Source organism: Manis javanica, chromosome 11, assembly GCF_040802235.1.
Source record: "Manis javanica isolate MJ-LG chromosome 11, MJ_LKY, whole genome shotgun sequence".
Classification (NCBI taxonomy): domain Eukaryota; kingdom Metazoa; phylum Chordata; class Mammalia; order Pholidota; family Manidae; genus Manis; species Manis javanica.
This window is the reverse complement of record NC_133166.1, coordinates 79,786,844-79,916,625: the sequence shown is the minus strand read 5'-3', so window position 1 is coordinate 79,916,625 and position 129,782 is coordinate 79,786,844. Positions and strand designations below refer to the sequence as shown.

At 40.6% G+C, this 129,782-nt stretch overlaps 4 protein-coding genes across 6 annotated transcripts; 1 reads left to right on the top strand and 3 right to left on the bottom strand.

The window, feature by feature from the left end:
• Positions 1–10,833: 10,833 nt before the first annotated feature.
• Positions 10,834–31,566, bottom strand: FH (fumarate hydratase). The gene is made up of 10 exons (XM_017645126.3): positions 31,412–31,566; positions 27,004–27,138; positions 24,503–24,613; positions 22,862–23,038; positions 20,379–20,561; positions 18,056–18,221; positions 16,539–16,742; positions 15,271–15,398; positions 13,302–13,455; positions 10,834–11,302 (listed from the first exon to the last, which is right to left on the bottom strand). Exons 1-10 carry the CDS (start codon positions 31,535–31,537, stop codon positions 11,160–11,162), a joined length of 1,527 nt encoding a protein of 508 aa, XP_017500615.1. The 5' UTR covers positions 31,538–31,566; the 3' UTR covers positions 10,834–11,159.
• Positions 31,567–58,637: 27,071 nt separating this feature from the next.
• Positions 58,638–98,258, top strand: KMO (kynurenine 3-monooxygenase). Its single transcript, XM_017674929.3, is given in 16 exon segments — positions 58,638–58,774; positions 76,416–76,485; positions 76,770–76,867; positions 77,871–77,960; positions 81,211–81,259; positions 84,006–84,093; positions 85,421–85,586; positions 88,621–88,692; positions 89,419–89,540; positions 91,035–91,182; positions 92,868–92,925; positions 94,812–94,894; positions 96,088–96,189; positions 96,277–96,336; positions 97,805–97,942; positions 97,945–98,258. Coding segments are annotated over 16 exon segments (1,461 nt in total). The 5' UTR covers positions 58,638–58,720; the 3' UTR covers positions 98,008–98,258.
• Positions 98,259–98,605: 347 nt separating this feature from the next.
• Positions 98,606–127,546, bottom strand: OPN3 (opsin 3). 3 transcript variants are annotated; one of them, XM_017674926.3, is made up of 4 exons: positions 127,069–127,546; positions 108,400–108,719; positions 102,748–102,999; positions 98,606–100,204 (listed from the first exon to the last, which is right to left on the bottom strand). In XM_017674926.3, the coding sequence occupies exons 1-4, from the start codon at positions 127,439–127,441 to the stop codon at positions 99,944–99,946; spliced, it is 1,206 nt and encodes a 401-aa protein (XP_017530415.3). In that variant the 5' UTR covers positions 127,442–127,546; the 3' UTR covers positions 98,606–99,943. The 3 variants fall into 3 exon arrangements, with proteins under 3 accessions (XP_017530415.3, XP_036869510.2, XP_017530419.2); XM_037013615.2 differs by lacking the exon at positions 98,606–100,204 and having other exon boundaries at positions 102,833–102,999; positions 108,560–108,719; XM_017674930.3 differs by lacking the exons at positions 98,606–100,204; positions 102,748–102,999; positions 108,400–108,719 and adding an exon at positions 122,917–123,152.
• LOC118966813 (rab proteins geranylgeranyltransferase component A 2-like) lies at positions 117,003–122,809 on the bottom strand. The gene has a single exon (XM_037013616.2). The coding sequence runs from the start codon at positions 122,807–122,809 to the stop codon at positions 122,213–122,215; it is 597 nt and encodes a 198-aa protein (XP_036869511.1). The 3' UTR covers positions 117,003–122,212.
• Positions 127,547–129,782: the final 2,236 nt, after the last annotated feature.

Genomic DNA, 129,782 nt, shown 5'->3' with positions numbered 1-129,782 from the left:
ATATATTCATAAATGACAGAGCTAATAAAGGGTTGACATCCAAAATATATAAAGAGCTCACGCACCTCAACAAACAAAAAGCAAATAATCCAATAAAAAAATGGTCAGAGGAGCTGAACAGACAGTTCTCCAAAGAAGAAATTCAGATGTCCAACAGGCACATGAAAAGATGCTCCACATCACTAGTCATCAGAGAAATGCAAATTAAACCCACAATGAGATATCACCTAACACCAGAAAGGATCGCCATGATCCAAAAGACAAACAACAACAAATGTTGGTGAGGTTGTGGAGAAAGGGGAACCCTCCTACACTGCTGGTGGGAATGTAAACTGGTTCAACCATTGTGGAAAGCAATGTGGAGGTTCCTCAAAGAGCTCAAAATAGAAATATCATTTGACCCAGCAATTCCACTTCTAGGAATTTACCCTAAGAATGCAGCAGCCCCGTTTGAAAAAGACAGATGCACCCCTCTGTTTATCACAGCACTATTTACAATAGCCAAGAAATGGAAGCAACCTAAGTGTCCATCAGTAGATGAATGGATAAAGAAGACGTGGTACATATACATAATGGAATATTATTCAGCCATAAGAAGAAAACAAACCCTACCATTTGCAACAACATGGATGGAGCTAGAGGGTATTATGCTCAGTGAAATAAGCCAGGCGGAGAAGGACAAGTACCAAACAATTTCACTCATATGTGGAGTAAGAACAAAGAAAAAACTGAAGGAATAGAACAGCAGCAGACTCACAGAACCCAAGAATGGACTAACAGTTACCAAAGGGAAAGGGACTGGGATGGATGTGTGGGAAGGGAGGGAGAAGGAGAGGTGGGGGAAATAAAGGGGGCCTTACGATTAGCATGTATAATGTGTGTGTGTGGCACGGGGAGGGCTGTGCACCACAGAGAAGACAAGTAGTGATTATATAGCATCTTACTACACTGATGAACAGTGACTGTAGTGGGGTTTGTGAGGGGGGACTCGTTGATGTCTAGTAAACATAATGTTCCCCCCCCCAAAAAAAACATAATCATTTGTGTTCTTCACAAAGTACTCAGGTCTTTGACAAAAAAGTCACAAGGAAAAAAATCCTAGCTCAAAGCAATTAAAAGTATAAATACAAGCCATTATGACCCTATCATAAACCAAAAAGATGATGCACCCTAAAACAAAGTGTTTAAAGGGACATCAGAGTGAGGAGTGATAAGGAAAATGTTCAACCCAGCCATCAAGGTGAGCAAACCGCTTTTTCCCTCCGGTTGGCAAAGCCCTCCCAGCTCCCTGCTCCCCTCCTCCAGGCTCCTCTTTTGCCCTGCGCTTGCCGAAATGCCACATATCAAAATAATATGAATTGCTCCCCTTGCTTGTGCTCAGGGCTCAGACCTTGGGAGATTACTCCCCTCTGAGCCCACCGGTGTGAAATAAAGCCTCAGCACTCCAAGACCTCCGAGTGCCGCTTGGTTCTTCCATCAGTGATCCAGTCCAGGCTTTCCAGTATTTTCTGTAACAATGTGATACATCGATCTGACTTGATCCACCAAATCCTGGGTGGTGACTTTCTCAGCAATTCAGTCTACAGTACAGAACCAAAGTCCTGTAAGCCAGTCTCTGACTGGAAAGGCAGTTAACTTTCTGCCATTGAGCAGGTACAACCTAATCAGAAGACGTTTCCTTTCACTCATGGCTTCTAAAGAAAAATATAGGGGATAACAATTGCGACCAAGACTTTTCATTTCAATGAGCTAACAATGTACCTATGTATTGTGCTGTTTCAATCACTAAAATACTCTTTCACATACTCACTGGGTATGGCATGGCACTCAGACACAGAAAGCTCTTTGTACTACTGGAAAAAAAAATGTTATACCTCAATACAACTGAAAAAAATTTTTTTAATTGTGGTCTAACAAGAGAGTCCTTGATCATATGCTATGCCTTCAACCTTCAACTGCTGAGGAATTGATTGAGCACCCACCAGCAGGCCCCAGGCCCTCTAAAGAACAGAAACTCCAGAAAAGAAAGATCTCTCACCTCAGGCCACTTGATTGATCTGAGCTTCACCACCTGCTGTTTAAAAGAAACACTGTGTCCTATTTCTTGCCACATCTAAATTGTCCACCACATTCGTTCTTTATTCTGGAACATTACTTCACCCAACACACTTTCCCTTGTAGCTTTGATCTCTTCAGATCAATTTCTCTGTTAATAGAAAGTTCAAGTTTTAGCATATCTCTGTTCTCAAACTATAGCCTGTCTTTTATCTGTTTCCAAACATCTTAAAGGATTCTAAGGGAAAACTTGATGGATTTGAGAGCTTCTTTAAAATGCAAACTTCCTGCATGCCAAAACATTTTGCAAATTCAGCTGGAAGACAAATGAAAACTGGGAAAAGATATTTACATGAAATGTGTCAAAGAATCAGTATACTTGATATATACAAAGCTTGCTCAATTTGTTATGGAAACACTAAAATCTAAATACAAAAATGGACCACATTCAGGAACAAAAAATTTATAGGAAAACAAATTACCAGTAAATGTGTAAAAAAAAATTCAACTACAGTTAGAAGAAATTCCAACTAAAACAGAGGCACCTTAAGAAAAAAAAAATCATTCAGCAATGTTTTTGAAGTGACAATGCACACTGTTAGCTGAAAGAGTACCCCATACAATTGCTACTGGCAGCATAAATTTGTACAACTTTTTTGGAAGACTTCGGTAGGACAGCCAGTTCTCATTATTTGTGGATTCCATGTTTGCTAATTCTCTCACTCGCTGAAATTTGTCAGGAATCTCTGAAAAATCAGAACTGCCAACATTCGGGCACAGGCGTAGAGTGATGAAAATTTTGGTTGCTTGACGTACATGTTCCTAGAGAGAGTCAAACAGGGTGAGCTCTGCCTTCAAATATCAGCTCTTGTTCTGTAAACGATGTCCTTTTCATGGCCTATTTAGTGCTATGTTTTTCTCATTTTTGTGCTTTTTTGGGTGACTTTGCTGTTTAAAATGTCCTGCAAGCCTACTGCTGTCTGGTGACCCTGAGCACGATAGGGCTACCACATGCCTTAGAGAGAAATTGCACGTTAGATGAGTATCATTCAGGCCAAGCTATAGTGCTGTTGGCTGTGAGGTCAATGTTCATGAATCAACAATATACATAAATAAGAGGTTTTTAATCATAAACCCTTAAAACAAGGTTATGTATTGATTGGTTGACAAAAACGTGTTGACCAGAATCTTTCAGGATCCTTTATATTTCTCATAGGAGCAATGGTTCAGTATTCACTAACTCCATCTTTGTTGTGACTCTATAGGACATAACTGCCATGAATAATGAGCAGCAACTCTATATAAAATAGACATATGTAAAGTTAATGCTTTGACCCCAAATCCTCTTCTTACTGCTGTATCTAATAAAATAATTAGAAAAATACCCCAAATGTAATGTATGCAATAGTTCATGGAAGTGTTATAATAATCAAAATTGAAACACTTACTGGTGGTGGGAAGATACATTGATGCAGCCATCCTTGCCAGGATGAGTAGTTAGGAAATGTGAGACAGAAGCCAAAGGTTGGAGCATTTTGAGGAAGGGCCAAGGAGCCAAGGGGCACAGGCTGCTTCTAGCAGCTGGAAAAGACTAGACAACAAACAGGTGTTCCCTGGAAGCTCCAGAAACTTCCACTTGTCTTGCCAACAAGTGAGACTGATTTGGGACTGCTGACCTCCATAACTATAGGAGAATAACTTCGTGTGGTTGTAAGCCACTAAATGTGTGGCAATTTGCTACTGCAGCAATAGGAAGATAATACAGGCCAATCTCATGCACATGAGAGACTGAGCAGTCTTGCCACAGTGGACGGACTGAATAATGTGAGTGGCTTTGATGATTATTACATAGTATAAATCTACAACTACTCTTTTATTTGGTAAATTGTTTAAAATTTTTTCATGACTCTATTTCATAAACTCAAAGTACATTTTTAATAAAAAAAATTCTAAGTACTGACTTCATTTGTCAAGGATGTTAAGGATGAACATGGCAACCCCATTTAACATGCACCCTGGAGAAATCACTGACCAGGTGAAAACCAGAACACCAGTCCTGCTTAAAAAGGTTCCGCATCTATTTTAAGAACTAATATTTACTTTAAGAGACAGTGTTTAAGGATGACAGTTAAAGTATGCAGTCGCAAAAAGTGCATTTACACGTTCTGTGAAGCATGGCTTCTTCGAGGTCTGCTGACTATCCTACTGAATGAATTTCATTTGTTTCTGCATGCAAGTTTTCTTGTGCACGTACAAAAAGTGAAGCCACGATACATGTCATTATACATGTGTGCAAACCCAACGGATGCACAACCCAGAGTGAACCCTGATGTAGACTATGGACTCTGGGGGATAATAATGTGTCAGGGTAGGTTCAACTGCAAAGGTACCACTCTGGTGGGGAATATTGATAATGGGGAGGCCACACATGTGTGGGGACAGGGTGTATGTGAGACATTTCTGTACCTTCTCAAGTTTGCTGTGAACCTAAAAGTACTAAAAATACTAAGACTTTGAGTTAAATGATGCTATCTTTATCTCAGTCATCAAATGTTTCAAATAGAAGATCAGTTTCTCCAACAGGATCATGAATATTATTGTGAATTCTATTAAAAGTTCAACATTGAAGGTAAGATTATTTGACCTTGGGGTAATATGGGTACTTCTTTGGTGGAGCAAAGTGTGGTATCAAAGGAAGTGTTTTCATGAAATTAAGAAGCCTGTGGAGTAAAAATGTACTTGGAACTGGTTGTGGTCCACACAATTCAAACAAGTTGTGTTATTTTCCCAGCTAAATAGAAGATGTCCTTGTCAAAATGGTTAAATATTTCACATATTTACTGAGTCAGACATTTTTGTGAGAAGGCTGACATTGAGAAAAAATTATGTAAGCTGCCGGTGCACACATTTCCTTGAGCTTTGAATTTCTTAATGAATCATCCTAAGTGTCCTCTTATAATGGAATTGAAATTTCGTGAATGTATCTTCTAAATTGGAATTGCGTTTTGTTCTATATGATTTGGTACAGTAGAGTAAACAATGATCAAAGATATCTAGGTCTTAATTCTTAAGAGCCTGGAAATGTCACTTTATATGGCAAAAAAAGGACTTTGCAGATGTGATTGAGGATCTGGAGATGTCAGCTTTTCCTGGCTTATTCAGGTGGACCCCCAATGCAGCCACATATATCTTTATTATTATAAGAGAGGCAGTGGGAAATTTGACACGGTTAAAAGAGGAGGCAGTTTCACCGTACAGCCGTTGGCCAAGGATTGCTGGCAATCACTGGAAGCTGAAAGAGCAAGGATTCTCCTGTCTTGGTGGAGCGCAGCCCTGCAGACGATTTGGGCCCCATAAAACACATTTCAGACACTTGGCCTTCAGAGCCATGAGAGAATAGATTTCTGTTTTTTAAGCCACCAAATGTGCAGCCATTTGTTACAGTAGCCACAGGAAACTAATAAAGTTGGAGATCTTTGGTCAAGGTACTTGATGAATGGAGCACCAACCACTTCAGGTGGTTTTGCTTTAAAGTTTGAATTGCAATGAGTGAAAACAAAACTTGAGAACAGGAAGGCATTGAAATTTGTCCCAACAAAACCAAGAGAAGACTATGCACATTAACTGATGAGAGTTCAAAGCATGAATGATTTCACTTGGACTGTCTCAACTTTTCAGAAAGATCTTTAGATGATATTCCTACTTGTAACTGTGCAAATTTATATTCTGCAGTGGACTTGAATGAATTGAGAAATCCAACAGTTTCACAGCATCTAAATCAATAAAACAAATCATACATAAAACAACTTATTGGACAAGTTTTGCTTTTAAAAAATGTTTGTCAAATAAAGTTAGTCTGAATGGAGGCCAAAAGACAGAGAACATTGGGTTAAGATATATATACATGACAATCCAAAAAAAAAAAAAAAGAGTTAAAAGTATTCTCCATTTAGGAGAATTTGCTCTGAGCTAATCAGGTACATTGGCAGATGTTGAGACTAATTGCTCAGTTACAAACATTATAGTCTACAAAGAGTCAGTTAAAAATGTCAGAATTTCACATTATTAACCATCAATGCAATTTCTAAAAGAAGATTACAGGCAATTTTATTGAAAATCTGAAAATAATAAGACCCTACTAGAAAAAAACACATTCTTTAGAAAAATACAAATGACTTTATTAGAGACATAAGAGATTATGCAAATATGTACCAAGAGTAATTGTTATGCTTATTATTTTTAAAGTTCAGGTTTTTAAAATTTTGCTTTTTAATGTACAAATGCACATGCTCATACATATGTTTTTATTATTTTGGAGAAAATTCCATTTTTGAAGTTAGCTTTTGAACAGCACAACTTATTGGCCCACCAATATGATAAAAGCCATTTTTTGGTCAATAAACATTTCAAAAATCACAGTTTTAATGATTTTAGTACCCCCTTTCATTCTACAAAGCATTCCAGTTTCGACGATAAATTATATACCTGAATGCTCTTAAATGAAAAAATGGCCTAATCCAATTTTGCCTTAGTCTCATCCTTTTAAAACCCATTAAGTATTTGGTGTTTTTGCCAATTCTCTTCAGGGAACGAAACTCAGATGCTAATTGAGGCAGGCATTGTGCCAGGTGCTGTATATAGACATGAACTTAGGAACCCCAGTATGAAATAAGTACCATTTAGAAAGTGAAGGTTCCTGTGGCCAGGATTCTTACCTGGTCCTGGTTGACTAGCTCACTACACACGTGTGGAAAATACATTGCTATTGACTCTATATAAAACAGCTCCGCCCAATGCTCTGGGTGACATGGTGGCATGGCCGCACAGCTGCAAGAGAGCAGAAACTGGAGTGGTGGCAGCACTGAGGACAGAAACTGAGACGCATGTGGGGGCAGAGGGGCCCAGAGGCATAGCAGCGGACTTGCTCTAGGGTGGGATTCTAGTGACTGACCTGGCACTATGGGAATAAAGTTGGGTATAAACCCTTTCACCCCAAAAACATTCCATTGTCATTCTTTGGTCTCATTAAATCCATAGTGAACTTCGGGGCTGACACCCATTGACAAGTCATACCAATAGCTCCATTTTAAGGGAATGGAATGGCTTTAGAGCCATAAATTAGTGGCCAGAGACCATGTCTTGCCAATGAGTTCCAGCCCCGGGCAAGTTCACTATGAATCAATGTGACCAAAGGAATGACAGTGGAATGTTCTTGGGGCAAAAGGGTTTTTATCTAGCTTATTCTCCCAGCAGTAGGTTGAGCACTAGCATCTCTGCCTCCATGCCTCTGCCCACACAGCCGTCCTCTGGGCCTCTGTCCTCGGCACTGCCACCACTCCAGGCTCTGCTCTGCTTTCCTGCAGACTTGCAGCCCTGCCAGTGTCGCCAAGGGCTCTTTATATAGAGTCAATAATGACGCATTGCCCACATGTGTGTAGTGAGCTAGCCAACCAGGGCCAGGTAAGAATCCTGGCCACAGGAACCTTCATTTTATCCACAGACCATAAAGTAGCTGACAGCAGAGGTGGAAGTGACCTGCACGGACCACCAGATTTCTCTCCTCCTCCCTCATGTGTCCAGAGCACGAGCCACTCCACACTGACCCCCACAACCACATCTGTCTCCCTCAGTGGCTCCTTTCATTTTCCTTCCTCGTCGGCTTCTGCCATTCTCTTTTATAGCTTCAAATTTCACCTGTTCAAATGTCTTCATATAATGAATAGCCCTGAATTACTGATGAAAACGTAGCTCTCATCAAAAACTTGAAATTCCTTTCTTATCCAGTTGAGGCAAAATTAAGCACACTTGACCACGGGTCATAAAGGGCAGGCTCATCTATTAGCGTGAATGTGTACATAGGAAACCTTTTTCATTCTCCCCTACCCCTTAACTGGGACAGATGCCGCTTATTCGCAGGTTCCATGGGCTCATGAGTGGATGTGTGATAGGAATATAGCAGATGGGGTGGAATGAGGTCTTTTGGTTCTCCTCGTGGCATGCCAGCCTGTAGCTGGGTTCCCACAAGTAGTCTTTTGAGAAAAGCCCTGGAGTGCAGGGTGAAGTCAGCAGTGGCAGGGTGATCAGAAGACACCAACACAATGGCCTCATCTGGATGGCTTGACTCAAGTGTTTGCTGCCCAACATTTGTGATGTTCAGAAATCTGCAGCTTCTCTCCTCACCCAGACTGCATATAGGAACACCTGTGGGTCAGCTGCTCAAAGGCTGCTTACTGAACAGCCAATGTAATGAATTTGCTTTAAAAAGTTTTTTTTTAATGATGCAGTTGCAATTAGCATTTCTTCCAAGCTTTTACAAAATTACTGAAGCTTAACATTTAATATCTGATTAGCTCCAGGTGTACATCACGGTGATTCTACATTTATATGCATTATGAAATGCTCACCACACTAAGTAGTTACCATATGTTACCAAAGTTATTATATTATTACTGATTATATTTCTTATGCTGTACTTTTCATCCCCATGACTTAGTTTTTAGCTGGAAGTTTACCTCTTGACCTTCTTCACATAGCCGGCTGGTCTCCCAATTCCTCCCACTCTGGTAACCAGCTAATTCACTTTAGTTTATGTTTTAATCTTATAACACCTTATAAATATATTAAAATTTTCTCTCCCAGATTTCTTGCTGTTCTAGTTATAAATCAAAAGGACAGCTGAAGAGGAAATGGAAGAGGTACAACATAGCCATGATCACAGAGCGTGATCTTTAAAGTATGTGGGAGTATGAAGTAGTCTCATAAGTTTTTTGAGTATCTATCTTTTTCTGTCAACCAAACTCAAGTTACATGAGTAAATCTGGCTTTCCATGAATTTCTCTGCTGCTTCTGGGTCGAGAACATTTCCAGATTGGTCAGTTCTTAAATCCTATGACTTTCTTCCTCTGAAATTTGTTTGCTCAAGAAAAGTCCCTTGTCATTCTACATGTTTGCTCACGGAGATCAATGGATTGTTTCTGTCTCCATTTTAAACATATTTACCCGACACTTTCACAGGTCCTTGACCCTCATCATCATGTTTATCCAGCACAAATCTTTGGACACACTGGGTTGGGTCACTTGAAGGCAAGAGCACCAGGATCACTTGTTGATTCATTAACACTTTCCTGTCCATGTGCAAATCTAAGACACCTCATGGTTTCAATTACTAGTCACTGCAATCCCAGAACATGCACATACATAAACAAGTAGAGAAGCACAGGTAGAGAAGCCTAATTAAATGGTGACCACCTCCAGAGATGCTTTTTGGGTTTAAGGTTCTTAGTTTGAGCACTATTGATGATTTAGGCTGGAAAATCCTTTGATGGGGACAGGGAGTAAGGGGAGCTGTTCTGTGATGGCAGGATGTTAGCAGCATCTCAGCGTACCACCCGGCAGACACCAGGGGCGCCCTTCCCCAGCTGTCATGACCAACAATGTCTCTGACGCTGCCCAATGTCCTGAGAGACAAAATTGTCCCCGTGTAAAAACAATGAAGTTGACTTTCATACAAGCCTTCCACAGGGATTCAAAACCCCAGCACATCATAAAACATAATTTTACTTAACTAACATCACACAAAGACGACTGTGAGCCCAAAGGATTCAGTGATGCTGGGATATAGGAGACAGCTGTGCAGAACTCTTTGTGGCAGGGACCTGACTTGGGCCTATCTTCATTACCTAAGTGGTTCTGTCTCCAGCTGGACACTCACGTAACAGCCTGTTTTAGATTGCAGACATCTGCTATGGCAAAACATCCAACATACAAAGTTCCACAACTACACAATAGTTGCCAGTTTGGTTGCTGAGTTCCCGGTACTGTTAAGCAATCAACTGATTGTGTTTTATGTTACTTTTCAATAAAAAAAAGCCTGACGTTTTAAAGCAAATTACACAAGCATCACGTAGCACACGACAAGAAAAACATCGGCACAAAGCACATGGTGTGGGCTGCAGCGTAGATCACGCAGGCCTAGCAGCTCCAGAAAAAGGTTTGCAACCTTTTGTTCACTGTGAGGAGGCTTTAAAGATTAGTTACAAGAATGTAATTTCATCTTTCATCACAATGTTGCTAGAACTTTTAACTGCTTTATATGCTATCTCCTAAATACCATAGGGGAGTTAGTGTTAATGTAACTAATTTTCTAAGACTTTTTAAAACATACTTGATAGAGCACCACTTACAGAGGAGATGCTTTAGCTGGTGGGAATCTCTCTTCACCATCCTGTTATATATGTAGGAGGGGAAAAAAGCACAAACCAAATTGTTCCAACACACCACATAACTGAGGTGGCGCCTATGCTAATAAAGCCTTTAGCTTCAGGTTTAGATCAACCAGGCTGGCATCTCCCCTGAACAGCTAATCCAAATTCCCGAGGGGTATCAGATGAACTTCTGTGGCACAATCCTGGCACTGGCCGACATGCAGCACTCCTTTCTGAGCCTCATGCCTGCTCCCTGCCCTCTGACTCCTGACCCCAGTCTTCGCATGGTAATTTAAGAGGACAGGGGTGATCAGCATATAGGATATACATGTCCCAATTTTTTAGCCGATAATACATGTATATATGTATGCACATGTGTACACACATGCACACACTCTCATACATACATACACACACACGCACATTCCCACGCAGAAGGCCAAGGGCTCAGTCAGCTTATGTTCCCAAATCACAGGAAAACTAAAGATGTCTGAGGTTTAGGAATGAGGTAACAAGTAGTTTTTCATTACAAGAGACTTTTTTTAAGTACCACCAACCCAAAAAACAAAAACTCTTTAAAAATTGGTATGGCTCTTTTATAAAACATGAAGTGAGGAACGTGTACAAAAAAATCAGAAATTCAACTATAGTACAAGCCAATTAACATAAAGGAAAAAGGAGTCTGTTTCCTTTTTGGCTTTACACAATTTAATTTCCTTATTTTACACTTTTTAAATTCACTTTGGATGTAGCCCATCCTTGGGTTTCACACACTGACCAAACTGCTCTGCTAGAGATAGTCAAGTATAATTTACCCATCTTTGTTTAAGAAATATAAGGAGGTGTTTTTATTTTTTCATTTTATACAACATAATTATCTCTGTCATAAGTTTATTTAGATCACTTTGGACCCAGCATGTCCTTAGGTTTTACCCACTCCTCAAACTGCTCTGCAGTGAGATAGCCAAGCTCCACAGCAGTGGCCTTTAGGGTTGACCCATTTTTGTGTGCTGTTTTAGCAATCTTTGCTGCCTTGTCGTACCCTGAGGAGAAGAAGACAAAGAGTTAGCAGGGAAATGTGGTTTTAGTCATTAGTATTTACTTGGTACTGCTGCTAGGGATCCCTTAAGTAACACTTTTTAACCTTAAAAACATTTAACAGTGATTATGTTGATAGTTGCCATTTCTTACCTAAAATAAAACCTTTACTTTTCTTTAGTACAGTCTTAAACATACCTCACTTTCTACAACAGATTTGTTCCTAAATTGAAACTGTACCAAACTCAGGTATTTTCACAGGGAAGAGAAAAACCATATAGCACCCAGACATGAAAATGGAATCTGAGTGGTACAGATAGATGTCCTCTCAAACTACGCGTTTGACCAGAATTCCCTTCTCACGAAGCCCTAACAAATTAAATGCTGCAGGGCTGCAGGAAGCAGCACCATGTGCCCGGGTGCTGGGCAGCTGGCTGGAGGTGCCAGGAGGGTCCGCTCACAGCTGGGGAGGACAGACACACCCTAGAGCTGCTCCCAACAGCTCGCTCTCGCTGGCACTCCAGGCCCTGACTTCTTTGCAAACACTGCAAAGACACAGGTGGGGAAGCGCTGACATGAATAGGTACCAGTGACCACAGAGGTACTGTTTACTTCAGTATTTGTCTTCAGAATCCATAAAGGCAGGGCAGGGCACTTCCGCAAGTTCTCTTCACTTAATGTAATTTTAAAAAGTCAGAAGCCAAGAGCAACAAAGATAGAAAAAACAAAAACCAACCCTATGAAGGAGAGAAAAAACCCGAAGACCAGAGAGCTAGGGTCACAGGGAAAAAGCCTGCTGAGGAAGTATGCTCGGCAACCAGGCAAGATGTCACGTGTCAGTATGCAATTAGGCATCTATAAATCAATTATGGGCACAGCTCATTTTACTACTTCACTGAATTTGGGAATGCTAGACATGCTGAAAAGGGCATTTACTGACCCAGGTAACTTTGAGGAAGCATTTATACTTTAGGGGTAAATATTAGATACCCTGTACTTTCATGTTAATAATGACATTAAAGTCAAATAAGCATTATGCAAACCACTTTCAGTTCTTTTTAAGTTCCACAGAACGATTACTCTCAGCCTGTAACACAGCAACACACAGAGAAGTCACGATGTGGAGACGTGTGGCTCACACTGGCACAGGGAGGGCCAGTTTGCCCACGTGTCCCTGTGCGGCCCTTCCCTCACATCGGGCTGACTCTAAGAAAGACTGAGCATCATTCTGCTGTCAGAGCACCTCTAACTGACATGTTTTGGCAAGAAGTTCTGAAGCACAGATGTAGTGAAACATTTCTCACGTGAGCCTTTGGGTTTCCCTGTGTATCTCTCTATCTGAGTGCTGATGGGCACTAATTTTAAAGGATCAAAACAGCATTACCAATCTCAGTATCACACCAAATATTTACAATTCTGGAAAAGGCTTGTAATACAAGAGCCATGGTTTTAGATAAAATATTTACATTTCCCCCCTTTCCTTACAAGCAATGAATACCTAACCCTTTTGCTTTTGTTGCAACTGGTAACATTCCATCTCTGAACTGAATAAAACAGCAAAGTGTAACAGAGCATCTAGAGCATATAAAAATGAATTCACTCCACATTGCTAGTCAGCCAGTGCCACCTAGTGACATTACCAACTGAGGTCTTACATCTGAAAGGAAGCGTCTGCACAGAATATTAAGCATCTGAATTCCATTATAATTAAAATAAGTTTAAAATACTACTTCTGAATTTATTACATTTCAAATAAAATGAAGCATAATCAATGAATTTTTTGAAAGAACAATGACACTAGAAGTTATACATATTTTTTTGTGTATATGTATATATGTACACACATATATAGTACCTCTCAACACAATTTCAAATATTTTAAGAGTAAGAGATTTTACTGAAAGAAACTGCTCAAAAGGAATCTGCTGGTCACACAGTAGTCTCTTAAAAATGTTTTAGCTCTATTATTTTGTATCCAAATGACATTATTCCTGAAGTCCTTACCTATATGCGGATTAAGAGCTGTCACCAACATGAGAGATTCACTCATTAGCTTGTTGATCCTTTCTGTGTTGGCCTGGATTCCCACAACACAGTTTTCTGTAAAGGAAACTGATGCATCTCCCAGCAGCCTGGCTGAGTGTAACACATTTTTAATCTGAGAGAGAGAGAGAGAGAGAGAGAGAGAGAGGGAGAGATATATGATGCCTACCGTTTTCTGTCCAGTATCATATATTGAATAAACCTAGAGGACTCCTACAACCGGTAAAGCATGGTACCCATGAAAACAAATATGAAGGCAAATCTGAACATGTGAACACAGAAATCTAAGAGGTGAAAAGCCATAAACACAAGTAAGTAAAATACAAGGGTGCCTGTGGTGTTATAGAAAAGGTGTGAAATGCTGGCACAGAGAAAAGAGAAATTAATTCCAGTTGCGGGAACTGGAGCCCAGTTGACGGGGAGGCCTCCAACAGCCAGCGGCGGAGAGGCTCCCACGCAGAAGGAAGAAAGGCAAAGAGGCAAAGGTCAGGAGGTTCAGCACATGCTCGAGGCAGTCTGTGAGGTCAGGGCCTCCCAGTTCTAACGGCCTCACCGGAATTGCTCCTCCCCTTTTCTGTAACATTTCTAATGTATGTAAAGATATGTCAATATTCTAATCTCTTTCAGTCTAAAACCCCAGGTTCTAGAAACTATATTCTCAAGGATGTACCCTAGCAAAAGGCAAGGAACTTCAAGGTTTAACTTTACATTAATAGCTTTAATATATAGAAAATGACGACTGCCTTGATGTAGTTATTATTAGAAAAATTAGATTTTGTTTTTTAAAGTAAAAAGATTAGCAAGACATTTGTTATACACCCATATTTGCCAGGCAGTTGGAGTTACTTGGAATCTGACCCAGAAGCAAAAGCTTATAGGTCTGAGTTCTGCTTTGGCTCATCTGCTCTTCCACCAGAATGCAGTCCAGGAGGGCAAAAAAAATGTCATTTACTGTCCTATCACTAGTACAGTGCCTGACACAGACTACTTATATAAATACTTGACGAATACACTGAATGAATAGACTTAATATTTGTCATCTGCATGTTTTTATCAAATTAGGATCAGACTTTACACCAGATGCAAACTGGAAATAAGCCTCTAATCATCTTAGCTACAACATTCTACTCCATAAAGAACTCCAGATGAGGACAGCTCTGTTCGCTGAGGCTGAGGAAACTGGGTGAAATGATACCGTCTTGTGCCACCTTCACAGATGAAGGAAAAGAACAATTTTAGTGGACACAGTAATGTTTTCAAGGTATATAAACAAGGTTAAAACTGGTGAGAGAAAGCCTGGGAGAAAGGGCAGTGAGCTGAGGACAGTGCTGAGGAAACCAAAGATGAAGAGCTTCAGGGAGGGAGGGGTCGAGGTCAGACGTTAGGAGGAGTGGCTGTCCGTGAACCGAGGCCACAGGTGATGTGACCGTGGCTCGCCTGTGGATTGAGGTCACAGGTCACCCTGAGCGCAGCTCACAAACACGTGGAGGGTGTGGCAACTGCCACGTGGATGAAAGTGAAGATGGGTTACTCTTCTACGATGTTCTGACCTTTCTTTATTTAGCAAGAAGAAAGATGTATTGTGAGAAGGACACAGGGCTGATGAAGGATTTTTTTTGAACTGAGGAGACTTGAACTTATTTCTAGTCACTGGAATCCCCAGTGGTGAGGGACAAGGAAGAAACATGTACCCTACTTCCAGAATTTTCCTTCCCATTAAAAAATTCAGAACCATCAATCACATTACTTGAGCTTAAAGTCACCTAATTAAGTATCTAAATTTAATTCTCTTATATTAACATTTGCCTGACTTCCAACTGCTACTTTTATCATCCAAGTACCTAATGTGGACTCTCTAGAAATCTTTATGAAAGGCAAAAACCAAGACAACTTTCAATGAAAAACATTAAAAATCAATCTTAAAGCTTACCATCATTGGCTTGAAAACATTCAGTTCAAAATGTCCATTGCTGCCTCCAACAGTGACCGCGACGTGATTCCCCATGACCTGAGCGGCAACCATGGTCATCGCTTCACACTGGGTAGGGTTCACCTTCCCTTCAAGAAAGCCACCAGGCACATTCCACATTAAACCTTCATTTGGCTTCAGGCACCAGTTATGATCAGGTATTTTAAAAGATAAGCAAGAATGAAACCTAACTTCATTAAATAAAGCCAAATGTAACAAAGCAAGGCCCCAACCATGAGTGCTGGCTTAATGAAACCAACCAACAGACCAGAGGGGGCTACTTAGCTCTCCCCCTCTAAGGGCTGATAGGAGGACCCTCAGCTACACCTCAAGTATAATTCTCTCCACCTCCACCTCAAGTATAATTCTCTCCACCTCCACAGCTTCCATTTGTTGGAAGGACTTATGGAGCCAGACACTGACTACACATCAGTGAACCAAGAAAGATGCAGCCCTTGTCCCCACAGACCTGAAGCTAGGAGAGGGAAGTGGTGACTGCAGTCTGCATAGTAAAGATAGGAATGCGGGCCGCCATAGGGACCACCTCACGAGGCTTCCGGGGAAGCTGCCAAGAAGCTGGAGTTCTCGCCACCGCAAGAATTTCCAGACCCACCACCCTGGTCACTGTCCTCTGACAAGCTCCTGTTTGATCCAAACATCCCAGATCCCTCTGACCCCTGGGCAGATGACTTATCTGTGACTCTACACCTCTTTTTTAGGAAAATCACCCTGAATTTGCAATCAATTAAACTCACATGACGTTTCCACCTGAGGCACTCTAAACTTTCTCATTCCATACACATGCACAGATTTATAAGAATCTACAGTCACTGTTTTTTTCACTGTTGAAAGTCACCTTGTCAGTTTTAGACCAACCTGCAGAGGCCTTGATGAATCTTGATTCTGTCACGTGGCATATTGCTCTCAACTGTTACTAATATGATCTGCACGTACCCACCAGAAGATAGTGAAAGACAGAACTATCACACATTTTCAAATACGGAATCAAAAGATATGCCACGACCTAAAGTTCCTTTTTCCTGTGTTATTGGGTGATGTTCCCAGAAGTCTTGATCAAAGGTGGCCCACAAAGACATTCTGAAGGAAGTCTGCCACACGAGTCCCCACCCATCTTTGGGACTCTGTGAAACAGGAGCCGTGCTCTGCAGGTGAGAATGCCTGGGTGCTGGTCGAGTCCCAGCTCCCGCACGCACCAGCACTGTGATTACCTGGCATGATACTGCTTCCTGGCTCGTTTTCAGGCAGGATCAGTTCTCCTAGACCTGAGCGAGGCCCGGAACCCAGGAAACGGATGTCGTTTGCTATCTTCATCAGACTGCAGGCAGCAGTGTTCATGGCTCCACTGAGTTCAACCAAAGCATCATGAGCAGCCAGTGCCTCAAATTTATTTGGAGCTGTGACAAAAGGCAAGCCTGAAGAAAAAGCAGTAACTTATATATGAGTTAAAAGTAAAATTAAACATTTTTCGAATATCAGCCACGCTAAACAGAAAGTTGCAGCATACGAAAAGCAAAAACAGAACATGATAAAAATTTTACTTCAGAAAAAATGCTTCATTCAAGCTTCGTCTACATGCTTTTAAGAAGTCATGAAGGAGAAGGAAGAGCCTGGTGCTACTAACACATTTAAAGAATGATAAACAAATACAATAAATATATTCAAAAGGAAAAACACTTCTCTTAAGTAAAAATGAAAAGTAGAGGAAGAAACAGATGAAGGGGGTAAAGAAGTGTAACCTTCCAATTACAAAATAAATACATCATGGGGATGAAAGTACAGCATAGGGAACATTGTCAATAATACTGTAATATCTTTTTATGGCAACAGATGACAACTACATTTTTCGTGGTGAACATTTCATCATGTATATAATTGTTGAATCCTTATGTTGTACACCTGAAACCAACATAATATTAAATGTCAACTATACTTCCATAACAAAGGGAAGATTAAAATTCGGCAAAATTCACTTTATTCCAATTCGTTTTCCAGTACTATTTCCCCCATCTTGTTCTCTTCTTTCTTCCAGCTGGGGGCTCCACGATGCCCCGAGAGAACAGGAAGCCAAAATCTGTTTTATGCTCTCAGTCAACTCTCCCTATTCAAAATTTTAAAGATATACATATTCTAATCTCTGTAATATAATTCTTCTCAATTAAAATTCGATTTAAAAACAAATTTCTTCTGGAAAGCCATGAGCATTATATTTCTACCCTAGCCCTCTGGTAACACATGCATCTTAGAGTTTTCTGGAGATGACAGCTTGGTTCTAACCATAGTTACCATTATCATGAGCATAGCACTCTCTCTTCTAAAGGAAAGATGGGATTCAAAAGGGTGAGCCATTCAAAGCAGCATCACAGCAGGGCACAGGAGAAACAGCCATCAATATCTACACCACCATCATTCACATGAATTTTTCTACCATCAGCTGGTTATGCCTACTTTGAAAATAGGTATTTTAAAGAGCTTAAAAAGAAAATAATTGAATACTACCAGATGGTAACCAAAGTTAGCACTGATAATTATTTGCATGATGTAGGACCTCATATATGGAAAACTTTAAAAAGCAAAAGGATAACATCACAACTTCTAAAGTAAGTATAAAACACACCTGACGGGAAAATACTTCTAATTTTAAATTTAAAAATTTCAAAGCAGAAAACACCTAGAAAATATGTAGAGAGCATAACAAAAATGAGTAACAACTCATATCACGGCTGACCTGTGAGGGCAGCCACTTTTGCAGCAACCTTTTCCGCAAAGCCGACTCTAGTGTTGAGGCCAGTACCCACTGCGGTGCCCCCGGCGGCAAGCTCATAGATTCTCGGCAGGGCGGCTTTTACACGCGTCATTGCATATTTCACTTGTTGCACGTAGCCACTGAATTCCTTAAAAGAGAAGGAAAATGAAGGTGAGAACATACAACTTCCTAATGGTTTACAAGTTCCTGTCCTTAAACACATATTGCTTCAAATACATTTCAGGTACTAAATTATAAGTTACTCAAGCACTATTTATACTATTTTAACTCAAATGATGATCAAAGGACAGGGAACAATGAGGATTTATAAACCTGTACCATAATACCACTCATAATAACATGCAACCTATTTATAAACTAGACTTTTAACAGAAAACCAAAAAAAAAAAAAAAAAAAAAACAAAACTTCACTACATTAAATTATTGGTTTATTTGCAAGTGGTTTCTTTTTTGTTGGTGTATCCCAGACGACCCTAAAAAACAAGTGAAGTGAAGCCTCTCCCAAGAAAAACACAAATATAGAAATAGTCTCCCTGCAATTTCACTTTAAAAACCTGATTGGGACATGAGAACATTTCCAGGTACTCATGAAACTAAGTGACTCACTGACCAGCCCAAGACGGTAACAGGACGGAGTAAGACAACAGCTTCAAGCTGCATTTTCTTCTCTTATTAATGTCACATTTGTTCCAACAGTATGACACACTCTGAATAAGGTAACCACAAAGTTTGTTTTGAACATAGTGAGGCCTTATTAAGAATTATGCAGGGACAAAGACACAAACTGGGACTCAATGGGGCAAGCTGCCGTGTAGGGTGACACTAAATCTTTTCTTCCTCCCTAAAAACACTGGAATTCTATGAAGACTTTTGCTTAGTATTTGGATTTCATACTATTCTAAATAAAACATTTTAGAAGCTACAACTCCTTCCAAGTAGCCCTGATCCACCTGCTCTTTCACTCATACACATAACAGCTGAGTTCACTTAAGAAGTATATTTTTACTGGGGGGGGTGGGGGGGAACTGCACACATTCAATAGATAATTCCAATAAAGGAAGTATAAATGCTTCCAATAAGACAAAGTCCAACAGAAAAATACAAGTTTCTGTCATAATAGGTGGACTGATTACAAAGGAGGCTGAGTCATGGCTCAAGTGGACTTGAGAACAGTGGTTTTCCAACATGTAACACACACAAAAAAGGAAAAATTAGAAACCAGAGGGACACCCAAAAGTTTCAGTGATGTACACTGTTCCTCCTGAGAAACTCTGCACGGTAGTGAGAAGCAGTGACGCAGAGAGCAAGACACAGCCTGAAGAGGCACCTTATTCAGTAGGTCCATCGGTCACATCATTTGTATTTCAATTAATCATTTGGCATTTTCCTCATTATTTCTGTAAGGAAGTTAAGCTAGGCAATCACACCTTTTCCAACGTTTGCTACCATCTGAACAAAACTACAAATGAGGATCTTCCCAAGCCTGCAGCGGCCAAATCACCTTCACCTCAACTTCTACAAAACTGGCCCCTGACAACCATCACTTGATACTTGCACAGAACCACCTCTGATGTATGATTTGTTTACGTCCTGCCTCCCAAACTGGAGTGAGCTTACAACAAAACTGCTCCCTGTATTTCCCCCAACTCCCTTCACAATGCCCAGTGTTAGACAGTCCTTAAAGTCAGACACAGAAACACAAACACACTTTCTGGTAGTCTGGAGAAGGGAGTCATACCTCCTTCACATATGGTCAACACAATCTTACAGAGTAAGGTATGCTTGTTTTAATCACTTTGAAATTAGTTTTTAAATAACCTATAACGTACAGTAAGAGGCAAAGGAAGAAACTATGATAATGATGTTGGTGAGGGTGAGGATGATGACAGCTGAACAGGAAGTGCTGACAGGGCATCAGCTCAGTTCTAAGCACTTTACTTGAACCAGCACCTCCCCAACCACACAGTGAAGGAGCTATTCTCCTCATCTTGTAGCTCAGAAAACTAAGGCACAGAAAGGCTATATCAGTTTTCCAAGGTCCCACAGCTTGTACGTGGCAAAGCTAAGACTTGAACCCATGCCGGCCCTGAAGTCTGGCCCACAGCTAGCCTGCTCTGCTCCTGCTAAAGAAAACTTACTGGCTGGTTAGTGAAGAACAATCTGTCACTGAACTGAACTGCTGCAAACTCAGCCTTTTTAACCAGTGTGATTTAGAGGTAAGAATGTTGGCCATTTGTACCAATCCCTAAACTGAATTGAATTAAATCTAGTCATGCTCCTATACCTGCCCAAGAGTGAGTGGAACAGCATCCTGCGTGTGAGTCCGCCCAATTTTGATGATCTGGGAAAATTCTTGAGATTTAGCATCGAGAGCATCATGCAGCCTCTGCAGTCCGGGCAGCAGCACTCTGTGGACTTCGACAGCTGCAGCAATGTGCATCGCAGTGGGAAAAGTGTCATTTGAGCTCTGTGGCAGAATGCACAGAAATAGAAAATGTTATATCAGGGGCAACAAAAAACAGACTTGAATGTTTCCAACTAAAAATCTCATTAAGTGACTATTCAAAACAGCCTATTTAGTTACCTTTACGTTTAAGGTAAGTCAAAGGTTGCTTAGGGTCAAGTAAGAAGGAACTTGATTTCCTATATGGAACATACTGAATTATATATACCACCTACATGGAATGTACTATACGTTATTATTGTATCTGCCTGCTAATCACATAGAGAAGTATAGTTAACAAGTCCATGTAAGATGTAATAATAAAATAGTTATACAGTGCATACAGGTTCATAAACATTTCTTCATTTATCAAACTTGAGAATTCTATGAGGCAGGTCACCACTGTAAAAACAGGAAAGCTATGCTCTCAAAGAAATTATGTGACTTGCCAAATACTTGGGAACTGGTAGAACTGGGACCTGGACAGGTAGTCTAAACTCCCTGCTCTTTCTTCAACTGCAACCTCATATTTTAAATTATGATGCTATTTTAAAAGGTGTATTAGTTAATTTATTTTTTTACTTTTTATTATGGAAAATTCTACACAAGTAGGATGAATGGTACAATGAACACACACCTACATTTAGGTGCCTATCACCTAAATCCAGTGATAGTCAGCACACAGCCTGTCTTGTTTCGACAGCAACTGCACTCACTCCTCCACCCGGCTACACACACTGGCTTATTCTGAAGCAATTTCAGACTTCAGTGCATAAAAAAGATAAATTTATATTTAACAGCAAGCACTGGGTTTGCAAAGTCCTTCATACAATAAATTAATGTGAAAAAATTTCCCCTTTAATAAAAATATATTAAATTACATCTAGCACCCAGATCTTGGTTTCTAAATATTTTCCAGTAAGATCCTCCAAGAGTTCCTTGGAGTAACGGGTGCTCATGGGGACTGGGACAGGGAACATAAAAATGATGAGCCTGGAACATCTTGGATGTGCAAGAAATAAAAATGCACTTAAAAAAGGTATGGTGGCCTGTCTAAAGGATACAGTGGCCAACAGGGAGGGTTCCCAAAGCTGAGGCAATCTGAGCAATAATGACAGAAGTATTGAATTATAACACTAAGAATGAAATAAATATTCATGAGTCCATATTGACATACATAAAATAATTGCATAAATAAATAAATGTGGGGGAGAAAGAGGACAAATATTCTTTATAATCAATGAAGGCAACAGAAAGTCACTGTTAGAATATCAAAGTAAGCAAAATAAAAACCTTATTTACATAGGTAAAAGGCTGCATCCTAAAATGAAGATGTGTCAACCATTAATTTAAAGGCATTTACATTAGATTTTCATTATTAAGTAATGAAATAAGTGATCTAAGCCTCTTAAGGAGAAAGAGCATATTTACATGGCCTCAAAGTTTTCTATTAATTCTGTGGAGATTTTAATATATGCCCCCGAATTTCTTGATATGCCTTCCTTTAGGAAATGGAACTTAAGTGTCGCCCCTGCCATACAGGCAGGACTTAGTGACTCAGTTTTAACAGTGGAAGGTAGAGAAGCCTGGCAGGCACCACCATGACCAGGTGACTACGGTGAGCATCACCAGCACAGAGTCACGTGGCCATTCTGCACCCAAGATGAAGCTATAAGAGTCTTCACTTCTGTTCAGTCTTCACAAAACCCCCCACTCTCAGTCTGATGGTGAGAAAACATCAAACAAACTCAAGCTGAAGGACAGGCTACAAAACCTGATCACCATTTCAAAAGTGCCAAGGTGAAATGACAGACTGTCCCACGTGGCAGGAGACTAGGAACGGGATGCCTCTGCACCACAAACCTGGACAGGGCTCTGGGAAGGGGGAAGGATACGGGCAGGAAACCAGGGAAATTCTGATAAAGTCCATTAGGAGTACTATACCAATGTTGGTGTTACTGTGACAGATGTACCAGGTGTGTAAATTGTTTACCATTAAGGGAAGCTGGGTGAAGGGGATGCAGGCACTATTAACTATCTAATTCTTTTATCAATCTGAAATTATTTCAAAATAAATAGTTTTTAAAAAAAAAAAAACCAAATAAAAATCTATGTACTAAATTCAGGTGTCCTAAAAGTGATTTTTATGAAGTTTAAGACAGAGAACCAACATTCTTAAAAGAAATTAGAACATATAAGAAGTCCTTTCCATTAAATAATAAAAGCAGAATGAACCCTCTTTGTCAAAAAGCCAATGCCTGTTTTGTAAGAAAAACCTCGGCAATTCTTTTCAATTTACAACAGAGAAGAGATCATACACTGACCTGGCTTTTATTGACATGATCATTGGGATGCACAGGATTCTTACTGCCAAGTTCACCTCCTAGTATTTCAATTGCTCTGTTGCTAATGACTTCATTGACATTCATATTTGTCTGGGTTCCTGATCCAGTCTGCCATACCACGAGAGGAAAATGATTGTTTAGTTTACCTTCAGCTACCTGCAGGAAAAAAGGTTATAAAAAATGAATTTTTAAAAATAAGAAACATTCAATATTCATTTAGCTATTTAAATTGAGTATGAAAAAGAAATCACCATATGTGGTGCCATTTTAAAGATGTTCAGTTTATTCATAAGCTAAATGGCTTATTGATGGTGCCATAGTTTATAGTTGTCCAGGAATCCAAGATTTGTTCCAACCATTACTTTAAAAAGTGAATCCATTCTAAAAGATATAACAATTTTACTGATTCCAAATGAAAACTGAATCAAAGCCATCTTTCTTCTATTTCTCCAACTGCCTTTTCTAATAATATCCAGATAGACCACCTGTTAAGGCTGGCAAATGTGTTGAGTCTTTGGATACATTTCCCAATAGCACTCAGCAGGAATATACAATAGATATTACAGCTGGAGTCAGCATGATGATAAACTAGGGACTGGAAAGTGTGAGTTCTCTAATAACTACTTCCTCACACAGCTGTCCAATGAGCAGCAATTGCCAAGCAGAGACAAACACAGTCCAGATCTGTCGCATTTTTGTCATATTTTTATACTTTCAGCTAATGTGTTAGCTTTTTAATTGTAAGCTTTCTGAGAGTGGGTGCTTAACTTCATTTATTGGAATGACTTTAGTAAAGAAAATCAGCATGCAATTTAGAAAACCATTATGTTAAACAACTGGTTCATTTTAAAGTAAAACTTTTCTCCCAGTTATATAAAAACAATGATTAGTGTAGATTTTGAAAACTTAGAAAAGCATAATAGTTATATAGTATAGTTCTACCCTCAGAAATAATGACTATTAGCATTTTGACATTTTCTCATCTCTCCTCCAATTTATTCTTATATGCATATATAAAACAAAACACAGGTTTTGTGTTCATTCATTTTAAACAAAATTATGATAAAAAAATACAGACATTCTGCTACTCTTCCCACCCTACCCCCCAACTTCTTATATGGTAGGCTTTGTTCTTCTATTAAGAAACACTCTTTAAGAAACTCATTTTTGATGGCTTCACAATATAACTTACACAAGCAGCTGTTGCAGTTGGAATCTGTCTGTTATTATTATATAGTACTGCAATGAACAACAATGGATGTACAGTTTCTTAACTCTTACCTCTGGGTGCTTCCTTAAGATAATGTTATTAGTGGATTAGTGAAATTACATTCTCCATACACATTATCAAATAACCAACTAGTTTTAAAAGGAACCACTTGAATAAGAAATCAAATATGTAAGTTTATCTCTTTAAACTATATTAACTTAAAAGAGGTCAAGAGAATTAAGAATAAAAGGTGTAAGAACACCAGAATTTTTGCCACAATCTTTTAAGCACCATATTAATATCCTCATCAAACCATAAGGCTGGACCTCTTTCCTCCTGCCAGAGCTTATAATCTCCTAGTGGATAAGGGGGTCTGATGCCATTAAGTAAACACATTTAGCACCTCCTACCTCATCTGCCGCCTTCATTATTGCATTAGCAATCTTTGAATCAAGACCATAATCCTGGTTGACTTCAGCAGCTGCTCTTTTCAAGATGCCAAAAGCTTTAATAACTGGGATCTGAAATTAATCAAAAGCATTATCTCAAATTTGCAAGTTTAGTTAAGCATGAAAATTTAAGATAATTATTTCATGCAGGTGCAAAAAAACGGTACACAGAACAATAACCTAAGTAATACAATGATCCTAAAATGTTTACAATATAGAGAAAGATAGATATTGAATGAACCAAGATTCATCACGTATCTCTTTCAGGAAACAAACAAAAGCAAATACATGGATTCTTTGTATATGTGTGTCTGCTTCACACACACATCATACATGCACAGTTACACATAGTAGCACCCACCCTTTATTTAAATTACAAGTTACGGTTCATATATATAAAAACAATGGTATTCAATCATTTCACCAGCAAGCACCATTATTTTCCCTCTTTTGATCCCATGCTACACTATTTTTCTTTTTCTTTCAAACAAATAAAAAGAACCTACTTAACTGCCAAAAAGTACAAAATGACAAGTTACTGATAAGTATCATTTCATGCCAAAGCCAAAAAACATGACATTCTAGTTAGTGAAAACCTGAAACTTAAAAAGTCACTGGGATTTTTTTCACAAGTTTTTTTTTAATCCAGGGTTCTACAGAGTTAAAGTTCATAGCTTCTGTTCTACATAATCACATTTCAAACCTTTTTGGTTTGCAGGTATTTTCTACTCCAAATTTTAAAGGATAAATTGAATAACTTTTGATGAGGTTTCAATAAAATGGTACCTGGTTTTTGTAAGATAACTGAAGTATGTATTCTTGCCAAAACTCATAATCCAGACTGTGGTAGAGATCCCACATCAGGTTTTAAAGGGGAGAGTGCAGAAAAGACAATACATAATGAATTTACAGAGAGAGGCTGCAGTCCTCAAAGGGACTCAAAATGTGACAATGAAGAAAGGTAAGGAACAACACACAGTCACCCTGGGCCACACAGAGATACTGATGGCAAACAGCAAAGGAAATGAAAATAGGACACCTGTATTTTCAATTTTAAGAAACTAAAATTAAAACATCTTATGTGCTTTACTTGAATGCAATGGAGACAAATGGCACACAGGATTAGAAAAGTAAAAGCTTTAAACATGAAAACAAATGGGATTCTGATTGGTGCAGAAACACTGCAGCGGGGGCAAGCCTCTGCCGGGGCCTCCGGTACAAAGGCTGAGGTGTAATCACGCTACTCCGTCCAGGGCACACCGCAGTCTGCTTAGTCTGCTTTACATTGTAAAAACTTGAGGAAATTAATCCAGATGAAACCAGATGTGACAAAACTGGTAACCCACGTGTTCATCTTTACAAATGCACAATTCACACAGCTACGAGAATACTTTAAGATCAGCCACTATTCTCTGTCTCCCCACCATGTAGTCTGGCCCTGTATTTATCTTCCCACCAGGTGTGGCTGTAGATGGCCATCACAAAAAGATTTTCTTCAAGAACATCAGCTGCTTGTTGTAAAACTGCAATAAGCCTGTCAAAATTTGGTCTTGAAAGCTTGGAATGAGCTAATTAGGGAAGTTAAAATTATTTAAAGATAAAAAGGATATTTAGAAAATAACTGTTAAACAGTATCTCACCAGATGAAGCCTGGCTACTTCCAGGCCACTTCTAGGCTATCCTGCATTCCTGCACAGACTATCTGTCATACTCCAGTGGGGTTCCAGTAGGATATGTAATGTATTCATCAACTCGTTTCACACTTTAACATCACTGACATCTAGATGCATCTTACAATCAATGCAGGTCACAACTTTACTGGGCAGCCTCTTTCTTAGTGGCACATATTGGTGCATCTTCTAACTGATGCTATCTTAGATTTAATAAAATATGAGAGAAAGTTTTCTAATCATTAAGTCATTCATGTGGTGTTGAACGAACACTTATGTATTATCTATTTATATGCCAGACATGGTGAAGAGTGTTTTTATGTATGTGTGTATGCTTAATGGGAACTAAACCAAAATAGATAGAAAGTATAATATTATAGAAAAATCTGTTTTCCTTTAAACCAGTGTTTAAAAAATCAGTTTTAAATCAGTAAAAAAAAAAAAACAAAAACAAAACTTAAGTATTGAAACTAAATGTTTACAAACTGTAAAATCCTGGTAAAAATCTGAAAAAAAATCCCTCTGAGAATAAAGATAAACCACTTAGTTCTAACAAATAAAAATCAAATATTCAGTCAGAGCTCAAAATAATACTATACTGAACTTCAAAAACTTGACATTTTAATGGAAGAGAAACTTATTCAGAGTTCTTCAATAACTTTATATTTTAACTCTGTGAAAACTAGTTATAAAGTGACTCATTTGAATAAAGTCTCATATTTCATTAAATCTAAGATGGCATCAGGCTTTATTTGCCCAAAACAAGCCAAGATTTCCACAAAAGCTACTCACCGGCATGCGCTCTGTCACACCTCCAATCTTAAAGTTCATTGTAGATCTTACAGTCTGGGCACCATAATACTTATCATTTGGAACCTGGAGTTCACCAAAGGTATCATATTCTATCCGAAAGGAATTTTGGCTTGCCTAAAGACAAAGAAAAGACACGGTTATAGTTTGAAAACAAACCAAGTATCAAAAACAGTATGATCAGCTCTAAGGGGAAAGAAACCTTAACAAGTAGCAGAAAGACAAAAACTTCCATTTGATTCTCATTTAATTCTCCAGCTCTTTCTCTGGGGAGTTTTTGTCACACAATTTTTTAAATGTAGACTAAAGTCAGACTGTAGAGTTTATTCACTACACAGATGATAAATACAAAGAAAGCCTTGAAGTAAAAATAGTAAACTTTTCCAATTTGGGAGGATGCATATTAAGGGCCAAGTTTGGGTCAATTCAGTGTACTTAGGTTACTGTTATTTTACCGGGAACTTTGAAAAACAGTTGAAGAATGATACTTTAGAATGTACAAATACCATACATAAATGAAACTTAGCTGTGCTCTACAATACTGTGCCTGAGAGCTACAACAGGCAACATAGATAGCACGGGCTTTGCAGCTGGACAGCGCTCCCCTTCCCCAGCAGCTGTGCCAGCTCCAGCAAGTCAGCTTTTCTCATCTATAAAGTAACGGAAATGTACAGACCAGGGTGGTGGGTGAGGTCAGTTCCCAACCTTTTCAGCCTGACAGAACCCTTTGAAACTCTGAGGAAAGCTATAAATCCTTTCTCTAGAAAAATGAACATTACATATACATGCAAAATCTTACATATGATTTTTGGGAGTTTATTTCACAAAGCCACCAAAATAAGAACCTGTGACCCAAAGTTGCCTTTATGGAGACCCTAGGACTCTACCAAGTACATCAATTTATACTAATAAAAAAAATCAGTTACTGCAACAAGTATTTTATAATACTTATAAAATTTATAAACATTAGAAATGTGGAATTTACTATGATACTTTATATTAGGAGACTTGAGAAAGATACTCAAAGCTTTAATGTTCATCTTGCACTAATTATAAAATAAACATGGTCAGATGATTCAAAAGACACTCTGTAAGGCACCTGGAATTACTTGCCTAGCCAAGTAATTCTGATTTAGTAAACAGTCCTCCAACAAGAAAAAATTTACCTTGTAGTCAGACCCTGGGACTAGGTAGATTTACAAAAACCCTTTATATGTTATAAAACATTTTGTATTGCATTTAAAAAAAACACTGTTTAACACTATATATATCTAAAGAGCCAAAAGTTCTCTAACTCAAGGAAATAGGCTGTGCACATTTGCAGAACAAAACTGAAGTCATGCCATAAGACACTCTATAAGGCACCTGGAATTAAGAGAAAATCATCTGTCAGAGGAGGCTGGGCCTATGCAGGGCTCGCATCTGTTAGACAGGCGCACGTATGTATATGGGGAGAGGAACAATGAACCAGGTGACATGGCCATATCTCCTCAAACGTTCTTTACACTGACCCACAGAAGAAAAACTTCTTATATCATGACTTGGTACATACATAAAAACATGCACACACACACAAGCCTGAAACAGAAATTTCATGAAACGATATATGTATGTCATGCACTCCTATTTTCTATTCTATGCTATTCTGTCAAAGAAAAAACAAAAATGCTTGTAACTACCCACTACATTGATTTCACCATCCACTAAGAGGCCACCTGAAGTTTGAAAAACACTTGTGTTGTTTTCAAAATCTTCTGACATTATCATGTATATTACCTCTTCCCAATGGTTTGGGGAAAAAGAGGAGGGGTGCTCATCTAAATCATTAGAAAATTATCAGTGCCTTCAGTGGAAAACTGATGAATGACATCTCTTAAATATAAATATGTTTTTAGTACATATAATATAATCCTTTGCTACAAAGAAACCAGTCTTTTTGAAAACCATGTTTTCATATCCTGTAATTCAGTGAGCAGAGTTTATGGGAGAGGGTGGTTTGCCACTTCAGGGATTAACACCATGGTTTAAAGAGTTTAACCATGTAGGCAGTGGTTCCTGGGAGATGGGTGCTCATGCACAATCACTTCCTCTCCTGCATGGGTCATGTGTCCAGCATTCACTGCAAGATGACTGCTGGTTGGCCCTAGAAATATCAGGTACTTGTAAGCAGCCACTAATCTAGGAACCTCAGGATTGATGGGGTTGTCTCGAAATCTGCATGTCAGTCTAAACTAGAAATGTCAGCCAAACATACAGGCCTTGGGGCCTGTACGATGTCCCCGTGACATTCATGTGAAAGGTAACAATTAGCTAAATGATGGCATCTCCTAAAAAAAAGTTAACATGCCTTTCAGATCTCAGTCTAAGGTGGTTTAAAAGAATATTTCAGAGTTCAAGAAAATCAAATAATTTCTCATGCAAAAAGACTATCTCAAGAGATGAAAATCCAAAACTTGACTCGTGTTTGGGTTTTCAGTTTCTTTCTGAGAAAGTCTCTCGTCTTAAAACACAGGGTGACCACCAAGTCTTTGAAATATTGGCAAATATATAAATAATGGTTTATTGCTATTATATTGCAACACAGAGTAAGATATTATCTACGTTTCCAGACTTTATGTCCATCCTGAAGATCATTAAGGGAATAAAAGTGATTTTTAAAAATGTTAGATCTTCCTTATCATGCTACCATGGCGGTATCATAGCTGGTCTCTATTATATATTGTCATTCTTACAGTACTTTTTCTTCTCTGTAGTATTTGTCACACTGCAATTAATTGGTTTTTTTCTTATTTAACTGCTTTGCTTAATCTCCCCTAGCAGTCCCTAAACCCTATGCCCATAGACTGTCCTACACAGAGCCTGAAACAAACAGCAGGCATTCAATATACGTATGCTATCTTCTTATTGTGTTCTTTCCATGTGTTCTTTTAGATAAGAGGTAACCTAGAGCAACAAGGTGAATTTCTCAACACTAGCAACAAGGATAGCTTTTAACAAAATCAACACAGACTTTGGAGCTGAGATTAGAGGGCAAAAGATGTATTTAAAATTACGGAAAAAAATATCTGCTGTTAGTTCATTTCAACACTAAAACAAGGCACTGCTATTTTTTGATATTTACAGCAGAGTCAGTCCTCCAGTCTCCTGTTCCTTTAACAAACCACTAAGTAAAAAATAAATAAAAATTCTAAAGACTCTAAAATTCACTAAGATTAGATAGAGTAGGGCCTTGCCAGAATATAAAGCACCTCTGATTCTGTAGTTTCAGATACAGTGATGTCCTCAAATTATCTTCAAGTTTCTAGCGCAGAAAATGTTCAGGGCTTGTTAACACCACAGTTGAAAGCTTTTATTCAACAAGCGCTCACTACTTGGCAAACTTGATCTTGGGAGTACCTGTAATTACTTCCATTTACATGCAGTAACTGAGGCACAAAGACAACCTGCCCCAAATGCCAACTTTAAGTAGCAGAGTGAGATTTGAAATCGCATCTCTTTAACTGCAAAGCTCACAATATAGCACAAAACTGCAACTCTTGCTAAACTACCATTATTCCCCAAATTTTCCCTAAGGGTATATACATTTGTGCACATGTATTCAATGCCTGTTAAAGCCCAAATTACCACTCTAAAGAGCAAAAGGGCTTAGTTTGCCTGTCAGAACTTGAACTTGGACTTTTAAGTTCCATAGGCGTCCTCTCTGAGTAAAAGGTACTGATACAGCTAGTTAGGTCCCATCCCTCCTCTAACACACTTCAGGGCCCTCTGCCCACGTTTACAAACTGCAAGGTCTTAACAAATTTATGTGGAAAACCATCTCTGCCTAGCAAACTAAACAGGCAAGTTCATGAGAAGTAAAAATTCTGATGTTCCTAAGAACCTTCGATCCCACCTTTAGGCCAGAGAGCAGCGCCCTGCACAGTGGTGACCCAAGAGGCCACAGCTCAGAGGCGACTAAAAGAGAACCGGCTACAGCTGGTCGGGCGCGGCCCCCCTACGGGATGGGGCACGGGCAGCGCTGTTTCGCCCCGCACTCTGCCCCTCCCCACACTGCGCCTCCGCCCCACGGCCCCGCCCCGCACTCTTCCTCCAGCGCCGCGCCGTTCCCGCACCTTGTATCTCTCCCCACATGCTGCTGGTTCGCGCAGCGCCCTGGGCGAGGGCCTTGGCGAGCAGGAGCGTGGTAGCGCCCAGTGAGGTGAGCACCGCCGAAGCGCACGAGGCCGGAGCGCGCAACAGGACCCCCAACCCACGGCGCCCCCCGCCCCGGCGAGGCGGCCTCCACGCCGCAGAAGGGCTCCCGGCCCGGAAAGCCCTCGCGCCAGCGCCCCCGCTGGTCAGCATGCCTGAAGGTGACCCCAGGAGCCAGGGACGGGCTGCCCGCGCTCACCATTCCAGCGGTGTTCGGAGGCAGGGAAGGGCGCACAGTCCCGCCACCAAAGCCGGGAGCCGGGGCGGGGGCTGAAGCCCGTGCGAAGCGGCACGGACGCGCGAAGAGCCAGAGTGCACGATGCATGGTCCGATCCGCGGGCAGGACTTCCCGTGGTGAGGCCACGCCCCTGCGCCCGCTGTCACGCCCAACGCCCCTCTTACCCAATCGGCAGCCTCTAACCAAGCGTGTGGGGCGGGAACAGCTGTGAAAAGCCAGTGAAGAGAGAGGGGACGGGCTCACTCCTCGGAGCGGGTCCTTGAAGCCCCGGGATTCGTAGGGGACGTGGGAGAAGGGAATCCTGGGAAGGAGGTGGTCTTTGGAGTGCGGAGGTTTGTGTGGCTGGCGGGACGAAGCGGCCACTAGTGACCAGGTGGTGTTCAGTGGGCGCGGTACCCCAGAGATATTTATTCAGTAATTTATCATGTAGTCACTCATTGAGAGTTCGTTCTGTTGGAATCTCTTCTTTTCCTCCAGATAACATATTCCGTGTAGATATTTGCCGAGGCAAAATATAGAGAATGAAGTAATTGTCTCTACTGCCAACTCTTAAGACAAGATAATTACTCCTTTCTTTTAACTTGTCATTTTGAGGCCCTTACAGTGTGTTTTCTCTCTTAAACAGACACTCTCAGAGCTCTCTTTTTAAATGTAGTGTGGAAGCTGTTCACAGTTATAGGTGATTTTGGAATTTTCTATATTTGCATTTAGGTTTTCCAAGTGTTTTGCATTGATAATATATACATTTCAAATTAAAAACATTGTTTTAATATGACAGGTGATGACAGAGAGGCAGGAGCTGATATAAAATTGCATCTAAACCACACTTAGATTCCCTCTCTCTTCTTTTATTTCATGTAAATAGATGACGGTTAATCATGAAAGAGAACCACTGGATGATGTCCAGGAGTCAAAGTCAGAACCTGCAAAGCCATGCTTGTAAGAGTTAAGTATCAGAGCTCTTGGTAACACCCTATATTATTTTGTGGGTTATGAATTTGACTTATAGATATTTAAAATATGAAAATTCAAGCGAGTGATCCTAACAGTTGAACTACAATCAAAACAGTCCAGAAAAACTACCTGAACTCTTTTTATATCAGTATATCCTCCCTCTATGAACTGGTGATACAGAAATTACTAAAATACTTGATGAAAAGTGAAACAAAGAATTATACAGAAGTTGAAGTTCAGAATCAAAAGGTAATTTAATGGTTTTAGGAAAGAAACAACCTGTCACATATATTTATGTTTTCCATTATTAAAGGCAAACAGCACAAAGTTTAGTGGGAATATTATATAGTATTGTAAATGTCATCAATTTCACAAAAACTACAGAAAGTTACTAACAATTACCATCATTTCCTAGAAAATGTTGACATTTTAATGTATTTGCTTCATAAACTTTGCAAAATAATGGACTGACTGTTTCTTCCCCATCTTTGTAGAAACTCATTATTTGAATATGTATCCTTTCAGTTCACCTGTGTATTTTTTGCTTCACATAGTGGAATGCAAACAGTGGTCTTTAAAATTTACTCTGAGGTTGTACTGTTCTATAATGACATGGTTTTGGTGATCTAGCCATGATCTTTTTAAATTAATAACATACTGTCATCTTATTTTACCACATTTTCTTTATCACATTTCTTAATAATCTCAACAGAATTCCATCAGATGAATATAAAACATTTTGTTTATAGAATTTCTTAAGAGTAGTTTTTGCTATCATATACACTGCTCCAATAAACAGTAAATTTATGATTTCTTCATAGATTGTTTCTCTTCATTGGGTAGCATCACTCTATTCCCATTGTTGCCTTTAATTTTAAACTTTTTAAACATACTGATATTTCTATGTCAGTTTCATATTGGCTATTGTTTACCTGATGTATATTTCTCATTTTATTTTAGATAATGTTATTTCTTTTTGAGTTTATCTCTTGTTTCCACCACGCAGTTTAACATTTTAAAATCCAGATTGATAGACTTTTTATCAATCTCTTTTAACAATCACCTACTGATACATGTTATGATCCAGAAATTTTTCTAAGCACTTTACATGTGCTAATTCTTTAAATGCTTAAAGCAACCCTATGAAGTAGTTTCTGTTATTATTCTTATTTATTGAAAAGAAAACTGATGACCAAGGGAAGCCAACTGGGCCACAATCTTAACTATTTTGCAGGCACATTATGGGATTCATTTTCTGCATCATTATCAGTATTTCTCAGGAAATGGTGCCTGGCACAACAGAGTGATTAAAAATAATTTTAAAAAAATAAATAAGTGGGTTGTGGCAAAATTTATATTACAAGTAGGGTCATAACAGTATTTCCCACACTATATGCCCTTGTGCAGTGTGACTTTGCCACAGGTGAGCCTAAATACCGTGCCCCTTTAATTTGGGCTGCCCTTTGGCTTGCTAATAACCAATCGAATCTGAAAAGTGACTGCCCAAGCTAGGTGAGAAAAGGCCACACTGCTTCTCTGGGGTTCTCTTAAGACCCTCACTCTTCAGTAAGCCAGCCACCAGGTGAAAAGTTCAGCTACCCAGAGATAGTCATGGAAAGGCTGCCTGTAGGCACTGTAGTCAGCCCCTCCTGTGCTCCCAGAGGATACCCAGCATCAGATCTCATGCCAGTGAGTGACCCCCCCTTGGATTCAGGCCCAGATGAACTTACGTAAGTGGAAATCCACAGATAGCAACTAGACAATCCCATTGTTAGGCTTTTCTGTTCTCTTGGTCCTACTCTTGTCATAGTGCAGCGTTCATCTTCTGGTGCATCAAGGTGGCTGCAGCAATTTCACACTTGCATCTGTGTGGAATAGAGTTCCAAAAAGAGGCAGAGGGTGCTCCTGAATCTCTCCCCCAAAATGAGGAAGAATTTTCCCAGAAGCGTTAGCAAACCTCTCTTCGAGCCTCATTGATCCAAATGGAGTCATACAACCCTTCCATGCCAATCACTGGTGAAGGGAAATGGATGAAATATTGAAATGACATGTTATATTATTTATATTTACAACATTAATTTAAATATTTTCTTTATGAAAAAATTACTTTAAAATTTTTGAAATTTATTTGTATGGAACATAACATAGTAATATAACTTTTTTTAGAATTGTCATTCATATAAAAAGTTGTCATTGACACCTAACTGGACAGTGTTGCTCAGTGAAACTCTAAGAGTAGAGACAACTTATAAAAACATACTTACAAAAAAATGTATATGGCAGTATGAGAAGTGAAGCAGAAAGTTCCTCCCAAAATCACATAAAACATGGAAATACAACAAATACAGCTAATCCTTGAAAGAGCAACCTGAAGACTGCAGAACAGACTGCCTACATCTAGGAAAAAGAGAAAACCTCACAGAAAAGGATAAAGTAGCAAAGTGGCAATCCAGTAGAATGCAAGCCTTCCCCCGACCCCAGCCCACAGGCAGGAGGAAGAGAAACTGAGCAGGGAGGGAGTAGAAATCCAGTACTGCTAAATACCCAGCCCTGGAGATTTGCTCTGAGAGCATGAACCCACATTACATGGTGCTCTGGAGATTAGTGGGGTTGAAAGCAAGGATGGGCAGAATACTGGGAGAGACTGAGATTCCAGCCACTTGTGGAGATCAAGTACACACAACCGGCTGCCCTGGGATGAAATAAATATGAGCACTGTGAAAGACTTCCCAACAGCAAGAGGGATGCTAAAGGGACAAGGACTACACTGAACTTGCTGCTCAGGAGAAAGGGCAGGTGGACAAAATCATCCTGGCACACTTGGCCAAGCAGGTTGGGAACTCTCAGGAGCTTCAGACACACAATCTTCCTGGCTGGCAATGCAGTCCTGAGGCCCCCCACTACGCAGCCTGCTGTTTCTTCCTCCCAGCAGGCAATGGTCATGCACACCTGCTCCCCTGCCATCACGCAAGGTCAGCCAGAGGGTGGCCCCACTTACAGCAGGCACAAGGGCATAGCACAGAGGCTTTTCCCTGTGCCCTTGGCCCAATGCACCTGACAGTGGAGGCAGGTGTTACAGCTGGGAGGGCAAGAAAGAGCTCTTTCCTCCTGGCAGACACTGGTTCCACTCACCTGAAACCCTCACCAATCCTGTCAGGCAGCTCCAGAGAGTAGAGCTTCTAGGCATTAGAGGGACCCACCTACACAAAGTTATTATTCCATAGGAATCATTAAAAAAATGAAATGCAAAAGAATTTGTCCAAACAAAACTACAGGGTAAGACACCAGAAAGAGAGCTTAGTGAAACTGAAATCACCAATGTTTTTAATAAAGATTTCAAAATAAAAATCACAAGCATGCTCACAGAGCTACAGGAAAATATTCAAGATCTCAGGAGGACTTCAAGAAAGAGAAACTTTGAAAAATACCGTATCTGAAATGAAACATACAATGGAGGGATTTAAAAGTAGGTGAGATGAGGTAGAGGAGATGGAAAATGAAATTGAAATTAGAGAACAGGAAACAAGCTAAGGCACAGAGAGAAAAAAGGATCTCTAGAAATAAAAGAATAAGACAGCTGTGTGACCAATCCAAATGGGATGATATTTGCATTATAGGATACAAGAAGAAAAAGAGAGAGAAAAAGGGACAGAAAGTCTCTCTGAGGAAGTATTTGCTGAAAACTTCCCCAATCTGGGGAAATAAATAGTCTCTCAAGTCATGGAAGTGCAGAGATCTCCCAACACAAGGGACCTTAGGAAGACAACATCAAGATATATAATAATTAAAATGGCAAAGATCAATGACAAGAAGAGACTATTAGAAGGAGCCAGAGAGAGAAAACTGATCATGTATAAAGAAAAGCCCATCAGGTTATCAGCAGACTTCCCAGCAGAAACCTTGTGGGACAGCCACAAGGAAGTGGGACAATATGCTTAATGCAATGAAACAGAAGGGCCTCCAACAAAAAACTATTCTACCCAGTAAGATTATCATTTAAATTTCAAGCAGACATTAAACAATTTCAAGTAAAGCAAAAGTTGAGGGAATTTACCACCCAAAAACTGTCTCTACAATGTATTGTAAAAGGACTGCTCTAGATGGAAGTGCTTCTAGGGCCAAATAGCTGTCACCAAAGAAAATAAAACCACAGTAAAGGAAGTAGACCAATTAATTATTAATCAAATGCAAAATTAAATCAACTACCCACAAAGTCAGTCAAGGGATACACAAAGAGTATAGAATATGACACCTACTATATAAAGGCTGGAGGAGGAAGAAGAAATGGGGTAGAGGAAGAAACTTTGATTGTATTTGAAATAGTATAATAAGCAAGTTAAGACAGGTTGTTATAGAGTAAGAAAGCTCCCCTTAAACCTTTGGTAACCACAAATCTAAAACCTGCACTGGCAATAAGTACATATCTATTGATACTCACCCAAAATGTAAATGGACTGAATGCACCAATAAAGAGACATAGAGTTACAGAATGGAAAAAAAAAAACAAGAACCATCTATATGCTGTCTACAAGAGACTCACTTCAAACTTGAAGACATACACAGACTAAAAGTGAAGGGATGGAAAAAGATGTTTCATGTAAATAATAGGGAGAAAAAAGCAGGAGTTGTGGTACTTGTATCAGACAAAATAGAGTTCAAAACAAAGAAAGTCACAAGAGACAAAGAAGGACATTACATAATGATGAAGGGCTCAGTCAAACAAGATGATGTAACCATTATAAATATATATGCACCCAATATCGGAGCACCTGAATATGTGAAACAAATATTAACAGAAGTAAAGGGGGAAGTAGAATGCAATGCACTCATTTTAGGAGACTTCAACACACCACTCACAGCAAAAGACAGATCAACCAAACAGAAAATAAGAGGCACTGAACAATGCATTAGAACAGATAGACCTAACAGACATCTACAGAATGGTCCACCCAAAAGCAGCAGAATACACATTATTCTCAATGTGTACATGGAACTTTTTCCAGAATAGATCACATACTAGGCTACAAAAAGAGACTCAAGATAAATTAAAGAGCATACCAACAAATGAAAACACATCCTGTGCTCATGAATAGGAACAATTAATATTGTCAAAATGGCCATCCTGCCTAAAGCAATCTACAGATTCAATGCAGTCCCTATCAAAATACCAACAGCTGGAACCACCAAAGACCCCGAATAGCCAAAGCAATCCTGAGAAGGAAGAATAAAAGGAGGGGGATCTTGCTCCCCAAATTCAAGCTCTACTAAAAAGCCACAGTAACCAGGACAATTTGGTACTGGCACAAGAATAGAGCCACAGACCAGTGGAACAGAATCGAGTCTCCAGACATTAACCCAAACATACATGGTCAATTAATATACAGTAAGGGAGCCATAGACATACAATGGAGGAAATGACAGCCTCTTCAACAGCCGGTGTTGGCAAAACTGGACAGCTACATGTAAGAGAATGAAACTGGATCGTTGTCTAACCCTATACACAAAAGTAAATTCGAAATGGATCAAAGACCTGAATGTAAGTCATGAAACCATAAAACTCTTAGAAAAAAACGTAGGCAAAAATCTCTTGGACATAAAGATGAGCGACTTCTTCATGAACATATCTCCCCGGGCAAGGGAAACAAAAGCAAAAATGAACAAGTGAAACTACATCAAGCTGAAAAGCTTCTGTACAGCAAAGGACACCATCAACAGAACAAAAAAGGCATCCTAACAGTATGGGAAAATATATTCATAAATGACAGATCTGATAAAGGGTTGACATCCAAAATATATAAAGAGCTCATGCACCTCAACAAACAAAAAGCAAATAATCCAATTAAAAAATGGTCAGAGGAGCTGAACAGACAGTTCTCCAAAGAAGAAATTCAGATGGTCAACAGACACATGAAAAGATGCTCCATATCGCTAATCATCAGAGAAATGCAAATTAAAACCACAATGAGATATCACCTCACACCAGTAAAGATCACCACATTCCAAAAGACAAGCGACAACAAATGTTGGTGAGGTTGTGGAGATAGGGGAACCCTCCTACACTGCTGGTGGGAATGTAAATTAGTTCAACCATTGTAGAAAGCAGTATGGAGGTTCCCCAAAAAGCTCAAAATCAAAAAGTCATTTGACCCAGGAATTCCACTTCTAGGAATTTACCCTAAGAATACAGCAGCCCAATTTGAAAAAGGCAGATGCACCCCTCTGTTTATCACAGCACTATTTACAATAGCCAAGAAATGGAAGCAACCTAAGTGTCCATCAGTAGATGAATGGATAAAGAAGATGTGGTACATATACACAATGGAATATTATTTAGCCATAAAAAGAAAACAAATCCTACCATATGCAACAACATAGATGTAACTAGAGGGTATTATGCTCAGTGAAATAAGCCAGGTGGAGAAAGACAAGTACCAAATGATTTCACTCTTATGTGGAGTATAAGAACAAAGAAAAAACTGAAGGAAGAAAATAGCAGCAATATCACAGAACCCAAGAATGGACTAAGAGTTACCAAAGGGAAAGGGACTGGGAAGGATGGGTGGGAAGGGAGGGATAAGGGGAGTTGGGAGGAAAGAAAGGGGGCATTATGATTAGCATGTATAATGTGGGGGGAGGCATGGGGAGGGCTGTGCAACACAAAGACAAGTAGTGATTCTACAGCATCTTACTATGCCAATGGACAGTAACTTGTAATGGGGGTTGTGGGGTGAACTTGGTGAAGGGGGGAACCTAGTAAACATAATGTTCCTCATGTAATTGTAGATTAATGATACCAAAAAAAAAATACCAACAGCATTCTTCAACGAACAAGAGAAAATAGTTCTAAAATTCATATGGAACCGCAAAAGACCCTGAATAGCCAAAGCAATCTTGAGACAGAAGAATAAATCTGGGGGAATTACGATCCTTGACTTCAAGCTCTACTACAGAGCCACAGTAATCAAGACAATTTGGTACTGGCACCAGAACAGATGCATCGACCAATGTAACAGACTAGAGAGCTCAGATATAAACCCAAGCATATATGGTCAATTAATATACAATAAAGGAGCCATGGATATACAATGGGGAAATACCGGCCTCTTCAACAGGTGGTGTTGGCAAAACTGTACAGCTACATGCAAGAGAATGAATGTGGATTATTGTCTAACCCCAGACACAAAAGTAAACTCAAAATGGATCAAAGACCTGAATGTAAGTAATGAAACCATAAAACTCTTAGAAAAAAGCATAGGCAAAAATCTCTTGAATATAAACATGAGTAACTCTTTCCTGAACGCATCTCCTCAGCAAGGGAAACAAAATAAAAAATGAACAAATGGGACTACATTATGCTAAAAAGCTTCTGTACAGCAAAGGACATCATCAGTAGACCAAAAAGGCATCCTACAGTATGGGAGAATATATTTGTAAATGACATATTTGACAAGGGGTTAACATACAAAATACATAAAGAACTCACACACCTCAACACCCAAAAAGCAAATAACCCTATTAAAAAATGGCCAGAGGAGCTGAACAGACACTTGTCCAAAGAAGAAATTCAGATGGCCAACAGGCACATGAAAGGATGCTCCACATCACTAATTATCAGGGAAATGCAGATTAAAACCACAATGAGACATCACCTCACACCAGTAAGGATGGCCAATGTAGAAAAGAATAGTAACAACAAATGCTGGAGAGGATGCAGAGAAAGTGGAACCCTCTTACACTGCTGGCGGGAATGTAATCTAGTTCAACCATTGTGGAAAGCAGTACAGAGGTTCCTCAAAAAACTAAAAATAGAAATACCATTTGACTCATAAATTCCACTCCTAGGAATTTACCCTAAGAATGCAGGATCCCAGTTTCAAAAAGACATATGCAACCCTATGTTTATCACAGCACTATTTACAATAGCCAAGAAATGGAAGAACCTAAGTATCCATCAGTAGATGAATGGATAAAGAAGATGTGGTACATATACACAATGGAATATTATTCAGCTGTAAGAAGAAACAAATCCTACCATTTGCAACAACATGGATGGAGCTAGAGGGTATTATGCTCAGTGAAATAAGCCAGGTAGAGAAAGACAAGTACCAAATGTTTTCACTCATCTGTGGAGCATAAGAACAAAGCAAAAACTGAAGGAACAAAACAGCAGCAGACTCACAGAACCCAAGAATGGACTAACATTTGCCAAAGGGAAAGGGGGCACTGGTGGGGCAGTGGAAAGGGAGGGAGAAGGGGAATAGGCGGCATTACAATTAGCACACATAACATGGGGGGGAGGCATAGAGAAGGCAGTATAGCCCAGAGAAGACAAGTTGTGACTCTATAGCATCTTACTACACTGATGGACAGTGGCTGCAATGGGGTATGTGTTGGGGACTTGAAAATGGGGGAACATAGTAACCACAATGTTGCTCATGTAATTGTATATTAATGATAACCAAAAAAATGCTACTGAAAGTTTTTTTTAAAAAAAAGAGCCTCATAAATGCAAAAGCATTGAAATATGCCAGCCACCTTCTAAGACCACAAAGTTATGAAACTAGAAATAAATTATGCAAAGAAAACAAAAAAGCCCACAAATACATGGAGGCTTAACAACATGCTCCTACATAATCAATAGATCAATGACCAAATTAAATCAGAGATCAAGCAATATATGGAAACAAATGAAAACAACAATTCAACAGCTCAAAACCTGTGGGATACTGTGAAGGCAGTTCTAAGAGGAAGGTAATAGAAATACAGGATTACCTCAAGAAAGGAGAAAAATTCCAAATGAACAGTATAAACTCTCAATTAATGAAACTAGAAAAAGAAGAAAAAATGAGGCCCAAAGTTAGTAGAAGGAGGGATATAATAAAGATCAGAGCAGAAATAAATAAAATTGAGAAGAATAAAACAATAGAAAGAATCAATGAAACCAGGAGCTGATTCATCAAAAAAATTAACAAAATAAATAAACCCCTAGCCAGACTTATCAAGAAAAAATGAGAGTCTACACACATAAATGGAATCAGAAATGTGAAAGGAAAAATCACTATAGACACTATAGAAATACAAAGAATTATTAGAGCATACTATGAAAAATTATACGCTAACAAACTGGATAACATAGAAGAAATGGACAACTTTATAGAAAAATACAACCATCCATGGCTGATCCAGAAAGAAAAAGAAAATCTGAACAAACCAATTACCAGCAATGAAATTGAATTGGTAATCAGAAAACTATCTAAGAACAAATCCTGGACCAGATGGCTTCAATGCTGAATTTTATCAAACATTCAGTGAAGACCTAACACCCATTCTCCTTAAAGTTTTCCAAAAGTAGGAGAGGAGGGAATACTTTGAAAAACATTCTATGAGGCCAGCATCACTCTAATACCAAAACCAGGCAAAGACACCACAAAGAAAGAAAATTACAGACCAATATCCCTGATGAACATAAATGCAAAAATACTCAACAAAACATTAGCAAACCAAATTCAAAAATACATCAAAAAGATGATCCATCACGATCAAGTTTGATTTATTCCAGGGATGCAAGGATGGTACAATATTAGAAAATCCATCAACATCATCCACCACATCAACATAAAAAAGGACAAAAACCACATGATCATCTCCATAGATGCTGAAAAAGCATTTGACAAAATTCAACATCCATTCATGTTAAAAACACTCAACAAAATGGGAATAGAGGGCAAGTATCTCAACATAATAAAGGCCATATCTTCCAGACCCACAGCAAGCATCATACTTAACAGCGAAAAGCTGAAGGCTTTTCCTCTAAGATCAGGAACAAGACAAGGAGGCCCACTCACCCCATTTTTATTCAACATAGTACTGGAGGTCCTAGCCATGGCAATCAGACAACACAAAGAAATAAAAGTCAACCAGATTGGTAAGGAAGAAGCTAAACTCTCACTATTTACAGATGACATGATATTGTACAAAAGAAAAACCCTAAGGAATCCATCCAAAAACTACTAGAACTAGTAACAGTTCAACAAAGTTGCAGGATACAAAGTTAATACACAGAAATCTGTTGGATTCCTATATACTAATGATGAACCAGCAGAAAGAACAGTCAGGAAAGAAACTCCATTTACAATTGCATCAAAAAGAATAAAATACCTAGCAATAAATCTAACCAAGGAGGTTAAAAACCTATACCCTGAAAACTATAAGATACTCAGGAGAGAAAATTAATAAATTTCCATTAAAAAATGTAAATACATCCATGCTCATGGATAGAAGAATTAATATTGTCAAAATGGCCACCCTGCCTAAAGCAATCTACACATTGAATGCAATCCCTATTTAAATACCAACAGCATTCTTCAACAAATGGGAACAAATAGTTCTAAATTTCACATGGAACCACAAAAGACCCCAAATAGCCAAAGCAATACCGAGAAGGAAGAACAAATCTGGGGGGATTATGCTCCCTATTTTCAAACTCTACAGTAACCAAAACAATTTGATACTGGCAGAAGAACAGACCCATAGATCAATGGAACAGAACATAGAGCCCAGATATAAATCCACACATAGATGGCCAATTAATATACAGTAAAGGAGCCATGGACATACAATGGGGAAATGACAGCCTCTTTAACAACTGGTGTTGGCAACACTGAACAGCTACATGTAAGAGAATGAATCTGGATTTTTGTCTAACTCCATACACAAAAGTAAACTTGGGGGAGGTGGAGCCAGGATGGTGGCGTGAGTAGAGCAGTGGAAATCTCCTCCCAAAAACACATGGATCTATGAAAATATAACAAAGAAAACTCTTCCTAAAATAGAGACCAGAGGACACAGGACAACATCCAGAACATATCCACACCTGCAAGAACCCAGCGCCTTGCGAAGAGGGTAAGATACAAGCCCCGGCCTGGCAGGACCCGAGCGCCCCTCCCCCTGGCACCCGGTGGGTGGAAAGAAACCAGAGCGTTTTTTTTTTTTTGGCGACTGCTTTTTGGAAGCCTTAAAGGGACAGGGACCCCGGTGCTAGGGAGGCAGGGCAGCAGGACCGGTGAGCGGGTGCCTGGGACCGGCGCCTGAGGACAAAGAATATCGTGCGTTTTTCCCTTTTTTTTTTTTGGCGAGTGCTTTTTGGAAGCCTTAAAGGGACGGGGACCCGGATGCCAGGGAGGCAGGGTGGCGGGACCGGTGGATGGGTGCCTGAGACCGGCGCCTGAGGACGGAGAAAATCACGCGTTTTTTCCCTTTTTTTTCTTTTTGGCGAGTGCTTTTTGGAAGACTTAAAGGGACGGGGACCCGGATGCCAGGGAGGCAGGGCGGCGGGACCAGTGGATGGGTGCCTGAGACCGGCGCCTGAGGACGGAGAAAATCGCGCGTTTCTCCCTTTTTTTTTCTTTTTGGTGAGTGCTTTTTGGAGGCCTTAGGGGGACAGGGACCCCAGTGCCAGGGAGGCAGGGCGGCAGGGCCGGTGAGCGGGTGCCTGGGACCGGTGCCTGGGGATGGAGAGGGTCGCGTGTTTTTCCCTTTTTTTTCGGTGAGTGCTTTTTTGGAGGCCTTGGAGGGACGGGGACCCCAGTGCTAGGGAGGCAGGGCGGCAGGACCAGTGGGCGGGTGCCTGGGACCAGCGCCTGAGGACAAACAATATCGCACGTTTTTCCCTTTTTTTTTTTTTGGCGGATGCTTTTTGGAAGCCTTGAAGAGACAGGGATCCCGGTGCTAGGGAGGCAGGGCATCAGGACCGGTGAGCAGGTGCCTGGGACCGGCGCCTGAGGACAAAGAAAATCACATACTTCTTCCTTTTTTTTTTTTTTTCCCTCTTTCGTTCTTGCTGTTGTTATTTTGGTTTGGAGAGTGCTTTTTGGAAGTCTTAAAGGGGCAGGACAGGACACTTAGACCAGAGGCAGGGAATCTGGGCACTCTAACCCCCTGGGCAACAGGGAGCACAGAGGCCCCTTATGGAGATAAATAGCCTCCTGGCTGCTCCCCCTCCAACAGGGCTCCACCATTTTGGAGGAGCAGCCCCAGCCAGCCCACACCCAGAGCAACAGCGGAGATAAACAGCATAGCAAACGGGCAGGTAGCAGAAGCCCTGTCTGCGCACAGCTGACAAGCATAAGCCACTAGAGGTCACTATTCTCCCAGGAGAGGAAGGCCACAAACCAACAAGAAGGGAAGCTCTTCCAGCAGTCACTCATACCAGCTCTGCAAACTATCTCTATCACCATGAAAAGGCAAACCTACAGGCAGACAAAGATCACAGGGACAACACCTGAGAAGGAGACAGGCCTGACCAGTCCCCCTGAAAAAGAATTCCAAATAAAAATCATGAACATGCTGAGAGAGATGCAGAGAAAAATGCAAGAGCAATGGGATGAAGTCCGGAGGGAGATCACAGATGTCAGGAAGTAGATCACAGAAGTGAAACAATCCCTGTAAGGATTTATAAGCAGAATGGATAAGATGCAAGAGGCCATTGAAGGAATAGAAACCAGAGAACATGAACGTATAGAAGCTGACATAGAGAGAGATAAAAGGATCTCCAGGAATGAAACAACACTAAGAGAACTATGTGACCAATCCAAAAGGAATAATATTCATATTATAGGGGTACCAGAAGAAGAAGAAAGAGGAAAAGGGATAGAAAGTCTCTTTGAAGAAATAATTGCTGAAAACTTCCCCAAACTGGGGGAGGAAATAATCGAACAGACCACGGAAATACACAGAACCCCCAACAGAAAGGATCCAAGGAGGACAACACCAAGACACATAATAATTAAAATGGCAAGGATCAAGGACAAGGAAAGAGTTTTAAAGGCAGCTAGAGAGAAACAGGTCACCTATAAAGGAAAACCCATCAGGCTAACATCAGACTTCTCGACAGAAACCCTACAGGCCAGAAGAGAATGGCATGATATACTTAATGCAATGAAACAGAAGGGCCTTGAACCAAGGATACTGTATCCAGCACGACTATCATTTAAATATGATGGCGGGATTAAACAATTCCCAGACAAGCACAAGCTGAGGGAATCTACTTCCCACAAACCACCTCTACAGGGCATCCTACAGGGACTGCTCTAGATGGGAGCACTCCTAAAAAGAGCACAGAACAAAACACACAACATATGAAGAATGGAGGAGGAGGAATAAGAAGGGAGAGGAGAAAAGAATCTCCAGACAGTGTATATAACAGCTCAATAAGCGAGCTAAGTTAGGCAATAAGATACTAAAGAGGCTAACCTTGAACCTTTGGTAACCACGAATCTAAACACTGCAATGGCAATAAGTACATAACTCTCAATAGTCACCCTAAATGTAAATGGACTTAATGCACCAATCAAAAGACACAGAGTAATAGAATGGATAAAAAAGCAAGACCCATCTATATGCTGCTTACAAAAAACTCACCTTAAACCCAAAGACAAGCACAAACTAAAAGTCAAGGGATGGAAAAACATTTCAGGCAAACAACAGTGAGAAGAAAGCAGGGGTTGCAGTACTAATATCAGACAAAATAGACTTCAAAACACAGAAAGTAACAAGAGATAAAGAAGGACACTACATAATGATAAAGGGCTCAGTCCAACAAGAGGATATAACCATTCTAAATATATATGCACCCAATACAGGAGCACCAGCATATGTGAAACAAATACTAACAGAACTAAAGAGGGAAATAGACTGCAATGCATTCATCTTAGGAGACTTCAACACACCACTCACCCCAAAGGATAGATCCACCAGGCAGAAAATAAGTAAGGACACACAGGCACTGAACAACACACTAGAACAGATGGACCTAATAGACATCTATAGAACTATACATCCAAAAGCAACAGGATATACATTTTTCTCAAGTGCACATGGAACATTCTCCAGAATAGACCACATACTAGCTCACAAAAAGAGCCTCAGTAAATTCCAAAATATTGAAATTCTGCCAACCAATTTTTCAGACCACAAAGGTATAAAAGTAGAAATAAATTCTACAAAGAAAACAAAAAGGCTCACAAACACATGGAGGCTTAACAACATGCTACTAAATAATCAATGGATCAATGAACAAATCAAAATAGAGATCAAGGAATATATAGAAACAAATGACAACAACAACACAAAGCCCCAACTTCTGTGGGACGCAGCGAAAGCAGTCTTAAGAGGAAAGTATATAGCAATCCAGGCACACTTGAAGAAGGAAGAACAATCCCAAATGAATAGTCTAACATCACAATTATCGAAACTGGAAAAAGAAGAACAAATGAGGCCTAAAGTCAGCAGAAGGAGGGACATAGTAAATATCAGAGAAGAAATAAATAAAATAGAGAAGAATAAAACAATAGCAAAAATCAACGAAACCAAGAGCTGGTTCTTTGAGAAAATAAAATAGATAAGCCTCTAGCCAAACTTATTAAGAGAAAAAGAGAATCAACACAAATCAACAGAATCAGAAATGAGAATGAAAAAATCACGACAGACTCCATAGAAATACAAAGAATTAGTAAAGACTACTATGAAAACCTATATGCCAACAAGCTGGAAAACCTAGAAGAAATGGACAACTTCCTAGAAAAATACAACCTCCCAAGACTGACCAAGGAAGAAACACAAAAGTTAAACAAACCAATTACGAGCAAAGAAATTGAAACGGTAATCAAAAAACTACCCAAGAACAAAATCCCGGGGCTGGACGGATTTACCTCGGAATTTTATCAGACACAGAGAGAAGACATAATACCCATTCTCCTTAAAGTGTTCCAAAAAATAGAAGAAGAGGGAATACACCCAAACTCATTCTATGAAGCCAACATCACCCTAATACCAAAACCAGGGAAAGACCCCACCAAAAAAGAAAATTACAGACCAATATCCCTGATGAATGTAGATGCAAAAATACTCAATAAAATATTAGCAAACAGAATTCAACAGTATATCAAAAGGATCATACACCATGACCAAGTGGGATTCATCCCAGGGATGCAAGGATGGTACAACATTCGAAAATCCATCAACATCATCCACCACATCAACAAAAAGAAAGACAAAAACCACATGATCATCTCCATAGATGCTGAAAAAGCATTAGACAAAATTCAACATCCATTCATGATAAAAACTCTCAGCAAAATGGGAATAGAGGGCAAGTACCTCAACATAATAAAGGCCATATATGATAAACCCACAGCCAGCATTATACTGAACAGCAAGAAGCTGAAAGCATTTCCTCTGAGATCGGGAACCAGTCAGGGATGCCCACTCTCCCCACTGTTATTTAACATAGTACTGGAGGTCCTAGTCACGGCAATCAGACAAAACAAAGAAATACAAGGAATCCAGATTGGTAAAGAAGAAGTTAAACTGTCACTATTTGCAGATGATATGATACTGTACATAAAAAACCCTAAAGACTCCACTCCAAAACTACTAGAACTGATATCAGAATACAGCAAAATTGCAGGATACAAAATTAACACACAGAAATCTGTAGCTTTCCTATACACTAATAATGAACCAATAGAAAGAGAAATCAGGAAAACAATTCCATTCACCATTGCATCAAAAAGAATAAAATACCTAGGAATAAACCTAACCAAAGAAGTGAAAGACTTATACTCTGAAAACTACAAGTCACTCTTAAGAGAAATTAAAGGGGACACTAATAAATGGAAACTCATCCCATGCTCATGGCTAGGAAGAATTAATATCGTCAAAATGGCCATCCTGCTCAAAGCAATATACAGATTTGATGCAATCCCTCTCAAATTACCAGCAACATTCTTCAATGAATTGGAACAAATAATTCAAAAATTCATATGGAAACACCAAAGACCCCGAATAGCCAAAGCAATCCTGAAAAAGAAGAATAAAGTAGGGGGGATCTCACTCCCCAACTTCAAGCTCTACTACAAAGCCATAGTAATCAAGACAATTTGGTACTGGCACAAGAACAGAGCCACAGACCAGTGGAACAGATTAGAGACTCCAGAAATTAACCCAAACATATATGGTCAATTAATATTTGATAAAGGAGCCATGGACATACAATGGCAAAATGACAGTCTCTTCAACAGATGGTGCTGGCAAAACTGGACAGCTACATGTAGGAGAATGAAACTGGACCATTGTCTAACCCCATATACAAAGGTAAACTCAAAATGGATCAAAGACCTGAATGTAAGTCATGAAACCATTAAACTCTTGGAAAAAAACATAGGCAAAAATCTCTTAGACATAAACATGAGTGACCTCTTTTTGAACATATCTCCCCGGGCAAGGAAAACAACAGCAAAAATGAGCAAGTGGGACTACATTAAGCTGAAAAGCTTCTGTACAGCGAAAGACACCATCAAGAGAACAAAAAGGAACCCTACAGTATGGGAGAATATATTTGAAAATGACAGATCCGATAAAGGCTTGATGTCCAGAATATATAAAGAGCTCACACGCCCAACAAACAAAAAACAAATAACCCAATTAAAAAATGGGCAGAGGAACTGAACAGACAGTTCTCTAAAAAAGAAATACAGACGGCCAACAGACACATGAAAAGATGCTCCACATCACTAATTATCAGAGAAATGCAAATTAAAACTACAATGAGGTATCACCTAACACCAGTAAGGATAGCTGCCATGCAAAAGACAAACAACATCAAATGTTGGCGAGGCTGTGGAGAAAGGGGAACCCTCCGACACTGCTGGTGGGAATGTAAATTAGTTCAACCATTGTGGAAAGCAGTATGGAGGTTCATCAAAATGCTCAAAACAGACCTACCATTTGACCCAGGAATTCCACTCCTAGGAATTTACCCTAAGAACACAGCAATCAAGTTTGAGAAACACAGATGCACCCCTATGTTTATCGCAGTGCTATTTACAATAGCCAAGAATTGGAAGCAACCTAAATGTCCTTTGGTAGATGAATGGATAAAGAAGATGTGGTACATATATACAATGGAATACTACTCAGCCATAAGAAGTGGAAAAATCCAACCATTTGAAGCAACATGGATGGAGTTGGAGAGTATTATGCTCAGTGAAATAAGCCAAGTGGAGAAAGAGAAATACCAAATGATTTCACTCATCTGAGGAGTATAAGAACAAAGGAAAAACTGAAGGAACAAAACAGCAGCGGAATTACAGAACCCAAAAATGGACCAACAGGTACCAAAGGGTAAGGAACTGGGGAGGATGGGTGGGCAGGGAGGGATAAGGGGGGGAAGAAGAAGGGGAGTATTAAGATTAGCATGCATGGGGTGGGAGGGGAAAGGGGAGGGTGGGCTGTACAACACAGAAAGGACAAGTAGTGATTCTACAACATTTTGCTAAGCTGATGGACAGTAACCATAATGTGGTTTTTAGGGGGGACCTGATATAGGGGAGAGCATAGTAAACATAGTATTCTTCATGTAAGTGTAGATTAAAGATTAGAAAAATAAAATAAAAATAAATAAGAAAGAAAGAAAGAAAGAAAGGAAGGAAGAAAGGAAGGTAGGAAGGAAGGAAGGAAGGAAGGAAGGAAGGAAGGAAGGAAGGAAGGAAGAAAGAAAGAAAGAAAGAAAGAAAGAAAGAAAGAAAGAAAGAAAGAAAGAAAGAAAGAAAGAAAGAAAGAAAGAAAGAAAAGAAAAGAAAAGAAAGAAAGATAGGATAGGATAAAACTATTGGTAAATCAAAGGTCAACACATGCTTTAAATATCCTTAATGTTGATCACTTAAAGGGTGTCAGATGATCAGCTATGGAGGTACTCTTTTCTGATAATATTCCTTTCTCTTAATAAAAAAAAAAATGCAGTTCCTGTGTGTTGACCTCCAATGAGTTCTACGCAGTGGTATAGAGGGCATGTCAAAGTATGGGCAAAGGGTCTGTTTGTTTCTATACAGAAGATCAAGGCCTAGCTTGGCTACCCAGAAAATGAACTAAGATATGATATGAGGAGGAGCTTCCGGCATCAGCACTCTCTGGAGGACTCGTGCCGGGGGATGATCATCATAAAGCCTCCACAGGGATCCGGGCGATGCTGCGGTTGTGGCTGCGTCCACCCCACCATTTCCTGGACTTGCCATAGGAATGAGGAGGGAGATGTCTAGGCTGGCATGTGCATACAGTGAGACAACGAATTTGACTGGATCTGTACTGTTGGAACTCAACCAGGAGTTGGGAGGGGTGCAAGTTGTAGCACTCCAAAATCTTATGACTATAGACTATCTACGGTTAAAAGAACATATGGGATGTGAACAGATAAAGAAGAAATGGGTTGCTTTAATTTGTCTGATTTCTCTCAGACTGTTCAAGTACACTTGGACAATATCCATCATATCATAGACAAATTTTCACAAATGCCTAGGGTGCCTAACTGGTTTTCTTGGCTCCACTGTAGATGGATGGTAATTATAGATTTGCATTGTTTATGTCACCATATTCCTATTATGTTAATATGTTTGCGCAAGTTAGTTAGTAGTTTAAAACCTATACATGCTTAAGGTACTCTACAAGAAGATATGTCAAAGAAATAATCAATCCTCCCATGTTTTCTTCCATATGCTACCTCTATAACTTTTCTTCTTCCTTCCTAATTACAACCCTTAAATAGAATTCGTGCCTCATATCGAATTTACCGAGTATCATAATTCCTCCAGGTGGTAAAGATACCTCGAGATAGGTGCTGGGCATAGAAGCCACAGGGCATAAATCTGCAAAGAAGTAAAAAGCTAACCTTTTCAAACAATATGGCCTCTCTCACACTTACCAACTTTACATTTCCCTGTATGGCCCCGGAAGATGACTGGTTAGCCAGAGACGGGTAAGATTCCTCAAGGGAGGAACAACCTAAGACAGGCACAGTCGCAGGGGGGCCATCAGGTGAGAAATTGGGGATCAACAGAGGTGAGGCTCAGAACCTCACCCCCCCTGTTTTGAGAGAAATCTTCTGCATCCATGGATGTTTTGCTGCCCTTGTCTAGCTTGGATTAATACTTAGTCCAAAGGCACACACCTGATCATCTACATTTGCCCTCTTACAGCACTAAACTATGTTTTCTACCTTTATCTTGCATCTACCTACCACTTCAGCATTTTATTAAAAATAAAAATAATAATAATAAAGGGAGAAATGTGGGATCCACATATAAATCAAGTATAAAAATCAAACAAATATTCATATTTGACCTGATTGTTTATAGTTCATAATGCTTGATCAAAACCGAAAGTTTCTGTGATGACTGCCCTTGTACTGTTCACCATGTAAGAGCTTATTCACTATGTAAGAACTTGTTCACCATGTAAGAACTTGTTCGTTATGCTTCAGAAGATTGGAGACTGACGAGAATTAGGCTTGAGATCGATTAATGATTGTGCATTGAGCATTGAGACCCCTATACAGAATTTCATTGTTGTTAACAACCATTTGATCAATAAATATGAGAGATGCCCTCTCAAAAAAAAAAAGTAAATTTGAAATGGATCAAAGACCTGAATGTAAGTCATAAAACCATAAAACTCTTTGAAGAAAACATAGGCAAAAATTTCTTGAAAATAAATATGAGCAATTTTTTCCTGTACACATCTCCTCAGGCAAGGGGAACAGAAGCAAAAATTAACAAATGGGACTACATCAAACTAAAAGCTTCTATACAGCAAAGGATACCATCAGCAGAACAAAAAGGCATCCTACAGTATGGGAGAATATATTTTAAATGACATATCTGACAATACCCGACAAGGGGTTAACATATAAAATACATAAAGAACCCACACATCTCAACACCCAAAAAACAAATAACCTGATTAAAAAATGGGCAGAAGATCTGAACACACACTTCTCCAAAGGACAAATTCAGATGGCCAACAGGCACATGAAAAGATGCTCCATCTCACTACTCATCAGGGAAATGCAAATTAAAACCACAATGAGATATCACCTCACACCAGTTAGTATGGGCAACATTGAAAAGACAAAGACAAGAAATGCTTGTGAGGATGCGGAGAAAGGGGAACCCTCCGACACTGCTGGTGGGAATGTAAATTAGTTCAACCATTCTGGAAAGCAATATGGAGGTTCATCAAAAAACTAAAAATAGAAATAACATTTGACCCTCAAATTCCACTCCTAGGAATTTTCCCAAACAAAACAAGATCCCTGATTCAAAAACACATATGCACCCCTATGTTTATTGCAACACTATTTACAATAGCCAAGATGTGGAAGCAACCTAAATGTCCATCAATAGATGAATGGATAAAGAAGATGTGGCACAATGGAGTATTATTCAGCCATAAGAAAACAAATCCTACCATTTGCAACAAGATGGAATGAGCTAGAGGGTATTATGCTCAGTGAAATAGGCCAGGTGGAGAAAGACAAGTACCAAATGGTTTCTGTCATTTGTGGGGTATAACAATGAAGCAAAACTGAAGGAACAAAACAGCAGCAGATTCAGACCCAAGAAGGGACTAGCAGTTACCAAAGGGAAGGTGTTGGGAAGGGTGAGTGGGGAGTGAGTAAGAAGGGGATTAAGGGACACTATAATTCACAATCACAATATAGGTCACGGAGAAGGCAGTACAGCACGAAGAAGACAATTAATGACTCTATAGCATCTTACTACGCTGATGGACAATGACCGCACTGCAGGTAGTGAGGTCTTGATGGGTGAATGTTGAAACCGCAAAGTTCATGTGAAACCTTCATAAGACTGTATATCAATGCCTTAATTTTAAAAAATTTAAAAAAAGCATAGTTACAAATACTCAAGTATGTTTAGAAGTTCTGGCTTTCCCCCTATTTTTTATATCTCTTGTTCATTTTTTCACTATATGTTTTTAGCTTTCTGCAACAGAAATACTAGATGGCATAAAACAGATTATAAATTAAATATTTTGCTCTACCTTTATAGCATTATGCCTCATTTTCAGAATTTCAGCTGACTTTGCCACTCTCAAGGGACTTTCTTAGGTTTAGTTTTCAGGTTGGATTCAAGGTTGCTAATGCGGTCTTATAGTTGTACTGAGTCACTAAGAGAAGAGCATTTAAAATTGTATACTTCATTCTCATTTCCATTCACAATCTCTGCCTACTTCTGGAAGATTAAGACCAATTCACATTCATTCTTTATATAAGGAGTCATGTGTGTAAAGTTTGTTTACTGTTACCCTATGTGCAGTTTATTCCAGGACTATTCAGAATGGACTTTTGCCCCTTTCTAGGATGGCACTCAGCTTTGTGTCCCATGCAGCCCACCTCTCTCTGTCTCTAAGCCCACTGAGCCATCTCTGCCTTGTTTGCTTTTCCCCTTAATTCCTGGTTTTTGGTTTTACAGAAGTCATAAAATTAATTTTTCAAAAGTTGCAACTGGTTGCTATTGTCCTCTTTGACTCATCTTTCTCAGCCTTTTAATTTCCTGTGAGATGATTTCTTCAGTGAGCGAGGCATTTTCTCAGGATAAAGAGAAAACACCTATTGCCCAGTGTTTGTCAGCAGAGGAGCTGGTTCATCACACACAGCTTCCCATGACAATCTGTATTTTCTAGAAATCAAATTATGTTTCCATATATTAATTTGTTTTATTAAAATATTTCTTTTTGGTTATTAATTTCTTTTTTTCTTATTTGTTCACTTTGTATTTTCTTTCCAACTTTCTGGTTGAATTCTAGCTCAGACTTTCTACAAGGCTGGGATGCATATCAGTCCTGAGTCCCCAGTGACTGTAGGTGGCCTAGGAATGAACATTAAATAACATTGACCACCATTGCATTTTTTATTGTCTTCCAGTCCTTCCCATTTGGTAAGAAAGATTCTCTCCTTGGTGTGATTGTATATTTCACACCTCTCTAACACGTATCTTTTTTAAAAATAGAGGGAAAGCCTTTAACTAAAGTTCATCTATAGGTATAGAATTCAGCTACAATTTAGTATTTATTAGTCTGTTCCTATTCTATTTACTAAACTAATTTTCATCTGCAGCAGCAATACAAAGTTTACATTTTTATTTAACTAAATTGATTTGAAACAAAGTATTAAATTTATTGTAAAAGTGCTATACAAATTATTGAAATTTGGGAAACATTGGCTTTGTTCATTTATTTCATTATTTAACAAAATTGTAATATAAATACCTTTAAATTAATGATTGACATGTCTTCATTTTGGGATGCAACCTTTTATCTATGTAAATAAAGTTTTTATTTTGCTTAAGAGTTTTTTTTTTTAACCTTGAACTTTGTCTGATAATACTATCGACCTGCTTTCTTGCTGATATTTGCAGGGTTGTTTTGTGCTTCTGTTTTACTTTCTTTCTGTTCAAGTTATGGGACTCAATTAAAAATGCAATTGTTTTCTCTTTTCTGTGTTTCAAGCCTCTATACCTTGTTGACAAAATTGATAATAAGTTCTGATTCCTATAGGTCAAAATATTCTCAGTATTCTAAATAAAGTCTTGAGGATTATAATTTAGGATACTTCTCAGCCTGGGAGATTACTAAGGGATTTTTTAGAAGAAGCTAGGTGGAAAGGTTGGAAGATACAGCTATAAAAGCCTCCCAGAAAGTATAACAAATATTCAAAATAAAGGGAAATAGGAAAGAGAGGTTAATAAAATTAGAGAAACAATCCAGTATGTCCAACATTTCAATAATTTTGGAAGACAAAGTGGAGAAAACCATTAAACAAGTAAGTTCAAGAAAATATCTTAGGACTAGCAGACAGGAATTTTTACAGTAACAGTCCACCAAGTGCCCAAAACAGTGGGGACACAGGAGAGAACAAATCATGTCATCAAGACATGTTAAAATACTGGGAGCAAAGAGAAGAGCTTCCAGAGAGAAAAATAAATAAGCTGAATACAAAGGATCAGTAGCAATTTTAATGACTTCTCAACAGCAACATTGGCAACTAGAGGTCAGTGGATTGATGTCTTCAAATTGTTGAAGGAAAATTATTTCCAGCTTAATATTCTATACCTAGCCAAGTGTGAGATTAGGATAAAAAAATATATTCACCTGGGCAAGTCTCAAAAAATGTACCTCCCATCTACCCATTTTTGGAAAACCCCTGGAGAAAGTGCTCCACCATAACTAGAAAGTAAGCCAAGAAAGGAAGTCAAGAGCTTTGGAAAATTGGTTCTCCAACACAGGCAACAAAGACATGGAAAATTCCCCAGGTGAACGTATGGCAGCTTGCACTCAACACAGGGAGCAACCCCCCAGACTGGAGCAAATTGGAGCCTTCAGGTGACATTTCTTCAAGAATATAAACTATCTAAAGCCTTGAATGTACTCATACAAGACATAGATGATTGGAGAGAGTTTGGGGATTGAATTTGTGATGTCTTAATTCAGCACAGCACAAGACAATTACTAAACTGAGAAATGAAAATAGTTGTATTTTGCAGGCTAGGAAAAATAACTATTAAGAAAGTTTAATGGACATAGTTGTAATAAATCAAATATTGAACACTGGTCTAATAAAACTTATGTCATAATGATATTAAAAATAATGAGGTGAAAAATATTAATACTCATCTTTGATAGTGAAGTCATGACCTAAAACCACAAACTAAAAAAGCCAAGAAATAATAATAACAAATAAATAAATAATAATATTGGCACATTATTTAGAAATGTGGAGTTGGATTTCCTGGAGTTGGATGGTGGATCTGCACAGAGACAGATGGCAGAGAGGCAGAGAGATTACTCTGTATGTCAAATGCCTCATAGAACTTTTTGATTCTTAAAACTGTGCATGTTAAATAACCATGAAAAACAAAAATCTTAAAATTAACAAGGAAACTAACAAACACTCTCCCCATGCACTTAGAAAAAAATTATTTCTTCCATAAATGTGCCAGGTTCTACAGCCTCCCAAGGAAACTGCTTCGATTTTCCACCCTCATTCCTCCATCACCAGTATGTCCTTATTGGACCTCTGCCCTAAACGGACACTACACAAAAGAAGAAAAGCAAATGGCAAATAAACAGTAAAAGGTGCTCAACTTCATCAACAAAGAGTGCAAATTAAAATGCCAACAAGATAGAGGACAAACTCAGTGATCTGCAAAACCTAGGAAGTCCACGTGCCCAGTGGAAGTACAATACTTTGGAACATAACTTTGGCTTATTTAGGAAAGTTAAAAATAGGCATAAACAGCATGTGAAATCTAGAGATACTCACACATATGTGCACTACATGGTATGTATATATGATTGGTCATGACAGCAGTATTAGTTGTAATATTAAAAAATTGGAAACACCCAAATGCCTATCAAAAATAGAATATGATCTAGAACTACATCCAACAACACAGATGGATCTTAAGAAGCATAATATTGAGAAAAAGAAGCAAGTTGCAAAGGGGAAATAAAAGGCCTGAATTTATTTATAGTAAAGAGGCAAAACTCAACTATTATAAGGATGCATGTATGGCAGTAGAATTATAAATAAAAGCAAGGAAGTGATAAAGTCAGGATGGCAGTTACCTCTATGAAGGAGGGTGTTAGGCAAGGCACACGTGAAGATTCTGGGTTTCTGGTGTTACCAGAAACCCAAGATCAGGTCTTGAGTTTCAGTGTTACAGAAATGAACACAGAACTGGAAAGGAAGCAAGCAGGAGAAGCCTATTAGAGACAGCTCACATCCACGGGAGCCATGGAAAGAGAGAAATCAGGACCCCTGGAAAGGGGGGTGTAGAGTTTAGAAAGGCAGTCTTTGCAGACCCAGGGGTTCCAAGGTGTGACAATGACTGCTCTTTCTTGCTATCTTCACACCATTGTCTCCAGTGAAGCACTAGTTTGATGTTTAACAGACATCAGTTTATAATCTCAGTCTGTTAGTCAATAAGTTTTCTTAAGACAGAGGCTTTTAGGAAAAAAGAATGTGAATAGTAAGTCATCACAGATCAAGTTAACCTAAAACTTGTGTTTGGTCAGGCACGAGGCTAAGGATGTCTTCAAGTTAGGTGCATGTCCCACCACAGAGACGTGTTCCTGAGTGGAGTCCCTCTTGTCCTTGTGTCTTTCTTTGTGTTACAGCCCATAATTTTTAAAAAAGGAAAGAGACAGTTCTGTCTATATATTGATAATGACGAATTCCCCTAACTACAAGATGGAAAAATAGGGTGTGGAAAAGGGCCTAAGATGTGCTATTACATATGGAAAGAGCGGGAGGGAGGGAAGACTGGGGAGAGGGCCAAAAGCCTTGAGGAATAGAGTAACCCAGACGCAGAAAGAGCGGTTGTCTCTGGGCAGGAGACACGGGGGACCAGGCGACAGGGTCAGAGGAAGAATGGCCGGCTGTGTACCCTTTGTGGCTTAAATTTCATACCACACCAAGGTATTACCTATTCAAAATGAATAAATTAAAATACCTAACAAAACGTTTTCCGGCCGCTCTAACCACACTTTTCCACAAGGGGTCGCTATACAATGATACTGAACTCAAGTTCTCACCAGGGCAAACCCCTCAGCGTTCTCCATGCCCTCCCCAGAAATGAGGTCGCGTCCTCATGATGTTCTTACTTTATCTTATGCCTCATGTTCCAGAGGGGGAAAAACCCTCAATTCACAAATGTGTGCAGAAAACAAATAAGACGCATTTAAAATGGAGTGCAAAAAGACAAAAGTGGAGAGATGATATGAAGCCAGGAATGAGTTTCCGAGAAGCACGGTATTAACCATCTCCCCTTTTGTTAATGCACAAACTTAGATTGTAAGGTTTCTAACATCCGAAGCAAAAAAGAGGAACTATGGTCATTCACAAATTACAACTCCTGCTCAGGAGAATAACTAGACAAAAAAAAATTTTTTCCCTGGTAGTCTGCTAAGGACAGTCCACGAGGACCCTCTAGGTGACATTCCTGCCGGTCTGAACAAGAATAATCTACAATCTCTAGGGAAACCATGCCGCTTTAGTATAAGGTGCTTTGGACTTAGAGGAGAAAGGTTTTACTCATGGTTAAGCATGAATGAAAATGAAAGTAAAAATACACGCTATAGAAAAAGAAGAAAAGCCAGAAGACTGTGCTTTGAAAAACATTCCGTGTCTTACAGGTAAGATAAACGAGAATGTTTTCACTTGGCTGGATTTTTCCAAATTGAGGGATTGCTAAATCCCTTTCTCTTAAAGCTGAGCTGATGGCACTTGCGGCTACTAATGGGTTAAACCCTGTTCTCTAAGTTCAAGGGAAATCAGCCCTGTTCCAACATTGCTACTGGCTTACAAATGCTGGGCGTTAGGGTATAAAGACTGGGGAAGGTCAGTGTGTAGGAGACAGTTTTCTCCTACAGAAGCTACAGCAGTTACAAGAAACACTGACAATTATGGATCCATCTGACATTCAAAGAATAAAGATAGCTGTCATTGGTGGTGGCTTGGTAAGAATCTATTTGGACATCTTATGCCTCCTAGTGGTATTATGTTAATTATCATTACTCTTAATGATTATTACTAATCACCTGTGTGGATTATTCACTTTCTTGTGAAGCTTTTTTTCTGATATCTAAAAACATGCATTTGAAATACGGTATTAGTTTTAATTTGCTCTTTTCTAGGAAAGGTATTTTATCCAGTCGATACAAAAGTGTCTTTTTTCCCTTGTCATTTTAGTTTAACAGTTCTTAAAAACAGAAACAGAGCAGATTGAATTTAATTTATCCCAAACTGGCTGTGCTTTTGAAAACAAACATTAATGTAAACAGTCACTGTAGCCAAAATATTTGCTTTGCTTTGGTTACTAACTCAGTGTATACCGTCTGATCAGAACAAAAGGGCCAGGAAACATGAAGCTGATGCAAAATTATCACATTGGATGTTCACTAGTTAATTGGGAATAATACCTATTTGGTCTCCTATCTCATTTGGCTGGTTCCAGTGGAGCCAGAAAGGGCTGGAGTAGCATGTTCCCCTAATAGGCCCGTGAGATGAACATGCGGCCATTCCCCCCCACACATGGAGCAAGTCGGTGGCGGGGGGGGGGGGGGGGGGGTCTCCTCTTCCCGTGTCCCCTACCAAACCTAGTTCTGTTTAACAGAGGGCTGCCTCAGGTAAACTGTATTTTTCTCCTCTCAACAGAACTATTTTGGAATTAAAATATCCCCATTAGTTAAAGTTTGATCATTGTGTTTTTATCTTTGGCATTTCAGGGAGGAGAAAGACAATGGGGAGGACAGCAAATAAGTAATTTCAGTGACAGATAAGCACTATGAGCATCACTTGCAGGCTTTCAGCCCCTTTGCAGGTATGCATTCATCCATTTACTCAACCAAAATGTATTAAGGGCCTAATATGTGCCAGCCACTGTTCCAGGCTGTATCTAAATCTCATACATATATTTATCTAGTACATGCTAATTTTGTCTTTTGTCCTGTCTTCCTTACTGTCTTTCCCAAAAAGTACTATGACAGTTCCTCTAACATTTCTGGTTCTAAATTTCAAGATGGCAAAGGAAGTCAGTCACATGTCATTTTGGTCAGTGCATATGACGTATATAGTCATTTCTTCATACCAGGCTTCAATCCAAGTCTTATCAAAATTTTGCATAGCATGAGAATTCATGAATTCAGCAAAATGTTATTGCATGCTTGCTGTGTGCCAACATCCTTCCTAGGTGAGCATTCCAGGAAGAAGAAAGACTGGGGAAGGCAGCAAATAAGAAATTTCAGTGAGAGGTAGGCCTGATAAAGGCATGCAAGCAGCCTAATGCTGTATAGAGGGTGTCAGTGGGGGGTCTACGCACAGTGTGGTCAGGAACAGCGCTCCTGAGGAGGGGCACCCAGGGACAGGGCTACAGAAAGCACTTACAGTGGAATGAGCCCAGGAAGAGAAACTTGAGGTGATAATGAGCTGCCTCTGGCCAAGGTGCAGATAGAAAGGCAGAAAGAACAATGCTGCAGGAGTGGCTGGGGCAGGGGTGGGGGTTGGTACTGAGGTAGCCCGGCTTCCCAGATCTCAGAGGGCAGCAAGCTGATTGAACTGTTCTGAGCACAATGGGAAGCCACGGGAGATTTTTAAGCAGGAAAGTAAATTGTGACTTTAAAGATTCCTCAGGCTATTATGTTGAGAAGGACTGAGAAATTTTAAGAAGACAACATAGAGCAGTTAGGAGACTGTTGTGTTTGTCCAAGACTTGGACTAAGGAGGGTGGCAGCAGGGACATCGCTTAAAATATCTCATGGGAACCCAGAGGGGTTAACAAATACGTGACTGGAGGTAAGATTTTGGAAGGCATTAAAAAATGTGGGATGGACTTCTTCCTGAATAACATTTAAACTTCATCATGGAACCACTTCATTGTCTGGGCACACATACATGTGCTAGAAAATAAAAGACATAAATTAATATCCAAGTGTTAAGAGGCAACTAAAACTCCTCCACAAAGGAATTCTGCCCCTCTTACTGCTCAGGCCCCTGCCTCGGGATCATCATTGCCTCCTTTTCTCATTTTATGACAACCTTCATTCCACTTTTACTCCACCGTGAGAGGTTGGTATCCAAAATCTATTGTCATCTCCGGCCATTGCCACCATCCGCCTGAGGCCATCATCACCCCTCACCCCTGTCTGTAACCACCTCCTCAGGGTCTTCCAGCGTCTGCTCTCATCCATAGACAGCTCATTCTCCGTACAGCAACTAGAGCGCTCTTTTAAAACCTAAGTCTGATCATTATCACTCTTGGCTTAAAAGCTTCCAGTGATTCCCACTGCAAAAAAAATTTCAAACTCTTTACCAAAGGCCGTACATGAACAGAACCTATCTACTTGCCTAGCCTCCCCTTTCCCCTTATTCTATGTTTGTTTTTGGTTTTTTACCCATTTATTAAATGTCTAGTCCAACTAGGATATAAATTTCCAATGTATTCCAGTGGCTGACAGCAGATTTAACATTACTTCATGTTATTATTTAGGTAGTATTTGATACTTAAATGAATGGGGAGAATGAAAAAAACTCTTTTTAAGGATATGAAGGACATTTCATAACAGATGAAATCTTGAATATTGAGGATATTACGAAAAAAAGCATTAATAAAGCAATTCAAGAAGGTTCAATTAAATACACAGAGGACCAAAGTATTTTCTCGCCCATCTTCTTCCTTACGTTTTTTTTCACCTTTTCTGTTCTCTTCCTCCCCATGGAGTTGTATCCTAACTAACATTTTAAAGGCTCTCCCTGGCCCTTAGGGAAAATGGAGAAACTTTACTCAGATGTCCCAAGAGTAACGTGAATCTGCCTCATTGTTCTCAGTGGTAACCCCCCTAGGAAAAAGTCACCCTAAGAATCTGTCCTTGCTCTGCCCTAGCGATCATCTGATCCTGGGGCAAACCAGTTGATTTCTGTTGTGTGAGGACATGTTCAGTCAAAGAGGTCAGAGGAATCAACAGATGAATCAATAAGGGTACTAAAGGTGACAGAAACTGTAAAGCATGATCACGAACTGGTGAAAGTGTAACCCGGACAGTAGGAAAGGATGTTAACACAGTATTGCAAAAACATGAATCTGGATATGTGGGAAAACCGCTGCATTTATGGCTGAGGACGTGACTCAGGCATTTTCCAGCAGTGTGATGCGCTGCTCCCCACCCTTCCCACCATCCTGGGAGCTGGAAGGGCAGCCGCTCCTCTCCTGTAAAGGCCCCAGGTTTTGTTTGCCATCATCGCTAGCTGCATTCTATTAACGTTGTTGATGTGCAGAGTTTATCCCCCAGAGAAGGGTTTTAACTCCCTAAGTCTAGAGGTTGTCTTGTCTTCGGGTCTTGCTCCCTTCCCTTTTATGACGGTGGTCCCAGGGCCTTGTACTGTTAAACACGCCATGCGCACATATCCCATGTGCATGAGTTTGCTGTCTGAACAAAGTGGGGATCGAGATCTTGGAAGTCGTGGGCAGTTAAGAGAAAGACTGTTTTTCAACACAATGGTGACGTGAGGAATGGGGGCCTTCAAAGGACTAACTCGCAAAAGGTTGCAAAGAACAAGCTCTCCTTTGCAGGCTGGAAGGCATTTGGCAGGGGAAGTTTTCCAGTTCTACCAAGTCAGCCTGGGGGAGAAACTGGCATCCGAGCTGCGTCACTTAGTGTTTCTTCTTCACCAAGTGGCAAGTCCAAGAAGTCAAAAGAGAGGTGACCTCTCCTGTCCATGTATCTGGGGCTGTGTCAGTACTTAGGCCTTTGGGAATCAGAAATGCTGCTTCCAGAGACTGTTTCCAGTGTGATGGGGATGCTCAGAGCCAGAAGGCCCTCCTGGTGGCAGTGACAGTGACTTGAGCCCTCACTTTTTGGGCGATGCCAAGGACCTTGGCTGAAAGGACCATTAAGCACTCCAGGCTCCTCATGGCTGGCAGTCTCAGAGCCTGTCCAGGCGTCTGGCACACATGCCGGCGATGGATGTTAGGCTCTTACTGAAGCATTTCTTCTGTCTCCCTGGCTGATGAGCAGCCCCATTCTCCGTGTGTTTGGCCCAGCGAAATTCTCCATTAAGAGATATTTAGAGGGTAAAGTCTTTCAGAACATCAGGATAAGGACACTCATGCATTTTATGACTTTCTGCTGATAATTGTGCCCTACCCCCTAGTAGTGAAATCAAGCTAGTGGCCTCTGCTGATGAAATTGCCTTGAAGCAGCTTGGCCTTGTCTCTATGAGAGGTTATGTCTCACAACTATAGATGTTAGATGCTGTCACGGATTTATAGGCTCACATGGCCTGGATGCTACCGCAGCCCTAGACAGGGGTCCTCCCTGCTCTCTTAGGCCCTCTCCACCTCACCACTCACTCTTCCCTCAGCTTGGGGGTTAGAAGCAGCATGAGGCAGAGAGGAGATGGAGGGAGTGAGTGTAGGAGGGTCTGCAAGCAGCTGCAAACCCAGGAGGTCTTATTCTGTCTGGGCCTCCGTTTGATCTTGGGCTAAAATTAGCCTGTAAGTCTTTTGACTCTAAAATTCTACTGTTTCTATTTCATACTTCTTCATTCACTAATCTCTAGCTTTGTTCTCAATGTGGCCTTCATAAAAGCAGAAATCAAATGTTATCTGGAATTTTCAATTCCCCCAAAGTAAATAACCTAGACACAAAGTATATATCCCAGGCATAAAATCTCATAATTTTGGGTCATGGTGTATATATAGTTTGGTTCAGGGTATACTTTTATTTTATGCAAATGTTAGTGAGCTAAACTGAGTGAAAGGACTTATTATTAGCCTTTATTCTTATTTTTATTTTATTGTACTGAAGTAAACAAAACTCCATTCACTCCGTTCTTGTTTTCTACTCACCAGGCAGTGAACCTTATATAAGGAAAACCCTCATTATCCAGCTCCTTCTACAAACAGGAGGAGGGTGGATCTCTCTGCAGCTGTAGAGGTCATCCTGAATTTGCTTGATGTCCAGGACCAGCTTTGATTTTACTCTGCTAGCTTTCCTCAGTCTTTTGTGTTTTGCTTATGCTCCAGTTCCTCTCACCAAACAAGTTTTCTTTTGATCTCTTGCTCATGTATCTGTATTTCTCTACCAGGTTTATCTAACATTTTGAGATTCTTTATGCTCCTTGATGGACTGCTAAGATGCCTGATACATCCCGCTTTTACCCACATAACTGAGAAAACTCATCCCTCGGAGTTTATCTCATTTAGTACCTGGTGAGCTGTAACTGCAATGGTTCCAATAACTTTAAACAGCTCAAAGCCTTGTTAGCTGCCTGCAAAGATATGTTTTTCTTTCCTCCTCATTTGTCCCCAAACACTCTCAGTTTGTGCATCTGTCCATTCAGATCCGTCCACCCACCTATTCAATCTGTCCACTCAAAGAGGCTACAGCATTCTTATAGACTGTGGATGGTAACCTAAACTGGTACTTTTTTCTGGAAGACAGTTTGAAAAATATTTATATTAATAGTTTTTAAAATATGGGGGAATTGCAGAAAGTAACAGGAGCTATTGAGCTGCCCTCAGCAAGGCATTGCATTTAGAGAACAGCTGCCCTTCAACCTAAGAGGAATGAAAAGTGACAAGAATCTATAACACGGTCTCTCAGGAACACCAAATCTGGACTGCTTTCAAAACCCACAGCAAAACCTTCTAAAAATAATCTTGCCCCACTCACTCTCTCAGTCTTTTTCACAGGCTTTGCAACTATTCCATAAACAAAACCAAAGATGATCAGACAAATTCCTCCCATACTCTAGGCTATCAAACCTTCCCTGCAGCTAATTGCAGACTGTCTTCTACTCCTTCCTCATTCCCCAGTTATCTTTATTCCTCCCCAGTACTGAGGCTCAAGAGCCAACGGGGAAGGTAGAGAGATGGTGTGGGTCTCAAGAGTTTCTCAGGCAGGCTTGGTGCTTTTCACTAAGACTTGCCCATTGGTGGACCATTTTGTTGAAGGAAGTGAGTATGCCCCATATGACTGTGTATAATCCAAAAAATTAAAATGCCTTCAATGTCCAAATACAAGAGCATTATATGAAACAAAATGTAACACAATTATTAAACATTATGATTTAAAATATTTTTGACACGGAAATAGATTCACAGTATACTGTTCATTTTTTAAAATGAAATCATAAAATAAAACATACTTGCTGCCATTTCTAAAAGAAATACTGTGTTTTATATACATGGGAAATGTTAGCACTGGATCTCCCAGGTGGTAAGATTGCAGGAGATTACTTTTTTCCTTCATGTTTATTTGTATCTTCTATTTTTTTAATTAAACAATACTGAGTTCTTACTAAGTATCAGGTATTGTGGTTCGTACCAGAAATAAAAAGAGTGATAAAATACAAACCACACAACTTTCATTATTCTCTGAGCACTCACAGCCTGGTGGGGAAGTCAGACAGGGATGTAAGGAACTCAATTCATTTTGAGAGACATTAAGACACATATATACATCTGTGGAGTTAGGAAAGAAAAGGCAAATAAGCCTTTTGGAGGAGGAGAGGCATCAAGAAAAATTGCACTGAGGACGAGGTTTGAAAGAAGGCTAATGTTTTCCAGATAGAGAGAGCAGAAACAGACAGCTCAGGCAAAGGAACATTATATGCAAAAGTACGTAGTGTCAAACTGCACAACATATTCAGGGAATCTACAGTAGCTTGGTTGTGCCCTTACAACCAGTGCAGGGGAGAGGCAAGCAAGGAGCTGAGCAGTCAGGCTGTGGTTGCATTTAAGAATCTTTCATGTCATGTTGAAAATGTGGACTTTTTCCTGAAGACTTAGGAAGAGGTAATAAAGGACTTTAAGTCAGAAAATTCATTATCCAATTTCTGTCTTACAAGATACCTAGCTCTACTTCAGAGTATGACTTGAATAGGTGGAGACTGGGAGGGGAGGATAATTAGAAATCTGTTGCAGTGGTCCGGGTGAAAGATGAGAGCTGCATGTAAGGCAGACTGGGGTATGGGTGGGAGATGTATTTTGAGAGAGATTCAAGAGGAGTAATCAATAGGACTTGCTGCCTAATTAAATACTGGCAGGTAGAGAGGGTGCTAAATGTCCTCTGAAGTGTCCTGGTTGGGGAAACCAGTGCACAGAGTTGCCATTCTCTAAGATGTAGAATACAGGAGGAGAAGGCTTTGAAGTTCCAGGGATGAGAATAAGTTGAATTTGAGGTATGTTGAGGTGGAGATGTTTGTAAGACACCCAGATAGAGAGAGGTTCAGAGGCCAGAGATGACGTTCAGGAGAAGGATGTAAGCAGAGAAAAAGTCATGAATAAGCTTTTCTAAGAAATCCCAGGGAAGGCCTGGGGGACGCTCACCTTTTCTTCATCAGGGGAGGGAAAATCAGACTACTCTTGGCCTGGAAGACCAACTCCAGATGATGCAGGTCAGAGAGCCCTGGGTAGGTGTAAATGATCAAACAGTATTTGGCATAACATGCAGTTCTAGCTGAGGTAATAGTTACTAACAAAGTATGAAGGCATTTTTATGTGCTTATTCACAGTAGGTGTAGTTAACAGCTTGTTCTTCTTATTATGTTCAAAGATTGAATTCTTGAGATACCAGTTTCCATGATTAGGAGGTATAAACAGACTTAAAAAGTCTGGTGACAAACTCAGAAACCCCTATGATTCTTCAGAAGAGTTTTATATGCTTCATTAAGTCAGAAGTAGTTGACACATGTTTAACATTACATCATTTCATTTCAAATACATTACAATAAAGGGGCATAAAATGCATGAAATTTTTATAATCATGATGCCCCTTCCTGTGAAGGTCAGCATCTGTAAATTAAAAGGTGCAGTTTTCTCCTTATCATCAGACACTTGAGCAGTACACATGGACAGGCCACATGGGAACCAGCAGAAACTTAGCAAATCCTATTACGTAAAACCACAGCAGCTAAACCCTAGAGGCACACCTCAGCATTTATATAAAAGAAAATTTCAAATTATGTATTTTCAAATTGGTAAGTTAGGCATCAGTATAAATGGGCCAGGGTGGGATCAAAACACAAAACCCTTAAAGAAGGAGGTAAGAGGAAACAAAAAGAAATTGGAAAAATGAAAGAACCCTAAACTGGTAAATCCATAATTACATATAACCAAAGGATCTCCTCTGAGCTTTGCTTATTCACAAACAGACTAGACCAATTTTTAATAAAACTTTTAATTTACAAGTTATTTTATGACCAAAACTGTTTTTCACTGTGCTCTTTTGGTGCCTTAAAACAGACGCTTTTTATAATTGTCCGTGTCCTTAACAGAATCTTTATCAAGTCTTAATGCCAAGAAGGCACATGGTGAACGCTGTGGATCGCTCCCTGGTGTCTTACCCTGCCTGTTTCTTCTCTCCTATCACTACCCCCACACCTCATCCCCACTGTGCTCAGGACCCAACAGGCTGTGGTAGGCTCAGAATGGTGTGCATTCCTTTTATATCTTCATGTCTTGTTAGCCTTTCTTCCAGTGAAGTTAGAAATTACTGACAATTATTCCCAATGGAGCACATTTTACAGAAAGCAAGAAAGGGAAATAAAGTTAGAGTTGAAAGAATACTTTATTGATCACATTATTAATCCTTCCAGCTGAACTGACCAGTTTCTTTTTCTCTTAGTTTTATCACAAACCCTAGTTACACAGAATTGGAATTGTCATAATCTTTATTTCAGGACACACTATTATGACAGGTCTTATAGAAGACATTTTTCCTTACCTTTTTTCCTTGTTGGTTTATTAATAATAATAAGTGGCAGCAGTGGCTTGGGACTCACCACTCAACATGAGAATTAACATATTGCCAATGACTGTCATTGCTACTGCCCACCCATTAGAAGCACTGCCCTGAAGCTTGTGTTTATCATTCCTTTGTTTGTGTGTATGTTTTATGTATATATACATTTATATGCTATTGTATAATTTCAGAAATGGCTGCATGGGAAAACGTCTAGAAATTATATATATGCATGTATCTATGGTACAGTTTTAGTTGTCATTACTTATAAGTGTGTCATACAGTACAAATCATCTGGAACTTACTCTTTTCACGTGCAGAATTACTATTATATTCATACTGCTGCATTTCATTGTGACTGCACCATAGTTTATGTGTCCATTCCTCTGTCCCTTCAATTTGGCTATTTCCAGTATTTTTGTTTGTCTGTTTAGTTCTGAAAAGTGCTGCTGTGAATCTTACGGCAATTTGCCTCTTTGAATATCTCTAGGGTATATGCTGTGAAGAGAACTTGCTGATTCATCATATATGTGAATATTCTACTTGACAAGATAGTTTTGAGCAATGCGTGAGATCCAACTGGTCCTCATCCTCTTTAACACTTAATATTTTCATGAACTTAGATTATATTTCATCCTATTGTGTCCATACCACCAGCGGTTTTTTTTCTCCCCCCATCCCATATCGGTGCACATTCGATTGGTGAGCATATGAGATGTGTTGGAAGGCCAGGGATCAACACTGCCAACTTCAGAAAGGACTGGAGCTGAATCTCCACCCAAAGTAGCTTCCTCTCCCCAGTCCTGGAATCAGTTTCGGTTAAGAAAAGGAACGCAACCATATGACAGTACACAGGTGGCCTGCCAGTGGCTAGAATGGAGCAATTCTGAACAGAGTCCCTGAGACTCAAGTTTGTCCTCAGTTTGTTAGAGCTCGTTTGCTATAGCTGAGTTTCCAGGAAGTGGAGGAATGGATTTCTTGCTGCTCTACTAGATGATGGCCCTGCATGAGGCCTGCACTGACCACCTGCTGTTTAGAGTATAGCTTGCCTGTCCTACTCGCTCCCTCCCTGGCCTGTTTTACCACTTAGTTAAGAGCTATTTCTAAATTACTTCCTCCTGCCTCAAACCAACTTTCCTGACCCTGGTGGTCTCTCCTCAATATCCTCCCCCTGTTCTGGTTTCTGGAATTGTAACACTGCAGAAGAAAGGGGAGTTTCACAAACCGTTTTCTTTTCCTTCAGTGAGACTTCAGCTATTTAGCCTTTAATCTCTTCTTTCTTTTTTTCTAAATGCTGTAGAGCAATTTAGCTTTTGGAAAAAATTCACTTTATTGTATGGACTTCACTGTAAGCTGATTGTTTTTCTTTTTCTTGACGCAAACTTACCACTACTACTGCCTTTCCAAGATTTTCTTTAACACACAAGCCAAAGGAACACAGACAGGCAACTTTTCATAATTTGGAGGAAAGTGGGGAAGGAAGGAAGAGTTTTAAGAAGATGCTCACGTTTGACACGAGGAAATCACCTGCAGTGAAATCAAAGGAGCTGTGATTAGTGAAACTTGGACTCCAGGTTGCCGCTGGGAAGGAGTGAAGGAGGAGATGAGAGGTGTTCAGACACTCAGTTTTCTGTGCCAGATATCAGGCCATGCCTTTAGCTCAGACAGCTTGGTCACTGCCAGGAAAATGACAATGGTCATAGAAGGTGAAGTCGCTTCCGAATGAGGGAGTAAAATGATCTGATCAGACACACCGAGTGTTGACAAGTGATATGCTAATAATTTCAGAAATGGCTACATGGGAAAATATAGTAGGTTGGTTGGCTTGTTTATTATGCCTATTTTTTTAGAGCAGTGCAAGTTGCACAGCAAAATTGAGGAGCAGGTACAGAGATTTCCCACACACCCCTTGCCCCATTTTCAACATCCCACCAGAGCTGTACATTTGCTATGTTTGATTTCCCTACCATGACACAGCATCACCCAGAGTCTGTTGTCTGTATTGTGGTTCACTCATGGGTTCAGACAGATGTGTAATGACATGTACTCATCATCAGGGTAGCATGCAGAGTGTTGTCGATGCCCTGGAAATCCTCCGTGCTCTACTTACACCCCCAACCCTGGCATATTTATTATAACAAAATAATGAACATGGATTTCTTGGTTGGCCTCCCAGTATATTAAATATGTGAATTGCTTTGCAAAAGTTAAATTTGAAAACTTTCCATACACTTACTGGTTTAAATAGGGACTAAGGTTTTAAATAACCATCACCAGTCTGCCTAGATGGAATAATATGAAAAAAAGTTAGGGGCTCGTGGTATCGCTGAATGGCAAGAGGAGATGCAATTCCTGAACCACTGGATTTTTTAAAAAATAATTATGTAAGTGCTTAGAGGCTAAGATGCCTTGGAGCAGAGGAGTGAATACTGGTGTGGAGGAAATAAAAGAGGGTAGGGCCCCTGTGCCTGCACCTGGCCTGACTAATAGGCCCTGAACATTGAGCAGGTGCAAGGCCCTCTCCTCAGCCCCCACCCCAACCCGAGCTGCTGAGAACCTTTCAGGCCTCACATCTCAGAGCTCCTCTGGTCAATTCTCCTCTCCCAGATGTGTGCTTCTCCAACTCTGTGGCTCCTCTCTCCAACTCACCTCCTCATTTCTGCCCTCCCTCCCCAAGTCTTTACTGGGCCTCTGAATCCCAGTTTCATGGGAAAAAAAATTCCCAGGGCTTTCACTTTACTCATTGAATCCCTCCTTGAACTCCTGGCCTTAACTTAAACCAAAGATCAAAGACTACCTTGCAGCCTTCTGAAGCTCAAGAATCTCAAAACGGGGTTGCCGGGTATCCCTACTTACACCACAACTCCCTGCTCTGTGAGTCTCCATGTGTACATGCAAACCCTTTGAGGCTTGTGTCATCTCCTTATACTGCCTCTGTCATCAACCAACCTCTGGGCACCTCCCCCAATACTGAAGACTTCAGTACTTGCACATAATCTTTCTACACCCCAGCCCTGTCATCACCCCACGTGACCATTAAAGTCCACGTCACCACTGCAACCAATTCTCTGGCTCCCTGTTCCTTGAATCCCATGTTTCCAATCCTTTCTGGCTCCACTGGACTTCAGCCTCCAAGTCTCATGACCCAATCCTGGAGCAGGACCTTGTCATCCCACACCATGGCCCCATCTAAGGTCATGGTGTCAGACCTGGGACTCTGACCAAGCACCTCGCCATCTCATGCCGTTTCTGCTGCTTCTGTTTCTCACAAGATATCCCCCTGTTCCCTGCTCACCAGCTCCTTCCATCCCATACAATTTATGTGACTACCTGGCAGCCTTCTGAAGCTCAAGAATCTCAAAATGGGGTTGCCAGGTATTCCTACTTATTCCACATCTCCCTGCCCTGTGAGTCTCCATCTGTACACGCAAACCCTTTGAGGCTTGTGTCAGCTCCTTATACTGCCATCTGTCACTGACCATCTTTCCAAATGATCATCAACTCTTCGCTTTCCATCCCATCCACATAGCCAAATCCCACCCTGCTCAATTCTGGTGGTTTTCTTTCTCCACCTAGAATCCAGCTGGTTCAGTGCTGTGAATAAAAAATATAACCTCACATCTTGGTGCCACTATAAATTCATCATATCCATCTTCAACTTTATCTTCAATGCTGTTCAACCACATTCCTAATTTATTGATGAGGAGCTCACATCCTGGAACCAGACTGTATCCATCTGTATTTTGACACTAACTCTAGCACTTACTAGCTTATTACCTTAGGTGGCCCACCTAACCTCTCTGTGCCTCAATTTCCATACCTGAAAAGAAGACAATAACAGCACCTTCTTCAGAGTGAACGGTAAATAACAACCACTTTGTGAGCATTGTGCATTATTATTATTATTTCTTTAATCAGATTATTCTGTTTCATTCTTTCTAGGAGTTATTTTTACCCTTTATCACATACTTCTAGTAGAATCCTCTTCCTCCTGATCCACCCCACCCTTATGGCTGACTTCTATTCAGTCTTTTAATCTTAGCTTAAATTTCTTTATTTTTTTTTCTGAGAAGTCACACCCTAACTCCACACCCCAACATTTGGGTTAACGATCCTTCCTCTCTTAGGTTCGCTCTTAGCTGAACTTCCCTGTCATACTACTAGCACCTGTGTTATAACTGACTGTAATCCCCTTGACAGGCCTGGGCATATCTTGCTCTCTGTCATATTCCTAGCACATAGCTGGCACATAGAAAAAAATCAGTAAGTATGTGTTGAATAAATATACAAATAATATTTGAAAAAAATGAAGACCCAGACAGGACTGTGAACTCAGCCATTGTGTATTATCTTTGGGTTACTTTTAAAGCCTGAAAGGGATAGAGGGGATAGATTAAAGAAAAAAGGGGATGCGAACTAAACAGTCCAAGCAGGTTTATTGCTGAACCTGAAAGGGCCCCCTCTGTCCTGGCCAGCAGAACAAAGGAAAAAGAGGGTCTCTAGCAGGTCAAGAGGCTTTTCATGGCCACGGTTTTTGGCGCGCTCTTTGAGGGGACGGCTCAGGGGAAAGGTGGGCTTGTGGCTTGCTGGCATGTCCTCTGGAGAATGCTTGTAGCCTAGGGTAGATGACACCTAGGTCTCTCTGAAACTATGGGTGGGCTTATTTGAAAGCTGATACTCAGGTCCTGATTCGACCAATGTCTAACCAGAAATCTTGTAAAACTTAGGAATTATAAATATTTTTCAAAATAATAATTTTTGTATGTCTCCTGAAAGTTGTTTTTATATTTCCAAAAGGATTCACTGTCTTTATCAACTTGCCTCTTATCTAAATGTCAAAATATTTTCATCCTTCAAAGCTCTACTCAAAAGTAATCTTCTCCAAAAGCTTTTAACCAATCCCTTTGTTCTGGTTATCCACTACTGTGTAATATAGCACCCCAAAACTTAGTGGCCTGAAATATTAATCTGTCACTTTGCCTCAGAATTCTGGGTGGACTGTCATGTGGCTGGGGCTACAGCCATTTGAAGGCTTGACTGGCAGGATGTCCAAGACAGCGCACTGCCATACCTGACAGTTGGTTTTGGCTGTTGGTGATTGAAGAACTCGGCTGAGGCTCTTGCCTGGAGCTACTGCATGTGGCTTGTCTATGTGCTTGGGCCTCTCACACATGGCAGCCTCCAGAGAGTTACTCTTCTTACATGGCCACGGGCTTCTGAAAGGCAGAAAGCACAAGCTTCTAGGCCTATAAGGACTATGTGTGGGAATAGTTCGAGTGTCACTTCTACTGCATTTTATTGATCAAGTCTGTCACAGGTTCTCCTAGATTCAAGGAAGTAGAGAAATAAAATCCATTTCTTGATAAAGGAGTATGAAGGCCACATTGAGGAAGAGCGTGTAGGATGGGAAATACTGTTATGGCCATCTTTGAAAAACATAATCCGCCACACCCCTTGAGGCGAAATTAATCCCTTTCTTGAGTGTTCTCTAGGCATTATTCCTTTTTTTTCCCCACATTGATTTCCACCTCTGGGCCCAGAATTATTTTATTAAAGAAAGATCTTTCCATCTGTAGCACAGAAAACATTGGGTAAACGGAATAAAAAGATAAGACTCAGACGTGTAATTATTTTACATATACATATAAAAACATATAAATGTTTTGTGATTAAATTTAATTTGTATATTTTTAACCAACCCTTTTTAGAAACTCAAATAATGTAGGCGATAGACAAAATTTTCATGTGAGCCTTCATAGTCGAAAGTGGTTTACTAAGCATTTATTGGTTTATATTTGTTTCTTCTTAACTAAAGTAGGTGTTACTGAACCAAAGAGAGACTGGGAAACCTTAGATCTCTAAAGTTATAATTATATAATAGATGCTCAATAAATTTTGGCTTGGTTTGGACACAAATTTAATTTGAAAATGTAATCACTGCCATTCATTTATCCATTCACCAAATATTGATCAGGAACTTACGTTGCAAATACAGTGGTAGAGGTTAGGGATCAAATGGCAAGCAAAAACAGTTTGCAGCCTAGGGAAGGGTAGGTAGATATTGATTACAAAGTTGCCATAAGGGTATAAACTTTCAACTGTGATGAGCTCTTTGTATTTGTTTCCTGGGGCTGCCTTATAAAGCACCACAAACGAAGAGTTTAAAGGACAGATATTTGTTGTCTCGCACTCTGGAGGCTAGAGTCCAAAATCAGGGTGTTGGCTGGTTGGCCCCTTCCGAGGACTGGGCAGGAGGGGTCTGTCCCAGGCCTCTCTCCTTGGCTCGGGTGTGCCACTGCCTCCCGATGTCTTCACACTGTCCTCCCCCTGTGCATGACTGTCTCTGTGTCCAAATTCCCCTTTTATGAAGACTCCAGTCACATTGGATTTGGGCCCACCTGATGACTTCATTTTATTTAATTACCTCTATAAAGACCCTGTTTCCAAATAAGGTCACACTCTGAGCTGTGGGGGTTAGCAGGACTTTGGCCTCTTATTCTGGGGCTGGGGGTGGGTGCAATCCCACTCTTACCTCTTCTCAAAGAAAATGCTGCTGAAGTTCTCAGCCTTTCCTGCAGCCAGTAGATATCCCTAGGCATGGCTCCAAATGCCAGGTTCATCTCTCTGTGATTCCATTTTCTCTTAGCAGAAAACTTAGTTCAAATGACCTATTTCACCATTCCACCAAATGGAGAATAGGTTGGCAAGAGGTCAGATGGTTGTGGGTGGAGTAAACAGAAAACTTGACATCAGTCAAGCATGATGATAATGATAATAGAAGCAGAATGGGGAACATGAGAAGAGGTGGGCAGGCTGAGGAACATTCTGAGGCAGAACTGGCAGAATTTAGAATGGCTTAGTGGAGAGAAGGCCAAGGATGAAGCCCAGGTTTCTAGTCGGAGCAGGTGGTGGGAATGGGACATCACTTATTGGTATAGGGAATGTACGGAGAGAACTGGCATGGTGGAGGCAGGGCTGTCAGGCTTCCATTTGGATCTGTTGATTTCGGGGTGCTCTGAGGCACTGAGGCAGCTCACCAATTAAACACTCACATGCATGAGCTCAGAAGGAGGTCTGGGAAGGAGGTGTGTTTGCATCACCATAGATGGGGGAGACAGCCCAGAGTGAAGTTTTGAGAAACTCCAACGTGCGATTGTCTTTCTTTGCAAGGGTGAAAGAGAAAAAGAGGAAATGGCCAGAGATGTGTGATGAAAACGAGAAAATGAGGGAAGATTAGTGTGTCAAGAAGAAAGGTTAGTTAACAGTATTGAACACTGCTGAAAATTCAAATGTGATAATTGAATACAGATGATGATCCAACCAAATTTCACTAACTAGTTATGAGGCAGTAAATACATCACTGCGCCCTATATAAAGCTGTTAGGAGGACACCACCATAACGTTTTGGGAGACAATAGGCAAAAAACTGCATAATGTCAGGGTAAGAAAATATTTCTTCAACAAGATACCAAATGCATTAACAATATTGTAAAAGATGGATTGATGTGAATATGTAAAATGAAGAGTTCTCGTCATTAAAGGTACTACAGAATTTAAAAAGCAAGCCCCACAATGGAAGAAATTTGCAACATGTAAAAATGACTAAGGCTCTGTCCTAAGATCTGTGAATAACTCAAATGATCAATAGGAAAGGGTACAGGAAACCCCAAAGACAATGGGTAAGAGAAGTAACCAGGCACTTTACAAAAGAGGAGATCCAGACACAAGAAGAAAGGCTCAGGTTCTTTAATAACCAGTCACGTGCAAATTAGAACCAGGTTCCACTCTCCACAGCATTTAAAAGTTGCAAAACATCAGGTGCTGGCAGAGATGATCTCTCAGAAACTGCTGATGGGGAAACACAGTAGTACAAAGTTCTGCAACAGTTTGACATAAAACGTGAAAATACATAAACCTTTGACCAGGGATGTCCCTTCCTGGTATAAAACCCAGAGAGTCACATGCAGAGGGACCAGAATGTGTGTACAAAAATGGTCTTGGCCACATTGTTAGTAATATTCCCAGACCATCATTTTGCAACACCAAATTTGCAACAATATTGCAGACCATACATTGCAATATATACATTATGAAAATCATTGTGTTGTAGTCCTTAGATTTAAACAATGTATGTCAGTTATATCTCAAAAGAAACTGGAAAACAATATTCTCAGACCAGAAACAATTCAAATGCTCTTCAACAGTAGAATGGCTAAATAATCGGTGAGATTTCATACAGTAAAGAATCATACAGTCATGAAAATGGATGACATTGAGAGTTTATGTGCACCCATAGAGATGAATCTCATCATATTGTCGAGTTAAACAAAGATTCAAAAAAATACGCAAGTATGATTCTAACTTTGTCAAAAGCAGGCAAAATTCAACTAAATCACCTAAAGGTATATACCTAAGTGTTAAAAATGATGAGAAAGCAAAGATGGGTTATTATGAAAGTCAGAATAATGTTTACCTCTGGGTGAAAGTTTGGGGATTATAACGGGAGCTATGCGGTGGCAATGTTCTACTTTTTGATCAGAGTGTGTGGTTATATGAGTGTTCACTTTCTAAGTATTCTGTAAACTGTACACATGTGTTATCTTTCTGTATGAAAGCTATATCTCCCTATACAAAAGAAAGAAAGAAAAAAACTACCTCTAAAATTATAGCACTTAAACTTGAGTTAATTCCATAATTTTTGCAAATGATACTTCCCAGTAGTGATTGAACAGATCCATGTGATAACTGAGGCCAGCAAAAGTACAGCACATGCAATGTTGCATTTTGACAGTAAAAATTCACTATAAATATCCAGGACCAGATAAAAATATGAAAAAAAAAATTGCTTGTTTTCTAGGTTGGAGCATTAAATGCATGCTTCCTTGCAAAGAGAAATTTCCAAGTTGATGTATATGAAGCTCGGGAAGGTAAGACAATGCTGAACATTGTGGGATGTGGTTCTAATTCTTTGACCTCTTCCTCTTCAGATTTTCAAAAGAAATTTTTGAAAAAAGAGGATGTTAGGCTTTTTTAAAAACTTCAGCTGTCTAAATTTAATTTCATACAAATTTACTGCTTTCAGTGTTTTCCTTAGCAGTCAACCAGGTCTTTTAATTTGGATGTGATGGCACATTGTTCAGGTGTACATGTGCTCATCCAGTCCTGGCATATAAGCAGGTGTGTAACATGGAGCCTCCTTCCAATGTCTCAGATATCCGAGTGGCTAAATTTGCACGTGGAAGAAGCATTAACTTGGCACTTTCTTATAGAGGACGACAAGCCTTGAAAGCCATTGGCCTGGAAGATCAGGTACCTTGTTAATGCATTTTCCTTCTAGAAGATAATACCCAGTGTTTTTGAGCAATTGCATGGTCATGATTTCATCCTGCTTTTAAACGTCATTTACCCTCAAGAACCTCTACATGAAAACTCATCTTAACATGGTTTTCAAACTTCTAAATTTGGCAAGAGGATGAATATTTGACATTGAGCACCTGGGGAGATGGGGGCATTATCTGGGGCAGCGGGATATTGGCCTCTGATGCTGGGCTCTCACGGAGGTGGTGACTCTCTGCCTACATTAGTGTGGCCAAGCTGGTATCTGTCTGTTGACCGTACAGGTCCATAATCTCTTCTCCACCATTCTGTACTTCAATAAGCCAGACTACGCTGTTTGTTAAGTGGTACCCACATAAACACTGCTTTACCTATCTAAAACTTGAAAACTTCTGAATTCTGAACATAATAGGCCTCAATGGTCTGGATAAGGATAGCGGGCTTATAGATTTTATTCATAAGGGCTCAATCCTACTAAAGTCTCACTATCATGTGGCTTGAAAATGTGAACTGAAATAATATATTTTTCTAATAGTATTTTTGCTGACAATGTGTCTTTGGAATGATAAGTCAATACAAGTGGCATTTCTATCTCAATTTTCGCAGGTGTGTGTGTAGGAAAACGCTTAGCAGCAGGCTCAGGAGCCCTGGGTTCTTTCCCCACACATTACTCTTCTCTTGTGATCCTGAGAAAATCACTTAACTTCTCTGACAGTGAACTGCTTTCTCCCATTATGCTATGTGACTTAGATCATATAAGCTTTAAGTCGACTCCACGATCTAAAGGTTAAAGAAAAGCAAACAGCTAACATTTCCACTGATTGTTTACACCATACTGTGTTTTCAAGGGCCCCTTTTACTACTTTCCATTTTTTTTGAAAAGATTTGAAAAAGCACAATTTAAAAACAATATCTGTCTTATTTGTGTGATGCCATGTTACAGAAATCAAAATCAGTATTTCTGGTTTTATTTCAGATTGTATCCCAAGGTATCCCCATGAGAGCAAGAATGATTCATGCTCTTTCAGGAAAAAAGTCTGCAATTCCCTATGGGACAAAGTCGCAGGTAGGTGAACCCTGAATTACTGTTTGGTTACAGCTGAGTCTAATGTCTGGAACTTGTCGCTTGCTTAGTGACCCTTTTTGTCGTCTGTAGACCTACCTTTGGTGTTGCCTGCCCCAGTCTAGAATTTGGGGACATATACTAGTCAACAAGGGCCCAGCCCTTAACCAATATTCAATAAGAGTTAGTTACATCGCTATTAGGATGTTTTTTTCCTCTATGCTTTGCTCACACTGGCCTGGGACACCCTTTCCCTCCTGTCTCCTTTCCGTTGCATAGAGAAGATTACCATGTATTTATGAACCAGCATAATATGCAAGAACAACTCTAGAGGGTTTTACAATGCTGTTGCCAACCCCAAACTGACTCTCTTGCCCAAAATTTATTTAAAATAGTACTTAAAGAATGAGCCAGAAATGGTTGCAGTGCTGTATAATTTCTAAAACAACAGAGGCCAGATGGTGATATAGAGTTTACAAAAGAAAATCCATTATCCTGCTTTGTACTTTTCTTCTTATCTTCTGCATAGTAACATGGTAACTACAGAGTTGGGCAAAGTATATATTTTTTATCTAATTATACCTCCTAAGTTGGTTTCTTTGAGAGAGAATCAATGTACCAAATATCAATCAGCCAGAAAGAAACCCCAACTTTCTCTATCCATCAAAGCCTCATCTTATTAAGTGTAGAGTCCAGGTGAGGTCCACAGCCCTCTGGATCTCTGACCTTCTGCTGAGCTCCCATTATAGGTATTATCAGTGCTTCTCAGACTCACGGGGATCTTGTCAAAGTGCAGAATCTGGTTCTGGAGGACTGGGGTGGGGCTGAGGTTCTGCATTTTAAATACATTCAGGTGGTGTCCAAGCTGCTGGCCCAGGAACCACACTTTGGGTAGCAAGAGATAAAGTACATATGCTAATGGGAACAAGGTCCTTAAGCAACTTGTGATGATAAAAATGTCTGAACCACACCCCGTAGGAATGTCTCCTCCAAGCCTTCCTCCTCCAGCTACAGGTCTGTCTGCATTTTCTCCTTTGCATGGTCCAGACTCCTGTTTTGATAGTTCTTCCCATTTACCCCCCAGATTGCGTTGGAAACTATCAAAATATTCTCTAAAATCTAGTGCAGGTCAGAATTCCCCAATTCTTATTCCTAACCCCCTTGCCCAGAAGGAGAAACGGTGGCCCATCACCAGAAGGCATTCTCACCTGAAGGCATTCAGGATAATGCAAACATTTTTTCCTAATATATTTGAAAAAGTCAGTACTGTGACTATTGTCTTACAAATCTCCAAAGATTCTCTGACTTTATTATGTCTACTTAGGTTTATTATTTTTTTGGTTACAAAGGCCATTTTTTAGCTCTTATTCTTTTTTTTAATCTTTTTTTTTAAGGACCTTTGTAAAGGTTTATTTGAAACAATTTAGTGTGTCAAACATAATTAAGTCACTAAGCAGCATCAGGTGGTAGCCAGTTACAGTACTGGATTAATAATGTTTAATTCATTTATAATCACTCTAATACATGCCTAGGAAGCATACACAGAACTTTATAAAATTCAATATGAAGAGTAAGAACTGTTAATGATGAATCATATTATAGATTAAGTTGCCATGTTTTGAGCTAAGATTTGAAATAGAGGGCTGCCAGCTTGCAACCAGAGGCTTGTTCCTGTTTTTGTCTTCTGATAAACTAAATAAGTTCATAAAGTTATCCAGATAGGAAATCTGGAGCTGGAATATGAACATTATTTCTTTTTAGCCATCACCAAAAATGAGGGTTTTTCTTGTTTTATTGAGAAATAATTGACATAGATCACAGTATAAGTTAAGGCATAGAGCATGGTGGTTTGTTTTACATGTATTGTGAAGATTTGCTTATTCTTATTCATATTTACTCGTCATAAAATCAGCCTTTTAGAACAGGTGTTGGAGAAGCTAGATGGGCTGGGAGTGACTCTAACCATTGGTCATGGTACTGCCCCAGGGTGGGGGGTAGGGCAGACAGGGGCTTCACTGCTCTCCCTGCAGGACCCACGTGTCTGTCCTTCATTCTCAGATAGTACAGGTGTCAACTGGGCCTGGTAACTGAAGGAAAGAATATCTTCCCCAGGAAATGAGCAGGTCCTGATTTGAATGTCTCCTACCTTACTTTGAATAATGAGCATGGTTTCCATTGAGATGAGGTGATTGATGACACAGGAGACCAGAAAACAGAACTGTGAGGCAGAGAATTAAGAGGCCTGTGAACTGTAATTTGTAGCAAAGACACAGGATGTTCCCCCATAGCATGACCGAGTTACTTTTACCCTAAGTGTGGGTTCAGCCATCAATTTTAAATGTCTGCACTTGGATGAGGTGAAGATTCAACAATTCGCCTATTTGTATTAAATGTTGTGATGTCCTGTAATTTGGGGAAAAAAATATGCTTTAAATTTTTAAAGCAATGGATTCACCCTGACTAACAAAGCTGCATTGCAACTCTGGTGGGCTCACTTGTGCCTTTGTAGGCCTCTCTCCCTATAAAATAATAAATATGAAAATTTAGATTTTATGAGTGCATTGGTATAAAGATGAATATAATCCAGGCTGGATTTATTTTATATACTCATTTTATTTATTTATTTTTCACCTGATTTAAAAAAAAAACTAAAATTAAACAATTTTCATGAGCCCCTGAATGTATTGTGGATACCGGGGGCTGTGCCCACCGTGGGTCATGGATCAGCCCTGCTGACTTGTTACAAAGTCAGAACAACCCACAGGTGTCCTAGCAAGAGTTGATCCTCCTCCTGCCACTGTCCCCCCCACCCCACCGCCACACACTGACATACACTCCATTCACACTGAAATAAATGCTTTTGAAGTACTCTCTTTGGCAAATAGCTCATTGATTCTAGCGGTGTTGTCCTACTGAAGTTTTTCCAACAGCTCCATTTGGAGACCCAGAATGAAAATATGAGACTTACAATTTTGTTGTTGAAATAAAACCATGGTAGTGAAAATAATATTTTTGCAGCAGGAGAAGGGTTTGGTTTGGTTTTATAGTATCTAACTTTGAAAAAACCTAAGTGTAAACTTGAGCATTATATTATATGTATTTGATTTTAAAAAGTCTACTTAGCTCAATGGTTATAAAACTAAGCTTGCAAACTTCTGCTAAATAATAAATATTTCCTATTGCTGCATGAATAACACAGAATCATATTTGTGCATCCTCCAGACAAACAGTATCCACTATGTTTTTCTTGCAGTATATTCTTTCTATAAGCAGAGAAAATCTGAACAAGGAGCTATTGACTGGTAAGTGTATGGTATTATTGACCTACTGTCATTTTCAGTAACACATGTGAGACCGATCTTGTCACATGATTTATTGGGTTTTGTTTACTATTCCTTTGTATAGGTTATTAATAGCAAGACTATGGGCAGTACAAAGTCCTTGAAAAGTTGCAGTGATACATCCTCTAGCATCTCTTTTTCATCTTATCACTGATCTAAATAAAAATCAGTTGTTCCACATGTATTAAATCCCTATTGTCTTCGAGGCATCAGAATGAATAGTGCTTACCTCCCCGTGCAGAGCTCATGGTCTCCTGTAGTGACAGATAATACTTGAGCCATTTGCACAGACACGATGAGATTTGTCTTCCAGAAAGATGGAAAGCAGTAGTGTGGAGGCCGCAGAGGAGCAGTTTGTAGAGTGTGATGGACCACAGCTACAGAAGAGTGGCTGGAGGGGAGGGTGCAGATCTGTGGCATTTGGAGGAAATAAAACAGACCGTGGGTGTGGGAGGCTGAGAAGAGGAAGGTGTAAACATAACCCTGAGGATTCTAATCTGACTGACTAAAAAGGTCTAACTACCCATGAGTGGAAAAGCCCCTGGGTTGCAGAGGAAATTTCCATCTTGGATCATCAGTCCCTGGATTATAGCCCTGGATTATACTCAGATTTTCTCCTTTTCAGTAGCAAACAGGTCACTCCCTGCAAAGCATGCCACTTGAGTGTTTCTATTAGCTTTTGACTCAGTTCCTCAAATGCAGTCCCACAGACTCTAATTCTTAGAGAGTAGAGGCTCCACCTGATTTTTCTGCATGTCTATAGTCCCCTCCCCAGAAAGAGTTTGCAATGTGTCCATTGAATTTTATTGAATTGATCAGAGCAAAGGAGCTGGGGGGAATGTCACTCTAGTTGATTCACCAGGGACTTAAGACACAGGGCTTAGTGTTCTTTGTAATTTCATATATTTACCTATACTTTTAAGACTGAATTTTGGATGGGTAGATAGGTAGGGTGGGCGTAGGTGACTAGATTTATTCATGTTCATCTTAAGAAAAGAAACCACAAACCAGCTTTTAAAAAAGTAGTATTGCAGCAGATCTGAGACAGTCTCTCTCTAGAGCACGCTCTGAATTTATTAAGGTAAAAATCATAGCAAACCTTCACTGAGGCACCAGGCACTATGTTAAGTATTTTACATGCATCGATTTACATAATCCTCCCAATGACTCTGTGAAGAAGGGATTACTTCTATCTCAGTTTTACAGGTGGTAAAGGAGGCTCAGGGAACGTCTCGTGTAGAGCTATCCTGTTAACAAGTGGTAGAATATGGACTGGAGCTCAAATCTGTTTATTACAGAGTCCATGCTTTTAACACTTATATAGTCACTGCCTCCAATCATATATGTAATATGTGATATATTATCATATAATACTAAGGTGGGGAAGATGCAACTGGGTGTGCAGACAGAAGCTCCCCTCCTGGTTTTCATCAGGGCCATGACAGCTGAGCCAGCAGGGTCAGAATATTAGCATTTCTCTAATGGCTTTGATCACAGAACTGTTTTTTTTTTTTTTTTAAGGGAATCTATCCCAGGACTAATCTTCTGTGGAAAATTCTTTGGGATGTATCAGTATACACTTCCATAAAAAACACAATAAAATGTTATTTAAATTTAATTTTAAAACCGGCTAATACCATAAACACATTTTGTGTATGTAAAAGATACCCTTAGTGGTTCAGGTCAATCTGATTTCTCCAGAGTTATTTGCCAAAAGATTTCTTAAACTTAGATAAGTCTTTGTTTTAAGCACTCTCCATTTTCAATATTCTAAAAGCACTGGTTCTGTATCCAAGAATCTTAGTCTTCAAACCCCAAACCAAACTCCGGCAAAACAGAAGAAAAGAAGACACAACCTGGGATGAAAAAGGGAGGTAAATGTAAATAGGACTATGGAACTGGAAACCAGAACCTCCAGCTTCTTTTTCTTGATTTTTTTACTTTGCATTATCTTGGGAGCTTACCTCTCCCTCCAGGATCTCAGTTGCTCCATTTATAAGATCAGGGGTTTGGGGCTGAATCATCTCTGAGGTCTATTCCACACCTGCCCTCTGATTTGTAGCTTTAAGAACATCATATTTTGCTACTATGACAAGAATTGATTAATAGTTCCAAAAATGAAATGCACTAAATTCTATAGATTGCTAGCAGGCACAACAAACAACACTAAAATAATTTGATTCTATTTATTGAGAAGTTTCAAATCTGCTCACTCATTTTTTCCCTAAGGGTTCCAGTGTTTGTTTTACAGAAAGAATTTATGTCTGTAATTTATATTTGTGACAACTTGAGTCAGAAGTCTAAAAGACTTGCCAAAAAGAAGATAGTCAGGCATAGTAAGGGAGAAGGAGTTTGCTATTTGCAATCACAAATGATATCTTAAATTAGAGGCAACTTTTAAAATATGGGATTCCTGCTTCTTTTCCAGGGTGCCAACAATTACAGAGATATAAGAATTTGTGTAACGGAATTAGTTGGATTTCTTTTTTCTTTCTTTTTTTTTTTTTTGAGATGAGGATAGTTTTTTATTCATCTTTTTTACTACCAAGTTATCCTGGAATATTTGCCAAACTGTGTTAACAAATTCATTTTTACATTGCTAAGAATAAATGCCTCTATCATACTGTTCTCAGAAAATGACTCCTGTTTCAATTTAAGTGAAATGAGAATTGGAATTTCTATTTGCTTTCTCTCTTTGTTTCCTTAGCTGTTGAGAAATATCCCAATGCAAAGGTGCACTTTGGTCACAGGCTGCTGAAATGTGACCCCAAGGAAGGAATGATCACAGTGCTTGGGTAATCCCCTGGTGTCTTTGGCTTCAGAGGTGACGGGACGGAACGGAGAGCTGTCTCTGTAAACTTTGGTCCTTGTCTCTTTCGAACACTTAAATTACTGATTACTGAAAGGCTGATTCAAATAGTTCTAGATTCAAAAAATTTCAGGTTGAAAATAGGCTTCCATGCCTTCTGAATATTAGCACCAGTGATCCTTCTTGATGCTCATACTCACCCATCTGCCTGCATGACCCCTCCTGGTGCCACACTCTGCTTCAGACTCCCCTCCCCCAGCACAGATGAGTCTCCTCCAGGCCCTGGGTCTCCTCTCTTTCTGGAGACGTGTGTCTGCCTTGACGTGGCTGTCTCCATTTTCCTTCCCGAGCCCTGTGTCCCACTATTGGGATCTGTCATGAATTCACAGTCCGTCCTTTCTAGCCCAGGCTCTGTCTTCACTCTCAGTTCTTTTTCAATACTAATACTGTTAATTCCCACTACACATTCACAGGTGCCTCTCGCCATGACCTCAAACACATCTGACATCATCGTGTGTTTCTCTCGGAGCATATCTACTCCTGACAGCCCTAGTACTGTTCCCCAAATGATTAGAATCGTCCTTGGTGTGTGCCCTTTTCCCTGTATTCTTCCAGGAAATCTAGGGACACCACCCAGACTTCCTTCCTTCCTGTGGGATGCAGAGCCTATGTCCCCTTCTTCCTGAGCCCCATGGCCCTTGGGTTCTCCTCCCTATACGTGGAGGCCACTAAAGTCACCATGTCCCCCTTTCCTGCCCTTCTGCATTCTGTCTCCACTCAAAAATGTCTGCTGCCAAGTGAGTTCTACTAAATCAGCACTTTTCATACTTCATCGCCTCAATGGAAAACAAAATATTTTCTTCCTTTTGCCAGAATAATGTTTTAAACCTTTTGTCCTATTCGTAATTCTCTTTTACCCCTTTCCTTTCCCATATCATATTTGTTTCTTAAGCCTGTCTTCTGACACCCGCACTCAAGCTAACACGTTGCTCCGGAAACTCCTGGGCACTCCCAGCGTGGTTCATACATTCCCTCCACTCGGAACACTTCGCCTCCTCCTCAAGATTCTTTTCCTTCATGCAGTGGCCTGGCAGGTCTTTACTAATCAGTGTGGTGGCGGGTTATTCCCCTCTATGCACCCAATGCCTTGACAGGGACGAGTGTTACCATCTTCACTGCCTGGCCGTCGACTCAAAGGCCTAAGCGAGCTATGCGCAAGTGGGTTGTGGCCCCTCGGAGTCCCCCTCTTTGTACTGGGTGGAGGCATGCCATCATTTTCACCAGACTGTTGGATGATTCATCTTATTTTTCAGATCTAACAAAGTTCCCCAGGATGTCCCTTGTGACCTCATTGTAGGCTGTGATGGCGCCTTTTCAACCGTCAGGGCTCACCTCATGAAGAAGCCCCGCTTTGACTACAGTCAGCAGTACATCCCCCATGGGTACATGGAGCTGACCATTCCGCCCCGGCGCGGGGACGTAAGCCCTCCCCCTGCTGCCCACCGCCCTCCTGCCCCTCCTGCCCAGAAAGGTGCACGTTCTGGGCAGGTCCTTGCCAGTAGCTCGTCTTGCTCAGTTTTTGAGGTCTGCCCCAAGTCCTCTGTAATTAACAGTAAAGTTGATTTACAGAGTAAATTAACTGTAATTAACAGTAAAGTTGAGTTACAATAAAGATACAGGTATCTTGTTAACAGCATCCCTCTCACTCCCTGACCTTTGGATATGCTTTCATGAGTGGGAGGGAATGGAGAGGAATTACAACTATCCAAATGGGAATGCATGGGGGGCTTTTCTTACATGATATTGTCATTTTTCTGTATGTTTTGGGGAAAAAAATGAGTTGGGATTCACTCTGCATACTGGTAATCCAGAGTTTTTATACTCACAATTAAATCAAATAATAGTTATTGGGTAAAGTGAATACCAAGTGGTTTCAAAGAGCCTTCCATTTTATTTTTCTCCTCCCTGGCTCTGAGGTTAAACCCTACATGGCCCAAGGCAAAAACTTCATAGGTGTATTTTATACTGTCATAAGCAAATTAATGTAGGAACTTACTGACAAAAATTAAAGTCCCAAAAGAGGCAATAAGGATCTTGGCCTGTAATTAAGGATAAGTAAACAGCATTAGCTAAATTTTTGATTTGCATACAAAATATCCATTTTTAAGGTATTGATTTAATCAACCCTATCTGAAATTCAGACATCTATAAAATACCTAGTCAATTCAGGATAGTGGTATTACAAACTGTGTCCGCCAGTCAAATCCTTATTTTAACATTCAAGTCATTGATTTATTCTTTCTTCCTGGTCATAAATGTATTTAGTAATGCTCATATGTTGACTTTGTGGTTTTGAGGTGAGCCTTTTTGTCATGGTTCAGGATCTGATAATTCTGGGTTATAAAATGACAAGATTCTACTGAAAAATTGTCCCAGACCTGAGTGATATCATGCTTCCTAATGTAGATTTGAGGTAGTCATATATATTCTAAGTATTCATATTTAATAGTATTGATTAGTAGTTTACAAAAAGTCTCTGCTCTTTTAAGGAACACTGTTTTGACATAGCAATGTGATCGGACTTGAGAATATTCTGACGAAAACAATCCTAGGAAACCTGTCTTCCTTTTGTTCCCTCCCTCCCTCCGTCTCTCTCTCTCTCTCTCTCTCTCTCTCTCTCTCTCTCTCTCTCTCTCTCTCTCTCTCTCCTTTGCTCTCTTCCTTCCTTTTGTCTCTCTCTCTCTTTCTTTAATGTACTGGATGCTTTCACTCCATCTCTAGTGGTTGGAGGGGGAGAGAGACTGGTGAGTGACAGGCTGGGTGAACATGGGGTGCTGCTGGGAAGTGGATGTGAGGCTCATACTACCCTGTGTTTGCACAGCAGGCAACCTGCATTTGCTCAGACTTTGGAGTGCCCGGAGGAGAGAGGACCCTTGGGGACTGTGGCAAGCCTGCCCCTGGGGCTGCTGTTGGATAAAGCTATCTATTGAGAGTATGACTTGGCAATAAAGAAGGAGATTTTATGGGGTTATTTTCTAGAGTCCTGGAATAGTGCTGGTATCGTATTTGCTATATCAAAACAATGTATAAACAATTATCTATGCCGATGGTGAAGACAGGAGGTGTACATATCTTCCAGATGGTTGTTAATCAGCAGTTTTAACCTTTACTACCACAGTAAATGACAGATTGGTTTCACCTGTCACTTCTCTGCCCTTCCTGATCTTTTGGAGCTCTAAAAGGTTGTTGAAGTGGTTGAAAGGTAGCAGAAGGGGAAAAGCAAGGACAGGTGCCTCATCCAGACTGGTCTCCTTACCACCTACCCAGACCACTGTGCTTATTTATGCCACCTCCACTTTGCCCAGCAGGTTCACAATTACCCAGAAGCCCCTTATCCTTATCTAACTCCTTATCTACCCTATGAATCCCTTGTTTTAACCACTCCAGCCTCACAGATTTCTTACCTACCTAGTCTTTATTTCCTATACTTCCTCTTCTTTAGCACCAAATCTGCTGCTGTCCCTCTGCTCCTGGCTGTTAAGAAGCTCCAGGCTCTTCACACATGCACAGTCAGCTATTCAATTCCACCATAAGCTCTGAGGCCAAAGAGTTACACACTTTTTCATTTCTGTCTGTGTGGTGGGCTTTCCTTGGGACTTGGGGGATAAAAAAAGCCAGGAATGGACAGTTTCTGGTAAGACATAAATAAGCCTACTAGGGTATAAAAATGTTAGCTGGAGGCAATCCTATGCTTTCTATGTTCTTACTATGTGAGATACATACACAGTAGGTTCTCTCTAAACCTTTGGAAAAGTAATACAAACTTGAAATAGTTGGAAAGTTGACTACATCTTCTTATGTATATAATACCTCTAGGAGCCACCAGCATCTAGGTCAGCTGGGGCTGTGGGTCAGTCGATCTCCCCAAGCAATCAGTACTTACTCAGGCTGCTATTGCATTGTAGTGGGTCAATGAAAAGACCAGATTTCTTCCTACTACTTGTGTTTTAGGAAACAAGTGGTAAGAGGCTTGTTTGTAAAATTTTGTTTTGTGCATGAAATTTAAACTTCGAACGTCTCTATGTATGCAAAAGAGTCCCTGAATAAGGTGAAAAATAAAGTATAACAGTATTATACACACACATATACATGTATATACATACACCTATATAGCTGATATGTGTGTATACATTTTCTTTATATATGTATGTACATGTCTGTGTATATGTGGGTGTGTATAGAAATAAAAGGAGGAGAGAGAGAACATCTTCTTATAGAATGTTCTTAAATCTTGAATTATATCTGGTATAAAAACCCACCTAAGTTCTTTGAATTTATAAAGACAGGACACAAAGTATTTCCTACTTTAAGTAATGGTAGATATACATATCACACATAGATATGATATTAAGTAAATCGCTGTTGAAGCAGTTGTGACATAAACAGAGTCAGCTTTATAGGTGTGCTACATTAATACACTAATCAAATGTATATACACTTTTTTTTCCTTCAGTATGCCATGGAACCAAATTATCTACATATTTGGCCTAGAAACACCTTTATGATGATTGCGCTTCCTAACATGGTAATATAGAATTTATCAAGTGTAATTTTGTATCTATAATTCATGTTTTTTTTTACTTACTTTTGTACTTAGTATTTGTATGCCTAACATCATTTCATCTATTTAGTGATTATATCATTGAAACTTTGGAATTACCCAAGAAAAATTCTGAGGGAATTTCTGTTATTTACATTGGCAAGGAGATCTAACATACATGAAAGACAACAGCCTTCAAATAAGGCCAAAGAGATTTGGGTTACATATTAGGCAGTCTTCCATCTTCTATGTCTGTAGGACATAGGAGAATGCATTATCAAAAAAGAATACAGCTCTTCTTTCATTAGGCTCCACAGACTTTTTAGCTGTAAGGCTGCAATGATGTGTGTCTCTAGCTGGTCTTTTTCTTTGTCTGGCTAGCAGTCCTATGGATCTTCATACTATCTTACAAGGAACCATAGAGAAAAACAGGAAGGAGAAATTCAATTGAGCCAACCTAGTAGAAATCTAAAGACTGTAGTGTTTGCTTGGTAAAAATGGGCCAAGTTCAGGGTATAGAAATTCTCCTAATGACCAAGAAGCTGGGAGACCCCCGGAATTTGACAGAGCTTTTCTCCGGGTGTGGGGGGAGAAAGTGAGGGTGCCTCCCAAGTACCCTGGGCCATGGCAGGAACCCTGAGATTTAGGGGCCACACTAGCGTGGCCTTGGACCAGCCCTCCGGCCTCACACTGTTCCTCTTCTGCTCACAGAACAAATCCTTCACGTGTACTTTGTTCATGCCCTTTGAAGAGTTTGAAAAACTTCTAACTGGTAGCGATGTGCTGGATTTCTTCCAGAAGTACTTTCCGGATTCTATCCCTCTAATTGGAGCGTAAGTTTCAAGATGTACAATTGTGCCATTTGCTCCATTGGGTAGTTATTCGTTGAGTGAAGTTCATGTGCCTTATTTCAGTTTTGATTAAACGTGCCCAATCGTGCCGTTACCTGGACGGAAGCCTACGTTAAAGCAAAAGTCTAAGTGGGTATTGTGCTCTGAGCAGGAATTCTCAACAGCCCCATGCCTTGGCCAGTTTCCCAGGAAAAACAAGTCACCAATGTCCCGAGGACTTCCCGTATCCTGTGCAGGCTCCCAGGTGCCTTGTGACTTGACGTGAACCAGAGGCGTGGCCGCGCTTGTTTCTACTGGTGAATACGTACGTCTGCAGCGTGGTGGACACAGCCGGCAGCCTCCAGTCTCACGCCCACCACTTACTGGCTGTGCATGTTCCTACATCTTGGCCCCTCGGGATTAAATAATAAATAGTACCTGTCCCAAAGGACTGAAGAGAGGACGAAGGGAGAGCATGCCCATGAATCATTCAGCACGGCCTGGCACCTATCAAGACCCCCAGTCGGGAGCTAACTGTAGAAGCTGCCTGGTTCATGACCCGCCGCTCCCCTGGCCCATGCCGACCCCACCCACCATATGGGCCTTGTCTTTGGGACCCACTCAGGGCCTCTGCTCCCACTGCGCCTCCTCCTGGAACCCAGCTCACTTTCTACATTCAACATCTCCCTGGAGGCAGCACACGCTGCCGAAAGAGCAAGATTCTAATGTCGGCTGCCCCTTACTTTCCGAGCCTCAGGCTTTTCATCTGTAAAATGGGCATCAGGATGCCGCCCTTCCAGGATGGATGTGAAAATTCAATGAGCTAATTGTGTAAGGGATTGCCCTTGCCAGCCCACAGCAGGTCTTTACAAAAGGGTTAGCTTTCATCCGCCCTGCAGACAGGTTCTGTCTGCAGTGATCCTGCCTTCTCTGACCTTGGAGAACCTGCCTGCACAACCAAATGTTCCATGGCTCTTTCTTGCCTCTCCAACCAGATTTAAAAGCCTTGCTGGTATATACTATTTCTCTACTTATAGCTTCCACAAAACCTGGGCAAACACTAGCTTGATTATTGTTGTCAATCTCAAATACATGTAAATACATATGGACTTCAATTTTGGTTTGTTGTGATTTAATCCAATGCACAACAGCCTCTCCATTATTCCATGAGAAACTAAAATGCACTAACATAGCTGAAAATTGCAGAGCCCTTGTGCATGATAATGGAATTTTCATGACATATGACACAAACCTATTTCAAGTTGTTGACAAGCAGCCAAACGTGTTCTTTTTGGCTGTGGTTAACATTGGTGTAAGCCATTCTTGAAATTTGGGGACTAGAAGAAACTTTCCTTTCTCCTTTTCCTATCATCTCCCTGGCATTCTTGTGTATTTTTCAATAAAATCCTATGGTAATAAAGTCACTAAGTCTGAAAGAATCAGGCAGTTTTTAATAACAAATTTAACATGTTTATAACTGGTTGTTTTCCTCTGCAGGCAAGCCCTAGCACGAGATTTCTTTCTGTTGCCTGCTCAGCCCATGATCTCCGTAAAGTGCTCCACTTTCCACTTCGAATCACGCTGTGTGCTCATGGGCGATGCGGCTCATGCCATAGTGCCTTTTTTTGGGCAAGGAATGAACGCGGTAAGGTCTTTTTCCCCAGGTAAATCCCTGAAACTTTTCTGGGTCAGTCTCAATGAAAATTCTTAAATTAAAAAAAATGTCTAAAACTCTCCCCATGTAATTTCTGGGAAAACAATCAATTCAATAATCATACCACTGTTTAACTAGATTGATCACTACCTATAGTCAAGTCTTGGATTACTTAACCTAGTAACCTGATGTAGAACAAAGCATGAAGCCTAAGAGTTTTCTGTATGGTGAGAAACATGTATTGATAGCTTGAAATTTGGTGACTTAACTATTAAGACAATTTTTAAAATAGGCTTTTTTCTAGTGCTTATGCATAAATATATACATATTAGGTTCAGAAGGAAAAAAAATCCCAAATCATTTGTTTTTTTCTCCACTTTTTCTTTCCAAAAGGAAGGAAAGTACAGTTGACAGGATTAAATATAACTATAAAACAGATCAGATGTTGAATGTTACTGCCTTCATGGAAGTGTTACCATTATGGTTAGAGAAGTATTTCAGAAAAGAAATAATATTCAAATACTGACCATTAATTTCAAGGAATCCTAAAATAATTGTCTAGACAGACAATTATTTCCTGTGTGTATGTATTTGATAGCTAATAGCTATATGATCATTGTTTGCTATTGTTTTGCTGACTGGGATTTATTTCAAGTATAAATACGTTGTGAATCTAATAGATTATATTTTCCAGAAAGTAGTGGAAAACATTTTGTATTACAAAAACATAAGAACACACCAAGTTTATTTAGCATAGTGGATAAATAAATGCCCAGGCTCTGGCATTAGGAGGCCTGGATTCAAATCCAGCCCCAGGATTTATTAGAACATATTCTCATACTAGTAACTTATCTTTACTTCCTTATCTATAAAATTAAGATATCTAAAAAAAAAACAAAAAAAATACAGTACCCACCTCACAGAGATTCTTGAGGAGTAAATGAACTAAATAAGTAAAGAATTTCCAAGTGTTATCATCTCAGCCCTATACGATATCATCTCTAAATTCCTATAGCAGTAACAGTCTATATAAATGACAAGTAAATTTATTGGCATCAGATGTAATCTCTATGGTTGACATGAAAAATGTCTTCTATTTTAACTTTTACTTATTTTATGTTGTCTCTAAAACTGTAATTAGAATTGCTAGAAACCAGGAACCACTGCTTTGATTTTCTCCTCCCCCAGTGCACTTAGTGTAGCACCTAATTTTGTGGATTTACTGATATTGGAAATTTGCTTTAATCTTGCCTTATAGGAACTGAATTAATATGAGAGTTCTATCCTGTCATTAAATATTGCTCTATATATGAATCTTAGAGATCTGAGTAGTTTATATATCATTCTACTACTTCCTGGTAGAGCAGTATAATTGTTCTTGCTTCTTGAAGAAGCAATGGAATCAGTCAGAGCTATAAGAGTAATTTAAAATTCTGATCACATTTCAAGTTGTTATAATCATATATATATGAATTGGGCAAAGACAAAACTATCACACATCTTGGCTTGTGGTCTTTTCATTATCATAATTTAATGTCAAGTGTAATAATCAGCTGCTGTGTGTTGGTCAAGGATTACTTCTTATGAATTCTACTCACTGATGGGAAGTCTGTTGAAAATTGCTAAGAAGCCTTCACTAGTTCCAGTTTATTTTTTCCCATTTTTTCTCATTTCAGGGCTTTGAAGACTGCTTGGTATTTGATGAGTTAATGGATAAATTCAATAATAACCTTAGTAAGTAAAATTTCTCAGATGGACATGGAGTAGCTCTGCCAATTAGTTATGGACCCATTTCAGGTCCTCAGTGATTACAAACCCATGATGTGTATTTCCCATTCAGGATTATAAATTCTTCTGTCAATAGCCTATGCCACTGTGGTTGCCTATATCAGACAAGGAACACCCAGAGAGGGAAACCGAGTTTCTTTTAAGGTTTGTACATGAAGGTCTATGTAGTGATGCACACAAAGATAAACGTCTCAGTACCAAAGCTTGATGGATATATGCTCCTTTCTCTCCCTGTCCACCTAGGTGATCTGCCATCCACATGCCCAGAGACACTTCTAAAAGCCCTAGCTCTTTCTTACTTTTGACCTTATCAAACTTTGCACCTGATACTTCTATTTGCTTTTTCATTAAAATAGATTCTGTCAATATATTAATTTTACAAATATTGAAGTCTAAAATTTTTGTGTGTAATTCTGAAATTAAATTAAATAGACACACTATTCATTTGTAAAAGAAATTGCAAACACTGGCCTAAGAACTGGATAACTTTTACCACTTCCCAGCATCACATGTTCCCAAGGGCTACCTCTGAAACTACACCTGTCTCAGGTAAAAAGAGGTGTGGGGCACTGGCCTTACACACACACCCAGACGCCAACCCTGACCCACCAGTTCATGAGCTGTGTGACTTGGGACAAGTCACTTCATCCTTTCAAAGTCTCAGGATCACCCCCCCCCCATCAATAAAGTGGGGACAATAAAACCAACTCTAGCAAGTTTTTGCAAAGATAAACAAAATGATCTGTGTAAAGTTTCTTTTGTTTTTTAAAGCCTGGCACAGGGTGAGTTCACAGTAAATGTTTCTTGTGGTGGCACAAGAGGTCAAGGACACTGTGGTGTCTGGGCCAGAAGCACTTGCAGGTTCCAGGGCAGATTCCCTCTGGCTTCTTCTTTTCTCTCCGATCATCTCCAGTATCCAGAGACCTGTCATTCCCTCCTTTCCTAGCCCTCGAGTGATTGTTTTGCATGTGATGACAAGGATGAAAATGGATGAAGGGTTCATGTATCAGAACATACCATCAGAACTGGGTTTGGTTACTAGTGACAAAGATAGAACTGTATGACAATAATTATACCTAACATCACCCAATGTCTCCTACATGTTGGATATCTTGCTCTTTAAAGAAATGCATTTTCTCATTTGGTCCTCATGAACATGTGGCATAGGCACTATTCTTGTCCCTATTTTACAGCTGAGAAAACTTAAGTTTAGAGAGTATGGAACATGGCCAAAGTCAGGTGGCTCTAGTGGCGAGGCTGGGACATACAGCCAGGCTCTTGGACTTGAGAAACAGCACCCTTAGTAACTAGAGCTGTTTGGCCATGTGAACATTTTATTAGTCATTAATTCATCGAATATTTGTTCAGCATTTACCGTATAACCGGTTAATGTTCCCAACATAAAACATGGGGCCTGCCTGTGGGAGGTCACGGAATAATGGCAGAGCTGATGTTTAAGTTGATGAGGTGTCTAAGGTGCAAGGACGCAAATGCATAGGCGTAGCAAGAGTGAAAAGGAGAGAGCAAACCCCAAGGGCATTGCGTGTCATTCAGTCATTTACATGAACTGCTTTCCACTGTTGAAATAAGGAAAATAATGATGTATTCATTACGAATATATTATATTCACTTTAAGTTTCATTTAATCACATTAGGAAATACCTATGCATTTTTGCTCAAAATTCATAGATTACTGGTCATTCAGCCTGGTTACCCATAGTTTTAAAAGGTTAGAGACAACACTGGTAGGGAATGCACCATTTAATTTATAGCATCTGGTACATTTTTATAGACTCCTTTGGAAAAGATGTATTATTTAACTTGGTTTCTAGGTATGTGCCTTCCTGAATTCTCAAGATTTAGAATTCCAGATGACCATGCGATTTCAGACCTTTCCATGTACAATTACATAGAGGTGAGTCAGAAGGCTTTGGCTCTATTGTGAGGTCATTTACTGATATTCTAACAACATTCTCTTCTTTGATTTTTCTATGTTCCATGTCGTAGGTGCTGAATAAGAATAGGTACAGAAGAACTCACCCCGCACACAGACACACTCCCCATCCGCCCCACCCTGTCTTTCCCCCCACGTGGGTGGACTGAGACTCTGTAGATAGAGACAATGATGCACACATATCATCTCCATTTCCACTTCAGGAACATTTAGGAGGTAACAAAGATAAAAATTATCTGGTTTCAATCTTTGATAATTCACAGGCTCAAACCTTAGACATTTAATAGACTTAGTAATATGCCATTTAAAGGAAAACATAATAACTTTGATGAGTTTTAACATATTTGGAAAATCTAAGAAATGGCAAATGACCTTTCCACTCAACAGTATAAACTGAATGGTAATTCAATTAGATTACCATTGAATAATATCCTTTGGGGCCTTTTTCAGTGAAAAAAATATGTAATGCCAGAGAAATTCATAGCCAGAAGATTAACATTCAGAAGAAACACAATTCCATTTTTAGCCAATGACATGAAAAACTCATGATAAATGGTTATGGTTACAGTGTTTAAAAAAACTGAATGAAAAAATTTAGAAGTTTCAAGAAAAGAGTATGTCTTCTGTCTCTCCCAAAGACAGAAATAAAGTGGACTTCAACTTGAGCAAGATTATTTCATACGTGTTAAAGGAAGTCCTATAAGTTCCCTAAAGTCTCCACCAATGTATCTAGACTGTATCTTTAAACGCAAGACAGCTGCAACACAATATTTATCTTGAATATGGAGTAGGTCAAGACAGACAGCTTTCAACAGATCCCTTCTTGTCATAAACAATATTCCCAAGCAACCAGAAAGCAACAGAAATTAGTCACATCTTTGGGCTCAAAGACTAGCCACAGATGCAGTTGAACAACTACCTTGACCTCTGAGCCAAAAAGAATTTTCCAACTGATTTTGCTCAATTGCTTTACCTTTCCAAGGTCATGTTCTAGACTATTGACATTTATGAACAAAGAATGACAAACGACTGGCAGGTTATTTCCCTGCTTTGCATCAAGCTTTATGATGAATTGGAATGAAGAGTAATAAAAACTGTAGTGAGGAAATCAGGGTACTTTGTTCAGGTTTTCTGTAAGACTCTGCATGTTGCAGATGCGAGCGCACGTCAACTCAAGGTGGTTCATCTTCCAGAAGGCCATAGAGAGGTTTCTTCATGCCATTATGCCATCTACCTTTATCCCTCTCTATACCATGGTAAGGTCTGGATTTAAGATTTTTCTTCATTTTAATCTTCTGTTTGGCCATTAAAGAATACACAGGAATACTTTTTAAACTTTACAGGTCACCTTCTCCAGAATAAGATACCATGAGGCTATGTTGCGCTGGCACTGGCAAAAAAAGGTTGGAACAGATTATATTTTCCTTTTTTAATATGATGTGATTGCATTCATAGTGTTATGGTTATGTTTACTTCAGGCAAATATAAAAATGATGTGACAGACATCTAATGCTTACCTTCCAAATAAAAGCTGTTCTGGGTACATACAGGGCAGAGTGCCTAATGATTAAAATACAGAGGCAAAGAGAGAGAGCTTTCAAAGAGAAGAAATTCTAGAAACAAACAGATGCTAATATTTCTAAACCTTTATTTTAGCAATGTGACTTACTATTTTTATTTAGCAATTGACTTTTGCTTCATGTCAAACTCTTATGGGTTTAACTTGTAACATTGGGCAGAACTGAATCACTAATCAAACACAGTCTAATTTCAGTGTAATGCTATGCCACATTCATTTTGGGCAGCTGACCCAAAGATGCCAGGAAATAGACATTCAGAATCCCGATCTTCCACTTTGGAAATTTTACAATTTCACTCATGGATAAGTTATTTTATTTAGTGTGTGGAGATTGAGCTGGGCACAGAGGTGGAAGAGAAGCAGTCCTATTCTCCACATAGCACAGAGACTGGTGGGGAGTGGCCCCTGCAGGGGAGAGGCGCACAGGGCCCCCAGGGGAGAACGGAGAGGGTCAGGGGACTGGAGGCTGGAGAAACTCCTCGCACGCCCCACGTGGGAATGGCAAGTATTGCAGTGCAGCCAGCAGGGCGGCAGCACAGACGCGTGAGGATGGCCAGAGGTGGAGTTGAATAGTGAGCAGGGCCTTAAGCATCTTGAATATGGAGCAGGGAGCTCAAAGGCAACTGTGACTCAGGTGTGGGTTTTGGAAAGATTACTTTGCTGTGTGGAAAAGATTCATTCGTGCAAAGATGAATAAAATAGGGTCCCTGCCCTCAAGAAGAGCACAGTCCAATAGGGGAACGAGAGAGGGGCTGTTAGGACGCAGGAGGGGGTGTGCAGTGTGATAATGAGGCCAGGAGGACCCGGGGGCGCACCTGCGTGAGGCTGAAAGGAGCCCCTCTCACGGGGCTGGTACGCCGCAGCGGGTGAAGGCACTGTGTCTAAAGGTCTGCGTGTGTCTGTCTGAGTCACAAGCCGACCGCTCTTCTTGGGGAGACTGTGCAGGGCCTGGATCGTTTGGGACTTAGGCTGGAGTACTCTTCTAGGCCAGTGCTCATAGCCCTTTTTCCTAAATTCTAGGTTTTTAAAAATTTTGTTTTAATGGCTCTACAAAGGCTGACTGCTAAGAATTCCTTATACAGAACACACGAATTCCGGTATTTCTGGAAGGAGGGAGAAGAGGGAGAGAGGAAGGAGGGAGGCCCCACGTTCTGGACCCTGCCACCCAGAGCAGCACTTTGCCTAGGGCTCAGGCAACCCAACTGCTGTTTTAGGCTCAAGAACAAGAGGAAGTTGTTTAAGAATGAAATCTGTGTTTAGATTTTAAATAAGTGTTCTTGCTGTCTTTACAGATGATAAGAAAAGGACTCTTTCTATTTGGAACACTGGTTGCCGTTGGTAGTCCCTACCTACTGCTGCACTCTGGGTTGCCTGCAGCCCTGGGCTACTTGAGGAGACTGTGGGACTGGGTCCCTTACTTCCAGAGTACAGCACACATCTCCCTGCCCACTCTGTGGAGTCACTAGAACAAATTTCCAATGTCATTAGCAGATGATACAAAGGTCCTGCAGTAGCAAATTCTTGATTTCTCTGTGAACAAAACTAAGGATCAAAATCATTGTTTCCATCATCATATTTAATTTGCTACTGGAAGGTATTAGTCAGTTTACAGTTAAATACAATGTATAATTCTTCTGTGTGTTCATTGCAATAATTTAAAAAAAATAAACGCCACCTACCCCTTGAAGTTGCAAGGTGCAGCTTCCCCACAACAGAACAGCCAGGTGCAGTCAAGTTAAATACACAAGTGCAGTGACTGAGATCTCTTTCACTTCTCAAAAAAATAAGGCCCCAGAGGCCTCATGGAAGGTACTAATCACACTTTTCCTTAAAGGACATAATGATGCCGTGATTTGATTGACTCAAAACCTGGGACTAAACATTACAATTTGCCTAACTTGTTAACTGCATATTTCATCACCTGGATGGAATTCAGCTAAGCACAGGACTCAGATTCACTTGACAAAACTGGAAGAGTAAATGGGGAGTTTAGGGGAATTCTAGAGTTAAAAAATGAACTGATTCTATCTCCCAGGCTTCAAGTGCCAGTGTTACCTTTTGCAGATTAAAAAATGGTATTAATGTCCTAGAAGTGAAGGATAGGAAGCGTTTTATTTATCAATGAAATAGCTCTATATACAAGACTGTGGAAAAGAAACAAGGAGAAACAATTTTCAGGGACACATGAAGCCATATTTTAGTCCATTTCAGACTCTCAAAAGCAATTTACTAACTTATCCTTGAATCCCATGCTGTATAACAGAATGAGCAATAACTTGGTTTTTTAAGTTTATTTAGTGAAAATGTTTTGTTTGGTTCTTCTTTCTTCAATAGGCTGATCAAATTGTTTACAAGTCTTTCAAACATGATTAATTGTGAAGATGCAACATTAGCAGGACAGTCATCTAATTAAAAAAATGATTCACTGGTTTTTTTGTATATTGTCAAAGAAATCCTTGAGTTCTCATAATCTGAATTTAGTCTAAACTCGTGGAAATGACTCATGGAAAACTGGCCTCTTCACTAACACTACCAATTATCCGATGGATTATGGAAGGGGGATAAAGATTAAATAATACATTTGATGAGTACAATTCTGCACTAATTTTTACACCCCTTCAAATGTAGGTTTGTTCAGTTCATTGCTTGGAATTCTTTTCTAAATCTAGAACTCTTGACAAAATTGTGGGAAATTACTAAAAGGAGAGGATAATCCTGCCATGTTATATTTGAAATGAAGTAGATGAAGTTGCCATCGACACCATCTTCTCCACGTACATCCTCTACTTGGGTGTGATTACCCATACCCCATCATTTCCTTGAAATTTGCCATCCTGTTTTCTTTACCTGCTAGAGACTGGCCCAGCAGCACATTCGTCTGAAGCTCCTCTTACCATATTGCACACATACAATAGTCTTTTATTTCAGATAAAGTGAAGGGGATGATTTTCTTCTTTATTCTAGAATTGTCTCTGACAAACTTGACTGGGTCAAATACAGGACAGGACACTGAACAGGACCCAACACTATAAAAACCTTCAAAGTTTTCCAGCTATTTTGCACACATGTGAGACAAAAGTATTTTTTCAGGTCAGTATTTTTGAGAAAAATGTGTTATGTGTCTTGGAAAATACTGTCATTCCGAAAAGATACTTGAAATAAAAATTTCCAACATGTGGGAAGTTGGTGGTGCCAGGTGCCCATCTTGTGCCACGAGAGGGTTTTCATTGTGTAAAAGCACCCATCGAATGAAAAGAATTTGTCTTGTTCAACTGCTCCCGGGGGCCGGCAAGCATGGGGGCAATTACAATTTCCTGCTGGCTACAAAAGCCCTGTTGCTATTACATAGAATGGATTCCCAGATTCCATATATCAGAAATCTAAAATTGGTGTCCAACATAAGGCTCATCTTTCACTACCACTATTCATTCTTATAAAGGACGAACTTGGATTACATCAATCTTTGACCCCCTGGTTTTGTCACTGTCCTCGGCAGAGAGTGATTCATCAGTGGTGATGATAAAAATGATAGAAGAAGAGTTGAAAGTCACTTTTTTCTTTGGCCTGTCCCCGTCTTTCTGTGATACCACAATGGGCCTGGTCCGCATTTCACTCCCAGCTGGTGGGTCTTCTACAGGCCTCTGGCACCTCAGCAGCCGGAAACACAGCAGCTGCAAAAGGGACCTTCGAAACTGGGCAGGGAGAAAATTAAGTTGAACGTTAATTAAAAGTTTGGCTCTTAATGTGGATGAACATGCAAGAAAATCAGTCGAGTTTAATTTGGGTCATTGTTTTTTATTTCTTAGTCGATGTGGGTGTAGAGTTAGGTGGCAATGCTCAGATCTACCTAAGTAACCCTGGAGTTTTATGCTTCTTAAACCATATAGGACAATTTCAATACCTTATAAACTCCATAGATTCAAGTGCATGTACCATCTATGAGGGTGGGTAAGTCTTCTTCTTTAAGGGGTTTTTGAGTGTTAACTCATTTCATAAGTAGAGTGTGAGTACCTACCAGGTGACAGCCACGGTGTGGGAGCCCTATTAGCAGCAAGGACAGGCCAGATGCTACCTGGCAGTTTAGAGTCTGGTGTACTCACTAATGTGCCTTTCATTAGGCAATGATTTTTTTTTCCTATTAAGATTATGAATCATTTTGGAAAAAAGTGCCATAGCAGAGAGAGTGAATGCTCCCTGGAACCCAGGATCCTTTTCCATCCTGGCTCAAAACTGAACCATATCTCCAGCCCCCTCAGGGGCTCCTTCCTGCTTTTCTACTTCAACCAGACCATGCAGGTCAAGTCTGAAGATGGCAATATCACAACATGAAGGGACCTAGATTCCTTAAGGCCTATAAGAAACATCCTTGCCTCTTCCACCAAATAGACTGTGGACCCTGATCTAAATAAATGAAACCTTTTTCTTGTTAATGAACTGAAATGTTGGTTGGTTATTAAAATAGTCATTCTACAATGGCCAATAAAACAGATACATAAACAGTTACTTAATTTGTATTATCATTGTTAGAGCAAAATCAAAGTTTAATATGTGGGCTTTCCCAGATAAGGAAGGATCAATGAGAAATATAATAACCAGCTACATTGACTTCTGTTTTCTTTAAACCCCATTTATATACAAGTTAGCATGTAGTTTTTACTCACATTTAAAAATACTTATTTGTTCAAGATTTTATTTATTCATTAAACTATTGTTTGCTTTATCAGGTTAAGTGCTAAACATACATTATTATAAGGGATAGAGTGTGTATGCCAAAAAATGTTTTCCTGTATAAATGGTAACTTCCTTGTGGATGAAGATTGCTGTTTTATTTATTTGTTTGTTTCTGTTTGTTAGAAATGCTTCTTAGAATCTTGGGCACCCAGACACACTGAATCAGAATATGCACGTTTTTAAAAAAATAAGATCTCCAGGTGTGGTAGGTGTACATTAAAGTTTCAAAAGCACGAGTTTATAGTCCATTGACCCAGGGAAAGGATACTAAAAATAAGTATTAGGTAGCATATTTAAAATGTAACTGTTTGTTGAGGTGGTAGTTCTTAAAACATGGAGGTCTTACACTGCTTTGGAAAATCAAAGTTATAATCTATCCTACTAGAAAAAGTCACATATTCATATTCTCAAAAAGTTTTATGTCCAATTTCAGGGGTTCCAATGGCTCTCCTGAAGCCAATTCAAGTAATTCTCAGATTCTAAGAACTCCAAGTTTAAAATCTCTGAGTTTAAGGAAATAGATAGATGGAAGGACATATGAAAGGGAGAGAAAGCTATCAGCGCAAGGAGATGGAAGCCACGTGAGAGTAAGCCGGCGGAGGGATAGTCCCGCAGCATTCAAGAAAAAGGCAAGTCACAGCAGAAAGAGGGACATTTAGCCATGAACATTGCAAGGTTAATAGAAAAGTACCCTCTTCTTCCAAACTCCTCAGCATTGGAAGTCGGAACAGTCATAGTTGCCTGTTTTTAATATGACCTATTACTTAAAAATTCCAATGGAGTAATTAACCATTATTCATAACTTTTAAATTCTCAGACCTTTAAGCTTTGTAACTTAGAGGCTCTGCCTCATGTCAATCATAATGAGGGCTCTCCTAGTCATGACTGACAGCCATCAAGTCATATCTTTCTACTACAGAAACAGATAATAAGATTCCCAATGGATCTTGAGGAATACTTGAGTCAAATTAATTTTAGCTACATATTGGCTGTGGCATGTGAATAATAACCAGACCATATGCTACCAGAATTTATAAGCCCAGGTGAGGAGTTATGCAAATCAGGTTCAAATCCAGGCACCAACAATTCCTGGATCAGGCAAGTTATGTTACTTCTCTGAACCTATTTCATAATCCATAAATAAAATAAGCAATAATATTAGTGCCTATTTCATGGTGTTTAAAAAGACAACATGGATTTAACCTGCATAGAAGAGTAAGAATTTTAAATGAATTAACTTTGATTTTGGCTATCATTATATAAAATGCTTTCTGATGAAATAAATATTAATTTTAATGAAGTGTGAACCTCCATTGGTAGATCTCAGAATTGTTATTATTTTCCTTGAGAGTGTCCTTCATTTCTTCCTGAACCCTTTACTTTCCTGTAAAATTCTTGATTTATGGTTTTATCTTTGAAGCTGCTCTGAATAATCTCTATTAAAGCACATTTTTCACCAACCCCACCCACATGGTGAAAACAATCAGTTAATTACAAAGCTTACCTTTCTGATCATGAAGAAATAAATAACCGGATTATATACACTACTTGATTTAGCAAATAGATAGGAAATCACAGATACTGTTGGAGTGACCAGGTGTCCATAACCATTAACCACCAAAAAACAAGTCACAATATAAGGCATCCAAAAGGTCAGAAAGGTGAATATCATTAAAAAGCACATTTTGGCCACTTTTTTTTCATATTTTAAAATCTTGATCACTTGAATTGTCTGAAGATCCTCAACACAACGAAGCTGCAGAAAGGAGAGGAAAATGAAAGAATCATGTTCTTTTGTTGTTTTTAATAGTAGACATTCTGATAACATTCTTGCCCCCTCCCCTCCATAGGCAAGAGAACTGAGCAGGAGCGGTTGCACAGTCCCACCCCTCGGCTTCTGGGACCCGGCCTCCTCAGCCTTAACACAGCCTCATAGACCCTTTCCTGGTTTTTAATGTTTTCTAATTATTTTGCCTAGATCTTCAAAGTCAGCCTGCAAAAGTCATGATAAACTGGAAATAGTCTCTCCATGATTCTGGATACTCTTTTATCCAGAGCATTCATCCTGAAATTAGCAAACCCAGCAGCTGTATGTCTGATGTCAGGGGTTCTGCGTGGTTAAGCCTGCAGCTGGTCTCGATGAGAACTTAATTTCCAAGTGAATCCTTGCTAGAAGCTACCGGGACTTCCACTTTGCAGCTCCAGACTACACAGTGGGCTTTGATGAGGAATCTGTTTGTAGCTGGAAGAAGAGCACTTGGTAAAACTCAGTTACCCAGTCCCTCCTCCATCAGCACCTCTCCTCCTAGCTGGTCCCACCAAAGGTATGGAGGAACAGTGGCCTACCATCCCAAAGCAATTTGGGTCTCTCAGATAAAAGGTTCTTTAGACATTCTTCCTATTATTATTACAAATGCATTATTAAGGTGAGGGGGAAAATATTCCTATACACCAAAAGTGAGTTTTTAGATACAGTGGTTATTTCTGACCAGCCTAAAGAGCTAATGTTGCTACAAAATATAAATGTTCCATATGTTGATTTACAAAAAAAAGGTATCTGGCATATTGTTTATACTTAGTCTATAATTTTAAACTGAGAAATTGATTGCATTTCAATAAACTCTAAATGTTCCTTTTATTTCTAGCATTATCATAAAAATTAAGGAAAAAAAATTGCATATAAATCAGTTAGGAAATGTTCTCCTAGTATTTAAAAATATTTGAAGTGATATATCTAATTATTGATTATCATTTAAAGTTATATTTAAGAAGCTATGTTTTTATTAGGGTCATGTATGCATATTGACAAAGAACTGGAAAAAGTATGGGTAATTAGAATGGTTGATTTTTTTTAGAGTAGATGAAATGTGTGGAAATGGGACTATTATCTGTGTGTGCAATTCTATTTAAAAAGAAACTTTTATTTAATGTGTTAAGATATTATTCTATTGTCAAAACAGCATTTTTGGGGGGTGGGAGTTTTTCCCTGGAGTTTTTAGGGAGGTTGTAGTGTTCCAGTGAAAGCCTTAGGCTTGCAATGGAAGATCTGGGTTCATGTCCCAGTTCTGCCACTTTTGCTTCCTGTGTGATATTGAGCAACTAAGTTACGTCCTCTAAGAGGAAAGATTAAAGGAGGTTGAAATGAATGACCTATTAAGAGTTCATAGGAGCTGGGTCCCAGTTCCACACATGTGACTTCATGGGATTGTTTTTGAGATTAAATATTTACTTATATTTGAATCATTATTTGAAACCAACACACTGAAAAGCACATATATTTTCATTACACTGTAAGATCTTTGGAACCTTGATTTTTGGCTCCTTAGAGTTTCAGTTAACCAGGAACATAACCACCTCTCAAAGATCTGCTGCCCAAGACCCCAGGCCCCTGGGCCGCAGTCTGCCCTGCACCATTTTCTAGGTGAGTTGATCCTCATCCCATGTCAGCTCTTGTCCAGCAGGCACGTGGGTGTCATCTTGGAGCCACTTGCGTGTGGCAGAGGCTGACATGAGATAACACTGGCCCACCTGTCCCCAACGTTCTCTCGTGTGAGGACACCCTGACTGGTGTTTTCGAGTATTCAGTTTGGTGACATTTCCATGACTGTTTCCACAGGTTTCCATTCGGCCTCTTTGTTTCATCAGCCTCTGCTCCTTCCCTCTGCCTGTTCAGTTTTCCAAATAAAAAGCGCTGTGTGTGCTTCACTCCTTTATTCACTCATTTGAGGATATTTTTCAAAATTGTGGATGAAGCAAAAGCACGTGCACAGCCAAATTTTTTCTACAGACTCCCCAGAATTCCTTCCAACAGTGTCCTCTGCCTGGGTAAACAATGGCTGCCTAGATCCAGACGTCTGCAGGTTGTATGGGCATCCCCATGAGTCCTCATTCTCAAGTCCCCACTACTGTGGGAGTCACCTCTCTGCACAAGAAAGGGGAGGGGACTGCAGGCACCAGGCTCTGTGTGTGCTTGTTGCACAGTCTATGGTCAGATCTCACCCACTTTCATCCCTTCACCTTCCTCCACCCTCTGCCTATAACTCATTCCAAAAAATTGTCTCTGACCACTGTGTGCATGTATGTTCCAGCTGTGGGTGACAAATGAGACTGGGCCTCTGCTCTTGAGGAATTCTCTGTTTGGTAAGGGTGACTGGTACACAGACAAGTGGGTGAGGGAGGTGCTAGGGGTATGGGAATGTGCGGCATTGGTAATGATCAGAGGTGGGTAAAAGCCAGGAGACCTTGTGCTCAGCCTTCTGAGGTGAGCAGGAGTTGGCCAGATAAGGAGGCGCAAGGTGTTCTGGGGAAAGGCAGTGTGAGCAGGCAAAGAGGGAGAAGAACCACTGTCAAGCTGTGGGAATGAAAAATGTGGTAGGTAGCGGGCTGCAGCCTGAGGTGCCACAGTCTCAGTGCCAGAAAAAGGAAGAGAGAAATGTGCCCATTGGATCTAATATCTGGAAGATCACCGGGGAAGGTGTGTCAAGAAACAAGGCTGGACAGGCAGATAAGAGATGGATACATGGGACCTGATGGTCACACACAGGGCTTGGTTTTCAATCACAAAGGCAAAGGAGTCCCTAAAGGTTGTAAGCTGGGCAGTGACACAAGGAAATCTGCATCTGAGAACAATTACTTTGGTGGCAGGGTGGAGAAAAGCCATGAGCAGAACGCAAGAATGAGGGAGGAAAGCTAAGGCCCTTTGAATGGAGTCTGGCAGTGGGAGAGGAGAAATTCAGACACCTGGAAAACTATCTGAGGCTGAAGAGATAAATTGGAAGTTGGGTGGGTGCTGGAGGAGACATGGATGTGGAATAGTCCAAGATTATGCCCTAACTTCTGGCTTGGGTAGCTAGGAATGATGACCACTCACTGAGAAAGGGGAGCAACAGGAAGCAGATTTGGGGAAAGACAACCAATGCAGTTTCACACGTGGTGAGTTTAACAAGTGTGCAGGCCACCAAGGTGCAGGTGTCCCACAGGCAGCTGACTGTGGCGACCTTAGAGAGGGCAGCAGAGCAGCCTGGAACAGAAACAGATATTTCAAAGGAGGAATCCTGGCAGAGCATGAGATCCATCCTCAGCTAGTGGGCAGGATGAGATGAGAGGCAGGCACAGAACGCCAGAGGCCTAAGGAGAAGATCCCTTGCAAGAGACCTAAGGGGATGGGCCACCGAGGCCGCAATAAAGGCAGGAGGGAACAGACCCCAGACACGTGGGAGGAGGAATCCCCACAAAGCAGAAGCTGTCCATAATGCCACAGTCTCAGTGCCAGAAAACAGAGGACAGAAACATGTCCATTGGATCTAATACCGAGAGGTCATCAGTGACCTTTTCCATGAGGCATCGAGGAGGGATGCACCAATACAGAATGGGTGGAGGGATAAACGCTGAGTGAATTTACTAAGCTACAGACTCCTTGAGGCAGGTGCTCTGTCTACACTGCTGTAGCCTCAGAGCTTAGAAAATGTCCGAGTCAGCTCAGGCTTCCATAACAAACTACCACAGGCTTGGGTCCTTAAACAACAGAAATTTATTTCTCACAGAACTGGAGGCTCAGAGTCTAAGATCAAGGCACCAGCAAGGTTTCATTCTGAGGCCTTTCCTCAGCTTGGAGATGGCTGCCTTCTCTCTGAGTTCTCACAGGATGGAGGGAGAGAAAGAGAGAGGGAGGGAGGAAGGAGGGGACAGACGGAGGAGAGGAGGGGGAGAAAGCATGTACCCCGGCCTCCTCCACTTCTGGACGGCAGTCCCATCCTGAGGTCCCTCACCACCTAGCCCTCATCACCTCCTACAGGCTCCATCTCCAATACGAACCACTGGGGGGAGGCTTCCACATATGAATTTGGTGGGAGGGGGGGACATAAATGTTCAGTCTCTAATGGTAAGTAATTGGTACATTGTAGATGCCCAGTAAATGCCACTCAGATAAATGCTGAGCAATGACGTAACACTAAAAGCCACCAGTGGTTCCCCAGCTGGCAGCAAGAATGCGCTAACAGGAATGGAGAACAGATGTGGTCTTAAATCAGCATGTTCTACGCTAGGAGCCAGCAGGAGGGGAGAGATTGACTATGTAAGACTGAGGCTGAGACCCCAGGGGCAGGGAGTGGGGTCTTGGGGAAAACCAGAATTGGGGAGCAGCTGGCCTTACTTTGTAACTAAGGGGGTTCTAAGGTTGAGTGTGAGCATGGAGGCCCACACAGGGAGGCAGAGTTGATGAATTTCTTGATAATGACCTTATTTTGCCCCATAAATAAGCATGATTGTTTGATAAAAATGAGGGGGGAGAGTAGGGTAGAGATTAAAATGAAAGGCGAGGATTTATAGAGGTAACTGATTAGAGAGAATGGAACATCTAGGGACTCAGGGATCACCAGACGCAGGACGTCGGGAATGGACCCCGGGAAGGTGGGCCTTTTCTCCAGCGCCTCTTGCAGTTGCTTACAGGCATGGAGAAAACAGAGGGCTGGACTGATATGGGTTTTTGTTGTTGTTGTTTTTAACAAAACAGATGGGCCTGAAAGCACTTAAAACATGGGAATTTCGTGCAATGGGTCATGACTTAAAGGGATGCATGAGGTCAAGTTTGATTTAAAAAAATTAACAGGTGAAATGAAAGCTAGAGAGCTGCCAGCTCTGCTGGAAGAAGGCAGGAGATGGTGGGAGCAGCGAGGGAGCCCGGGGCGGGCCAGGCCCAGACCTGCCACCCCAGAAGCCTTCCTGCCCACAGCCAACAGGAAACCTGCTTGGGTAACTCTGGTCTCTGCAACTCTAAAGTGATTTCGAGGAAAAATATCTGTACTGGCTCTCCAGTGGTTTATGTGACCCTTAAGTGAATAAAGTTATGGTAAGTGTGGAATTCCCTTTGAGTTCTTAAATTCTAAGAGTGCTGGAGAATGCAGGTGCTTTCTGTTGCTGATTGTATCTGTCTAGACCCCTTTCTTTCTTTCTAGAAAGTAGAGAGTGAATTGTTATTCCTCATTCATGTTTTCAGAGGGTGACTCGCAGGACAAAAGTTTATCAAAGGGGAAGTCCCCTAGAGCTGTTCCAGCTGTGGCCAACGACTCACCACATAGGAAGGGTTTGAATCTCTTCCACATTAATTTTCTACCCTGGACATGGTCTGGGGCAGGGGCATTTGCAGTCTCCAACTCACCCTTCGAACAGAATACAGAATATGGCCATAGCAATGCGCCATGACGCCCACAGGTGCCACCAGGCAGCCAAGAAGTAAGAAAAGCACAAAGGAGGCATCGTTGGCGTCCTTGGATTTCCAGTCCACAGCGCAGCCTAGTCCATGTATGTCCAGGATGTACCTGTTCCAGCCCAGGAGAGGTGCCCCTGACCACGCCAAGGAGTACAGCCAGATGTAGGTAATGGCCCGCCAGGCCCAGGGAAAACTGACCGCTCGGGCACGGACCACGCGGACATAGCGTTCATAGGCCAGCACAGTTAGGGTGGCAATGGAGACAATGCCTGCAAGAATAGAAAGTGGGACAGTGTAGCAGGGCACCCAGCAGACAGGCGCGCCAGAGACAGTACCAGCGTCTCCACTGGAGATGCCTACAGAGCAACTGGACCCAACGGAGCGCTCTAAAGGCGCTCTAAAGTATCTGGAAGGATTCCGCCTCACAGTGCCCAGGAAATTTCATGGTAAACATACTTACCGTGAAAGAAAACGCAGACTGGAACATGGATTGTGACAGCACAAAAGTGGAAGTCTGAAACCAGTCCCACTGGTGATGTGGCTATGGTGTTAACCTTTCTGCCAAAGAGGGACCCTGGGACGAGTTGGGGCGCCACCCCACCAGTGCCTCTGTGAGTTCTCCTTCTCTCAGCTGTGTCTGGCTCAGCCATCCAAGATTAAGTCAAAGTGGGTTTCACATGTGTGACTGACCCTGAAGTTACAGCAGCAGGAGGCAGGGACTGCCCTGACCTACCTGCTAGCAGATGGCACCATGACGTGCTCGCGTTCATGCTTGCTGACAGAGGAGTCAGGTCCTCAGTGCTCCCACAGTCTGCATTCGTACCTCTATTGTGCAACAGATACACTTTAACAGCACTGATTTATCTCTCTGCCTCTCTCAGAGAGTGATTTATTCACTCCACAGGGTCCTATTGAGTGCCTACTGTGTGCTGGTCACTGCAGGGACACAGGAGCTTCAGTGATGAGGGAAACAGAACCACATGTCTGGAGGGACTACAGATGTGTAAATGTTGTAAGACTCTCCAGGGTGTAACGGCTACAGTTCTGATGTGGTATATGGCGGGAGTCAGGAAAGGGCCCTTTGTGAAAATGATAAATTCTCCTCCTACATGTCCTGTTTATAAAGTCAGAGAGGTTTCTTGATCACATATATATTCCAGATGCAATGGGAGGCATTTCATTATTTCTATCTGTACTGAATGTAAGAACATTCCCTTTGTAGTCAATAACTTGTAACACATATGCCAAAACTCAGTGTTTATTATCAAAACATTCTCAATGATCTACCAACCAACATTTCAATTTTGTTCAAAGCAAATAATCGGAACCACTTGAGTGCCTGTTCACTTCCTTACCATCTTCCTCAATGTTGTCAATTGTCCCTTTGTTTGCCGTACCGGAATGTCCTTCCACCTCTCCCACAGTAATTCTCCACAATAGGATTTATTTGGGAAGGCTGAGTCTGCCTTCCTGTGTGACATGAGAGAAGGGTGACTGAGAAAGAGGTCCCTGGAGGGCAGGCAGCTGAGTTCTAGGAAAGAACGCAACAGGAGTGGAGAATTTAGAGACTGGCTCGTAGGGCTGTGTTTGCACAGCTGGTGGAAAGAGTCTGTGTAATGCTCATAGAGCAGCCATGTAGAAAGAGCTCGCAGCATGCAGACTCCACTTTGAAGGCAGTGATCTGTCCAATCTAATCCCATCAGCAGATTATGGGGACTGCTCATTCGTGCTGCAATGCTTACATCAGGATACACACCCCATGCCTCAAATTGCCAGCTACAGTCAGTGCTGGCTGCCATGATATTGCCGTTCCCTCAGCCTGAAATGCTGACAAAGGTCTCACAGTCTGGAGGTGCAGACAGATGTGTAAACAAGTAATTACTGGAATGTGATAAGCACTAAGACAGCTGTACCTGGAAGCTAGAGCATGCAGTTCACGTGGTATTTCTCCCCGCCAAGGGAAATATTGGGGATGGTTTTAAGGGAGAGCAATATTTGACTTGATGAGTGAAAGGGAGTTTATCCAGTTTTCATAGGTGAGGATACCTAAAGGCCAAGAATACAGTATATTCAAAAGCACAGAAGTGAAAAGAGGTATTCAACTGTTAGCTCCATGCATCAGCTTGAGTCAAGAAAGTCTTCATGATTTAACTTGATGATTGTGTATAATTTAAAATATCAACAAACCAACATCCTGCACTCACAATACAAGGAGAAAGAAGAATTATGAAACAAATAATTATGAAACAATGGGATAAACTCTCTAGCAGAGGAATATTTGAGGCTCAAGTCCTGCATTTAATTTCAGATCTATACACAATTACCGTGACTTTTGGAAAATTAATTAACATATCTGAACCTTTATCTGCTCACCTGAAAATAGGAGTAGTACCAAAATGCTGTCTCCTTGTGAGTGCATGTGTGTATTAAATGAGAATGTGAGTGTATTTAGTAAAATGGTAATATATAGGGTATTATTATTATTGAATAGTTGAGTATTGAGAGAAAAATTGCTTCAAGTGGTAGAAAGTTGGCAGCATGCACGGGTATAAATCAATCTCTGGAGCTTGAATATAGTCTGGTAATAGGTGCAAAGCCACTTCCATCTCTCGCCACTAGATGTCCACAGGGAGTAGCTTATTTATGGTTCAATGGTCCAGACTCAGTGAGCAAGGTCACACGAAATAGAGTGAGTGCTTATAACAGACATTTCCTGGACCATGGCCCGTGCCTAAGTCTCAGACAGATTCTCTGATAGTCAAGGCACTGGCAACCTCTGACTCATATCCTTAAAGTTTAACAAGCCATGAAGGAAAAAACAGGGTGTATACCTAGGAATCCTAGAAAATTAATCTTCTGTGTCCGGGACTAATACAGGGTGGGGGCTTCTATGTCAAACCCACAGAGCACGGTGCTTGGTTCCCAGCAGTACCCCCCAACCCCCAGCTCCTTCTCTCTGCCTCCCGGTTCCTGTCCTTGGTGCAGTGCTCACATCCCAACAATGTAACAGAGGGAAAAGCTTGGCTTCTCTGCCTCCATACTATTTGCCTCTTTTGCTGCCTTAACCTTGGGCCAAAAGAAAAAAAAAAAAGGAAAAGTTCTGCTCAACCTGCAACCCTGCACGTAGGCTTGTTAATCATCAAAAAGAATCTTGCTTACAGCTTGAGATTCTGCAAACAGCCCCTTAACCAGAAGCTAGCCTCCCCCAAGGAGATAACAGGTACAAAAATAATGATTATCTTATCAAAGATTTATAGGAGCATTGTGACCAGACCTAGGCTAATGAGAGCTCAGCTAAGATACGCAGTTTCTCAGCTCTGCTTGGACCCTCGCTGGAGCCCAGAAGGCTGCGGCAGTATGTCACCTCCTGCTCTGCCTCCTGCACCCCTCTCCCTAGCATGAAAGCAGCTCAAAATCAACCCTGAATTAAGATGGTGCTTTAGGACATGCGTACATCTTCTTGGCCTGCTGGCTTTCTAAATAAAGCCGCTCTCCTTGTGCCAGCACCCTCTCAGTTTATGGGCCTCTCGGGCAGCGAGTGGACCGGCTTGGGCACAGTGCTGTGGATCATGCGTCATGCTGCCCGGATCTCCCCGGCATTCTCCAGCCTCCTCTCTGTGCCAACCACTGCTGCCCCCGTCAGACCCTCATCACGTCCTGCCAAACTGTTTCATAGCCTTCCATCTGGTCTCCTTTCTACATGGGCCCCATCATGTTTTCCTCTTCGTAGGCCTCTGCACCTTTCCCGGCCGCCCTCCACGCTCCCGCTGTGCTAGCCTTCCTAAACATAAGCCTAGCGAGAACCCTCCAGAGGCCCCGCCCCACCCCCAAATGACCCCGTGGTGCCCAAGGGACCCTCTGGCCCCTCCCACATGCCACTCCTCTCACGCCAGGTCAGGCTTCAGCTTCGCAGTGTCCCCAAACCCCTGGGCTTTTATTTGTTTTTTTTGTCCCTGCGTGGGATGCGAGTGCTCACATCAGTTATAGAAATCCTTCTCAACCTTCAGGGCCCAGGTCTTATCTTTTGCAAAGTTTCCCCAGATTTCCCTAGTCAGACAAAATAACCTCCCTGTGCATTTGCTGAAGTTCATTACAACTCTGACCAGAGCCTGGCCCACACGATGGCTAACTGTGCATTAGTGTCAGCCTAGGTGGACTGGGAGTTCCGTTACTTACCAGTCCTACAACTTTGGGGAGGTTACTGAACCTTATTTCTCATCTACACAGGGAAACATGTATACCAACCTCACAGGGTTATTTTAAAACTGAGATAACGTGTGTAAAGACATCAGAACAGTCCCTGCCATGTATTACTCAGACTCACCCTGACGCCTCGGAAGACAGCATTGCACCTCAGCCATTGCAAGAGGGTTACAAAGTCTGACTGCCTGGGTTTGCTGTCTGGTTCTGTCACTTACCAGCTGTGAGATTTGGGCCAAGCTCCCTGTCTTCTCAGTATCTCTCTCCCCATCTGCAAAACGAGGGTGATAAGAGCACCTACCCAGCTGGCTGTTGAGAGGATTAAACAAGACAAACAGCCGTTAGAGCAGTGCTTGGCATACACTAAGTGGACAGTAAAGGTTAGCAACTATTCTCTCTGTACCCGCAGCGTCTAGCACAGAAATGGGGGACACTGCCCAATAAATCCTGCATGGTATAGAACCCTGTGTTCCACTTTGTGATGGAATCTAGTTAAGGTTCTCTGCATTCAGAATACTCATTCTGTTACAATTGGGTATTTCTGTAGTTAACCCCTATCTATAAAATGTCAAGCTACTGCTTTATCTCATTGCTTGCTGAGTCATGAGTTAGTGTAAATGTGAGTACAATTCAATTATGGGTGGTTTATTTAATCTTGTATTAGCTTCTCAGAAACTCACAGGATAGTATTGTATGCCCGTAATTTGATTAATTTGCCCATAGCCTGTGAAGTGATTAGCACTTCTCCAAAAAAAAATAAAGTATGTTACAACATATTTACATTGATTTTGAGGTAGTTTGCCATGTATAAGGACTATAATCTAAAATGACAATAAGGGATATTACCAAAAAAAACCAAACAAAACAAAACAAAACAACAAAGGTATCACCATCTCATTTCTATAACTGCTTTGTAGAATTATCCTATTTCTGGATGAGATGCGTGATTAAAAAAAATCTCTAATGTATATCTGACAATTGGGGCAAGATGAGAAATATTCCCTGATTCTCTGAATTTCATTTTGGAATTTAAGTTATTGTAAACCCTCAGAAGGAAGCCACTCTAGACTAGTGAGGGGAGGCACAAGGGAGTGTGGGGGGCCCCCATGGGGGACTCAAAGACAAGGTTCCTACCAACAATGGCCATCAGGATGAAGCACTAACGGAGTCAGATGTTGAGGAAAAAAGGTAAAAGTGGGCAGTGTAATAGACAGGAAGGCAGGTTCATTGTAAATATTCAAAACTTCAATGTAGAATTCCTCAACTGACTTTTGGGCTGGATAACTCTTGGAGGGGGGCTGTCCTGTGTATTGTAGGATGTTTACCAGTGCCCTGCCCTCCACCACTGGATGCCAGCAGCGCCCCTTCCCAGCTGTGACAGCCAGAAATGACTAGACATTGCCAAGGGCTCCCGAAGAGCACAGCCACCATGGATTGGGAACAACTGCCTTGGTGGGAGATAATTAACAAAATTCTTAGATGACATGTTTTGGAGATTATTTAAGTGTTCCCTCTTTGTAAGTAGTTTTATTGGCTCACACAGGCTTACCATGAAACAAATTATCTGTACTACTAATGAAAAGACCCAGGACTAGGGCTCAGATACATTTTCCCAGAAATTGGCCCCAGGGGTCCTCTGTTTCTCTTGGAACCAAAAGGCGGTGATAGAGATAAAGGGGTGACCTGGAAGAAAAGAAGTGTGGAAACTGCAAGGTGGTGTTCAGATTAGCCAATCTTTGTTTGGATGCCTGTGAAGTGCAAGACGCTGTAGGAAATATGGAGGTAAACAGCACAGACTTTGTTTTTAAAGGAGATTACAATCTCATGATAAATTATTTCCAGTGTGGTTCTCATCCTTTAATAAACACCTGGTTGGTAGTTGTGTTTCAACAACAGCATTACAAAGACTGTTGTGTGGCCATAAGCAGGACTGACAAAGACAACAGGAAGACATACAGCCCCTTCCTCTCTAACACTTCCACCAAATCATTGTAGGAAATTAACAACCATATTAATTGCCTAAAAGCAAGATTCCCTGCTCTTCCTCAGCAGCACATCCTCCAAAATTTCTTCTTTATAATGGGTAATAAAAATACTGAAATGGGTGCAATAACTATAAATTAAACTTATATAATGAAGTTAACTTATAGTGATGCAAAAATAAAATTTTTCCAAACTGTATTAATAATACTTGTTATTTTTAAATATAAGGGATGACTAAAGGAACAAATAAGTCTCAAACGAACAGAAATGGGGTGCTCAGGAGCTTTAATTCTATGACCTGTAATAAAAAGAATCAGCATCCCCCCACTTAAATCCCTGAGGATTCCTATTTCTTTAAAATTACAAAATACTGAAAGATGTATCTCCTTCTGACTGAACTACAAACTGCAGTTCTGCATTTTCCTCTTGTATGGGATCAACCCTGCCCTTCTTAATCCAAAAATCATTCCTTTCCTTCTGATCATGTGTATCCCTTTATTCCTATTAGTTATTCACAGAGTGTACTATAGTTAAATACATATACTTAGCAACAAGCAAATGCCAAAGTCACAGGACAACAGCAGTAACTAATGAAGACACTACTTCCAGGGGAATGATGCTCTTGAAATGAATACCAGGATAAAGACACAGTTGCTGTGGTTTCCGGTGTGAGCTTAACCAGCCAACTCCCTACCCACTTTAACTGCACAAATTTTGACTTATAGGATGACTTCTGTAAAATAAATGAACACTAACAGTCTAGAAGCCACCACTTTAAAAACAATGATTTATATATGCAACACAGATGCAATAAACAACTCTCTTAAGATGGAGGCAAAATGGGACAGTTATATTTCAATTCTAATTCAGGGATCTAAGTACTTACTAGGAGTGAGTCCAGGCAAGTGACTAAATTGTCCCCAGCCTCATCTATAAAATGGGTATAAATACCCACCCTTTCTTACCTTAGAGAGTCATCCTGCGGGCCACATAAGAAAAGGATGGATTCACAGCAGCTGCACCATGGGCACAATATTCACGTTAGAGTCAAAACTTTCAGCTGGAGCACTCTGCTTCTTGGGCCTGCCTTACAGAAAGCCGGGCATATTGTGCCCCCTGCTGTTGAAATGTGAGTATGTTTAACTGTGGGTTAAAAGGCTACCAACTGTACTGGAAACAATGCTGCTTCATCAGGAAGGTAGAAACACTGAAATAAAAATTTGAAGTTCTCCAAATACAGAAGCACCTCGATGCAAAAATAGCATAAGCCCTCCATTTGTTCTGCCAAGAGGAAGGCACGTAAAACTAACCATAATCAGCATTTCATGGACTTGAACCTTTATGATCTGCTCGTCCCATTTGGCTTCCCTACTGCTTCCACTTCCCACACCTTGAGCACACAACGCTCCGGCTTCTGGGACCCCGTCTCTTCTACCTTCTCTTCCTCCTTCCCAGGTAACACGGAGCTTTTGATTCATGTTGGAAACTTCTTAATTAACTGAAGTTGGCTGAAACAGATTTCAGAAAGTATTAAACGATCCACCTTTTAAGTTGTGTTTCCAACTGTGTGATGAAAGGTTTGGGCACACCCATGCATCCCAAAGCAGATTTCTCTTTTGTTTTTTTCTTTTCTTTTGAGGGGAGGATGTTGGTAGTGACGGTGGGAAACGTCTTAGACTCTCCTTCAGGTAAATGGTATGGGTATGTCCTCCCACAGAACAGTTCTCAGGTACAGAGGACCTGTCCTACTCATTTTTCTTTTGTAATCCCTGGAATAATACCACTTCACAACCCACAGTTGCTGTTCAACTGATTTTTGTTGAATTAAATTAGCTTGCTTTGGATCTCAGGCTGATGGGAAGGAAAGGTCTGCCACCATCCTCAGTCCCCTGGCCTCCCTGAAATGCTCCGCAGACCCAGGGCTTGGCCACCTCCATACAAACCCAAATCCAACAGTCATTCCCCTGGCCTCCAAACCTCATAAATAGAGAGGATGTTCTTGGATTGGGGGCCATACTTTAATTAGTATGTAATGTCTTCATGCTGACGCCCTGGAATTAATACTCTTAATTAATGCTATTTCTATAATTTCTACTTGTGGCTCCGAGGTTTCCATTCCATTAAAAAAAAAAGTATCATCACAATATACCTTCTTATTTAATGCTGGCAACTGAGAAAAAAATACAAAAGATACAAAATTCACCTTAACCAAGAATTTCTTCCCACCAAGAGTTGTAAAACCTTCTGTCCACATTTTTGGAAATTATCTTTTGACTTTAGTATTTTAAAATATACGTATTTTTTAATTTAAAGGAGAATTTAAGAAGTTTCCAAGAAATCAATCATTTTCTCACCAATTCAGTAAACCACTTTACCAATTAATCTTTTATTTTTTATTGCACACATCAATATTTTACAGACAAAAATAAAGAATCCCTTTTCATCAAACTCCAATTAATTACATTTAATTCTGAATCTTCAACACAGAGATCTAGATTTTTACACAAATATAATTAATAAATAACAACAATCTGTTCTAACACTTTTGAGTCTCATTTAAACATTTCTTCCAGTTTTACATATACTAAAATTACTTAATGCTTACATAACAGTCTGATAGCACTAGCAATACACCAAAATTTACTTATCCATTTCCCTACTGGGCCTTTTTTTAAAAAAAAAAAAACCTCATATGAACAGAATTGCTGTACAAGTAGCTTATTTTTCTTTTAAATATTTTCCTGGGCATATCCTACTCAAAGTGAGTTAGATCTATCAAAAGACAGATTGGTTATATAGCTCTTGTTAAAGTCATTGAGATAATTCTTATAAAAACCTACAATAACAAATACTACTGATATGAAGACATATACAATTTGGAATTCTTTTTGCTAATGTAATAGCATGAACTAGGTCAAAGGTGTTTCAATTTGCATTTTTAATATTAGAAAATCTGAATGTCATCCTATGAGTTGACTTTGACTTGTATTTTCTCATTTATACTCTACCCTTTCATAAATTTGCTTAGTAAAGAATAGAAAGCCTTATGGATTTGCATCTGCTTTTTAAAGAGTATTGAGCACTTTATCCATGTGTAATGCATGGAAATAATAAATTTTTTAAATTCTATCTCTTCTATCTTCTTCCTGTTCAAGATATATTTTTCCTTTTTCTTTTAGTTGGTCTCCTCTGCCTTGTCAACAATGGTTTTCACTACCATAATGTTCCTTTTGTACCACTGACATAGGCAGTGTAGTTCAGCAAGATAGTCAGGACTTAGGCAAGTCAAGAAACTCCAGATATTAGTAGCTGAGGCCAGTTCATGTAGCAGCTAGTAAAACAAGCTGGGTAAGGGAAAACAAACCAGTAAGACACTAGGTAGATAGCTGATGGCAAAACAACTTAAGCAAAAGCAAACCAGCTAGATTCCAGATGCAGAAGAAAGGTAACCCAGTTACCCCAAGTACATTCTGTGCTCATTAACATATTAAACATCACACCCCATGGTGCCATGAAAGTTCTAGGCTGACTATGTCAGGGCATAAAGAGGGTGTAGCCCCTAATCCTCCCACCTGCAGAAAATACCATCCCTTGTTCACACTCCAGCTGTAAGACCACCCAACCCGAACTCCAGCATGCTAACACACTGACTCCCTCCTTGAGTGTGTACTTTCACTTTAATAAACTACCCTTTGCTTGCACCTGCTTCACTTGGGCATGAATTATTTCTTGATCAGAATCAGGAACCCAACTGCGGCAGTCTCTAAGGAGAGGTCTCACTGCAGTGCCCAGGTGAGCCCTCCCTTGGCAGAGGCCACCAGACAACACCGTGATAGAGATGACAACTGTAGTCTTTTAATTTTTACCTTTATAACATTTTAATTCATCTCGAATGAATTGTCTTATCACATATGAAACGTAGCTAATTTCTTTTTTCATACTGACATCCAGCTAGTCTTTCCAATAATTTCCAATCATCTTTCCAATGACTTTGTAATGATTATTATATATTTCTTGCTTTCTTTGGTTTTTGTCTTAAACTTTCTATTCAGCATTATAGTATATTTAGAAAAGTTACTTAACAGCATGTTTTAAGGATTTGAAGGGCAAGATTTCCAATTTTTTCCCCAAAGTTAAAAGAAATATCTATCTGTGCTTACTTATTTTCCCAAATAATTTATCACAATTCTGTCCAATAAAACATCAGTTGAGATGTTAAGTGGAAGTGTTTAAGTCTTACACACTATCACCTCTTGGCATTCCTTTGGAAATGAGTTAATATACATTATAAGATCTAATCCTCACAATAATTCTTCAAAGTAGTCTTTCTATTTTATAGATAGTGAAATTGTTTTGATAGGTTTAAACTTTAGGATCTACCCAATGAAAACTTTTTTTTTTACTGTATTTAAGAAGTACATAAATATTAATACCAATTCGTGAGTTCTCCACCTTCAGTGAGCTATATATTACTTAAACCTTTGTTTCATTTTCCAAGTATATAAAAAAGCAAAAAAAAGACTATTCAGAGCATATTTTGGTCTAGCAACCTCTGTATTTTTTATAACATGATGTTCAGATCAAAAGATACTTATTAAAAAGCATTATTTTTTTAAAACTTAGCTAAATTTACTTCAATGAGCTCCATAGCTAGCTCTAAAGTATATTTATTTTTAATTAATGCTGATCTTCACATCTCTGCCATTCAGTAATGCTGAGAGACCAGCGTCTGGCTTCCTATGCTGGCTCTTCCACGTAACAGACTCTGAGCAGATCATCAATGATGAAGTCTTTATTTCCTCTTTGAAACTATACTTAATAATATCTGCCTCACAGGGTTGCTAAGAAGCTATAATGTGAAAGCACATGGTAAAGGCTGTTTGAGAACAAAAACTGCCATCAAGGGCTCTCTTCCTAAAGGATCATCCTTCTGCCTCTGAGGAATGAAAACGGGGACTCAAAGGAAGTTCACCTCTTCTGACAGCTCCACTGGTTCTCACCACTAGAGGACAACTTTTTTTTTTTTTTTTAGTGACTTCTAGTTCTAGGGAAAAAAAATGTTTCTCTCCTCCAGTCAATAGTCAAGAGGCAGAAGCGATTGTGAAGGCAGTGATCTCCCTTTTTGTAAGGCAGCCACAGATGAAGGGACGTGGTGAATTCTTTGACTCACTCCTATCAGGAATGGTGGGTAGAGCCCACCAGGTGGTACGTCACACTCACTGAGAAACCTTGGGAAATCTATTTGATCCCAGGTTAAAACTGCCTCGCCCAGTGTCTTCTTAGGGATTTCAGAATGGCCATTCTGAAAGATTCTTTCTTGGGGAAATTAATTTTTCCTTTTGGCTTGAGTTAATTGTTAGAAGTTGAGTTATTTCAGGTGCCAGAGCAAGGCTGTGCAGAAGTTTTCTGAAGTATTAAACCAGAACTAATCTTATCTCCTAGATTTTCTTTGGAATGAACCTCACAAGGAGGAGCTCTTCAACCACTAACTGAAATCTTTGATGCTTTGTAATGTAGGTGGTGGTGGTGTCACTGCCTCATAGGTTACAAGGGTCAAGCAGGAGGATCAAACTGCAAGATCAGACCTTCACAAATAAAGGATCATGCAAAGTCAATCTCTGAACAATTACAGACAAAGGTATTTTATCATACTTGGAACTTACATTAGATGCGATTGCCACTGTGACATTACATATTGCCACCACGTCTGTATGTTTCTATCACATACAAGAGACCCACATAATTTATTCTGTATGTGTGTGTTTCACTATTTAGAGGTGGTAGCAACTGTAATAGCTCCAAAAGTAATTAAAATATTCCTTAGATATTACTACTTGTTATTGTGGACAATAATAAAATCTGATGATCATTAGCAGATACAATATTAACTTCCTTTAGGCACAGTTGATAATATGGAACCGTCATATATATATATATAGCCACCACTCAATTAAAGCTAAGCTTGTTTAAGATCTTGGATCATGAAGTCCATTCTGAAACAAAAAATGTCCAATAAGCAATAAATCAGTTACTGATAGATTAACGAAGACACACAAAGACCGAATGTCTCAAACAGAATTAAAGATAACATCTGCATAGCATTCATTATATGACCAGTTGTAGTAACTCATACAGGAAACTGTCCTTTCAATGAGAATATTCTGATGCCAGGATGAAGACCCAAAGCAGTGTTTCCAGTTTGCTTTTCTTCTAATTTTGAAGGTGCTTCCCGGGGCTTTCTAAATGTTTTCTTCCCTCATTAAGATTCTAGTCTGTCTGGTATTATAATATTGGTTCCAGGAGCCTTGGTTGCTTATCATCAGCATCAAAGATGAGGTCCTCTGGATTAGGCAGTGGGGGCCAGAATTCTTCGTTTGGAAAGATCTCCTGGAAGAGTGCTTCAGCTTGCTTCACTGCATGCCCACTTCCCAGCCCACAGTCAGGCCCAGAGCAGACATAAACATTGGAAGGCAAACCATCATATGAGCTTCTGCTGATGGCCGATGAGTCCCTCATATTAAAGTACAGAGCCCATAAGACCCTTAGCTTTATAAGTTCTTCCTTGTCTAATTCTGTTTCAGCATATGGGGTGAATAATTTCTTCACCAGTGATTCTAAGTCTTCTCTTGCTGTTTTAGAATATGAGCATGTCAGATGTACCATATAGGTGTCTTTCATGCATGTCATGGTTGAAGAACATAATTCAGTGACCCAAACAGCACATGTTCCTGGTGCCACGGGAGGCACTACCAAAACAGAAATCTGCTGATCTGAATCTGCCTTTAGTACAGACTGATCTGTGATGAGCACGGCCCTGGAGATGTGCTTGTACTGCACATTTGAGCATGTTTCCTCAGAAAGGTAACTGTCCTCCACAATGAAATACTTAGTGTTTATTCTTTGACCAAGGTGATCTATAACGGCTTTACATCTTCCTGATTCTTTGTCAACTACAAGCCATTGTACTTTATGGCAAAGGCAATAGATTCCACCCAGAACTGCGCACATCCTGCAGAAACCCTGGGGAATTTCCCCTTGGCCATACAAGGGAAATAAAAAGGGAGTGTTGCCAAATCATCCAAGACACTGAAGGAAGTTTTTTGTTGCTTTGAGTCCATCGATTGTAGTGCAAGATGACTCTGTCATTGCGAATGAGTGCAGTACAAAATGTTGAAGGTTGGGGGTTAATTTTTTAGTTTTTAAGTACTCTGAAAATGAGCATTGCATGAAAGCTTGGTATTCATCCGGATGTCGTTCATAGTTTAAACAAAATGTAAGAAATTTCATTAACACCCTCTTTTCAACCATAGTGAGTTCTTTGCTATTAAAGACATCTGCTCTGGAGCAAGGTACTTGTTCCACTCTTCCTTCTCGAAATGCAAGAATCCTGGTGACATTTTTAAATTCTGTGTAACGACTAACATTTGATTTAATTAAAAGATCAATTAGCAATCCTTGAGAATACAGCAGCTTTGATACCAAATCAATATTAAACCTCTTGCCTTCTTTAACTATTTGAGAGTAAGTAATCCTATTTCTCTGTGGTGGATTCATGTTGTTTTCCATTATAGGCTTTTTTTCATCTTTCTCTCTGTCTGACACTGTGTAAAAGACCAGTGCTATCTCCACAATACTTCTCTTTTGCTATGGTGTCCTCTACACCAGTTACTTCTGGTGAAATCTTTCTGTCACATTTTGGAGTGTCTTTGGCAGGCATTTCATAACTTGTGACATTTAATGTGTGTGTTTCTTCAGACAAGTATGTAGAATCCAGACATTGAGTGAGGGTGGTAGATGTCACTGAGGAAGGATTTTTTTGCAGATCATCAGTCTCTTCAATGCCGTCATCCACGTCTTGACTGGTATAGCAAAAAACTTCTGTGTGTTGAATGGTGTTATCCTTTCTGCGAAGAGTGATGGCTTCTTCTGTGTCCTGGATTAGGTCTTGCCATGCAGCAGTACTTTCTTCCTCAGTGTTGCTGTTTTGCTGATATTCCCTCAACCAGGAGAGCAATCCTGAAAAGCTGAAACTAGCCCAGTTTCCTCCATAGTAACTTCTTGAATCAAGATGCAGAACCCTCTGGCCACTTCTTGAACATGCTGCTGCCAGGATGGATTCAGGCAAACCTGTTCCTAGTATAACTACATCAAACTCTGTGGGGAGACCGTCTGCCATCCTGGGAGCAAAAGTCTCTGGTGACAACTTCAGATGAAGGCATGGTGTATGAGTCTAGGCTGAAGGCTCAGAGGAGGTGGGAATGTGCTGTGCTGTAGTAAAATCTCTCCTTGTGATGTTCCAGTGCATCCCCAAAGTATCAGGGTTGCAGGTCCTAGCGGTTTAACCGGTACCCTTTCTAATATTTTTTTTTTCTTAGAGGTCAGTAGCATAAAAACATAAAAAGTACATCTAATAACATCTAAGAATACTAAAAAATGATGGGTGGTTTTCATTTCTGCATTTCATCTTAGCAGTATATGTCAAAATGCACCACATATATATTTGTGACTGGAACTCTTCTCTGAAAGAAGAAAATTCAAGAAAGAATACAATCGTAAACAATATTAGGAGAAAAGTAATTTAATGTGACAGCAGTTATAATCCATTGGAGCCTGACTTGTTATTAGGACATAAGCCTCTACTAAAAGCAAGTCATTAAATGCTTTCTTACATATTTTCTAGTTTCTTGAAAATGAGCAATAGGGATTCCCCCCCCAAAGTCATGCAATTCAATTGTGAAGAATGGATTAAAAGCCCCTCCAAACAATTAAAAATTTTCATAATACAGTTCTATGACTTTTGCTTTTAGGAAAACAAATATTTGAATAAACGTATGCACAACTTAGACTGTAAGAAATGTGTAGCTCCACTGTGGTTAAAGAAACAGACTATACACCACGTGCACACTGTCACAGTTAGGAATATTTCTATGGCCAATTCAGTTGTGGGCGATCCTAGAATAGCTGATGAGAGGACTTTTCCATGCTGCAACCACCCTTAAGCTCTCATGAAACTGAACTAACCAGTTATTTCAACTGAATTAACAGTTAACAGTATTGCAAAAGGATTAATTCAGAAAAGCAACAGCATTTTAAATATTTAGGTGCATAAAGAGTAGGTCTACTGAAGAGAAAATGCATTTACAACAAATATTTATATGAATGTATATATACACATGTGTGTGTTTTAGGTGTAAATTAAAAAGGTAAAATTCCTGGGTATGCTAAAATATCTTAACATAAGTAATACCTTCTTCTAAAACTTCTTCTTTAGAAGAAGTAAAAACTTCTTCTAAAACAACATAGGGTGACCTGAATTTTGCCAGACTCTGGCTCTGCAACCCTCAATCTCTGTAACCCAAGATAAAGATCTGTCTAAATATTCTTGGCCAAGATTAACACGTTGTCTGTTCTTGTTTTTGAAGGGGTAGGAGGTAGTAGTAAAGAAAAGCTCTCCTGCTAACTTCTGGCATAATACTGGTTATATCCCATGTGCAGAACCTTTGTGTGGCGCTAGGTGTCGCGAGAGGTGGATCAGCCAAAGGGTGAAAAGCCCACTCACCTAAAGCCTGGCGCTGAGCACTACACAGCACATGCGGGGACACAGCACGTGCGGGGGGCCTTTCTACCATCACCACCACAGCCCCATGAGAGCAGCCTGAGCTCTGATTTTCCCACCGTCACACTTACTGAAATCTAGAGCAGTACAACCTGGGCCTGCCTAGGCCAAAAGCATTTGTAAAACAAGCCATTCAGTTGGAACTTAGATGAAATTGACTAGCTCACGGCACTGAGTGGTTCGCTGACGTGACATGGAGATCGTGACAGTCCCATCCAGGCCTAGCCTCTGCCTCAGGAATATCGGGATTCCACTTGTTTTCCACATACCCTCAACAACCAGGAATTGAGCACAGAATGAAGCAGTTGCTTGGCACTCATGTATGTATGTATGTTAAGTATGCATGAATTTCTTTTTTTGCCTCCTTCCTCTAGGCTGTGCAAAGAACATATGATGATATTTGAAGAAGTGTAACCATAGCATGTGCTGATACTTGGCTTAGAAGGGGACAGAGTTGAGAGTGGGTGTAAGAGGGGCGGACACAAGCCATAAGTGCTAAAACCAGGCACCTACTCACCTACAAATATTGAAGGAGTCCTCAAAATGCAAAGTCGGTTGGACAGGACAACCTTAAAGAACATTTACCTCAATTAGCCCATAACAGAGGCAAGAAAACTGGTGTCTGGTTGAGGAAGTGAACAGGAAAGTCCGCATAATGGCTTCACCACATGAGCAAAGCAGGGCCCACCCTCAAGCCGTCAGGCCAGGTGTCTTCCCACTGACAGGGCAGCCTCTCCGGGCTTCCGGCCAGAGCAAGGAGCCACTTTCAGGGTTTTTCTTTTTTTTTAAATTTCCTCCCCCTCAAAACTTCAGGGTAGGCTAGTTCTCATTCAGGGATAACAATGGGGAAGGCACCCTCCCTATATGTTTAAGTAGAAGCACAATCCTTGGAATTAACTCCTAGCAAAAGAGTTCTTCGCTAAAAACTTAAACTCCATCATCATTTGCAAACTAATCTCCAGGATTTACATTAGTCTTTTAATCTTTTATCCCAAAATCCCCACCTCATTTAAAAACAGGGATAAAGTCATGATTAAAAGCACTAACTAAATGTCCAGAGAAATAGAACAGTCATCATCAGCAAAACAGTATGAGGGGAACATTTCTAGAGGTCTTAGGGAATCCCTTCTGAACAGGATGGGACCCAAGGGGGATGACAAAGGAGAGAAAAGGGTTTTAGAGACAAGGAGACACAGCAGGGTAGGGTCACAGAGGAAGTGAGGGAAGGCTAATACTGATAAAGAACTCAATGTACTATTGTTTTCAGACTCCTGGGAACACAGTTAAAATACAATTTCCCAGCACAGAAAAAAAAAACAATTTCTTGGAAGTAAGAGCTTTCCTATCTGTGACCAAGCACCTGTTGCCCTCTCTGGGGACCATTACTGGTTAACACTTCAGACTTGAGCTTGAATCACCCTCTTTAAAGCTTAGCCCCGCCTAAAAAGTGGCCTGATAGGTATTTTAGGTTAATATAGAGTAAAACCACACAGCCATCTATGATGCCACCCACAAACAACTGCAGTCCTCTCCCAAGTTTCGAATCTTTGTCAACCGAAATTCTCAGATTCATGCTTATTGAGGAGGGAGGTAATCTTAAAATGTTAGAAACATTGAGGCAGTCACATAAATCAAATCATGATCTCTATGACTTCTTTTGTATCCTTCCAAATATCAAAAAATGAATCACAACAAATCCAATATTTGGATTTGTCACAACATAGTAGGTTGGTGAATAAGAACGTTTTTGATAATGCTACAAAGATTTTTGTTCTCAGGAAACTGCTAAGAAAAAGCAGTAACACATTATCAGTGGATTTCAGGATTATTTTTTTAAACGAACTTTAAGGCCTGAGAAATACACATTTCTATTTCAAATCTTTGTACAAATGAAACTCCTGGAGCACACACAAAAAGAATTTCTTTCCCTCACTTAGAAAATCATGTCTTCAGTGATAGGCTGGGTGGATCACCCTCAAAATGTCAGGTCTCAGTGAGACTTGAATCTTCCCTAAGGATTAGGAGTACTGTTGAAATAAAACTTGAATAATCAAGCTCTACCTTCATGAAATCCACTGGCTACAAGGCTAATTATTTGTTCATGAGAATTGGGATTATCGGGGCTATTTGTAATCTTACCTGAGACTGTAGTGTGTTGGAAACAATGAGGAGGAAAACTTAATGAAAGTAGCTTATGGGGCACATGCCAATTTGCATCCTGAGGACCTGAATCAAACTATCTCACTTCCTGGGAAGCATTCAAAGGTTTGCCACTGCCAATAAACAAGAAGTTTATTTTCTTTTAAATTACACGCTGCTACTCTATTACGTTTCTATTGTCATTTTAGGAACCAAATAGTGTTTGAATTAACTCTCTTATCATCCTTCCAACTTTGATAAGTAAATTACTTTTTTCTTGAATGTCGGACTCTCTACAACCCATGTTCCCTCAAATTGTACAGGCCGTGTTTCTGCCGTGGTGAATCACATTAGGTGAAAACAGAGAAATAGGGTGCGCTGGGCAGAGGCTGGAGAGGCGGCGGGACAGGAGGCTGCGGTGCGCGTGGGGAGCGGCCTCGGCGCGGGCCGGACGCAGCGGGGCGCGGGGCAGAGCAGCTCGGGGAGCAGGGCTGTGGAGCCTGGGGCGCAGGGGCTCCAGGGCGGGGCAGCACAGCTCGGGGCGCAGGGGCGGGCGGGGACGCTGCCGGACGCGGAGTGAGCGGGGCAGAAGGGCGCACGCGGCGGCGGCAACGCGGGAAGGCAAGCTCGCGGGAGGCAAGGGAGATGGATGGACGCTATCTTCCCCCAGCCCAACTCACCGAAGAGGTTCCTGCTGAACCCGTCCCACGCGCAGCCCGCAGCGTCCCACACCCAGCCGTTCCGCAGGCAGGACACGAAGGCGAAGGTGACCCCGAGGAGGGACACCAGCAGGTCGCTGAGGCTGATGTTGACCAGGAGGAGGTGGGTGGGCGTGCGGAGCCGCCGCGCCTTGGAGTAGAGGATGAGCACCAGCAAGTTGCCGCCGGCGCCCAACAGCCCCACGCCGCCCAGCAGCAGCGCCAGGCGCTCGTAGGTGCCCGGGCTGAAGGGCGGCGCGCGGCTCAGCGGTCCCGCCGGCCCCGGGCTCCCGCCGCCCGCCGCCCCGCCGCCGTCCCAGCTACTCGCGCCGCCGCTGCGGTTCCCCGACCACATGGCCTGGCGCCGGCGCTCTGCACCGGGCGCGGCACAGCTGCCAGCCGGCTCTACCGGGCGCGGGGACCGCCCCTCGGCGCTCCAGTCGCGCTCCCGGAGCCCCGCGCCCCCCCCCGTGCACGCGCCCCTGGAGCCCCGCCCCCGTGCTGGGCCCTCGGAGCCCCGCCTCTTCGCGGCCGCGCGCTCGGTGCCCTCCCCACACCCCGCCCCCGCCTCCCCACCGCTCTGGCCCCTCCAGCCCCGCCCCAGCGTGTACCCCTAGCGTGGACACCTGTGGGACAAGCCGGGACCATAAGGCTGCAGGGAGGCAAGTGGACCGTAGTCTTTCCTCCCACTGCATTGCCCCTCCCTCCTCAGAGTCTTTCTCACCCATCCATCCTCTCTCGCCATCACCCCTTGTCCCACAGCGCCTCACACCTCATTCCCCCTGCCACCATCTTCCCTATCACCCCGTCTCCCCTCAGCGGACTCAAGGCACCTCTCCCTGCCCGCCGCCTCTCTCCGTCTGGCGACCCTCACTCGCAGACATCTGTGGGCGCCGCCCTACTTTACGGGGAGGCTCCCTCCCCGGCGGCAGCTCCACACCATCTCGCACCGGGGTGAGCCCACACTGGGCTCCAAGCCGCCAACACTGCCCTTCCGTCCTGCCCTTGGGTCGTGGTCGCCCTTCGTCGGTGGGGACTGCCCAGGCTGTGCGTCCAACGTTCAGCCTAAATCCGGCAGGCACACAGACGCAGGTGCTATGTTTAGCACAGCACACGTTCTCCACTGGGCCTTTTCCCAGAAGCAATGAAAATAGAGCATAAGTCAAATATAGATTGTGAACGTGATCACATTCTACAAAGCCTGCCACTGTCCCTGCACAGTTCCTAACAAGGTCCCACAGGACCACCCCAGTCTTGCCCAGACTTGAAGGCTGTTCTGGGCTCTGCGTCTAGTGTCTGTGCAAAGGAATTGCCCTCCATGAGGGTATTAATCCTTCCCCACCTTTGTTCAAAAAGCCAGTAAGAATAACTAGCCTCTTTCCAATGAACCCTCATTCCAAGTTCCCTGGAGACACAGAATCTTACCGTCAGGGTGAGTCACCTGTCCACCCTGGTGCATGGAGCAGTAGCTGAGAGGCAGAGGGCTCCGCCCTGGAAACCTTGATATGCCTTTAAAGATTCCAACCTGGACTTGTCATTTCTGAAACTAACCCACCCATTTAAAAACTCATTTAATTTTATATTTTAAATTTATGCAACCATTTACCAAGTTGTGTATGTTTAATGTCCACTGTGTTTTCAGCATCATGCCTAGTCTATAGTAAGTTCTCAATAAATATTATTTGAATGAATAAAGGACTACTATATTGGTTTCTAAATCATTCAATCATTCTTCACTTCTGAGTCCTTGCCCTCATAAAGCTTATGCTCCAGTTGTGTGCAACAGCAGACAATAATCAAATAAGCACATATGGAGTGTGTCAGATGTTGATATGTGCCATAAAGAAAAACAAAGCAGAGAAAGGATATGGGGAAGGAGGGGAATGGTTATTTTGTGCAGGGTGGTTATGGATCACCAGAGTTCTGCATGTACAGGGTACGTATACTGGGTGGGATTTTACTTGGCATGTTGGCATAAAAACAAAGACGGAAACCAATGTGGCTGGAACAAAATTAGAATTAAGAAATGAGGTCACAGAGATATGGGTGAGCAGTGACTGGCCAGATCATGCAGGGCCTTGGCCGTTTTAATAAAAAGAACTTTGGCTTTTACTCTATCCAGGTAACAGATACTCACTCCATCTGAGTCCAGGGCAATGCCTATGGAAGGGGAATAATATCAGTGAAGGTAAAAAAGTAGTAGGAGGCATTTGTCAAATGCTTACAAATTTTGACAGTCATTTTTACAATACTATTAACTGTTAAGGATATTTATTATACTAGAAAGAAACAGGCAATTCTACCATAAGTATGATTTATACTGTCAACAGTGATATATGCTTTTATTCAATTTTGAAATTATGTAATGATAGAATGATGGCAAAATACTACAACTTAAAAAGCAAATGCAGTACTGGCATAAAGACAGACTTATAGACCAATGGAATAGAATAGTCATGATATAAACCTTCACATATAGGGTCAGTTGATTTTCAACAAAAATGCCAACCCCATTCAATGGTTTTCAACAGACGGTGCTGGGAAAACTGGATATCCACTTGCAAAGCGTGAAGCTAGAACCTTATCTTATACCATATAGAAAAACATTAACTCAAAATGATCAAAGAGCTAAACTGAAATGCTAACACTACAGAAATATTAGAAGAAAACATAAGAGAAAAAAATCTTCACCACAT

Excerpts from the sequence above, each read along its gene's own strand:
- FH (XM_017645126.3), bottom strand. The coding sequence starts at position 31,537 with ATGCATCGTGCACTCTGGCTCTTCGCGCGTCCGTGCCGCTTCGCACGG. Across the intron at positions 24,614-27,003 it reads GTGTGACAGAGCGCATGCCG|ATCCCAGTTATTAAAGCTTT; the intron begins GTGAGTAGCTTT and ends GATTAATTTCAG. Across the intron at positions 11,303-13,301 it reads AGCTCTTAATCCGCATATAG|GGTACGACAAGGCAGCAAAG; the intron begins GTAAGGACTTCA and ends TCTTCTCCTCAG.
- LOC118966813 (XM_037013616.2), bottom strand. The coding sequence starts at position 122,809 with ATGGCAGACGGTCTCCCCACAGAGTTTGATGTAGTTATACTAGGAACA.
- OPN3 (XM_017674926.3), bottom strand. The coding sequence starts at position 127,441 with ATGTGGTCGGGGAACCGCAGCGGCGGCGCGAGTAGCTGGGACGGCGGC. Across the intron at positions 103,000-108,399 it reads TTCTGTATTCTGTTCGAAGG|CTTCGTTGTGTTGAGGATCT; the intron begins GTGAGTTGGAGA and ends TCCTTTCTGCAG. Across the intron at positions 100,205-102,747 it reads ATTTCTTCATGATCAGAAAG|TTTCGAAGGTCCCTTTTGCA; the intron begins GTAAGCTTTGTA and ends CTCCCTGCCCAG.